We start from the raw sequence: 143,722 nt of genomic DNA, 5'->3' as shown, positions 1-143,722 counted from the left end.
ATATTTTTAGAAGGCCTGCCCTCCTAGGGGAAGTAAATGACTTTTAAAAAATGGGATTTTTCAAAGTGGCCTTCAAGAGAAAAGGGGGCTGTGTGTGATGGTCAAATGGAGTCCTATGAATTAGTGCGACTCATTATTCCGGCCGCCCTCACACAGATGCACACTTGCTCGCTCACTCACTTTTCCTCCTGCCTTCCATTTCATGGTCTTAGCTCAATCTAAAATAAAACCCCCACCAGCCCTCCTCCCTGGCCCTCAGCGGCGGCCGTCTGATTGGATGCCTCCCACAGCCCCAAAGACCAGAGCTTCAAGGAGGAAGCAGCCGGGGACACGCTGAGTCTTCGCTTCTTAAAGTGTGCGTGGCAAGTTACCTTGAAATGTTATTTTATTTTATTTTTTTTAAAAAGTATTTTAGGTTCAACAGACACTTGGGTTCCTGTTAACAACTCATTTAAGGCAAAAGTGGGGGAAGGCGTTCAGATCAAGGCTTCTTTGACAACGTGAACCTCCTTACTTTGAACCCTTACAATGTCAATGGGATGAAAGATTCGGTGGCGACGTGCATGGGTAAACGCACAGGTGAGAAAGGACAGATGTTAGTGACAACGGAGACGCGGGATCTTGGGATGGGCTTTGTCTGGCCAATAATGGAGAATAGATATGGGCGGGGGAGAGAGGCCCAGAAAAACCAAGACACAAAACCCACTTTGTGGTCATTGTGTTTGTACAGGCGTCTTGATCCAGGGAAGATACGCCGTTTCGAGAACTAACAAGGTGGCTGGCTTCTCTGATGAGACACATTTTGAAAATCAAGGTCTATAGAGTCATCCATTGCTGCGCCCTGGGGTGTCTTTCCCTTTCTCCAAAATCTGGCCTCTTGGGGGCATAGGTGTGTCTTCTGCCTATCACTCCAGAAACCTCCCTGCCCCCCGGGATCCTGTCTCTAGAAGGTTCATGATAGCCTCCTAGCACCCATGTGCCCAACTTGAAGCCATTCAGTCTAAGAACCAAAGCCTACCATGAGCTGGCTTCACTTTATTTTCTTTCCAGTTCCCTCCAAGGGACCCCGCTCAGCAAGACTCCTACTGGTATCAGACTGATCCCAAGTTATTCCTTTTCTTCCACGTAAAGCTTCTTTCTCTGAGAGCCCTTTCTCTACTTGCCCCAAACCATCCTGTCTTGAGTCCCTGAGCTTCACCGTCTTCACTGAATGTGTCTTGAAGTTTTTATGCTCACCTGTGAGTATTTGACACATCTCTTTGACTGCTCAGCTAATCTCCCACCTCTCCGGGAACACAGGTCCCGTCTGAAGCTAGTACACGGCACAGGACCAACAGAGAGACTCGTTAAGAAGGATGGGTCTCTTCAAACAATACAGAGTGACGAGACTAGAAGCCGAAGGATGTGGGCTCACCTGCTCCTGGAGTTCTCCCAGCGCCAAGGCTTTAGGAGTAGGGTTTGAGGGGAATGGCTTTCATGCCGTCCTCACCTGCTAGCCATCCTAGAACCCAGAGCCAGTGGTGTGTGTGAAGCGAGGTCTTAAATTTTTCAGTTTTCTACCATTCAACAGGAAACTGAAAACCAATTCGCTCCCTGCAAGTCCTGGGTATTTGGTGACGAATGCATGAGACACAGTCCTTGGGGTAAGGACAGTCGAGAGTCATGGAAAGGAATGACTACAATTACAGCAGGGGCGGGAGATATAGGGGCAGGTCGCTCTAGCCCTTGTTCCTTAAGGCAGCTGGTCATAGCCAGTGGACTTGAAGCAGGCCACTTGCATGTGGCAACACACAAGAAAGCCAGGGGCCACACTGGTGGGACTCCTGATGGGGTTATGAGCAAAGCTGATGATGGGAGGGCGTCGTTTCTACTTGGCGGCCTGAAGTGGGGCTGGCACTCTGAAAGCAGGAGGGGGTACAAATCTAGGCAGATTTGTCTAGGCTCAGCTGACCTTCCCATCATGGCAGTCGTCTATGTGCTAAGTCAACACTGCCATCTTTTCAACTCGGGCTCTTCAAGGCTAACATCTTCCTGGTGGGAAGAAGTGTCTGTCTCCCACAATGGTTCTACTTCACTTCCTTGACTTTTCTACTAATGAGGTGAGTGAGTTGCCTTGGCTCATGGTCCTACGAGTGTTCTTCTCTCTATCATGAGAGACTGAGAAGCAGCGTTGTGTCTAGTTCTTTGCAAGGCAAGCATTCTAGAGAAGGCATTAAAAGTGAAAGAAGCAAACAAGTATTTGGAGTACCCACCCACTTCCAAATTCAGTAACCACAGAAGACATTATTAATTGATTCCAGAGCTCTTTTCTGCTATTCCTGAGTGGGGGTTAAAGGTCCTCACCAGGCAGCCCTCCCTGCTGCCTTTCTGAAGTAGTCCCCCCCATTGTTTCCTTCATACTTTATAATCACCCACTTATATAGGACCCGTTCTCGGCTAACCCCCAAAGCCTCAAATGTATGAATTTGTCCTTCCGAGTATCTGGGGGCTGGGGAGAGGCTGAGCACCTGCCATTCAGGGAAGGCTCTGCTGGAGGTGGCAGCTGGAGGAAAGGGCAGTTTAAGGAACGAGCCTAGGGTTCCTGTGAAAGTTGCTAATTCGCCCCTGGTTCTTCAGTTTCCCTGGGACTCAGTTTCTCTACCAACAAAATGAGACTGAACTCACTTCCTTCTCAGAGTCTCAGGAGGCCCAGAGGGTGTTGAGGGGGATAAAAAGCACACTGAGAGGTGGACCCCAGCAGAGCTGTGTCACAGCCGGCCTCTCTATCAAGGCCATAAGCTGGCTGAGCAGAGGTTTTCTTTTTTGGAAGTTTCTGCGGATCTGCTATAAAGCTGTCTCTCCCAAGTGGCATACAGCTTTAGGGGAGTCTACTTCTGATGTGTGAGTCCCTTTACTGTGAACCTACAGGTTGGTGGCCACTGTGGCCTCTCCTCTCTTGCTTGGGTCCAGAGAAGCAACCTGGATTCCAAGGACACTGTAGAGAATGGACCCAGGTTCCTCTCCCCACCAGAGGGACACACCGGAGTTCTGCAGCCCTGAAGCATTCTGCCTCATCTTAGTTTATCTCCCTCATTTCTCCGTCACTCCTTCACGCCTCCTCCCTCAGGCCTTCCTTTGCACTGTGAGGAAGGAAGAAGATCCTGTAGCCCCCCTTTTTTGTTTCTCCAACCAGTCACCATGGCCTCCCCACTGGGATGGAGCCCCCGGAGCCTGTTTCTCCGGCAGGACTTGAAGCCTGACCAGCGGAGTCTGCCTAATGCATCCTGGGGGAGGCAGATGCCTTAGGCGAGGAAGCTCAGCCTGCCCAGAGCAATAAGCGCACAGCAGCCCAAGCCCTGGGAATTCTGCACTTGTAGGCTGACTGGCTGTCACCAGTCCCAGAAAGGGCCTAATGTCAGGCAAATGTAAACTCCCTTCCCCGTCTTTCACTCTTAGCTGTGTGGACGAGCCATCTTGGGAGTTAGTGGGCTGGTGAAGTGGGAGCTCTAAGCCCAGAAATCAAGTCCACTCACCTTGAGTTCTATCATTGGGAGCAAAGGGGGACAGGGGCAGGGAGCATCACCTTGGGATATTTCAAAGGCTGTTAATTTCCACTATCCAGCCACATCAAACTTCTCAGAAGAACCCAGCACCATCTGCCCTTCTACGGTGCATCCTCTCTCTCTCCCTAGAGTTCTAAGTCATATACCACTGCCTTCTGGGGCCTCAGGGCTCCTCGGGGTAGCTGCTAGCCTCTGTGTTTCCTCCCTGAACAGCATTCTTGACGTCACCTTGCTCTCACCAGGAGTCCAAAGGTGTGGTCCCAACTTCTGCTGTGTAGCTCCTCGCCTCCTTGTCCCTTTTCCTACAGTGCCGCTCTAACAGCTGGTGGCTCCTGATAGGTGCCTACAACTCCGGATCTGCAAACAGCATGATGTTATATCCTTTCTTGTTGACTAGACCTGAGCTGTGTGACAAACAGGACATCACAGACATGGTGGTGGTGGTGGTGACTTCTGAGGTGAGCTTTAGGGACTCTTTTTTGTTTTTCACCTGCTCCTCATGGACTGCTTAGCCTGAGGAAGGCTTTTATTTTGAAGTTTATGCAGCCCAGTAAAGGGGACCATGTGGAGAGTTATCCCCAACCAGCCCCAGCCAGCCTTGAGACCTCGGCATGGTGGATGAATGCCTCCCACATAGCCAGTCCTTTGGACAGTGGCCACTCTGGGACAACTGATGAACTTTGAAACTGACAGAGTTGGAGCTCCCATTTAACTGCTTCTGAGTCTGCTCCAGTGCTCAGGCACACCGTGGAAGGCTGAGGGCTTCTCATTGCTCAAGGGCTGTGACACCTAGCCTCAGACAGCTGAGGAGCTCCTCAGTGCTCTGTGGGGGTTTCCCTTCTTCCAGCATGTGGTCCTTCTGGAGCCAACAGTGGAGGCTCCAGAAACTCTCCCTGAAACTTGTGTTGATTCTGGAAATTACTTGACATTTACATATATACATACACACATATACACAGGTATATGCACATACATACACATATACTTACACACATGCACATTCATGCACTTATACTCACATCATATATACAGTACACACACATACATGCACACATATAGATACACACATATCTACATGCATGCACACATATATGCACACACATTTATATATATACCTACAGGCATACACACATATACATAAATTCACACACCTGCAAACATACACACAAATGCACAATAGGCATATATGCATATACATATATACACACACATTCACACAAACATTACAGACATATACACATATGCACATGTATATATATACACACATTACACAATATTCATATACACATACATACACCCCGAGCATGTATGTGTGAGTGTGTATGCACACACGCATGTATGTGCTCATTCAGAACCAAAGGAAGATGTGGAATGCCTTCTTCTCTTGCTCTCTCTTTCATTCTCTCAAGAAAGGGATTCTTGCTGAACCTGAGCTCCCCATTTCAAGTAGGTTGAGCAGCCAGCCAGCTCACAGGCTCCATCTGTCTCTGTCCCTCATCACTGGGGCTGTAGGCACCCTATGCTTGGCTTTTTAACATGGGTGCTGGGAATTCAAACTCGGCTTCTCATGCTTGCCTCAGCCATGGCTCTCGCCCACTGAGCCTTCTTCGGAGCCCCAGATTTTCCTCTTTTGCCAAAGTCAGGTATGCCACTGGTAACATTTTCTTCAGATCATTTGCAGTCACAACACCCATCAAAGCCACTGGCGCCGGGAACATCGTCTTTCGGTAGCATCAGTATGCTGGATAAATTAACCGTCTAGAAGTGCGACCAATATCAGGAATATCTGTTGCCATTTTAATTTGTGTTTTGTTCACAGCCTTGGAAAAGAATTTAAAAGCTGCGAATTCATGGTGCTCAGGTCTCTGAATCTCTCTCCCACCTCCCCCAGGACAGCCGTTTCATGCTGGCTCAACCATAGCCACAGAAAGTTGCTGTCCAGGCAGGGAGCGGAAAGCATGTACACACAAGAGGCCCAGAGTCCCCTCTGGGACTCTCCTTGAGGCCTACTCTGGCTGAGGGGCAGGCAGAATCATGGAGAGAGACTAGCAGCAGGGTGGCTGGAAGGTGCTGTCTTTGTTGCTGGGAAGAGTGGCCTCCCCAGGAGGGAATGTCACAGCCATGGGGAATCTTGAAGCAATCCTAGAGACAGTTCTGAATGGAGACTGGCAGGATTTGGTAGTCCCTTGAGACTGGCGCCAGATGGGGCTCCTGGTGAGCCTCGTCCTCAGGGATATGAGGAGTATATTATATCGGGGTCACAGGGATGTCCCACTGTCCAGTAAGCCCGAGTACGAAATCAATTGCCCCATCATTGACTTAGCCAAGGGTGCCACGGTCCTTGCCCTGAAGAGTGGCAGAATGCTCAGAGCTGCTAATGCGTCAGCCCAGGGCGGTGGAGTTTGGTTTTGAGCTGTTATGTCCATTACACTGCATCGCAGTCTATGAACCCTGCCTGACACAGCAGATGTGTAGAAACTCTCAGTCCCTCACGGCACAGCAGAAACACAATCATCTCCTGGGTGATCCGTGCCCTCCTAGAGGGGCATCCTCAGAATTCTGCTCACAGCAGCCCTGGACTGGATCCCACTCACCAGTCCTTCCTTTCTCATTCCTCCCTCCCTCCTTCCTTCCCTCCTCACTCCCCTCTTCATTCTGGCCATTCTAAGGCATCCGTGCATGTAATTTATTGTGTGTGCATGCGTGCGTGTGTGTGCGTGTGTGTATGGGGAGTGACTAGCATGTCATATTTCATATTTCACGTCTCCTGTAATCCACCACATTTTGTCATCCATATGATGCCAGGTATGGGTGCTCTCTAGGACCCTGCAGATCCCATGTGTACTGGGGTGAGTATCTGTGAATAAATCTGAATAGACTTTTGGGTTTTACACTCAGGCCAGGGTCATCTGCTTTTCCCAGAGGGTGGGCTCTATCTTAGAATGTGTGCTCTGCTGCCACAAGGCACTGAGGGTCCCTCCTTGGTGACGGTAACTCTAGTATCCTCCTGTAGTCTCATTGTCCCCTTAAATTCTGTCTAGTTGACATACATGCATACCACCTTGTTTTAAAATACATTTTTTAAATCCTACTTTGGGGGAAGAATCACAGCCTCAGGGAAGTGATATGCCCAGGGAGCCTCAGCTGGGTTGTGAATAGTTGCGTGTGTGCCACTCTGAGCTCAGGCTAGAATGTCTGGTCATCTTTGCATGGGTCCTGTGGCTCTGCCAGCAACTGAGCGGATGCCTATGGGAGCCTCCAGAAGAGCATCTTGCGCTGGGATTGAGCGCCACCTGGTGGCCTCTAGAGAGAAAATTCTTGGGAAGGAAAGAAGGCGGGTAGGGAGACTGCCTTCAGGCAGAGGCTTTTGTTTTTCTTTTCTTTATCTCCTTTCCTCCTTTCTTTTTCTTCTTTCTTCTTTCTTTCTCTTTCTTCTTTCTTTCTCTTTCTTCTTCCTTTCTTTTTTCTTTCTTCCTCCATTCTTTCTTCTTTTTCCTTCTCCCTCCCTCCCTTCCTTCCTTTCTCCCTTCCTCTCTCTTTTCATTTTTATTCATTCATCTATTTATTTTATATCCCACCCACAGCCTCTCCCCATTCCCCCCCCCTTTCCCCTTAAATTCCCTCCTCTTCTCTCTCCAGCCAGGAAAGGGTACGTACGTCTCCTGCGAGTATCAATAAAACATGGCATATCAAGTTGCAGTAAGACTAAGCGCTTCCCCATATATTCAGGCCAGACAAGGAGACCCAGTATGGGAAGTAGGGTCCTAAAAGCCAGTTAAAGAGACAGAGACAGCCCCTGTTCCCATAAGAGGACCAAACTACACAACTGTAACATATACACAGAGTGCCTAGGTCAGTCCCATGCAGGCTCCCTGGTTGTCAGTTCAGTCTCTGTGAGCCCCTATGAGCCTATGTTAGCGAGTTAGTTGATTCCTGTGGTGTCCTTGACCCCTTTGGCTCCTCCACTCCTTTCTCCTGTTCCTCTTCAGGATTCCCAAACTTTGGCTAATGTTTAGCTATGGGTCTCTGCATCTGCCTCCATCAGTTGCTGGATGAAGCCTCTCTGATAACAGCTGGGCCAGGCACCAGTCTGATTACAGGCGATGGCCAGTTCAAGTTACTTATCCACTGTTGTTAGGAGTCTGTGCTTGGGTCCTCCATAGAGGCCTTTTTTCTAGAGGTGAAAGCAGAACTTTGTTATCAGAAGACTGAGCATAAATATTTTACATACACTTTTCTCTTGTGTGTTTGAGGCAGGGCCTAGCTGTATAGCCCAGGCTGCCTTAGACTCACAATTCTCCTGCTTTGGTCACCTGACTGCTGGGATGGCGGATGTTCACCTCCATCCCTGGCTTAACTGTGGTGTGTATGTGTGTTCATGTCAGCATGATGGAGCATGCCCCAGCATGAGTGTGGAGGTCAGAGGAAAACCTGGGTTTTCATCTTCCATGCTGTTTGAACAGGGTATCTGTTATTGGTCACACCAGGCTTCTGGGGATTTTTCAGTCTTCAGGTCAGAAGTCCTGGGATGACAGATGTGTTACTGCATCTAGGTTCCACAGGGTGCTGGGGATTTGAACTCAGGTCCTCATGTAAGCATGCCAAGCACTTTACTCACTGAGCCATCCCTCCTACTCAAGTGCACTTTAAAGCTTGACACACTTGTACAGAAGGCGGAAACTCCCATGTAACATCCCGTCGAGAGGTCATAGTCTCCCATCCTGCATCCCACAGGACAATTTTGCTCTGGCTTCTAACACTAAGTTGCTGGCTGGAGGCTGTGTTAAATGGGAATCAAGGTACAGTTTCTTGAGTTCTGATACTTTGACATGATGCTGTTGATATGTTTGACCTGGTCAGTTTTTACATGGGTTTGGGTTTCCCTATGGTAGAGATTGTGTGAACGGACCCCAGGTCTTGTGGCGATGGGTCCCAGACCTGATTCCAGCCTTTTATACCAAACAAGGCCGCTACAAACAGCTAGCATGCCTCTTGTGCCCACGTGGGTATGTGTGCTGATGTGCACCAATAGGAAACGCTGGACCAGGGGGTCATTGCGTGCGACTGAGAGTATTCAAGGCTTTGCAGGAGAGTTCTGGTTGCTCCATACAGCCCTCTGGCAAGTGTCACTGTCATCTGTGGTCATCCTGTTAGGTGTGCAGTGGCATTTCATCTGTAGATATTGTGTATTTGTGCCATATCATTCATATATGACAGGGAGAATTTGGGGGAGTTTATTAGCCACTTAACTACCGTCTTGTGAAATGCCTACATGCTAGCTAAACTTTTGACGGTTTCCGGTTTGGCGATCCTGTTCTTGATGTATACACGGAGTCGGATCATCTGGAGACTTGGAGACTGTCAGTGTGTCAGACACTCATCTCCCACTTGGAGCAGTCACACTGATGTCCTTTATTGAGTAGAGTTTTTCATTTTAGTACTTCATTCAGTTATGGGACTTTTTGTGTCCTGAGGTTTTCTTCCCCCATTCTCCAAGGTCAGGGAGGGCTTGGTAAGTTTGTTTTCAAAGCAGCCGCCACCTGCAGCCATCTGGAATTGAATTTTGCTTATGATGAGGCTGAGGGTCAATGCATTTTCCATATGGATATCGAAGCGGCCTGCCCAATCTGCTGGGAAGATCAGTCTGGCTTCTGGTGTGCCGTGTCACCATGGACATGACAGAGCGAATCTGTTTCTGATGTGTGTGTCTGCTTCTGGGGAGAGTGGTGTAACTGTACCGGCTGCAGGAAATTCCAGAGTTTATGAGGCCTCAGAAAACCTGGTGCACTGTGGGTGATGTTGTCTGAGCCCAGCCTGGGCCTGGCTGGGGCATATCCCTTTTTCTGTGCTGACTGTACTGTGAGCTTGGACTTACTGTGGGCTCTTAGGCCAGGTTATCAGGAAACTAATTTGTGCTGTGGGTTCCTTCCTGGAAAGCCGCTGGCCTCACAGAGCGCCCACAGAGCCTCCTGGGTTGTAGGTGGAACCCAGACTGAACTGAGCCCCAAGGGAATGGCTGCTTTGCTATCTAGGTGTGTCTAGGTCTGGGAGATGGCTCCCCACTGCCCTGAAGAGGATCCAGAGGCGTGGAGTCCCCTGGGAATGTGGCTCATTGCAGCAGGAGTTGGGCTCAGCCTCCCACTGTCATACTAGTGAAAACTTCATGGAGATTCTCAAGTCCAGGAACAGGGACCTGGGGGCTTGAAGAATCCTCCTGAGACCTGGTTCAGGGTGGACACACAGAGTGAGGAACAGTGGGGTGCTTCTGTCACATGGGGCCACCAGCCTGCTGGGGGGAGACAGTGTGCCTGAGAGGGTCAGGTCAGAGAGGATGATGGGGCGTGGGCTCCAGTGAGAGCTCTGCCAGGAGTTTGGGGGGACCTTGAGGGAACTCTGCCTGCAGCTCCCTGAAAGATCTGCCAGAATCCTGAAACACCGCCTTGTTTGAAAACAGGGCCTTCCTAAGACTGGCAGGTTGAGATGGGATCATTCTGTGAGCCCTACTTGTTAAGACCTGAGAGAGAGAAACACGGAGAGGCATAGCCATATCGGTGCCCTTGATTTTGGGCCGCCAGCCCTCAGAGCTCTGCAAGAGGAAGTCTGTGAGCAGGGCTGGTCAGTGCCCCTGCCTGCTGTGCCCTGCCCTCCCCACATTTCTGTTTGGTTCCTTGCTGAGCGTGGAAGTCACGCTGTAGGGGCTGAGGGTGACTCCAAGCAACCCCAGCTCTGGCCTTCTCTTTCTCTCCCTCAGGTAATCTGTGACCCAGGGTGACACAGTGTATCTGGAGATCTATCCCTTATGCTCGTGCCCAGTTAAGTGACAGATTGTCCCAGCTTTGCCTCATTTGCTCCAACACTATTACCCTGGTTTAATTTTTCCTGGCTAATCACAGCAATGGCTGGTTTCTGACACTGACCCAGGCAGGTCCTTTGCAGCGTTACTTTATGATTCTTTCCTTTGATGGATCCGGGCTAGTCTCAACCTCTGCATCTGAGCTAACCTTGGCACTTGCCAGCACGAGCTGGAATGCAACGTAATTATGTCCTAATCCTGACCCACGTCCTCAAGGCCTTGCCACATATTAGAACACAGACACTCCAGCAACACAAGCCCAGGCTTGTCTGTCAAGGCAGAGAACAGCCATCCTGGACAGGACTGCCCAACACCAACCAGTCCTAGCTGACCCATTAATTGAGCCTGACACAGGCATATGGCCTAGATCTGCTAAGGCCACTGGCAGCACCACTGCTTAGCGGGCCTGTAGGCTTGTGGAAAGTGAGAGCTCTAAACTGTGTTTAGGGGTGATTTGTTACACAGCCATAGCTCACCAATACAATGTCTCAGCTAACTTCCAGATGTTCCTTTCCACATCTTCAGATATGAGAGCCTGGCCCTTGTCACCGCAGATGCTAGGCTGTCTCTGTAGTTTCTGGGAGTGTAGCACTTCTGGGTTTCTGGTGATGAGCATCCTAAGTCTCCCCTCCCACCGAGTACAAATTACACAGCGGTAAGAGCGTGTCTGCTCCCACTCACATCATGTCCTCAGCCTTCTACCAGATCAGCACACAGCTGGTGCACACCGGAGGGTTGCAGAACAAGGCTGGTATTTCTTTGCTCTGTTCTTGCTGTCCGTGTGCCCTCCACCCAGACTCAACTACAGGTTTCTGCCTTCTATATTATCCTGGCCTCTGAGCCTTTGCCTGCTCTGTTCTGCCTGCCCTTCCCTCTCTCATACAGATCTGGACATTCTTGTTTCTCAATAAAAGTAGCTTCCAGCCGGGTGGTGGTGGCTCACGTCTTTAATCCCAGCACTCAAGAGACAGAGGTACGCGGATCTCTGTTAGCTAAGGACAGCCTGGTCTACAAAGCCAGGACTGCTGCACACTGTCTCGAAAACCAAACAACGCCCTCCCCCCCCAAAAGAAAGAAAGAAACAAACAAACAAAAGTAGCTTCCGCAACCAGGAAGCCTTTCCTCTGTAGCTCTTTAAGATCTCCTATCCAGGGATCTGACTCCATTTTGTACCCAGAGCTGCCCACCAGCTCATGGGACTAAAAGCCCCAGGGGTGGGATAAGGGATCCCAAACACCCTCTTGGGATTACCTACCCTGTACACTTCCCCGAGAGTGAGGGTTCACTAGCTTTCCCCCTGGGGACTTTGTGTCGCACACAGGTCCCAGGGCATGTGGGATGGAGCTTTAGGACAAGCCGATCTGGTTCCATCAGTGGGTCCTGGGGTCTTAGTAGATTGCAAGAGGAATCCTGCAAGCTTTGTAGTACAGCTGGTGGGGAAAGGAGGACTAACAAATACAATTGGTGTGACCATAAAGTCAGTCCTTACAAAAGAGGACTTCCGCCACCAGCCTCGGGCCTATACGAGGGCCAGTTCCCCACACAGCTGTGTCCTTCATAGGGCAGTGGCTTGTACGCCAGACAGCTGTTCAGCTTTTTCTCCTCTCTCAAGTTCTCTAGGGACTTGAGGCCCTGTTTCCTTGCTCAAGGAGCATTTTCTCCTAAGAAGCAGTTAAAAAAAAAAACACCTTTGTACTCCCCCTCTCCCCGTTATGGTGTTTTAGATAGTGCCTCATGCAGCCCCAAGCTGGCCTCGAGCTTTAACTTTTGATCCCCCTGCCTCCACCTGTGAAGGAATACGGGCAAAGGCCACTGCACCCAGCAAGCTTTCTCTAGGGGGCTCTCTTCCCATTACTGCTTGTCTGCTGCAAGGTGGAGCCGAGGACAAAGTCGACACCAGCTAGTGATGATGCTCTTGACTTGTTGGCCTGGTGCGGTTTAGAGAGAAAGAAGCTAGTCGGTGGCGGGGTGCTCAGCCTGCATGGGGTGAGGCTCCGGCGGTGGGCAGTGCGGTTAGAGCGCCGTGCTCAAGCGATGGTCGAATATGCAGTGCGGTTAGAGCGCCGTGCTCAAGCGATGGTCGAATATCTTCTTGGCGTCTATCTCGGACTCCACCATGTGTGGGTGGATGTCCACGTCCATCCCTGCGTCTTTGCACAGCTTGATCAAGGTCTTGATGTTGTTCTTGGACAAACGCAGGTACCTTCAAGAGAAGGTAGGGAGAGGTGACAAGGAGCCACGCGTGGGACCCGACTTTCACTAGAAATAGGTTGGCTTGGGGTTGGGTGTGGTGACGCACACCTTTAATCCCAGCACTCAGGAGGCAGAGGCTGGCGGATCTCTGAGCTTGAGGCCAGCCTGGTCTACAGAGTGAGTTTTGGGACAGACAGAGCTACATGGTGAGACCCTGTCTCAAGAAAGGGTGGGGGTACGGGCTGACTTTGGGCAGCAAGAGACCTTGGCCTGGCTCCCTGTGTGTGTCCCTGATAGAAGGGCACCCCACAGGTGGCAGAGGCGGCAGGAGCTCGTGGTACTGTAACTCTTGGGACTCAACCTGCCAGGCATCACCCTGGTTATCTCCAGAGAAAACAGGCTAATGTTCATTGGTTCAAGCACTACACTCAGCATGTGGTCCATGGAAGTCAAGGAAGCTCTGCTGTGGAAAGACAGGTGTTCATTTGGGGAATGAGGTCGTTCGTTCATCAACAGAGTGACAGTCAGGTAAAGAATGGGCCACCCTGTTTGGAAGACACAATTAAAATGGCACCAGGAAAAAGAGTCCATGGCTAATGTGGGGTATGGGTGCATGTTAGTTTGGGTGGGATGTGGTATGATCACTGCTGCAGGCAGGGGATCTCAGTCAAGCCTGGGTGCCTCGAGCATGCGTACACAGAGCTGCATGAACAGGCATGCGTGCCTTCCTCTGATACGCACGCAGTTAAACAAGACCATTGATTTAAAATGCGTTCTAAAGCCTTGTAATCCTGACTTCTGCTGTGGAGTGAAATTGATCCCATCTGTGCTGTGGGATCCAGATAGAGCTCCTGGTTCCACTGTCAACCTTGACCTCAGGGTCAGCTTCATATTTAATCATCTATCTATCTATCTATCTATCTATCTATCTATCTATCTATCTATCTATCTATCTCGAGACAGGATCTCATTATGTAGCTCAGGCAGCCTCAAACACACAATCCTCCTGCCTCAACTCCTGAGTGCTGGGATAATGGTGTGTGCTAATCTGCTGGCTTCTTGGTACCAGTTTTAGTAGAAGGGGGATGCTACCAGCCACCTGCTGGCTGGTTATGGGTGACAGAGAGGTGCTGTCTTACCATTAACGGGCTTCCTGCTTTGCCTGTGCTTGGGTTCTGCCCCTGGACTGCCTTTGCTTGTGGCCTCAGTTCCCTGGACCCCAGGGAAGCCTGCTGGGGAGGTATGGGTGGGCTGGCATGTGACGTCCTTAAGACCCCACTGCACCATCTCACCCTTGTGTTAGATGCCTCCCCAATGACTTTATAGATGTCACCTGCCCCAGTGCTCCTGACCTCTGAGGGAAAGAACTCCCACTGTGGAGCCAGGGCCAATTAGAGCCACATCATGACTTGTCCCTGCAAGGAGGGCAGTCTCAGGTGTTGCCTCTCACTGACTCCATCCCTGCTCCATCTCTTAGTCTCCAGGAGCAACGGGCAGCACACACCTGAGCCGTGTGGCTGGTCTTTCACCCAAGATGGCTATATTGCTGCCAGCTTGTCGAGGGTGGCCCTGTTATCCTGTTGCCTCAATTCCTCCTCAGCTAAAGGTTTTTTTAACTTTGCCTGTTACGCCAGTTAAGGATGACACCGGCCGTGGGTGTTTTTGGAGGACAGACCTGGTGATACGGTATGGATGGAGAGCAAGCAAGAGAGAGGTGAGGCTGTGTGGGAGAGCTTTGCCTAGCTTGTGAAAGGCCCCGGGTCCTATTCCAGCAGTGGAGAAGGAAGAGGGGAATACAGAAACCAAAGAGTCTGTGGCCATCTTGGGAATCTAAATCCCTAACATAGCAGAAGGTCCCTATGAGAAACGTCCCCTGTAGGTTCTGGTGTTTGAATATTTGGCCTTCCAGTGGATGGCACTGTTTGGAGAGGTTTATGAGGGAGGGGCCTCGGTGGAGGGAGTGTGTCATTGGGTGCGGGCTCTGAGACCTTAAAGCCTCACCCAACATCTAGTGTGTACCCTGCTTCTTGCTCATGTTTGAAGGTATGAGCTCTCGACTTCTTATTCCTGACACCAGGCCTGCTGCTACTACTTGCCGATGGGCCTTCCTGTCATGACAGACTCTCATCCCTCTGGAACCATAAACCCAAATAACCTCCTTCTCATATAGGTTGCCTTGGTGGTGGCATTTACCAGAGCAGCAGAAGAGCAACCAGTACAGATACTGTCACTCAGATTCAGCAGAGTGAAGGGTTTCAGGGTTTTAGTCTTGTGGCAGTCCTTTGGCAGCTAGAGTCAGGTAGGGACGAGCTGGTTCCCTCCGAGTTCAGAAATGCGTTCACACACTGCTGACTTAGGCCCGTCCCCTCCATGTCTCAGTGTGGGTCTATCGCCTGATGTCCTAGACCTGCCCTCGCCATGGTCAAGCATACATGCATTCACACGCTGCTCTTCTCAGCCTGGCCATGCACCCCAGTGGCGCTCACCGGCAGCTCAGCACCTCCTCTGGCTTCAGCATCTTAGCTGTCTCCATCTTGGGCTCTGTGCCCTTCTCCATGAGGCTCTTCAGCTTGCGATCATAGTTGTCGGGAGCCTTGCTTGGCCAGTCTCTCATCAGGCCTGACCTCCGTGTGCCAAACATAGTTTCCTGGAGTATAGGATCTATGGAGCTTTGTCTACGGAATGGGTTGACCCGAGTGTTGGTTTCTAGGGCTATGACATCCTTGATGTCTAAGTCTGAAATCGGAAGACGCCACCAGGGGGTTAGATTCTGGGAGAGATGAGAATTGGGCAGGGTAGGGTCATGGCAGTGGGAAGGAGGGAGCCAGAAGAACAAATGGGCTCCTCGTAGCTGCTCTGAGACCTTGGCACGAGCTCCTGCAGGGCTGCACCTAATCCTAGTCCATCCTCCGCTCTCCCAGCCTTCCTGCCCGCCTTCCTGCCCACCTTCCACCTTGCCCCTTGCTTTCATTCTTTTCTGTCCTGAGGAAGTTTATCCAATGGGAATTAACCCGGAAGGGGAAGAAGTCGGAAGAGGTGAGTGTGGAGCAGCAGCTTATGGAGTTGGGTCACACGGCAGGTGGCATGTCAGGCAGAGGAACAGGGTCAGCTGCATAGATCTAGGGAAGTGGGAATGTCTGATATGACCCAAACACGAAGCTAAAGCTGGGGCGCCTCAGCTGTTCCTTGTTGGAGTCTGTGTGTTTTACAGAACCCTCAGATGGCACACCGTCTCCTCAGCCCACTTCTAATCCGTGCGATCAATGCAGAGAGAATTCTATTGCTTCAAAAATACACCGTCAATTAGAATGTCCTGAGTTTTGCAAATATTTTGAAAAAAATCAAAACATCTTTCATTACTTATAAAAATTATGTATTCTTGGCACACTGCATTTGACAGTCTAAAACAGTTAAGGGTTACAGGCAGAAGGACATCCCATTTTGGTTCATACTTTGATTAAAATGACTTTAGTTTCCTATCACTATGAATGAGATTGGCCAGTTTCCTTTATTTTATAATTATTCTTTTTTTGCTTTATGTTTTTTTGAAACAAGGTTCCTCTATGCAGTCCTGGCTGTCCTAGAACTCATTCTGTAGATCAGGTTGCCTCGAACTCACAGAGATCTGCCTGCCTCTGCCTCCCGAGTGCTGGGATTAAAGGCGTGTGCTACCACTGCCCAGTTTATTTTATAATTTTTATTAATAAGGTTGCTTCATTTTAGGTATGGCATTTTCATTTATTGATACCCTTTTGTGGCTTCTCCCTTACTTGGTTACAGGGTCCATTGCCCACCTGATGCAGCCTGCCCAGTCAATCAACGGAGGGCTAGTATTTACTTCAGACAGGATGTATTTTCATGGGTTAGGTGTATTTGCAAGTATTTTTTTTAAGTATTTCTTGCATCTATATTACTGTAAGTTTGGTGTAGTGACTTTTGGTATAATGTTACTATAGAGTTATGATGGTTTGTTAGGTTGATACAGAAATGTCCAGGTCCTCAGTACACGAGCGGCAGTGGGGGTTATTGGCCCTTTACAGGCCAATTACAACCTGTATCATCCAGGCTGCAACCTTTATAACTTGGCAGATGCAATAAGTAAGTAAGTAAATAAAACAAACTTGCAAATAGACTTAGTACGTGGGCACACGAGTTTCTTTTCCACACGACTCAGGTTTGTTTTGTTTGTGACACTTTGTGTCACTTGTAACTCACATCTCATGGCGATTCTCATGTCCCTACTTGTGCAAGTGTAGAAACATAAGTTATTGCTCTTACTGTTTGCTTTATGTAGTCTCTCTGTGCATGTGTTTTGCTTTGCCCAGAGGTTTTGGAACGATATAGGCTTGTTTTCATTAGTTATTCAAGAGGTGGGTAATTTTTTTAAAATGCATTTCTTTTCTATTTTTGTCAAGACGAGGTTTCTCTGTGTAACAGCCCTGGCTGTCTTAGAACTCACTCTGTAGACCAGGCTAGCCTCAAACTCACAGAGATCTGCTTGACTCTGCCTCTTGTGTGCTGGGATTAAGGGAATGCTCCACTATGCCCAGCTTTGTTATGAATTTCTTTGTCTCCATTTTTTTTTTAAAGTTGAAGGGTATCTTTTAACTTTATTTCTTGTGATTGCTTTTGGATAAAATAGATGTTTCTAAAATCCTATGCTTTAGGGATCTGGGAGTTGACTCAGGGTTTTAAGCCCCATATTGATCTTTCAGGGGACCCAAGTTTAGTTCCCAGCACCCATGTCAGGTGGCTCACAACCACCTGTAACTCCAGCTTCAGGGATCTCCTTCTGATCTCTGAAGACCCTCCCTGCACAAGCATGAGCAAAACCACACTCAGGTATATGTGCTTATGTATAGCTTGAAAAAAATAAAAACAAATCTTTAAAATAAAATCTTTATTCACTGGGGAAACTTTTTTGTTATGAAGCTTATAGGTGGTGTTGACAAATATTGGCAGTGTAAGATCTATGTGGTTTAAATGTGAGTCTATATCATCTGTAACTGCACCACTGCATTCGTTAAAGCACTTCCTGTTAGAGCTCTTTATTTTGAAAGAGGAATGCTTACGATTTCCTAAGTACTCATATTTTAGAAAAAAATTATTTTATGTGTATGAGTAAACACTGTCAGTCCGCTGTGTGTGCACCTGATGCCCAAGGATGCCAGCAGAGGGCGCCAGATCCCCTGGAACTGGTGTTACAGTTCTGAGCCACCACACGGGTGCTGGGGACCAAACCCCACTCCTCTGCCAGAACAGCCAGGGAGGACTCTTAACCACGGATCCATCTCCCCAGTCCCATACTATATTTTAAAGGGTGTTCTTGGAGTTTTCCATGTCTGCTTTCTCTATTTAGTTACCCTTTCTGGTGCCCATGGCTGTGGGAGGTTCTTATGTATTCTTTAATGTTTAAGAATATCTATTGCTACTTTCCTGTGCCTCTTTCTTTTTTAAAAAACAAAATTATTTATTTATTTATTTATTTATTTATTTATTTATTTATTATGTATGCAATGTTCTGCCAACATGTATCCTTGCAGGCCAGAAGGAGGCACCATATCTCATTACAGATGGTTGTGAGCCACCACGTAATTGCTGGGAATTGAACTCAGGACCTCTGGAAGAACAGCCAGTGCTCTTAACCTCTGAGCCATCTCTCCAGCCCATTCTTGTGCCTCTTTCTACCTCGTTCTACCCCATCTCATTTGCATTTCCTTGTTATTTCCACCTTAGCCCTTGTTCTCAAGTTTTAAAGTCATCTGGCTTAAAGGATGCACCTAAATTTTGCCTTTTAAATCTGCTGCTGCCTAATTTGGTAGACTTGCTTTCTTTGGTGGCATTTCCTGCAGACAGAGACATACATGCCTGTGCATCATACACATCTTCAAGCTTGCAGAGGCCATCCAGTCACCCTGATGTGATGCTGGTGTGTTTGGGACAGGTTTAGGAGCTGTGGAATCTAAAGGATTCCAGCACAGCTTCCAATATTATGTCAGGTTGATTCCCCCCCCCCCCTTATAAGTAAACTTCTCTGTAAGCTTTTGTGTTTTCACTGACACAGTGCAGGAATTTTACCAGGATGTGCTTATGGGAAATGGGTCCAGATTCCCTGCGAGGGGCAATGGACTTGCCTCAGATGGGGATGTGGAACTTAGAACACTTCATGCCCCATATGGTGCTCTGGCCTGTGGCTGGTTCCTGAAAGGGTGGCTGGCTTGGGAGGTCTCAGAAGTGTCTGTCTATGCATGGTAGGGTTGGTGCTATGCTCTGAGGGGCTATGGTCTTAGTGTCCTCTTTGAAACTCAGAGATCTTAGAATAAGAACGTATACTTTCCTGCATTCTCTGATCCTCTTCTGGATCCAGATGTGCCTGCGGTGCAAAGAACAGCAACAGTATTAAAGTTTATGGCAGTTCAAGGGCTTTCTGGGGGTTACACTAGCTTTACAACCATATCACATACATTCAGCCAGTGAGTGAGTAGGTTAAAGGTCATGCACCCAAGACCCCCACATCTAATGCACGGTGAGCCCAGAATGTTGGTACCTTTTCCTGGAAGCCTGTCCTGACCACTCTGAATAATATGGTCCCTGCTTCTGGTATATAATGGAACAGATAACTTAGATTTTCCCCAGACCACATTTGGGACTGCAGAGATGACTGTCTATCCATGCAGACAAAGGGTGCATGTGTGCAGCTAACATCCTTAGTCTTTCCCATTACAAATGTACCCTTGGCCTACAGCCACAGAATACACACAGGCACTGGTGATTGGCCACCAGAAGCCTCTTGCTAGTATTCAGACTTCTCCAGGTCTTTGTCATGGAATATGTTCCGTGCTTTCCTAGAATCTTTCACTGGCCTCTCTCCAGGGTGACCATTCTAAAACTCAAATACAACTCAGTAGTCCCCTTCTTAAAGCACCCCATAGGCTCCCCATTATATTTCTTTCATTTTTAGTCCATACATTTTTTTATTTGCAAATGTTCATTGCAATGAGTCACTGGTCTTGTCTGAGGCCTCTGACTTCTGTTACATTATCAATACTGGTCCTCACTGGGACTCCGCTTGGATATCCTGTTGCTGCCCTGTGTCGTGGAGATCCTGTGACATTAGATCTGCAGGACTGACCCCTTCACATGCTCCAGCAGTTCATAGATGGGGTGAATGTTAGGGTAGGCCAACTCAGCCCTGAATCTGGACCTGGGTGGCAGCTGAATTGGTCAGTTCACCAGCTCTCCCATATTCTTACGACCAGGGTGAACCCTCCAGCACTGCCCCAGCTAGTGCACCCGATAGCAAGGTTGCTGTTGTATTTCAAGCAGGCTTAACTTCTGGAAAAATCAACTGAGACTTTTGCCAAGAGTTGGATAATAGAAAGTGAATGTTTGACTTCCAACACAATTAGAAACCTGGGCATTGTAAGAATTTGCAGCATTAAGACAGCGAACAACAGGCAACATGAGACAGGAGAATAAACAAGAGTGCTAAGCCCTGTGACTGCCCTAGCTCGCGGCAGGTCCATCCTTCCAGGATAATAGGAGTGGGCCACATAGGGGAAACGGGATAGCGACAGGAGATGTTTCTACAGACTGCAGCAGAGTGTGGGAAAGCCCCTCAGCTCAGTGCTGATCAGCCATTGTGGGGAAGGAAGGGACGTGGTGATAGAAACGGTAGGTCAGAACTGGGTAGTGGTGGTACATTCCTTTAATCCCAGCACTTGCAGGGCAGAAGGAGGCGGATCTCTGTGAGTTCAAGGCCAGTCTGATCTACAGAGCTAGTTCTAGGACAGAGCTACACAGAGAAACCCTGTTTTTAAAAAAACAGAAACAAAAAAGAAATATTAGATCAGGAAAAGACTATATCTACATTTAGGAGAGGTAGTCTCATGTAGCCCAGGCTGGATAGAGGAGGGTGACCTTGAATTCCTGACCTTCCTACCTCCACCTCCTTAGTGTTGGGATTACAGAGGTGTGACGTCAGGCTTGGTTCTATGTGATGGTGCTGGGGACGCTGTGTAAGTTAGGCAAGCACTCTACCTGCTGAGCGGCATCCCCAGTCTAGAAATATCTATTTAAATGCGCCATTGTGCTCACCAAGGAAGGCCTGAGCATGCTAGGGGAGACACAGAAGACTCACAGTGATCCAGATTGAACTTCTAGAGATGAAAATATCAGTGTTTGAAATGAAAAATATATGAGATTAATAGACGATTGAGCATTGCAGAAGAAAGGACTGGAACCTCAGGGGCATAGCTGCAGAGATTATACAAAATAACCCGTGAAAAGAGCAGGTCAAAAGACGAAACTAGTGAGTCAAAGAACTTTATGTGTGATTGGCGTATCTGAAAGATAGAGAAAAAGTGGGGAACTAGATTAAAGATTAATGGCTAAAATGTTGCAAATTTGTTATAAACTAGCAACCAAGAATGCCTACAAACCTCACACTCAAGTGTAAGAATTATGAAGCAAATGACGTCAGGCTCAGCACTGGGAAATCGAGCAGAGGAAAATATTTAAAGAATACCTAGGAGAATGAGGTAGGTCCAGCTTCGGGGGCAATAGTTTCTAGCCCCCGCTGGCAACCAGGAGTTCAGTGTGGCAGGAGTTGATAGAGACCTGGGAGGGAAAAAGGCCCACAGCCAGGAGGGCACAAAGGTGAAATAAAGACCTCTTCAAATATGCAGAAGCTGCAAGAATTTACATTCTCATTCAGATCCGTTAAAAGTTTCCAGGAAAATGACTCCAGTCAGAATTCTGCATTTATGCAAAGGAATGAACTCTTGGAATGCAGGAGAATGCATGCCTTGTTTAAATGTATTAAGAACAGAACAGAACAAAAAACCAAACCAAAAAACAAAGCCCCAAATCCCAACGATGCATTGTGGGTTTGTAAGACACGGAGAACTCTGGTGCTGGCAGACAATGCGGAGGCAATGGGGGCAGCACAGGGAAATGTGTTCTTGTAGGTTCCTTTGTGCTGCCAGGAGGAGAACATGCTGTGAGAAGTCAGGCGCATGTTCAGGTAAGACTCTATCACTGCCACAGTACAAGGTTATAGTTGAACACCGAGAAAGATGGAACAGGAACAAAATCACCCACGGGACAGGTAAAAAGGGGGGCAGGAGTCGACAGAATCCTTTAGAAACAAATACCAGAATAGTGGTTTGCCACAGCAGCAGTACTGGTGTGTTCATTTAATTTGACAATTCTTACAGCTCCGTTGAGGTATAACTGACAGATACTTTTGCTCACATTTAAAGTGGATATGGTGATTTGATGTACATATGATAACAAAGTCATATTAATATACCCAAAACCATGGTTACATTCCTTGTGTAGGCAGTTAAGATCAACTCTCTTAGCAAATCTGAAGTATGTAATACTCTATTGTTTGTACAGTAAGCGACTTCAAGTGTCTAATGCAGGGCTAACTACACTCACCACGAATACACTGTATTAGAGCCCGAGGGTAGGGGCACGGAGGTCTTTGTGCTCACGCAAGCATTAGGGGAGCCTGGAATGTCAAGCACTGAGGATCGTTCCTTCAATGGAAGAAATGCGAGACCTGTTATCCGCCCAGAAGGCTGACGTGGACTGCTTTCTACCCTGGATCTTTGTGATATCTCTGTGATTGCAGACTTTTCCAGCACCAGATCCTCCCCCAGACCCTTATCCCAGTTTTCAGTCAATCTATAGAACCTATCATTATTGGACCTTACAGAGTATCCATGTAATCACATCTGATCTGTGTTTAGCTTACTTTGTTCCTCAAGGAGATTTATGTGTGCTTTGTTGTGTATGTGGGACTGAGTTAATTTTCAGAAGAATAGTTCCCACCAAATTGTGCTGTGCTTAAGTATGTCTAAAATAAACCCTCAGGGTCAGACTCCTGAAGTTTGAACCAACACTGGATACTGAGTTGTGTTGAACCAAACTGCCTTCTTGCCTCCCTCGGCTTGGCACTCTGCCATCCAGGAAAGTCTCAGAGACTATGACACCCAAAATCTTTGTCTTGTACCAAACATGTATACCTTTGACATGAATGTACCCTTTCCGCCACTCCAGGCCCTTGGTAGGCACCATTCTCCTGCTTCTCGAAGCTCAAGCATTTAGATCTGTACAGATACAGGCTCTCACCATGTTTGTCTTTCTCCAACCTGTCTCTCAGCCCACAGCCTTTTCAAGTCATTCGCGTTGTTAATGACAGAAGTTACTTCTTTCTCATGCCTGACTAGCATTCTATTGCACGTACACATCTGATCGCCTGTTTTTAGTATTTTCATTTATTTATTAATTTTTGTGTGTATGAATGTTTTGCCTGCACCTATATGTTTGCCATGTGTGTGCCTGGTACCTGTGGAGGTCAGAAGAGGGCATGGGATCCCCTGGAATTGGAGTTACAGATGGTTGTGAGCCACCATGTGGACGCTGGGAATCGAACCTCGATCCTCTGCAAGAGTAGCCAGTGCTCTTAACCGCTGAACCATCTCTCCAGCCCCCTCATCTGACTCTTTTATCCACATATCCATTAGCACACACTTAGGCTGTTCCCACTTCTTGGCTGCTGTGGCTAGCGCTGCCTTGAAGGCATGATGCCTGGCTGTGTATCCTCAGTGGGGTAGGTGGACCAGAGGGCGATTTGCTTCTTTAATTTTTGAAAGGTAGTTTCATGTTTTTCCAAAATTCTCTGCCAACTTACAGTCTCACCAACAGCAAGAAGTTCTCTTCTCTCCACACCCTTGCTGACAGTTCTTTTACTTGTCTTTTGATACTGGTCATTCTGTGAGGTTATGAGATGGTATTTACTGTGACTTTGGCTACTTATATTATTTAGTGTTTTCTAGGGGACCAGAATTTATAGATTGAATCTCTCCATATGTATCTCTCTCTATATATAACATACAATATCATGTATATTATATATAATATATTTTATGTATCATATCTCTCCCTATAATACATATTTTTAGAAATAAAATTTATTCTAATAATATGCATGTTTACAATATATAACAGAGTACATAGATATATTATAATATATAAACATATAACATGCAGATTATATATTATATATTGAAGCACAGATATATTAGACATATAAAGGGATTTATTAGAATGACTTACAGGCTGTGGCCTAGCTAGTTCAACAGTGGCTTCTCTATCAACAGAAGTTCCAAAAATCCGGTAGTTGTTCAGTCTGTGAGGCTGGATATCTCAGCTTGTCTTCAATATACTTAATCCTGAAAAGGTAGGCTCTAGAGCCAATGAAGGCACGGACTTGCTAGCAAGAGTGAGAGCAAGCAGGCAGAGGTCAGAAGCTTCCTTCTTCCACGTCTTTCCATAGGCTGCTAGAGAAGGCGTGGACCAGGTTAAAGATGGATTGTCCCACCTCAAAAGATCTGGATTAAAGGTGATCTTCCTACCTCAGAAGATCCAGATTAGAAGTGAGTCTTCCCAATTCAAGTGCCTTAATTAAAAAATCCCTCGCAGATGTGTCCAGCCATTTGGGTTTTAGCTAATTCCAGATGTAGGCATGTTGACAGCTGAGAGTAGCCATCCCAGCTCCTGATAGGTGCGTTATGTGGATGCGACTTGCCTTTCCTGGTGACTGAGGGTTCTGAGCCTGCACACCCAAGCTTGAGGTGTATCTATGTGTCTCCTTTGGAAAACATTGTTTGCTAGTTATTTGCCCATGTTTAAAAACATTTTGGCTTTTGCTGTTGTCTAGGAGTTCGCTGTATGCTTGGATGTTGCGTTATTCAGTTTTTCTGTTATCGTGTAAATAGTTGAGAAAATTAACTTGACGGAGAAAGGGCTTATTTTTGGTGCACGGCTTCAGTCTGTGGTCAGCTGTCTTCACAGTTTCTGGGTCTGTGATGTGACGCAGAGCATCAAGGCAGAGGGAATGGTTGAATGAGCCATTCCTCTTAGAGTAGCCACAAAGAAGAATGGGTTAGAGAGTCCTTGGAGACCCCAAGACACCTTCCCAGTACGTGCCCAAATGGCCTGCATCATCTAGGCTCCACTTTCTGTTTTCCAATTCTGTCCACCAGTTCCTCTATGTCTGGAGTGCTCAGTGGATTAGCCCAGGGATGGGGCAAGAGCTCCCAGGGCCCAGGCACCTAGGATGGCTAGCTCAAGCAGCTGGAACCAAGCCTTCAGTACAGGAGCCTCTTAGAGACGGCTTCATCTTCAAACCACAGCAGGTATTAACCCTTCCTTGGCAGGAAGGTTGCTAACGCTCCCTCCCTCCTGATGTTTACTTTTGTAATTTGGTTTGCTGCACAGATGTCTTTTATCTTTACATGAGTCTTGGGTTGATATTGTGCATTTATTGTCGTGTGTGTGTGTGTGTGTGTGTGTGTGATATTGAAAATCAATTGCCAAGACCAATGTTATTGAGTTTCCCCTTGTGTTTAATTAGAGAAGTTTGGTAAGTTTCTGGTTTTACAACTCACTCTTCAACCTACTTCAGAGTTTTTTGCCTTTGTTTTGAGTGGCATAGGGTATATTTCTTTGTGTATATTTATCCATTTCTCCAATATCACTCATTGCATAGACTATTCTTTCTCTTCTGTTCTTGGCACCCTTGTCAAATGCTTATTAACTCTGTGTGTGGGATTATTTTGTTCTATTGTTTTGCTGTATCTGTTTTTAACCTGGCCTCACACTGCATCGATTACTACAACTTTAGAAAATAGTATAAAATCGGGAAATCTGATGCCTCTGACTTTCCATTTTCTTTCTTAAGGATGCTTTGACTATGTGAGGGCTTTTTTTCATTTAATTTTAGAATTTTCTTACAATTTTTGTGAAAAGCAGTAGCAATCTTGACAGATCTTATATATATATCCTGTAGATAATACTACAGGATAAAGCTGATATTTATCTTGCCTTTGATAATATAGAAAATCTGAGAGTATTTTTTTTCAATCTGTGAACACAGGTTCCTTTCCATTCATTCATGGGTTTATCACTGTCTTATGGTTTTCAGTGTGCCGATCTCTTACCTTCTAAATATTTTATTGTTTAGATGCCAGTTTAAATGTTAGTCTTAAAATTTTCCTTTTCAAGGGCTGGAGATAGCTTAGTAGGTAAGAGTTCTTCCTGCTCTTACAGTTTGGTTCCCAACACCTACATCAGGAGGCTCACAATTGCCTATAACATCAGCTCCGGGGGTCTAACACCCTCTTCTGGCCTCCCTGGGCATGACACACAAGGCATCCATGTGCATGCATGTGCACACACACATACACATCAATGAAAATAAAGTCATAAAAATTTCCTTTTCTTCATCTGTCAAGAAATACAGTATCATATGAAGCAAAATGAGCCAAAGTGACAAAAACAATAATGTTTTCTCTCATGTGGATACTAATTTTTATGTATGTGTATGTAGGTGCATACACAGATTCATTTATGTTTAAGCATGAATGAAAGTATATGGGGGGCTCTCTGGGAAAAGAAAGATTAGAAAGCAAAGGGTACGGAGGTGGATGTGGTCAAAATACATGATATAGTTGAAGATGTGTTTACAAAACCCATTGTCGTGGGTGATGAGCACATGCCAGTAAAACAGAAATAAAATCAATTCTACTTTGCTTAATTTTAAATTGTTCCTTAATTTGTTGTTTTTTGTTTGTTTTTGAAATCTTTTTACAGCTTTATGAGCATGGCATCTAAAAAGTGATGACTTTATTTCTTCCTTTCTGATTTCAGTCTCTTGTATTTCTTTTTCCTGTGTAATTGCTCTGGCCAGGGTGTCTGGTATCATGGTGAACAGAAATGGTGAGCTTTGTTCCCGGTCTTGAGGAAAATCTTTTTTTTTTTTAATCTTTTTTTTTTATTTATTTTTTTTTTTTACGAGACAGGGTTTCTCTGTAGTTTTGGTGCCTGTCCTGGAACTAGCTCTTGTAGACCAGGCTGACCTCGAACTCACAGAGATCCGCCTGCCTCTGCCTTCTGAGTGCTGGGATTAAAGGAGTGCGCCACCACCGCCCGGCTCGAGGAAAATCTTTCAGCTTTTCAGAGAGTATGATTTTCGCTGGGGGCTTGTCATGTATGGTCTTACTCTGTTGAGATGAAGTTCTTATGATTTATTAAGCATGTATCATAAAATGATACAGAGTTCTGACAAAAAACCCCATTTGACCTGATTCCTAGTCTTCCTTCTGCTAGTGTGTGGACTTTCGTGGGCTGACCATCCTTCCATGTTGGGGGTGACTTGTGCTTGGTCATGGCGCACAATTCATTCTTGTGAGGTGTTAAGCCTAGCTTGTACCATGGTCATTGGCCTGCGAGATTCTTTTTCCCATTGTCCTTTTTATCTGGCTTTGGTATCAGGGAATGAAGGCCTTGTAAAATGGGCTTTGGAATAGTCTTTGCTCTTCGGTGTCTTAGAAAAGCTCAAGAAGGATCCTCATGGATTCTCATTTAAACTTTTGATACGCTCTCCATGAAACACCAGGCCCTGGGTTTCCTTGACAGGTTTTGATTATTGATCCCATGTCCTTGCTCTTGTTCTGATTCACCATGATTCAGTTTTGACAGGTTTTGTGTTTTTAGGAATGTCTTTATTTCAGACAGGAACCTATTGCTACGTGGCCATTTATAACTATTGCTTAAATCCTTTGCTCTTCCGAGGCATCTGCAATGTAGACGGTAGACTTTTTATTACAGATCCTCCTTTTCTGAGAGTCTGGCTAGAGATTCATCAATTGTTCATGCCTTTGAAAAACCAGCTGTTAGTTTCATTGATTATTTCATTGTCTGAGAATCCATATAGCAATAATTATCTTTATTATTTACTTTGCTCTATTAACTTGGGCTCATTTTTCCCCCATTTACTTGCGGGTTGTCTTTCCGTGGCGTGGTACCCGTGGTGAGCGCAGTTTCAGCTTGGGCGTTTTGTGTCTCTGTTCTCACGTGTCTCCGGATCCGTACCAAGTGCTTTTGGACTTCTTCTGTGACATCCTGGTTGTTCAGAAGAGCGCTGCTTAGTTTACCGTTTTCCTTTGATTCTGGTTGGATGCAGAGAAGACCCTTTCATGACTCTGAAGCCCAATGCTCTGTCCTGGAGCATCTCCACTGTGCTTGAGAAGCGTGCGTAGCTGCTGTTGGCAGAGAGACGGGGTGCTCTGTATGTATCTGTTAGGCCATTGGTCTTGTGTTTTCCAATCTGCTGTGTCCCGATTGATTTTCTGTCTAGATGATGCATCATTTTGCCCCTCTTTAGGTTATTAAGTCCCCCACTATTATTGCCTTGCTATTTATTTCTGCTTTCAGTGCTGTTAACATTTATTTCATGTATTCCGGCAATCCAGCATTGGACGGATAGATATTTACAGCTGTTAGGTCTTCTGACAAATTGACCTTTTCATTGTTATATAATAAGCTCCATGCTCTATCTCATCTGACGCCAGTGCAGCTACTTCCTGCCTTTTCCACTTACACAGAGTATCTTTCTTCCAGTCCTTTACTTTTCAGCCTATGTGTGTTCTTAAATATTCAAATGAGCCTCTGCGGGAAGCACATCTGGATTTTTGAGTTATCCAGCCACTCTGTTTGGATTGGCAAATGCTAGAGTTTGCATGTGCTCCCCAAATTCACATGTTGGAAACTTGATGCTCAATCGAGTGGTATTGGGAAGTGGGCTGTGCCGGAAGATGCCCGACTAATACTGTCAGAATAGCATGCAGTCACACAGTGAGTCCACATTCCACGCTTCCTCTCCTGGGTACACCAGCTGCCCTTTACCTTCAGTTACTTTATGCTATAGCTCAAAAGCCTCCAGCAGGAGCCGCTGCTGGCATTCTTCCAAGTGAGGTAAATAACTGCCTGGTGTATGGTCCTGTAACCACAACACAAAATGGACTAGGGTGACTTTCCTTTTATGTTTCAGGACAAGGTTGCTGCTGCTATATCTTTGATGGCTTGCATGTCCTCTGTTCCTTCCCTCCGGTCTTCCCTTGTGTGTTGATGATACCTGGCCATGGTTCGTCTTGACCCTTTTCTCTTAACATCTTGCGTATATACTACAGGTTTTTCTTATCTCTTTCTTTTTCTTCCTTTTCTCCTTTCTTTTTCTCTTCCTCCTTTCCTCCCTCCCTCCCTTCTTTCCTTTCTTCCTTCTTTTCTGTCTTTCTTCATTCCTTCCTTCTTTCCTTTCTTCCTTTTTTTTTTCTCCTTCAAGACAGGGCTTTTCTGTATAACCTTGGCTGTCCTGGAACTTGCTTTGTAGACCAGGCTGGTCTCAAACTCAGAGATCCACCTGCCTCTCCCTCCAAGTGCTCTCACAAAGAGGGTTTTTATTTGGAGAGAGGGAATGGGAAAAGTGGGGGAAGGGAAGGAGGGAGGCCAGCCTCTGGGGACAGGGGTGGTGGAAGAAAGGGGGGGCAGAGAGAGAGAGACACAGAGAGAGACACAGAGAGAGACAAAGAGAGCAAGAGACAGATACAGAGAGACAGAGAGAGGCACAAAAGCTTTCCTGCCCCTTCAGAGGAACAGCAGGCAGAAATTCATAGTCTCATGGAAGCTCCCTGTGTATGAAAATTACTTTTCTGTTCCTTTCAAACTCTTTGCATAGACTTGAGGTTTAATGTGACTTGTCTTGGTGTTTTGTGACCTCGTGAATCAAAGATTATTCTTCCCTGAATTTTGGAAGTTTTCATTCATTTATTTTTTGCTTGTCCAGAGACTTGGTGTTTTTATGTAGTCTCAGCTGGCTGGAAACTTGCTATGTAGACCAGGCTGGCCTCTGACTAACCGAGATCCACCTGCCTCTGCCTTCTGAGAGCTGGGATTAAAGGTGTGCACCACCATGCTTCCTTGATTTATTTCTTAGATGATCTTCTCCCATCTTTTTTATCTTTCTCAGATAGCCACGCTGCATGTATTTATTTTATTTTCTTTTTGTTCTTTTTACTAGATCATTTTAAAAGTGTCTTTGAATCGAGGGTTCTTCTATTTCATCGGTTATGCTGTTAAAATGCTCCGTTGCAGGACACCGTGTTTCTCAATCCCCTATATTTCTGTCTGTTTTAAAAAGTGGTTCTGTTTCTTTACTGCACTTCTTCTTTTATTCAAACATGATTTTCCTGATTCCATTTTGCTGCCTGTTTTGTTTCTTAGTTTCCTGCTTTTTAAATTGAAGATTCTTTTTCGTACAATGTATTCTGATCACAGTTTCTTCTCCCTCATTTCAGACACATCCCAGATCCTCCCCACCCATCCAACTCCTCCTTCCTTCTTTTCCTCTCTCTCTCGATATCAAAAAGGCAAAACAAAAGAAACAACTCCAGATTTTAAAAACAAAACAAAGAAAAAGCATGGGACGCACCCCCCAAATAGAACCCATAAAAACGCGCAAAATTAGAAACCACAACATTCAAGGAAGAGACCAGTAAGGTAATTTCCAGACAAAGCAATAAGGAGGAGACCAAGAATCTCCAACAGTACCCCTGAGTTCATTTTCTGTAGCCGTCTACCGCTGAGCCTGCCCTCAAGTGTGGTTTGTAAACACAGTGAGACTGCGTAGGAGAAAACTTACTTTTCCTTTGCAAGGGTTGCCAATTGGAGACAGCTTCCTGGTTAGGGATGGGAGCTTGTGTCCAGCTTCCCCTCTCTGTGCTGGGACCCCATCTGACTTGAATCTGTGCAGGCGCTGGGCATGCTGCCTCAGTCTCTGTGAGTTCATACATTCGCCGGCCCTACTGTGTTTCGAAGGCTCTGTTTCCTTGGTGCCCGCCATCCTCCTGACTCTTACAGTCTTCCATCTCCTCCTCCACATAGCTCGTTGACCCCCGAGAGGGGAGATTTGATGGAGACGTCCCATTGGGGGCTGAATGTTCCGAGGCACTCCTGTATATTGTCCAGTCTCGGGGTCTCTGTGTTCGCTCCCATCTACTGAAGAAGGAAGCTTCTCTGACGATCCATTGCCTTATAGCTCATTAAGTTTGAAGAAAATTGTTCTGAATTGTTTTTTAGATCTTCGTTTCTTTGTGGTAAGTTATCCGTCGTTTGAGTTTTATCACTTTTCGATGGCGATGTTACGAAGAAAACCACGTTAAGCATAAACACCCAGATTAGTTAGGGAGGTAAGCGCGGCAGCCATGGAGGCCAAAGCTGCAGGAGAGTCATTCAGTGGAAGACCAAGTGCAAATTAAGACAACGGTGGTGAGACAAAGGGGAGAGAAACAGATGGAGGCATAAGGACGGGAGAAGCCACCAGACCAGGCCATGAATTGAAGAAGACACCAAGAGGATCTCTTTCTGCCTGTCCTCCTCTGAGATGAAGGCACATGAGCTTGTTGAGTCTGTATGGTTCAAACTGGCAATGAGAGCTGGGCATGTAGCTGGTGCCTTGCCTGCTCCTAGACTGCCTGATCATCACCTTGTCTCCCGGTCCAGATCCTGCCTGCTTGTTTGAGGTAGCTTGCAAGACTGCACAGGAAGATGTCTGTATTGTGGCTAAGCTCAGCTGGACTCAATCCTGCCTGCCAAATGAGGACAGGTGCCTGCGCTTCTTAGATGCCTGGACCCGTTTACTGCCCTCTAGTGGCTATGGCTTGTTTTACAGCAGAAGGAGCAAGACCTCCATTCTCAGATAAGGTAAATCGGATGGTGAGGAAGAGGAAGGACAACAGAGGATCAAACTGCCTGCAAGTTATCCTTCATGTCTACATCTTGAACAGTGAGGTGACATTATCCACCGCCAGGAGGTTTCTTTAGGGAAGGGACTGATTTTGTTTAGCAAAATATCTTGATAGCACCCTTTATGAAAGAGACAGAAGAGGCAAAGATCAGAGTTGATAGCATTTATGAATGGGATAGAAAAAACAGATCAGAGTTGATAGCATTTATGAATGAGACAGAAGAGACAAAGAGTAGTGTAAGTAAAAGCCAGTGGCGCTGAGTGGGGAGGGCAGAGCTGGAGACAACGTTGGAGGAAACAGAGGGGAAGAAGAGCCTTCGAGGACTGGAACTACCATAGTGGACCCTTAAGCAGGCTTCCGCTCTCCATCAGTGATGAATACCAGCGCCTCCAGTTGCCTGGCTCTAAACTCTGTCCGGAATCTTCAGAAAACCCCAGGCAGCTTTTCTTATTGGCAAGCGCACCTAAGAAAATCTTTGTTGTGGGGAATCAGGAGACAAAGGACTCTGAAGAATGAAAGTGGGGTCTCCTGACCAGCTCCTGATTTGTGTGCGCTGTTTCTCTGTGATGTGATTCCTAGCCTCTGCTGACCCCGAAAGTTTCAGTGAAGGCTGCTCACACACAAAGGCTTCCATGAGGAGTCTGGGAAGAAATCACAGCAGCTAGGCTACTGTGTATCTCAGTATCAGGAAGCAGGGGGCAGGGGGTTCTGCTAGAAACAAGATCTAAGGAAGCTCACGAACCCAGTGGGGCCAGCACAGTGGCGACATTGACAGTGGGCATCACAGAGAGCATGGATGAAGTACGGAGCTTCCCATCTTGATTTTATTTCTACGGTAACTTTTAAATAAAATGTTTAGAATAATTAAGAATTTATATAACGTTATACAATAAGAACAATTAGAATAGCATCAAAGAAAATAAAGAGGGCATTTACTACTCTTCAGTTTTCCTGAATGCTCATATCTCATGTGACCACAGTGCTTTACCAAAAGCAAGGGATCTACGATGGACAATTTACAGTGCTTCTTCAGATTAGATGAATGCCCCATTAATGTGATGCTGTGGGTTCAATCCAGAGTCCCCCCAATGCTCTTAGCACTGCAGGGCCTCCATCATACTGAACTTTGACAGTCCAGAGGCTTTAGTGTGCCTACCATGGCTTTGGCGTACGAAATGAAGAGACGGGGAAAGTATTGGCTTTGGGACACTAATGGACAACCGTGACTCTGCTCCAAGCTCCTGCCCACTTTCCACATGGGCAAGTAGGAACGCCTGCCAGATTCTACTTTCACCATAAGCTTGTATCCCAAGAGGCCAAGCACAGACAAAGCTTAGCGGGTCTGTTTCCCAACCCTCTGATTCCACCTTGCTGAGCACTTCTGTGTCAGGCTGACTTCTGGTCCCCATCACCGCAGCCCCACAGCCAAGCCACAGAGAAAGTAGGGTTCCTATACTATTTTACATGTGACAAACCCAGACCTGGAGCTGGGGACATGGCCAGGATGATACAGCTGAGTGGTAGAGAAGGACTGTGAACTGTAACTCAGGCCTGTCCCTTTCTAGGGGTGGACACTACTTGGCAGAGTCAGGTCACCAGGATGGCACATTCTCTAGCAAGACATTGTCACTGTGTTTAACGCAGGAAATTTGTAACCCACAAAGGCAGGGTCACCAAAGCAGTTCCTGATCTAGTAGCAAGGTGTGCTGGGTTCCTGATAATACCCAGAGGGTGGGGGGAGGCAGAGCTCAACAACCACTTCCTCCTATCCAGGGCATGCCCAGATTGTCAATGCCACCCTGGGAGTGATTCCCCAAGGACCCTGCATGCTGGGTCCTGACCCTTATGAACACAGGTTTCAATTGGCATGGACAGGCAGAACTTCTACTGCCTCTGAGAAATGGGAGCAGGGAAGACGGTTCTGGTACCCCAGGGCCCAGGTTCTTTCCTTACCAGACTTCTTAAGGCCATCCCTGCTGAAGTTGGAGGACAGCGTGCTTAAACGCTTGCCTTTAAAGTCTGTTCCATACCCTCCCTGGTAACCACCGACGAGCTTCTTGCTGCCGTTTGGATCTTGATTCTTGGAGCCACGAGGTACATTATTCTCAGCAGCCTCCAAACCCAAATGGAGAAATTCCCACCATTAGGTAAAGGATCTGCCCTGGGCCCAGGAAGAGTTCAAGGGGGCTGGAGTGCCCTCTCTGCTGGCTTACTGAGTCTTCACTTTTATTTCTCCTTATCTCCTAGGGGTACAAGCAGCCCATACCTGCAGACAGGTTGGGAATCCTCTCGAGCTACAGGGCTGAGTGCTCCCACAGTTCTCCAGGCCCTGGCATCCCTGAGTGTGGAGGGATGTGGGTGGAGGAAGGTCCTAAAACTGGACCTCAGGAAAGTAGGGATTGTTGGTCAAGCAGTGCAGGGTGAGTGCGGGTGCAGGAGACTCATTTGTTGAGCTGTCTTTATGGGGCAGAGGGGCATCTAGGGGTCTTCACAAACCTCATGACCAGCTGTGGGGAGAGGCGGAGGGCTGATTACCTTGTTGAAGGTCACCTTGCGGCCATCTTTGTCCTGCTTCTTCTTAGTGCCCATGCCTTTCTTTGCCCTCTCTTCTGCATGGTGCGCCTCCTCCATCTTTTTCTGAAAGGGCAGGAGAAAGAGACCTGCAGTCACCCTGTGAGGGTTCCGTGCACTGTCCCTAAACAGGAGAGCCCTCCTGGAATGTGGGAATCCGAGTCTTAGTACCTTCATTCTGGAGCCTCTTGTCCCTGTGGAAAGCTCATGAGTCACTTGCTCAGTGGCCACACTTCCCTGGGCAAATGTCTGCTCTCTATGCTTTGGTTTAGGTTCCATGAGCAATAACCTCTGGATGTGACGGAGCCTTTTAAAGGGCTGGTTGCTAGTGGAGGGCAGCCCTGAAGCCCCAGGGCAGATCGGTTCCAGTTTGGTCCCTTTTGATAAAACACCAGGACCAAAGCAGCTTGGGAGGAAAGGATTTCTGTGGCTTATATGTCTCTATCACAGCCCATCACGATGGAAATCAGGGCAGAAACTCAAGCAGGAACCTGGAGGCAGGAACTGCTGTAGAGGCCACGAAGGAGTGCTGCTTACTGGTTTGCTCTCCATGACTCCCTCAGCCTGCTTTTTTTTATATCGTCCGGGACCCGGGAGCCTCTACATCAGTTCCTGCCTCCAGGTCCCGGCTTGAGCTGAGAGCTTCCGCAACAGCCTTTAATCAATGGCTTTAATCAAGATGTCCCACATGCTTGCCTACGGGCTAACGTGATGGAGGCACTTTCTCGGTTGAAGCTGCCTCTTCCCAGATGGTCCTGGCTTGCATCACATTGACATCGAAGCTATCCAGCACATTACCCAAAGCCAGGAGTCATCCAGCTGCTTTTCAAGGTCGGCAGCTAGTTTGAGTCAGCGTGTTTTTGTTCAGCTTAGTGGGAAAAGGAGTCAGAGTTTGGGTCAAGGCTGGGTTTGCAGGTGGAGTAAGAGGTAGGGTATTTCCCTGCTCCAGGGGGCACCCTGCGTCCTCACAGGGGCGCTCAGAGCAGTTCTGTTACAGTCCCCGTGGGGGAAATGCTACGAAGGTCATGTGATAACGCCTTAGCCAAGTAAAGAGCAGCAAACACTAATTAAAGGCCTCTGCGACAACTCTGGACCTCAGGGGTTCTTCAGCCCAAGTGGATCCTATGGTACTGGCAGCATCATAAGCCATCTGGAATGGGTTTTGGGCTGGTTAGGGACCGTCAGCTTGACTGGATTGAGATTCACCTAGGTTCACAAGCACACCGCTGTTGTGTGTCTGTGGTGTTTCCAGAGACAACCAGATCCTGAGGGATCTGACCCAATCAAGATTCATCCCTGGATGAATCCATCAAGAGGCAGAGAAAGTGGGGGTCGGCCCAGTGGGAGAAGTAGGTCCCTGCGGGTGTGTCTTCAGGGGCCCTTCTTGGTGATTTTTCTTCTTCCTGCCGCCATGATGTGGACTATTCATCACCACTGCACCCTTCCCTCCAAAATGACCTGAACCCGGGGGAACGTGGCCCAGAGAAACTGTCCCTCCCTTCAGTTGTTTCTGCCAGGTGTTTTCAGTGCTGAGAAAACCACTTAAGGAGGGGCCAAGTCAGGCTTGCAGGCCGGACTCCGTGAGGGCGGAACGGAGACCCAAGTCAGGCTTGCAGGCCGGACCCTTTGAGGGAGGAACAGAGTTTGGCATTTGGTGATGGATTTGTGTTTTAAAATGTAAAAGTATTTCTTCCCTAGGTTTCAAATTATTTATATGAAGCCACATGTAAGGCAAAGCTTCTGGAATGCTAGAATATAATCTCTCTTAAAGGAGGCGGGAACCTATTAACCACGACAGATACTGAATTCCGAGAGATCCAGCGGCCAGGCCCTCAACCCCAGATGATGATCAGAGAGGAATGCGCAGCAGAGGCTGATGGAGTCGGCGCGAGCTCTTTCGGCTGCACGGAAGCAGGTGAGCAGGCAAGCATCTGCCCGAAAGCAGGGTGCGGGGCTGCAGAGAGCGGAGGAGGCTGTGAGGAGTGGGCCTAACAAAGCCCAGGCATGTGGGAACTGGATAACTTTGAATTTGAGATACCTCTGTCCTTTATTAAGGCTGTGACCTTTGTTCATCCCAGTTTTCCTATTTTCCAGCTGCGGGCAATCATGGCTGTGGCCGCACAGCCTGGCTAGGAGCAGTGGTTGATAACGGAGATTAGTTACAGTGCGGCCTGCCTTAGTCATGCTCTCTTCACCCTTTGCTCTGGGGGACAAGAGGCCATAGGAAGCATCCTCGGCAGCTGGGGGATGTGGGATGTATCTTCGGACTTGATTTTCACAAATAATGGGCCCGGGGGACCTAAACTTGGGGGGGGGGAGCCGATTTGGTACCAAGACTCTCCGTAAAAGCGGAATGGGCTGGCAAGAGCCCCTTCAGTGGGGGGAAGAGTAAGGTATATGCTAGAAGGAGTCTCAGTGGGGGACTGGCTGTAGGAAGGAAAGATCCACGCTGGAGCCAACATGAGGAGAGAGGAGGCGGGGGACAGTGGGAAGGCTCCATGCCTGCACCGGGACCCCATAAACTAGTGTGCATGACTGTTTCCAACACCGACAGGTACTAGCTGTGCCCACAGTTTGACCTAGCGTCAGAGACTTTTCCCTCACCACAGACTCTGACTCAAGTGTCTTGGAGAGAGTCTACTTCAGAACACTTGTGTTTAGGCAATCTCTTTCTCTTTCTCTTCCTCTCTGAAATAGAAATCTCTTAGCCTCATCCTGCATTTTCTATAGCAAAGCATCTTTCTCAATGACCTGAAGCCATCCCTTAAAATATGACCACCAGGAAAGATTGTAACCCTGTCTTTGGTGGGAGAGAAGAAGCCCAATCGTGACAGTTGCCATTAAGAAACACAGACAGGCCGGGCGGTGGTGGCGCACGCCTTTAATCCCAGCACTTGGGAGGCAGAGGCAGGCGGATCTCTGTGAGTTTGAGGCCAGCCTGGTCTACAAGAGCTAGTTCCAGGACAAAAACCAAAAGCTACGGAGAAACCCTGTCTCGAAAAATTCGAAACACAGATAGCCTAACCAGGGTGAGCAATCTCCTCTAGGATTTCCCCGCTAGCTTACCCCAATGTTTAAAAAATAACCCCCCTTTGCTCGGGGGTGTCGAATTCCAATTCTTTCTCCTTTTAATAATCTTGCATACAGTCTCGCAGCAATTTCTTCCATCGTACACACCTGGAGGGCACGCTTCTTCTTGCCCTGCCTCCTCTCCAGCCACTCCAGCACCCGGGTGAGGTCGGACATCCGCCTCTCCTCCGCCGTCCTCCAGACGGACTTCCTCTCAGTGGGCATCAGATTTTCTGAGTCTTCTGCCATGCTGATGCCTCGGCTGTGCCCCACAGGAGAGCCTGTCACTCTTTTCTCTTGGTCCTTGGGTCTGCTGGTGAGGCAGGTTGTGTCCTCTGGATGTAAAGATGAAGGGCAGAGGTAGGAAGCAGATGGAGGCTGGCCTGGGGGGGGGGCGGGGTAGAAGGCCTGGAGAGTGACTGTGAGGTCACTGTTGACTTAGCAACTGTCCTCTAGGTCAGGGGATGGAGTGGAGGGGAGATGTAAGTTACCTCTCACTTTTCTCCATGAGCTCACACCCCCTCCTTGGGTTACTCTCTCCCCTGGATTTACAGCCTCTGTTCAAGTTCTATGAGCTTTTTCTTGAGGATATGCAACAGAGATGTCATTCACCCAAGATAGGGAACCAATGACAGATCAAAATAACAGTCACACCAAAGTTCAAATTGACTTGCCAATGAGTTTATTGGGGTTACTTAGGTGTAGGGGTGTGGGGTTACTTACACAGTGGAGATGGCTCACAGACCACTGCATCACTGAAAGCCCACCTCACCACGAGTGATAGCTGATAGCTCACAATCTTCTGGCAGATTGATAGGTCAGTGAGCCTCTTTCAAGCAGCCCTGGCTCCTCTTTAGTTCCCCAGTGATTGCTTTATTATTTTTAAGATTAAAAAAAAAATCACTTTCCCCTTTCCTTCTCCTGGACCCTCCCACATTCTCCCCACTGCTCTTTTTCAAATTCATGGTCTCTTTCTTTAACTGTTACGATTATATACATAATATGTATTTCTAAGATATATTAATTAATTATATTAGTAATATAATTAATAATTTATATATTTCTAAATAAGAAACTACAACCAGCTTAGTCTATATAATGTTATGTGTATGTTTATCTTCAGGCTGGCCATTTGGTATTGGATAACCAATGGCTATGCCCTTCCCTAGGGAAGACAATTTCTCTTGCTCTTAGCATTCCTTAGTTGCCTATCGTTTTTTGTGTAGGCTAGAGACCTTATGAGATTTTCCCTGTCCATGTTAGCATGTCTGTTGTGTTGCCCTTGTCCTTGTTTAGCTCCTGCTAGGGTAGCCATGTTGATGAGACCTCATGGGTGTAGATTCTGACAGTTCTAGGAGACACGATTGTTATGAGTAGATCACCAGAGTTGATCACTCAGACACAGTTTATAGTCAATTGAAAGTCTTTATTCCAGCCGGCTAGAACTACACTCAAATATTTTGGAACCTAGGTGTAGCCCCAAGTTTCTAAAATACACGGCTTTTGAAAGCAACACCCCTAAGCTCAAAGAGCAAAACCCTATCCCAGCATCTTGCTTTGAAGCTGTTGGGGTAGCAGTTTAACAGAAGCTAAGATAAGCAGTTAGCTGGAGGGGTCCTACACAAACAGGTAGGTTTTGTTTTTTGTTTTGTTATTGTTTGTTTGTTGTTGGCCTTTTTTTTTTCCGAGACAGGGTTTCTCTGGATCTTTAGAGCCTATCCTGGAACTAGATTTTGTAGACCAGGTTGGCCTCGAACTCATAGAGACCTGCCTGCCTCTGCCTCCCAAGTGCTGGGATTAAAGGTGTAAACCACCACTGCCCAGCTACAAACGGGTAGTTTTAACAGAAGCTAACTTAACTCTGATATCCTGACCTTTGGTTCCTAAAGTAGAGCTGGGTGAATTTCCATGGGATTCTTCATCAAGGAGATAAAATTCCAAGACCTGAAATGGCCTCAGCAAAAACTCGAGCTAGAGGAACCTCTGCACTGTCTTGCCCTCTCACAGAGTCTCACAGCAAACTCCCTGTTCCCCCAGCTCTTACAATCTTTCTGCCCCATCTTCCACAACCATCTCTGAGACTAGGGTACAAGAGCTGTATTGTAGACGCACCATTTGGGACTGGGATCTACAACTCTATGTTTTGATTGGGTTGTAGATGTTTTCTGTAGTGGCCTCCGTCTACTGCAAAGAGAAGATTCACTTATCTTTCTGTTGCTATAAGAACAAGTATTTAGAATATTGTTAGGAATTATGTTGGTTTAGTAAAGTGGCTATCATAGGTTCTCTTCTAAGATCCATGACTTCACTAGCCCTGGGTGGTTGACTAGGTTTCTAGTAGCAGACTCTTGATTTCACTCTTGTTGAGTGGATTGTAAGCCCAGTTAGGGAACTGTTTGTTACTGCCAAGGCATGTACCCCACTACAACACCTTTGGGGGTACTGAGCTATGCTAGTCATCAGAGATAGGTAACTAGATAACAGCCTAGTTGTGTTAGACATAATAGTTAGGTAGGACTGTTGGTTGCTTCCCTCCTTTGGAAGCTTGCATGGTGCCTTCTGGTACCATGAAAGCTAGTCCTTAGGAGGCTTTCAGTCCGATCTAGCTCAGGGTGGAGGGCATTTGGGCCCTAGATTTTACATAGGGGCCTAAGATATAAGTATATATATCTTAGGGGTTCTGTTACTGCCAAGAGACACCACGACCACAGCAACTCTTATAAAGGAAAACATTTAATGGGGTCTAGCTATTAGTTCAGAGATTTAGTTCAATTATCATCATGGTGGGTTATATGGCAGCATGCATATATTTGTGTGTGGTGTATACTACTTTGTATTCACTTTCTTGGGTCTTTTTGCAACTGTATCACTGCGGCCAACTGCCTAAGACAAACAGCTTTAAAAGGAAAGATTTACTTTGGCTCCTGGCTCCAGACTTCCAGCCAGTGGTCCTTGGCTCCTTATTCCTGGGTGGATTATGAATTGGTGGAAGTGGGGGCCACTTAGAGAAGGGCCTGGGGCCAGGTAGCACCTTCTGAGCCCCCCCCCCATGACCTGCTTCTTCTCCCTTGGATCCACCTCTGGAAGATTACCAGCTCTCAAAACAGCACTACCATCTGGAGACAGAGTGCTAGGTCGCAATGAGCTTGGGAGGGACATTTTCGTTTAATCCACCCTGTACAGTATTTAATGTTATCTTCATCAGATCTCGGGGGAAGGGTGGTTGGCACCATTGTTATTCTCCAGCATCTTCCCGTATCTTTCCTACCCCCTGTGTTTCCTGTGTCTGGGACTCCCATCATGTCTTGGGCTGCTTGATGCTGTCTCACTGCTTCCCAAGGCTCCTAATTTTTCTTGAATCATGTTTTAAATCTCTGTCCTTTAAGCAAGGTGGTTTTTAACCACTCTGTCTTCAGTTCTTCGGTACTTCCCTCTGCCACGTAGAATCTGCTTCAGAGTCTTTTTGGCAACAAATAACACCTCTCAACTCCAGAATTTCCATTTGTTTTTTATAACTTCTGTGGTAGTTTGAATAGGAATGGCCCCCATAGGCTCATGTGTTCAAATGTTTGGCCCTTAGGGAGTGGCACTATTAGGAGGTGTGGCCTTGTAGGAGGAAGTGTGTCATTGTAGAAACAGGCTTTGAGGTCTTATATGCTCAAGCTGAACCCAGTGTGACAGTGCCCATCTGTTGCCTGAAGAACTCTGCCAGGTGTGGAACTCTCTGCTCCTTCTTCAGCATCATATCTGCCTGCATGCAGCCATGCTTCTTGCCATGACAACAATGGACTAAGCCTCTGAGGCTGTAATCCAGCCCTAATTAATTGTTTTCTTTATAAGAGTTACCATGGTTCTGGTGTCTTTTCACAGCAGTAGAAACCCTAATTAAGACAGCTTCTATCTCCTTATGTTAATTGTCCTCCACTGCTTCACTAGCGTGATATAGTTTTATTTAAAATTTAAAACATAATTTCCTCTAATTCTTTGAATGTAGTCCTTGCTAAATGTATTTGGGGAGACTCAAGGAGAATTTCCCCATTGCAATACTCCTTGGAATATGTGTCCCATGTTCATGCTTTTGCACACCATAAATATTTATATTTAAAGAGGGTATCACTATGTAGCCCACGCTGGCCTCAAATGCAAGGTCCTCCTGTCTCAACTTCCCAAGTGCAGGGGTTACAGGTGTGCCTCAAAATACAGAGGTAATGTATACACATGGCAAGACTCTACTGCTCACTGTAAGTGCAGGAAACTTCCTCAACACAAGTCTTCCGAGCCCCGCCATGTCAACTGTGGCTTTTTATGCATTTGTTCCTTTGCTTAAGAAATTACCTGGGCTCTGGGAATCATACAGTACCTTCTGGAGAGAGACTGTGAATTCTCCATCTTAAAGTGAACCTGCTGAAGTTTCTGAGGGTCTACAGGTGGAGAGGGAGCTGTACCAGCGACAGGTTATCCTCTAGTTTGATGACTGAAAACAAAACTTCTGTGAGTCAGGAATCTGGAGGCTTTCACTGGGTCCTCAGAGGGAGGCCATAGTCTGGGGAGTGGCTTGACTTGGGGGAAGATGTGCTTCCAAGCTCCCCGTGGACTGAGAGGCAGGAGCGTATTCCATATGGACACCAGGAACAGAAAGCAGAAGCTCTTGCTTGATTTGTCAGTGAGCTATCATTGGTCCCTAAGAGATGTGCCTCTCCACATGTGACTTGAGTCAATTTGAGAAGAGAGAACGAGAGAGAAAGGGAGAGGTGAGCAAGCAGAAGCCAGAAGTTTGGACCCTCACCTTGGAAGTAATGCCCATCATTCATGCCATAGTCTGTGTGGGAGAAACAAGTCATTCTGTCAGTAGCTCCCAGACAGGAGCCACAGGTGCTGAGACGAAGACCAGCACCATGGGAGCCATTTTAAAAGCTGCCTACTGCAGAAGAGCATCCAAGGCCCAGGCTTCTCAGTGTGCTCCCTGTCTGTCTCTTTCTGTTAGGTTCCTTTTGATCTTTGTGTTGACGTGTAAGCTAGGGTTGGCAAGAGAGTGCGTCTAAGTGGAGCCCATCTTGATTTTGCTGTGCATGTGTTTAGCTGAGGCCAGGAAAGCATGTGGTCCAGCAGGCCATGTCCAAAATACCAGGCCAGCAGAGCTATGAGTTTACCTGCATTTCAAAGTGCAGCAAGACTGCCAAGAGTGGGTGCTTCCCAAAGCATCAGGACCTCATGGTGTACTCAGCATGGGACTGGGCTGGGAGGGGCCCAGGCAGGCTGGAGTGAGAATGCCTCAGAGACTCAGCCCTGTTGCCTGAATTTCCAGCTTTCCAGCATAGATGCCACTTCAGTACCACGCTTCCTCCGAGCAATTTCCTATAGACTCATAGTGGCTTCCAGGGAGGAGGGCTTACTTTCTCTCTGCTCGGATGCAGGCATCATCCTTCTCAGTGGCCTGTGTTGTGCTGCGATAGCCTCTTTGCTATCATGAGATAAAATCTGTGTGAAAAACGTATATGTGTAAATGTACTTTAAAATTTAAACTTAAGCCCAATATTTTTCGCTTTGTTTTGTTTTCGAGACAAAGAAAAATATTTAAAAAATATCCTTTGGGAATTTTGTACCTGTATACAATGAAATATGGCCATATCCACTGCCCATTTTCTCCTCCAACTTCTTTGATTTCTCTTCCAACTTCCCACTCCCAACTTCATGGCCTCTTCTTGTTTCTTCTGTTTCTCCTCCATTTCTTCCTTCTCTTCCTTCTTTTTATTTTAAATAACACACTAAGTACAATTAGTGCTGTCTGGATGTGCAGGGCTGCAGCCATGCACCGGAGCCTGGGTCTGCAGCCATGCACTGGAGCCTGGGTGTGCAGCCATCTACTGGAGCCTGGGCAGTCTGCCAGAGGCCACAGCCCCAGAGAAGAATGTTTCTTTCTCCTCCAGCAGGTGTCAACTGTCAATAACTCCTAAGCTGAAGCAAAGTTGGAAAACGTTTCCTTTCATGTAGGTTTTAATATTTTAGTGCCAGATCACAATGGAAATAGATGTTAATGCCCTAGGTTTACCAAGTGTCCCTCAAGAAATGGTACAACCCCACAAAACAAAACAACAAAACCAAACAAGGGCATGAATAAAAGTTCTTACGATTATTCTTGAAGTTGCTGGGGCTAAGCTATGTTTACAAAGTTCTTGAGCTAGGCATGACATGCTTATAATCTATACACATACTATATGGATGCTCACAATTCTAGCACTTAGGATGTGGAAATAGGAGGGTCAGACGTTCAAAGCCAGCCTTCTCTACATAAGGAGATCGAGGCCACTACCCACCCAGCCTACATCAGATCCTGTATCTGATTAGTCTACATCAAAAAAGTAGCCTATCTCAAAATAATAACAGACAAAAAACAGCAAGAAAACAGAAAATTTTCACACTGTCATGTGGTAAAATGGCAGAAATCACTGTCTCTGAAAAGGGAGGGAGTGCTTCCTGCTTCTCACCCTCTTCCTCCACCAACAGCATCCAGGCAAAGGTTGGGATCTCTTCCTTCCTCACTCAGCCCTTGAAGACACATGATTCACTTTTCCTCTGAATATCTGTGCAAGCAGGTTATGCTGGATTTCTCAAAGGACATAGCCCTGGAGGTGAAGTGGATCAGGCTTGGGGACACTTGTTGGAGGGGAACTGAAATCCAGTTGGACAGCCCAGTGGGCAGGACAGGTGGTGGTGTTTAGGGACCCGGATCAGGGTCGGGAAGGTGGCTGGGGGCATTCCTGGGCTGAGGGTGCGCATCAAGTACTTGTAGTTAATCCACTGCCAGCTGCTTCTCCGAGGCTGAGCTAGCCCTCTGGTGACAGCCCTTTAGCCAAAGTGCTCTTCTCTGAGGCTGAGATAGCGTTTTAGCCGAAGTGCTCTCCACCCCACACATACTCTTTCCCAGGATTTGAAACATCATCCAGCCTTTGCTTAATTTTTTATTTCTTTCCCATTTTCAAAATTCAGACTCCACCTGGTTCCTCTCCACATCTTTGCCATGTCAAGCATCGGGCCTGTCTGGACCACAGCTAATGTCTGCCAACCATAATTTGAGATAACAAAAAGTTAGTAAGACCTCTAGGAAAAAACGAGTGATTGAATTATCCAAAGGAAACAAGGAGCAGAAGAAGGAAGGAGAGTCTGTGAGTGGACTGGGCTGGGTCACTGTTTCAAGATATGCCAATCAAAGTGTCCTGGATGGAAGAGCCCAAAAAGTCATTCTCACTAGTTTAATAGGACTGCATGGAGAGGCCACTGCTCTTGGTGGTTAGGAAGAGGAAGTTCTCCAACTTCAGAGGAAGATACTAAGTGGACTGGGCTGAGAAGCCATGCCAAGACCTAGCACTAGACAGGTCCCGAGAATGTCAGGACCCACACCTCAGGACTGGGTCTCTAGGAGTCAGACATCACCAGTAGTAGGGGGCTCTATGTTCCTCTCAGTCTGTCCCTTGCCTACTTCTTTCCTTTGATGCTGGCTGTTTCTCGGTGTCCCTCTTCCTGCCACACCTTCTTTATATAACAGTCCAGCTCTGATTCTAAGACTTATACTTTTTCTGTTCACATTTACAACAAAAAGCCCCAAACCAACCAACCAACCAACAACCAACCAACCAAACAAACAAACAAATAATAACAACCAACCAGAATCAGACTCTCATTCCACTCCCATTGGGTGAAGTCTGGTCTTCTTTGGGGCAACTGCCACTCCAATGCCATTGTGATGTAGTGGTCAGAGGTAAGCAGGCACATGGCCTGTTCTCATGCTTCCAGAGCCCCATGGGAAGCCGTGATGAAGAGGCTCAAAGGCCATGAAGTAAGTATAAATGCCCCAGGCTAACCTCAGGCATCTTCTCCCAAGATACCTTTGTGCCAAACCTGTGTCAGAAGAGGCCAGTTGTGCCCTGTTCCTGGAGGTCTGCCCACATCCAGGCAGTAGCACCTGAGGCTGTCTCAGGTTGGATGGAAGCCGGGGATACCAGAGATGTTCTTGTAAACACTGGATAACAGCTAGCTGTCATCTGTATGGGAAAGAAGAGAGGAATTCAAACAAAAGGGCATTTCTGGATGTGTGCTGCATGCCTGGCACAGGAAAGGGAGGGGACCAGAGATGGAGTTGAGTCAGTCCTGCCCTCAGTGACCACTGGGTTTCTTTGAGGGTAGGGAACACAAAGCTTAGGGACCTTGTGGTCTCTTTTCAAAGCCTCTATGGCACTCTGGTTGTAGTCTGAGGTGATATAAACACTGTTCTAATTTGAGGGGAGAATTGGCTCTCATTAAGGCCAGATTGCTCTAAGCCAACTAAGAGCTGCTCCAAACCATGGCTCAAGTGGTTGGGACAGAAGCCCAGTCAGCATGAATTGAGAGCTTTCACTTGGCATGGTGGGAAGGGTTCTTTGTTGAGGTGGGTTTGTGAATGTGAAGCTGGTGATTATCAGCTTTGATAAGGGGGGGATGAAGCTTCTCTGAGGATGAACCCTCATTCAGTTAGGAGGGAGAGCTGAGGGCTTGCTGAAAGAGAAGTCAGTGGCAGAGCTGGCACTGTGTGACACTGGACTGGGTATTCTACTTGTAGTTAAAGACTTCTGAGTGATGCACAAGACTGCCACAGGGAGGGTGACCATTGCAATCACTTGGGGTGATCTTTGCAACTACAGATTGGGTGGTCATGGCAGAGTTGTTGCGATAGGCATCACAATGACAGGGATTTGGTCATTGCAACCACAAATGGAGTGAACATTGCAACTACAGTTGAGGTGGCAACCTCAGGGGGTGTGGTCATGATAACCACAGGGGGTGTGAACATCACAATCACAGGTGGAGGGATCATCACAACCACAGAGCTGTGGTCTTTCCAACCACAGGGAGGGTGGTCATGGCAACCACAGTAAAGAGGTCATCAAAAATACAGGGTGGGTGGTCACTGTAGTCTCAGAGGGTGTGGTTATTGCAACCGTAGTTGGGCATGACAACCATAGTTGATCATCAGAGCCACACGTTTGGGGTGTCATTGCAGCAATGGAGGCAGGGGTGGTCAGGGCAAATACAGATGAGATGGCCATAGCAACCACAGGTAGGATGGTACAGTTCAGAAAGCCTGTAGTAGTTCCTATCTGGTCAGAGTCTCAAATCCAAGTGCAAGATGAGTAACCAATAGAGTTTTCAGTTTTTCAAAGCCAGAAATCATGATTATATATATGTATATATATACATATATATATACCTGATTGAGGCCAAATGCAAAAAGAAACACTGATGGTAACTCCTGTGGCTTGGCTCAGCCTCCCTCAGTCATACTCCCAGCTAGGAGGCTTGCCAGGCCAGGCCAATTGGCAAGAATCTGAGGCAGGCAGGGAAGGCTGCATAAACCCCCTGGAGCCTGGGCCTCCTGACCCAGCTCTGTGCTTCCCAGGAAAGGTAAGTCTGAGAAGCAAAGTTTATAAAAGGCGTTCTGTAGCCCTCAAGTCCAGGTTTGGGGTGCTGACATAGGTTTAGGATTAAACAGAGAACTAGAGGTATGTTAAATGAAGTGGTCCATCCACCACTCACCCATCACTGTCTCAGCTCCATCTCCCTGGGGACCACTGTCTCACTAATCTGGTAGAAGAGAGATATGGTACAGTGTCTTCCTTTTTAAAATATTTTTTTAACTTTTGAGATTAAAATACAATTACATCATCTGCCCCTTCTCTTTCCTTCCTTCAAGCCTCCCCATATACCCTATCTTGCTCTCTTTCAAATTTATGGCATATTTTCCAATAATTGCTGTTACATGCATATATGTATATATTCCTAAATATAAGCTGCTCAGTTTGTACAGGGTTATTTGCGATCATTTGCTATCAGATAGCCAACTGGTACGTCTCTCTCAGAAGACTATTGCTCCCACTCTTTGTGTAGGGGCGAGGTCTCCTAGTCTTGCCCTCATCCACATGGGCATGTCTGTTGTTGAACTTGGTCTCCTCATGTTTAGGTAGTCATGTTGTTGAGACATTATAAGTACAACTTCTGACATTCTTAGGAGACAGTTTCACAGAAAACTTGCTAGCTGTTTGGCTCTCACAGCCTTCCCGCCCTCTCTTCCACAGTGTTCCCTGAGCATTAGGTGTGAGAGCTCTTTTGTAGATGCATCTGTTGGGCCTGGGCTCCACTGCTCTGCATTTTGATTGGCTGTGGTTTTCTGCAATGGTCTCCACCTGTTGTAAAGACAAGTTTTCTTGATGAGGGTGAGAACTACACTTTCTCTGAAGACCTGGAGCTAGGAGTCTCTGATGAGAAAGAACATGAGACTTTTTCTTTCTGGGTCTAGGTTTCCCGACTTTTAATATGATCTTTTCCAGGTCCGTCCATTTACCGGCAAATTTTTCTTTACAGCTGAATGGTTTCCCCTGGTGTAGCACATGTGCCACATTTTTATTATTCATTTGTTGGCTGAAGGACTTTTAGGTTGTTCCCGTTTCCTCGCTAGTGTGACTAGAGCAGCAGTGAACGTGGCCGAGCATGCACCTGGGAAGCAGGACAGTCCTTTGGGCATGTGCCAAGGAGTGGTGTAGCTGGTCACACGGTACATGTGTTTTCAATCTTTTGAGGATTGTGCACACTAATGTCAGAAGGGGCTGTACCAGTTCACAGTCCCACAGACCCTGGGCGAGGGTTTCCCTCACACTCCCCCCACCATTTGCTACCGTTTGCTGGTCTTGGTCATGCTGACTTGGGGAAGGTAAAAATCTCAAAGATGTTTTGATTTGCATTTCCCTGGTCGCTAGGGATGATGGATGTTCCTAAAAGATATTTCTTAGACATTTTTTTTTCTTCTCTTGAGAACTCTTTGTTCAGGTTCCAGGTCTGATTTTTGAGTTCCTTACATAGTATGGTTATTAATCCTCTGTTACATGTAGAGCAGGCAAGGATTCTCTTCCATTCTGTGGACTTTCTCTTAACCCGATTGTGGTTTTTTTTTTTTTTTTTTTCTGGTGTAGAAGCCTTTTAGTTTTATGAGGTCCCATGGGTCGATTGTGGAGGAGTTCATTCAGAAAGCCATTTCCTGTACCTGGGTCATGAAGGAGCTGCCCAGGCTTTCCTACACCTGAGTCATGTGCCAACTGCCCACATTTCCTTCTAGCAGTTCCAGTGTTCTAGATGGTTTTTCCATTTGGAGTTAGTTGTTGTGTAAATTGATAGATATGGCCTAATTTTAATTTTTCTGCACTCAAAACTCCTTCTAGGAAGCCAGTATCTCTGTAATACCCAAATCAGGAAAAGACACAACAGCAACAACAAAAAGAAAACTATAGGCCAATATGCCTGTTGAACGTAAATTCAAAAATGTGCAACAAAATACCTTCAGATACAGATGTACATTAAAAAAGATCATCTACCATGACCAAGTCGGCTTTATCCCTGAAATGTAGGGATAGCGCCACATTGCTAGGCTTCCTGAGCCTCCTTATTCCCCAGGGAAAGTTGAGTGTGCTATCCGCCCATTCCACAGCCCCATGATGCAGGATGTCCATTCAGCATGGCAGTGAGACGCTTTAGGGAGTCGAGTCAAAGCAGGAACTCAGTTTATTATTGTGAGCGTCAGCTTACATAGGTTCAGTGACATCATGTGATGTGGGGGTACCTTCAGCCAATGAGAGGCAACCAAATCCTCCCTCTGGCTGGAGGGACATCTACCTAGTTTTTGCTGTCTCATCCTCATTCAAATTCGAGCCAGGCTCTTTTTCTGTCCTATAGACCTCCAGGTACAGGCCCTGAGATAATTTTGGCCCAACAAACATATGCAATTCAAAACAACAACAGCAGCAGCAACAACAACAATATGTCATAAACCACATAAATAGATTTAATGACAAAAATCACATAACTATCTGAATAGATTCAGAAAAATTTTTGAAAAAACCCAGTATGCTTTTATGATAAAAGTCATAGGGAATATAGGGTCAGAAGGAACATACCTCAACATAATAAAAGCTACATGTAAGAAACCCACAGCCAACATGGAGAAAAGCTTGAAGCAATCTCCCTGGGGTCAGAGATGAGGCAGGGTCCTCCACCGTCTCCACTCCTTTTCATCATTGCGCCTAAAGCACTAGCTGGAGCAATAAGACAAGGAGGGAAGTAAACAAATAAAAATAGGAAACAAGTCAAACTATCCCTGTTTCTAAACGACATGAAGCGAACATTATAGATCCCAAAAGTTCTACCAGAAAACCTCTAGAAATGATGAGCAAATGCAGCAATGTGGCAGGAAACAGAATCAGCTCGCACGAATCACTGGCTTTTCTGTTCACCACCAACAAACACACAGAGAAGAGGCTGTGGACACACTCCCATTCACAATATCCTCAAAGAGAATAACACACCTAGGAATAAACCTAACCAAGGAAGTGAAGGACCTCTACAGTGAAAGCTTTAAACTCCGAAGAAGGAGATAGAGACACTAGACTATGCAAAGACACCTCATGCTCATGGACTGTGAAAATGACCATTTTACCAAACGCTGTTTACAGAGTCAGTGCAGTCCCAATCAAAATCCCTACCTCATTCTTCACAAAAATAGAAATAAATATCCCAGAATTCATACGGAACCACAAAAGAGCTCAGATGGCCAACACAATCCCGAACAAAAGCAATGCTGGGGGGGCCGCAATTCCAGATCTCAGGCTATTAATACAGAGCCTTAGCAGTAAAAACAATATGGTACCTGCACAAGACAGACATGTAGTCCAATGGCACAGAACAGAAGACACAAACATCAGTCCTTGAAACTTCAGTCACTTGCTTGACAAAGATGTCAGAAATACAAGCTGGAGGAAAGAAAGCATCGCCAACAAAAGCTGCTGGAAGGCTTTTTATTGTCATTCAATCTCCTCATTTGCCATGTGCCTATTTAGGTTCTTGACTTCTACTTTCTTTAATTTTGGTGATTTGGCTGAATCCAGAAACTCATTCATTTCTTTTAGGCTTTCCGGCTTAATGGAACACAGATTTTTAAATTTTCCCCAATAATACTCTGAATTTATTTTCTGCCTGTCATTTTCCCCTTTTCATTTCTGACTCTATTAATTTGTGTCCTCTATTTCTTTCTTTTGATTAGTTGGGCCAAGGGCCTATCTATCTTGTTTATCTTATCAAAGAACCAGCTGTTAGATTGATTGAATCTTTGTGTTGTTTTCTTTGTTTCTGTTTCATTGATTTATGCTCTGATTTTTATTAATTCTTGCTGTTGACTGAGTTTGTATTTGGTTTGTTTTTGTTTTTCCAAGATTCTGAGTTGCAACATGAAGTCTTTTGTGTTCTTCCTGATTCCTTTTTTAACAGTAGGCACTAAGTTTAGACCTATGAATTCCCTTTGTAGGGCTGCTTTCGAAGTGTCCCAGAGGTTTTGTTGTGCTGTGTTTTCATTTTCATTTAGTTCCAGGACTTCTGTTTGCTGGTTTCTTGGTTTCTTCTTTGACCCACTCATCATCCAGTAATGAGATGTTTAATCTCCATGAGTTTGTGCATTTACTAGAGATTTATTTGCTGTCAATTTTAAGTTTTATTGCATTGTTGTCAGATAAGATGCAAAGAGTGATTTCAATCTTTTTCAATTTGCCAAGATTTGTTTGGCTGTGGTCTATTTTAGAAAAGCTTTTATATGCTCCTGAGTGGAATGTGTATTCTTTGGTGTTTCTGTGGCGTATTCTGTAGATTCCTGTGAAGTCCAAATGGTATAGGGTGTCAATTAATTCAGATGCTTTTCTATTTTCTGTCCAGATGTCCTGACTATTGGAGAAAGTGGGTATTGAAATCACCTACTATTAATGGATTGATGTCAATCTGTGTCTTTAAATTGAGTAATACATTTCCCCCCTGAAATTGGATGTTCAGGGTTTTGTGCATATATGTTGAGGACAGTAATGTCTTCTTGGTTAAGTGTCCCTCTTCATCTCTGCTAGTTCAGCCAAGAGGCCTGAATGGGTCAAATGATATGGATCCTTTCCTCACTGCTGGAGGGCCTGCCCCGAGCAGAATAGTAGGAAGCAGCCCCGACCTTCAAGTTGTTTGGGTTTTTAAAGGCAAAAACAGCAATTGTGTGATGTAAACATCAGGACAGCTGTGGACATCTGCAGGAAAGAAGCAAACATTGTTTACAGAAGGGGAAATATAGCAGTTATGTTCTCGTAACCTTGAGGTCAGGGACACATTGAATAGAAATTTATGGCTGGTTTACATAACACATGACCAGTTTACCCAAGATAATTTTAGCACCTAAAGTTTTATCTTAATCCTTCCACGAGATGGCATGACTACAGTTTAGTAGCTCACTGCACTTTGAAGTCCATTGTGTCAGTTTTTAAGAGCGGTGCCTTCTTGCTTTCTCGTCCCATTTAACTGGAGTCCTCTTGTTCATCCTTTTCTCCAAGGCAGTGCCTATCTTAAAGCTAAGGCGTTTTTCCTGTAGACCACAGACAGATGGATTTTTGTTTCAGTCAGCCTGTGTCTTTTGATTGGAGAATTGAGGCCGTTTATATTTAAGATGATTATTTAAAAGTGTTTATTAATTATAGCCGTTGTGCTGTTGACTTTTGGTATGGTTTTCTCGGTTGTGCTTTAAGAATACGGCTTCGACATTCTTTCTACTGTCTGCTATGTTCATTTTCTTTCCTTCAGCCTAAAATATTGCATCTTGAATTATCTTTATTCATGCTTGGTTCATCAATTATTACATTGTTTAAATCATGGAAAAATTTCTTTCTCCTACAATGGTAGAGGATAGTTTTGTTGGGCTTATTAGCCATCACAGTCTTTTAAGACTTGGAATGCATTGTCCCAGGTTCCTTCAGCTTTCAAAGTTTCCACTGAGAAATCAGTTGTTATTCTGATGGGTTTCCTCTGTGTATTACTTATGATTTTTCTCTTACAGCCTCCAATACACTTTCTTTGTTATGTATGCTTATTGTTTTAATTTTGATATGGTGTGGGGGATTTTCTTGTCAGTTTGATGCTCTGTGTGCTTTTTATATATGTATGCTTGTGTCTTTCATTAGTTTAGGGAAGTTTTCTTCCATGATTTTTTTCTTTAAACTTCTTTATTTTAAAAACATTTTATTGATTTTTTTGGGGGGGGAATTTCACATCATGCATCCAAATTCAACCTACCTCCCGGTCCCTCTGCATCAGCCCCTCACCCAAAAGGAAAACTAAAAAAAAAGAAACAGTAAAAATAAGATAAAGTTAAAAAAGAAGAAAAATAAAATAAAAATAAATGAAACAAAAATACAAATAAGAATATCAATTTCTATTAAAAAAAAACACACACCACCACCACCACAAAAACCCAAACAAGCAAACAAATGTAACAAAACCACAGCAAAAAGAAATATAATATCTTGAAATTTGCTGGCAAATGGGTGGTTCTACAAAAACCATATTGAGTGAGGTAACCCAGACCCAGAAAGACAAATGCCATATGTTCTCACTCATAAATGGCTTTTAGAAATAAAGCGAAGAAAAAAACCAGCCTACAATTCACAACCCCTGAGAACTTAGACAACGAAGAGGACCCTAAGAAAGACATACATGGATCTAATCTACATGGGAAGTAGAAAAAGACAAGATCTCCTGAATAAATAGGGAGCATGGGGGTCATGGGAGAGGGTAGAACGGGAGGGAGCAGGAGGGAAGGGAAACGGAGAAAAATATATAACAATAAAAACAATTAAAAAACTTTCCATATCCCTTGCTTATTTGCTCTATATCTTCTACTTTATCTTTCAGTCCTGATGTTTTATCTTCTACTTCATTTATTCTTCTTGTAATGCTTCCCATTGACTTTTCCTGCTGATTTACTGGTTTTCTCCCACTCCATCAAGTTTCAGCCTGAGTCTTCTTCAATGTTCCTGTCTCCTAATTGAATTCTGTGTGACGCAGCTGGGCTAAATCTGTCTAGCTCTGAGCTAGCCTTCCTTCCATTCTAGTGGGTTGACCCCCAGACATCCCTGAACTCATTGCACTGATGGCTTCTCCTCCTCTTTATGCCACTAAAGCCCAGACATGCCTTGCTTTCCCAATGGGAGGAGTGGAGAAAGGCCTCAGGGTTGAGTGAGGAAGGGTCTCATATTTCCAGGCTACACAGGAGGGGTGACTTTGTATGGAGCTGGCCTCTGGAGAGGCTGGCAAGACACGTAGCAAGCTCACAATGATGGGCCATTCTCTTTTCTGTTTTTCTGATCCATGAACACAGGGAGGCCGTGTCTGGAAAATGACATAAGCCAGGCTCCAGGGTTGTGCTGTGAACTGGAGCACTGGTTCTGGATGGGAGATCTATATGTCAGCTTGCAGCCTTTGTGCAGGTTGCTCTCCCTCCCTCCCTCCTTCCCTCCCTCCCTTCCCCCTTTTTGAGATAAGTCTTCTCTGTGTAGCTTTGGAACCTATCCTGGAACTCACTCTAGATCAGGCTGGTCTCGAACTCACAGAGATCCGCCTGCCTCTGCCTCCACCGTGCTGGGATTAAAGGCATGAGCCACCACTGCCTAGCTGTGCAGGTTTCTTAACATCTTGGGTCTGTTTTCTGCGAGATCAGATGAACAGTGTTCTAATTGTGAGCACCCTATGAGATACTTGAATTATCTGCTTAGAACGGGGCTGGGCACACAGCAGGTGCTTCCTAAGTGCAGGAGTGAAGGTAATATAGATGACTCAGGCCTGTGGCAGTGGATGGTGGGAGGGGTGGAACTGGGATGTGATGTGGGAGGGTCTTCTGTTTTGTGTTGATTTCATTGGTTAATAAAGAAACTGCCTTGGCCATTTGATAGGCCAGCCCTTAGGTGGGTGGAGTAGACAGAACGGAATGCTGAGAGAAGAGGGAAGTGAGGCATTCGTCTTGCCTCTCCTCTCTGGGTCAGACACAATGGAGCCAGCCGCCAGGTCAGACGTGCTGAATCTTTCCCGGTAAGCCACCACACAGATTATTAGAAATGGGTTAATCAAGATGTGAGAATTAGCCAATAAGAGGCTGGAACTATTGGGTCAGGCAGTGTTTAAATGAATACAGTTTGTGTGTTGTTATTCTGGGGCTAAGCTAGCTGTGCGGGGAGCCGGGTGGGACGAAAAGCAAGCCTGCCTGCAGCTCCGCTCTACAGAGATGCATGCAAGGTACAGAACAAGGACTGTGGGAAGGGGAGAAGAGCCCAATGTGGTGACCATACAGAAACAATGTCAGTCGAGTTCAGGCATTCCCCCCTCCCCCCTATCTGTTCCAGTTGGTTCTCATTATCCAAATCAGAGTTGGGAGGGCCGCCAGGAGCAGCTTGTTCTGCTGTCCATCTACAGCTCGTGCAGGTGAATGGAGGAGGCCGATCATGGGTGCTGGGCCTCTCTGTATTTAAGTGCTCCTCTGAGTGGGGCTCGGGAAATTCTGCTAATTTAAATAGGTGTTTGGGGGCCACAGCACGCAGCATGGATGGGGTGTACACTGTGTACCAGTCACTTCCTGTCTGTGGCCCAGTCTGTCAGGACTTAGCTTGCTTCTCTGGAGGAGAGTCCTGGTGTGCAGCCTTCATACTATATGAGCAGGGACGGTGGGCGACACCCACCCAGAGATGTTACAGCTCTCTGTCAGGGACCTGCTGCTAGGGTGTGGGGGAGGGGAGGCTAGAGTGGGCTCCGACTAGGAGAGTGGCTGGGGTGTGGCCTGAGGGGCTTGGGTGTTTCCTGAGCTCTGCCACTTCTCCACCGAGGCTGTACTCATTTCCAACCAGCAAAGGGGGTGTCATCGACCCTCGTTACAGCTGGAGAAATTGAGGACTAAAAACTTTTGGTTACCGATAGAAACCCTGCATTGCCAGCAGCGGAGCCCAGGATCCCCCCCCCCCCCCCAGGAAAGTGTGCATTGCTCTTCTCTTTTACATATGAGGAAATGGTTGGGGAAGGGGAAGTCCCACAGAAAGCTGTTGGGGGCTTAGGGCTTTAAACAACAGGGAGATGGGGAGATGGCTCAATGGTCAAGAAGAGCAGCACCCATATGGTGGCTCACAACCATCTGTAGCTAGGGGATCCAAGAATCTGTTCTGGCCTCTCTGGGTACCGCATGCATATGGCGCAGAGATAAACATGCAGGCAGAATCCTCGTAGACAGAAAATAAAAAAATAAATAATGTCATTCAAATACTTCGTTAACAAAAGAATTTAAGCACAGAAAGTAAACACCAGAGACTCGGTGGCTGTGTGGAATTTGGGGTCTGAGGCTGGGAGGGGAATGGAAGGCCAGCCCTGCCAAGTTATAGTAGGAGGGGCACATTCCAGGCTGTTCCCCAGGCAGCTGTGGTCAGCAGTGTTATAGTGAATATTTCAGAAGAGCTAGGATAGAGGATTCGGAATTTCTCACCCCAGAGATAAGTATAAGACATGCATATGTTAATTACTGGATATATGATTTTACAATGTATGCATATGTCAAAATAAATCAGACCCGTAAATATATAATTATATCCATTAGGAATAAAATCTAGAAAATCAAAAGAAAAAAATGTTAATGAGCTTCAGGTGTTAGGTCTAACTAAACTCACAGAGAACCAATAGCGCCTTCCTCGAGCTCACTCACCCTAGCCTGCAGATTCCCGTGTGTGATTGGGGAAGTGCGTGAGACAGCAGTTTCTGAGGTTGGGGCTGGTGTGCTGGAGCGACTAGGTCTGGGAGAAGGAGGACATCTTAGTGACCACTGCACGGCAGGGGCCTCTGTGAACTCCATGTCCCCTGACAGGGTTTCTCTTTGTAACAGCCCTAGCTGTCCTGGAACTAGCTCTTGTAGACCAGGTTAATCTTGAACTCACAGAGATTCACCTGCCTCTGCCTCCCAAGTGCTGGTGTTAAAGGCACGAACCATCACTGCCGGGCTTCAAAACTGATTTTTAAAAGAAGTAAGCTTCGTAGGTATTCGGCTACTTCTTGCTTCCAGGAACACTCTATACAACCCTGCAAAAGCTGTGGTCAGTGCCGGGGTCGTCTCTGCCCCCTGGGAGAGGTTGGTGGGGTACATGTGTGTGGATTCAGGGACCAGCACACTGGGACTGGGTACCGCCTCTGCTACCTGGCCCCAAGCAAACTGTAAAGTGACATCCTGGGACACTATTAGCATTGACCCCTAGGGTGTGTTCTTAACTCAGTTACAGTGTGGTGTGCGCTAGGTGCCACACACTGCTAGGGGCCATGACTGCGGAAAGTAGCCTATGGGTGGCAGGGGAGTCACTCTTCACTGGGACCCAACCTTCTTGGCTTGTGTTCAGCTTCTCACCACACACTTAGTTCCATCCTGAGCCTAGCATGTGGGCCGGCTACACCAGTGTCTACGTCCGGTATGGCTTAGATGTTGAATGGTCCCTAAAAGTCCACAGTATTGGAGGGACTATGGAGCATTGAAGTGATCCTTAGGTGACTGACTGTGTCTTATGATACTGGGTCTCGTTCCTCTCTCTACTTCCAGGTGTCAGAACAGTGCTTCCATCATGACAGTGGTCACTGGCATTGGCCCTTCCTAGTGGCACTAAATGAGGCCGCCTAGTCTTAGGCCTGGAGGCAGACCTTAACCACGGGACGCTCCAGGCCTTAAGTCTATTGCAGTGGCAATTTTGTCAGTCCGAGGGACCTTTAGCTATATTTGGAGGTGGTTTTTGTTGTCGTGGTTTGTCTGGAGGGAATTGCCTAGTGTCCAGGGGTAAGGAAGTTGCCAAATATCTCCTAACTTCTGCATAGGACAGCCCAGGAGAAAGAATCAAGCCTGAGCTCTCAGTTGTGCTGAACTCGACTATCGCATGCTATTGGATAAAAGGAACGTGTGCCCAAATGGTTCAGATTAGTGGAAGGAAGGTTATGCCTGTTCCAAAGTGCAGAGGTGAGCGGGCGTAGGCACACTGAAGGCAGCAAGGAGACGGTGGTCGTGCTACTGTCTACTCACACCTGTAGTCAGCTAACTCATGCTGCAGAGACAAATGCAGCTCTTCTGAGAGTTCTAGTAATTTTGCTTTTCCTCCTGGATCCAGCCATGCCTGAAACCTTGCACTGCCTGGCCAGACCTCGGTCCTTTCCTCTTGCACTTGTCTAAATTGAGCTAATTCTAATACATGGAAGAACAGCCCAAGCCACACACATAGTGTGCAGACTTCACCAGGCTTCTTATCCTTGTGTACCCTGTGGCCCCACTTCAGAACCACCTCCCTCCTGCATGTGGCAGGTGGTTTCTATTAGGGCCGTAAGTGTGGCAGCCGCCATCTCTGCAGCAGCACCGCGCCGTTGCGTGATGGAAGCGCCCCAGTCAGTTGGGACTGGGACCAAGATCAGATGTGGTTTGTGGAACAGCTGCCCGTGCAGGGCTGGTGGTTAATTAAAAGCCCCACGCATTTAGTGATTAACTAATCACAGCGTGATGGCAGTCGGTGAGAATGGGCGACTTCTCTGCTGGAGTCAGAGGAGATGCTGCACGTGTCTGCCTGGGGCCACCCAAGGCAGCAGGAGGCCCGGGAACCCCCAGGGTGGCTGTCTCAAATAGGTTACCAGCATAATCTCGTCCATTTCTCTGCCAGGTTTACAGGGTGAGGGCTCAGGTGGGTCCAGTTAGGCGAGGTAACTGGTGGGCGGGGCTGGAGAGGCAGGAGGCAGTCCCCCAGCATTTGTAGTGGCATAGGGCAGGAAAAGCAGAAGGAGCTGTCCCTGGGGACAGGCAGAAAGCTGGGGTGAGCTTGGAGGTGCGAGAAAAGACACGGCTCCCTTCATTTCCTAGCAGTGAGACAAGTTAGGTGTGGGGTGAGTCTTCGCTTCCGGTCGCCTATGTGACCGCTGACACAATTTTAACTTCTCTACTTCAGTTTCCTAGAACCCGTAAATTTTAGAGTTCACAGGACCATTGTGAGGAGATAGCCGCACAATGGCCAGGAGCTCAGAAAATACGTGGAAATATTAACTGTCAAGGGCAGTTGACAAAGGTGGTGATGATTTCCTTTAAGGTCACCTAGGTGAGCCACGGCTATGACTCACTCCCTGTGTTTCCTGGATGCAGAGAGCTGGGGACTGACAGCCAGCCAGACCCTGGGGCAGTATTACCTTCAGCCAGGATCGACCTCCTAAAGGCTCCATAGACTTCCAACATGGCACCACCAGCTGGGGACACATGTTCAAAATGTGAGCTGTGGGGAAGGGTGCTTCAGATTCAAAACTATAACAGCATGTTATTTTACTGTGGAAGGGCGCACTTCAGGGCAGTGAGTATGGCCACACTCCTGTACAGCCAGCACCACCATCCAACCCCCAGACTCCATCTTTCCTGACTGAACTTTACCTCCAAACACCCAGTCCATAGTGATCACCTCGTAAGGCCTCACCACTTTCAATAAAAACACAGGCTGGCCACTACCCCTCTAACAAACGGGCCTTCAGGGTCACTCTAGATCCAAACTATGGCAGGTGGAACTGGACCTGGTTTTTGTGACTGGCTTATTTCACGTAGTGCGATGTCAAGGTTCGTCTTGCTGCAATGTGTTAGAATTTTCTTCCCAGGCCTGGACAAATACGCCACTGTATGCTATGCCACACGTCCTTTCTCCTCTCACCCCCTGGCGGGCAGTTTCTTCCACTTTCTGCTACTGTGATGAATGGTGCTAAGAGCGTGGGTGTTTAAATGATCTCTTTAGCCCCTGTGTTCATTGATGCTGTCTTTTAAAAATAAGAAATAGTACAAGTAAGTCCAAGATCTACAAAACACAGTTCAAATGAAGACGTTGTCAGTAAAGGGTTCCCTTGTAAGAGCCTGCACGCGCCATTCAGCATCCCTGTACATGCTGTTGCTCCAGCTCCAGCCTGACTGTTGGCCTGGGATCCTCTCAACTCCTCTTGAGGCCCATGCAGATGAATTATGGGAACAATTATGTATCTTCCTTCCCTTGGAGTTATTTTGCTAAGTGACAAAGCAAGAAGTGTCTGTCCCGACTCAGTGTGCAGCAGAGTTCCACAGGCTGTTGAGACCAGAGGCTGCTCTTGATCGCCACCTGTCGGCCCATCAATCCGGTGAATCAGATAAGAAAAGCATGACCCCCGCCCAAGCAACAAAACGACGTCCAGGTCCCATTGTGAGCGGGGAACCAGAAAGGCAGATGAGACCCATCGAGTGGCCAGGGTTAGGACGTTCGAGCCCTCGCCTCGAATATTTAGGTCAGGAACTCAGGGTCCTCGGGATGAGTGGTTGGAGGAAGTCGAAAGAAGTGTAAGGGAAGACAGAACTCATCTCCTTGGCCGTGCGCTTGCCTGTCTGTGCTTTCGTGTGTACATGTGCGTGTATGCACGTTACCTGTGTACACCTGCGTGTGCGTGTGTGTGCATGCGGATGAGCTGAAGGTGCAGTCCCTGCTTGGGCTGGCCTAGAGGCGGCGACAGTCTCAAGTGGGTTCTTATGCTATTCCACCACTGACCCAGCAGATGGCGAGAGTGCAGCGGGAAAGTCAAGGCTGCAGGCGCTGTGCTCTGGGGAGGGGAAGAAAGGGGAGACTCAGTCCTGAGACCTCTGGGCTGCAGCGACCACAAAGGTGGTGGGCCAGTGGGCAGGGTGGCTCACACTGCAGGCAGCTCTTCGCAGCTCCGAGGCGGTTGGTTGTTCAGGGCCAGAGCTCCCGGCTTCCCGCCTTTGCTGCAGCATGGTCAAGGCCGGTTTCTACAACCCCCTTAACCTTTCCGACTTCCCAAAGATACCCTGTCCAAGCATACACTCCTCTCAAGAGTTGGGGCTTGCATCTAAGAAAGGCAGACACAACTCAGCCATAACTCAGGTGCGAGAGAGTAGAGAGCTGGATGGGGACCACCCAACCCTGGTGCTGGATTTCTGGAGCCTTGTCCAGACTCTATTGTGACCTTGGGACTCACTGTTCCTCTTGTTGCTATTTCCTCATTCCAAAGGGAGTCGTGTTCCACCTTCCACCCTCTACCACTTGGCTGATCCAGTGACCAAAGTGTCAAGGACAGCGCTTTGGGTACACCCTACCAGCCCCCACATTCCCCAAACCGCTCTGGGTACACCCTACCCCCATTCACCAAACCGTGGCTCTACTTTCCTTTCCCAAAGCCTTATGCAGAAATCTCACTTCCTTATGACAGTATTGACCATGAGACCACCGAGAGGCGGTTTGGTCTTAAGTTCTTTAACTCCCAGGATGCATTAAGCTCCATTGTCTATTGTACAGGGGCCTCTTCCACCTCCTGCTACAGTGCTGCAGCTCAGGGTCCTTTCTAAATGTCCGTGTCAACTTTAGAACTTATGTCCCCAGCACTGCGAGCTGAAGGAACTTTTGATCCATCCTGCAGCCTGCTCCGTGTAGCAGCAGGAAGGAGACTCTTGCTAAGCACCTATGAGATGGGATTGATGACACCATCGTCACCCAGTCTCGGAGATTTGAGGCCTGCACAAGCCCACCTAGCAGGAAGCAAACGCGAGACCCCCACCCTGTGGCATAAGCAGCAGAGCAGAATTCTCCACATAATTCTGTGGAGACACAGATGGCGGCGGCGGGGGGGGGGGTAGAAGAGGGGGAGGCACTTAGCCCTCACCTGAACAGTGGTGTCCCTTCATAAAGCTGGAGGAAGGGTGGGTTTGATGCACAGCCCTTTCAGGGAACATGGGTTCTGGAGTAGAGGTTTGGTAGCTGGCCCAGGGGACCCAGGAAGTCCCGCCACAGAAGCGGAGTCCCAAGCGCACTGAGATGTCGCCTCTTCCACCTTGGCTGGCTGACTGTGAGGCTTGCAGAGGCCTGTGCAGAGGGCAGGATCTGTCTCTCTCCCAGAACCATGAGAGGGATGCCTAAATCTAATAAGTTAATCTAGACTCCTAGAAACAAGATTAAATTTTCAAATAAAGGCAAGCTCTGACAGCCAAGGCATAAATCTTTTATTTAAAACAGAGACAAAGCCATTCAAATGCAATCAGCAGTGACAGATGCAGGCAGGAGCTGACTCCGATAGGGCAGGCACATGAGGATTGGCTCCCCCTTGGTGACATATCACAGAGGGTGACCTGAAGGACAGTCTATGTCAGCAAACAGTGGGGCCTCCGCATCTGTTTCCATATTGCTTGTCGGCCCAAGGTGCCAATGTCCTCAGGAAGATGCAGGAAGATGCTGGTGTAGATGGGAAGAAATCATGGTCCCATGCTACCATCTCAGCCGCCACAAGAGGGCAGCAGAAAGGGGGTAGCTCTTCTAGAGGTTTCCAGACCACCAGCAAGGCCCCTATGGGATAGGTAGGTGGGTGTGAGGTAAAAGACGCCAAGAGCAACATTCATCTCAGCCACGGGTGGGCACTTTCACTTCCCAGACATTGCCCATTCCCTCCCTGGTCAGAGTTCATCTTCTCAGGCAGGAGAAGCCTGGAAGAATCCAGCGAGCTGCCCAAGGCTGCACACCTTCTGAATGACAGAGACTCAGCCAGAGACATGCAAGCTCCAGTGTCCCTCTGTCTAGCACCTCTCCGTTTCCAGACACCCTGAGATGCCACCAGCTTTGTAAAAAACACTGACACCTCATTTGTTCTAATTCAGGCAAAGAGAACGCTTTCTGCTAAAACCCCCAAATATCACCTCCTCTGGGAACTCTTAAGATTCCTACCACCTGACCCCTTCAAAGCAGCATGAACCCAGTGGCCGCCATTTGCATGTATTCTCCAAGGACGCAGTTCCCAGGAGAACAATCCATAAATCCATGTCTTGGGAGACGTTTCATAGGAAGCTACAAACAAACGGGGCTTTGTTAAGTAGAGCTGAGGAGCACAGCTGACTCTAGTTTGCTTCTTTCTTGAACAATGTTTCTCAGATGTGGGTCCTGACCCTTTGAGGGGGGGGGTCTAATGACCTCTCACAGGGGTCTCCTAAGACCACTGGAAAACAAAGATGAGCATTATGATTCATCACAATAGCACAATTACAGTTATGGAGTTGCAACAAAAGTCATTTTCTGTTTGGGGGTCACCATAACATGAGGCACTGTATTAAAGTGTTGCTGCATAAGGGAAACAGAGGATAAGTGGATATGGGGAAAAGGGAGGTGGGGTGGCTGGGAGGAGTGGGGCGGGGAATGCAATAGGGACGTATTGTAGGAGAGAATAACAAAAAGGGGGCTGCAGCGTCAGGAAGGCTGGGAACCACTGTTCAAAGTCACAAAACACATCACACTTAGGCTTGGCTAAGTCCTGCAGAAAAAAATCCTAACCAGTTAGCCCAGCATCTCCCCAACTGGCATGAACATCAAATGCTTGAGTTTCTCTCAGGATATAATGTCTCATCTGATTACGGTTTGATGTGGTGTATCCCCTTAAGTGTTCATGTGTTAGAAATCCGGTCTCCAGTATGGTGATCTTAAGAGATGATGTGTCCTATAAGAGGTGGAACCTAAGAGGAGGTCAGTGGGTCACTGGTCCCAGAAGGGACTAAGGTGGTTCTGGCGCGACTTAGTTCTTGCTAAAGGAAGCTGTTTTAAGAGTGAATTTAGCCATTCCCAGCCTGACTTCTGGTCCATCTGTGCGCATACTCTCCTCACAACACGTTTGTGCCTTGATGCCATCTGCATGTGATGAGGCCAGGATTCTTTGCCAGAGCTGGCATTTTCTTGATGTGTCTTAGGCCCAGGCCTCTGGAATTGGGAACTGAATCCTTTTTCTTTACAATGTAGCCAGCCTCAGGCATTTCCTTGAAGGAATGAAAACAAACTGCTGCATTTTCTGTAACAAGGAGTCCACTTTGAGAAATGTTGACAAAGCTATCATCTCAGGTTGGTCCAAAGCTTCATGCTTCTCCAGAATGCAAAATGGTGCATGGACTTCTATACTTGAAGCAGTCATATGGATGCTGGAGGAGGTGCACCTGGTGCTGCTGGCCCCCTTTGGGATGATCCTCCCTGGGTAATGTAGTGAAGGCCTTCACACTTACACATATAATAGTCATACACACAGAATGATGATTTCCTGGTCCATGGGTTCTTGAGGTCAGGCAGGTTTTAAGTTGTTATCTGCTAAGGTCCCTGGTGGCTGGAGGCATGCTCTATCGAGCCTTGCGGGATGGTGTAAAAACATTGGGGGAAAGACTGCTGATGGAGTCTATGCAAAGGGGCCAAACATAATCCTTGCCTTCTAATGGGAACCCGGGGAGTTGTGCTGTCACATGATCAGTGTGAAGTGGGGCTGGAGAGCACACCAGGAGGCCAGGTGAGGAGACCCTTCTGCTTCCTCAGCCCTGCCCACAGCCAGCATGAGGAAAATTGATGGAAGGTGTCAGCCCAGGCTTGCCTGGCACAAGTCCTTCCCATCAGAAGCCAGCAGTATGTCGGCTCTCTGGGAGCTGCCCATGTGGCTTTAGCTTGTATGCGCTACATGGAACAGGCCTCTCTCAAATCCAGGGTTTCCACGGCCCATGCTTGGATTACTAGAGGGCACCATCTTTTTGGTCACATGGTTGACTCAGGGACACGGGAACTAGGACTTAGTGCCAAAAATATATACTATGGAACGTTTATGGAGAGGAATTCTCCCTCAGGGTGACAAATGAAAACTTAAGCCAGGAGTTGTTGGCAGCTATACTGAGTTGTGGGGGAGTCTGTCTGAGATCTTCCGTGGAGGACATGGGTGACATGCAACCCAGGTACCTCTGGGAAGATTTAGAAGTCTGGGTCATGTGACCCAGTCTTGCACACATGAGCCAGGGCCTTCCTATCTTGCTTAATATTGGTGGACCCTTTCTGTCCCGTGCAATGGAAAGAACCCTAATTTCCATGTCAAAAATATTCCCAGAGGGCTGACCAGAGATCGTTTAGGGGTCAAGAACATTGGTTGCTCTTCCAGAGGACCTGAGTGTGATTCTCAACACTTACATGGTGGCTCACAACTATCTGTAACTACAATTCTAGGGGACCCAACACCCTCTCTGATCTCTGCAGGCAATAGGCACCAGGCATGCACATGATGCACAGACATACATGCAGGTGAGACACCCATACATTATTTTATAAAATAAAAATAATTATCTATCATCTGTTCTATAAATATGTGTATGTATGTATATACATACATACATACATACATACATACATACATACATACATACCGAGGACGGAGTTCTGAACAGTGACATTTGAGCAGCAGTGATGTGTGCCTCTCCAGGCTAAGCTCAGGAATATCTCTCTGAGAGTTTGTTCATGACTTTGCTCCTCTGGATTGATGTGACAAACATAGCAACTATAGGAGCCAAACAGAAGGTGGCCAACCACAAGGAGAAAGGAAGCGCCATCATTCTTAGAAGCAAGGAGTCTTGCTTGAGGCCCTGCACATGAAAAACAAGCATCCATCTGCTGAGCACTAAACTCCAGGGCTTTGCCTATCACCGTTGTTCCCGAGAGTGGGTTTTGATGGATTTTAGATAACTTTTCCTTGTATCTATTCATCCACATCTTACACAAACTCTGGGTGGCAGTCTGGGAATAAGATTGCATGTCCTCGGAGGGATGGGAGGACAAAGGATATTCTAAAGGGCCCAGGGTGATGCAGGCAGAGGAAGTTATGGCAGTGTCTACCCCCACTCCAGTGCCCTTCTCTTTCCAGAGACACAGCACTCACTCCTGTTTACCTGCCTGGCACAGAAGCCTCCAGCCATCTGCCTCTGTCCGTGGTGCTGAACCTAGCTGCCGTACTGGTTTTATGTGTGTTATGTTCTCTTGGTGAACCTTTTAACCTCTCCAAACGTTTGTTGTGAGAGGAGAAAAACACCTTTATCACTGGACTGCTGTGACAATCAAGTATGGAGGAAGCACTGATTGGATCGGTGTGTTTTTGGACACCCTCTCCTCCCTTTTTTTGGGACCCTCTTCTCCTTCCCCTTCACCTGCCTTTTAGCAGACTAAAAAGTTGGTAACTTCATACTCAGGCATAGTACTGATTTTAGGGGGCAGACTCTCATTCGTGTTGGTTTGAGTGAATTAAGAAAAAAAGGCAGAGTCTAAGAGATTGTCCCTTGTAATTCTAGCAGGCAACAGGAGGTTACAGAAATGTTCTAAAAGTTCCAGGGCCAACTCCAGGCTGAGGAAGTGTGACTTTGCCCCTTGTTTCTCCTACACAGGGGGTGGTGGCTCGGTGGTCCCCAGCTCTGGAGGACAAAGGGTTGAGCTTCTTTCAACCCACTGCTGCTCTTTGAAATCCTGTTAACCAGGCACATTGTACTTATTAAGGAGCAACAAATTTGGATTCTCCAGTTTAATTAATAAAATGCATTTAGAAGCGATTGTGCAATAAAAACAGCATTAAGCTTCCCACTTTAATGGGGAAGCCTGTGCTTTTGTTAGTCTGTGTGGTCCCACTGCCAGCTAATGTGTGGGGTCCCATAGGGTTTTTTTAAAATTATTTTTGTCAAAAATTTACAGACTCTGATGTTATTCTTGTGAACCCTGGGACAGGAGTTCTGTTTTATTTGGGGGGGGGGTTGCTATGTTGTTTAGGCTGGCCTTAAGTTTACCACCCTTCTTTAGCCTTCAAATATGTGTGCTACCCAGCTGAGGAGTTGTTTCTTTGAATGGATATTAGGAGCTTACCCTCTAAGGATTCAATGTGCTGACAAGGGTAGAATGAAACCACAGAGAACTTGCCCAGGTTGGGCTCATTTCACACCCAGGAGCTGGAACTCATAATCTGCATTCTCTTCACCATGATGGGGACATGGAGTAAAAGAGTCAGTGTGTGTGTGTGTGTATGTATGCATGTGAAACTGGAAGTTTGGCTTTCTAACAAAAAGTGCCAAGGGAAACAGTTCATTGGCATCCTTTCTGCTCATATGCTCACTCCCATAATGTGGAAAGCTAGTTGAAATCAAAAGATGTTTGCTGGGCAGAAAGCTAGAGGTAGGCAGTTAGTGATTTCTTTTTTCATTTGCATGGTCTTTTATTTTTTTAATTTCACAGATTTATTTTTTAAAATTATATACCCACCATCATCATCATCTCCTCCTCCTCCTTCCTGATTTTATTGAGCTATACATTTTTATCTGCTCCTTTCCCCTCCTCCTCTTCAACCCTCTCCCATGGTCTCCATGTTCCCAATTTACTCAGGAGATCTTGTCCTTTTCTACTTCCCATGTACATTAGATCCATATATGTCTCTCTTAGGGTTCTCATTGTTGTCTAAGTTCTCTGGGATTGTGAATTGTAGGCTGATTTTCTCTGCTTTATGTCTAAAAGACACTTATGAGTGAGTACATATGAAATTTGTCTTTCTGGATCTGGGTTACCTCACTCAAAATGGTGTTTTCTAGATCCATCCATTTGCCTGTAAATTTCAAGATGTCATTACTTTTTTCTGCTGTGTAGTACTCTATTGTTTAAATGTACCACATTTCCCTCATCCATTCTTCAGTCGAGGGGCATTTAGGTTGTTTCTGGGTTCTGGCTATGATAAACAAAGCTGCTAAACTGAAAAGCTTCTGTAAAGCAAAGGACATGGTCAACAAGACAAAATGACAGCCTACAGAATGGGAAAAGATCTTCACCAACCCCCCATCAGCAGATGGTTGATCTCCAAAATATACAAAGAACTCAAGAAACTGGTCATCAAAAGAACAAATAATCCGATAAAAAAAATGGAGTAAAGACCTAAACAGAGAACTCTCAACAGAGGAATCTAAAATGGGTGAAAGACACTTAAGGAAATGCTCAATATCCTTAGCCATCAGGGAAATGCAAATCAAAACAACTCTGAGATTGCATCTTACACCTGTAAGAATGGCTAAGATAAAAAACACTGATGACAACTTATTCTGGAGAGGTTGTGGGGTAAAGGAAACACTTCTGCATTGCTTGTGGGAGTGCAAGCTGGTACAACCCCTTTGGATGTCAGTGTGGCGATTTTTCAGAAAATTAGGAAACAGCCTTCCTCAAGACCTAGCAATACTACTTTTGGGTATATACCCAAAGGATGTCCAATCATACCACAAGAACATGTGCTCAACTATGTTCATAGCAGCACTGTTTATAGCCAGCTAGTGACTTCTTACCAAGATGTCTGGTAGGATGTAACCTCCAGAGGTTTCAGAACTCCCTTCTGGCCCAGAGTGCTGCATTTAGACAGTGCTTGTCCTGTCTGGCTTCCTAAGCCAGTGTGCTTCTTTCCTGTTTGGGGTTTAGTGGCAGCTGAGTCTGCACCCTTGGTGAGCCTTAGGCTGGCTGTCTAGCATGGCCTCCAGGGAGCAGGACAGACTTCTTCCACAGGTTGCTGGGCTCCTTCCGGAAAAGCCCGTGGATCTGGATGGTGGCCACAGATCTCGACAGCTACAGATAACTGCTATAGTATGATGAGGTCCAGACCCTTTTGAGGGCATTCACTCCACACATTCTACCTGTTGACAGGGTGCCATCACCATGGGGAGGTGAGTGAGGAGATGAGGGCTCAAAGGAATGTAAGGGTGTGCTGCCCATGGGCAGCAGAAGATTCTGAGCCCACACGCAGAATCTCCGGCCAAGTCCCAAACTGCCAGGGAGGACGTGCTTAATGTTGCCTAATTCCACCAAAGATTTGTTGTAATTTAGAACACAAGTAGATAAAACAGGTGGATAAGGAAGACCAGGGAGATAAAATAAGGTCAGACCGTCACGGACTAACATCACCGAGAGGGAGGATTAGGTTAGTGTTGAACCTGCCCACTGCAAAGCCCTGGCAGTCATCTGTAGTGGAACTGAGGCTTCCAGTAGCCAAAGCTTAGGTGAAAACCTGATTGGCTCTGGTACTCCTGGCACTCTGAGGCCACATGGTGAGTCTCCCAAGAAGGGACAGCAGAGATTCTGTGGCCATGTGGAAGAAGGACCCCTGACCAGGTCTGGGGGCTTCCTGAAGGGACCAGCACACCAAGGGTCCAGGGAAGGGACCTCTGCAGATAGCATTTGTTGTGGTTTTTGAGACAGGTTTCACGCTATATCTCAGGCCGATGCGGAGCTCACTATGTAGCTCAGGTTAGCCTAGAATTCACGGAGATTCTCCTGCCTCAACGTCTCAGGAGCTGGGATTCCACACACGAGCTGCACACACTTCTTTGAAGACAAGATTTTGACAGTACTGGCACCTGTGGGGCTTTGCAGAACAGTCCTCGTGCGACAGGGGAGGAACTTCATGTGCATTATCTAGGAGTGGCCACCTCAAAGCGAGACGTGCTTGGAATAATTATCTGCTAACAGGGAGGCTGACACCAGTATCCTGAGACAGCATGATGGACGCTCCAGTCTTTGCCCGAGGCAGTTTAGGGCTGCAGCAAGGGGGCTCTGACTTGGGCTGCCTTGAGAGCCTACAGACACCACGTTACTTAGGCTGCTGTCATTCAGAGAGCCTTCATCCAGGTCATTGATGCTAGCTGTCCATGAGCAGGAGGCCTGAGGCTGTTAGCATGTGGACTGTGTCCCAGGGTAGCTGCCATGGGTAGATGCCTCAGTGAGCCATCCAGACAGTGAAGAAGCCACAGGGTCTTTATGCTCTTGGGTCCTGCCTGTCACTATCCTGCTGATATTCACTGGAGTCTCTTTGTCGCAATACCTATTTCCTAGTGGCACTTAACAATTTCACAAGTCATCCTTCGAAAAGTTTGTTCCATTGTATGACCTTTGCCCTCCCAGACAAATCTCTCTGCAAGCTAGAGTCAGCTCATCTTGGCTGTTCTTGCTTCCAAAGTGTCACACACAAGGATCTTATTACATGGGTCATACACAGACACTCACAGACAGACAAATGCTCATCTTTCCTGAATGGTAAGTCTGGGCCCTGCACCTACTGTCTTTCCTTAGCATGGAGTGCACCATGCATAGGTGAATTACATAGGTGCCTGCCTGCAACACTGTTTGCCTTTCAGAGGACAGCCTGTGTGTTTCTGTTTCTGTCTCTCTAGCACCTTGAAGAGAGACACTTGGAGGGCCTCTGATTTGAATAGTATCTTCTAGAAGCAATGTATAGACCTCTGGTCTCATGCTAGGGTGGGTGGGTGGGATGCTGTCATTCTCAGTCTCAGGGTCTGGGTGGGGAGAGTGCAAAGGCCACACTCACACAGCAGACGTGTTGATGGAAACCAGGAGGACCTGCTTCCCATGCCAGGCATCAGAGGTTCTGCACAATATCATTCTGACACTTGAAAATTGCAAATTTGAAAGGCTGCTTCTCACCTGCCAGCTCTGCAGGCCGCCCTAGCTGGGATGGATTCCAGACTTTGCCCCAGGGCTAGATTTCCCAGGGCCCCAGAATTAGCCAACAGGGGGTCTCTCTGACCCCACCATGCATAAAACCCCTCGAGTGTCCTGGGCCTGGAGTTTGCCAGTTACAAGTGACTTTATTACCTGAAAAATGCTAGGCTTGAGTCGCTTCCTGCTGGCTGAATCTAGAGTTCCAAAATGCTGTCTTTTCTTAGTCCACTCTTTCTAGAGACTCTTCATGTGATGGGGGATGCTTTAAGGCAACCTGGGAGCTTCTTAAGACTTATTCTTCTAAGTTAATCATGAACATTTAACTCACTTCATCCCAGTAACTCATTCTTCCTCAAATAAGCCAGGCAAGAGCCGGGTGGTGGTGGCACATGCCTTTAATCCCAGCACTCAGGAGGCAGAGGCAGGTGGTTCTCTGAGTTTGAGGCCAGCCTGGTCTACAAGAGCTAGTTCCAGGACAGCTCCAAAGCTACAGAGAAGCCCTGTCTCGAAAAAACCACGCACACACAAAGCGCCAGACACATTCCTGCCTTGGAATGCTGGCACTGGCTCCTCCAAGTGCCTAGAGATACCTTCCCTCTCCTCCACAGCTGCTGCTCCGCTTCCCACCTCTCACAGGGTTTGGTCCACACTTACTGTCTCTGTCTAAAACTGCAGTTTCAGCTTTCTCATATCGCTTGCTTCTTGTGACTGACCAACTCACCCTAACCACCCATTCATTACTGCTATTTTTTCAAAACCCACTTCTGGTAGGGAAGGAAGTGATCCATTCCATAAAGCTAGCAGAAATCCTGGCACCCAGTGGATCACCAGACCAGTCCACAAACACAGAGATGTGTGGGCTGACGTCTGCTAGCCCCAAGTTTAGCTCCACTGTTACAACTAACACAGGTAATGATTGTAAAATTCATACCCAATAAACAATTTAGAACAGTCAAAAGATAAAAAGGTTTTGAGAGTGGTATTACCTGAGTTTAGGCGGCAATACCTGCTAAACAAGCAGGCACAGCAGATGCTCACAGTCCAGGGACAGTCCACGCTGCTTTCTTCTTGGAAGCAGAAGACAAGCCCAACTGCTAAGGATGGCAGTGAAGCTTCTCCCAGATTTGTTGTAAGGTGCCTTTGCTTTTATTTTCATTCCCTCTCAACTGGAGCGTGGGAGTGGGTGGGCAGCTCCCTGCCAAGCCAGCATTCCCCTGACATTTCCCACTCACGGGACTTAGATGAAGAAAAATGCAGACTGACTAGGAGCTGCCCGAGTTTGGAAGCCTCTCTTGGAGCCAGCTGGCATGTGGGGAAGTGGAACCTAAACCAGTCGCAGGAACTGACACACTCTGACATTAGTGCCTTTTAATTGACACTATCAAATTATCAAAATTCATCTCAGGGTAGAATGTCCATCTTCATATTGACTTAAAATACAAGGTAATACAGGGTGGGCAATCCTGTCTACGCGCCATGGACCTTCGCATGCAGTTGTAGATAAATAATCAATATTTTATCATCAAATTATGAGCTAGTCTTCAATGTTTTGCAAGAAGGATCTGGAGATGCATAATGAAGCACTGTAATGCTTTTATATGCCAAGTGTCTTTCTGCACATCAATAATAGGCCAGCGCCTCTAGGCCATCCTGAGCAGGCAGCCTCCCCTCTGGTCAGGAGGAGAGGTGACAGCAGACCTTGGCTTTGCTGTGGGATGCTGTGCTGGCTAGTTTTCATGTCACCTTGATATAAGCTAGAGTCAGTCGTCCCCACAAAGCTGGTCTGTGGGCTATTTTCTTGATGATTGATGTGGAAGGGCCTGGCCCACTGTGGGTGGTGCCACCCCTGGGCAAGTGATCCTGGGTGGTGTAAGAAAGCAGGATGGGCATGCCATGAGAAGCAAGGGTTGGAATGTTAATGGTAGTGTTCCTCCATGGCTCTGCTAGGTTCTGCTAGGTTCTTGCCCTGGCTTCCCTCAGTGATGGACTTATAAGCTGGAATGTGAAAAAATCCCTTTCCTACTCAAGTTGCCTTTAGTCATGGTGTTTTCATTACAGCGGTAGAAACTGTAACTAAGACAGATCGTTGCACTAATGGACACATAATGTATGACCCACTGTGCTGGTGCCCCACACTGTGTGACCCGCAGTGCCAGTATCCACCTTGGGTCCTTTCTGAGTCCTCCCACCACTCCTGCATTTTTCTGCCAGGGTCACTGATCTGGAGCTGCTCGGAGGAAGGGCCTGGGCGATTGTGTTTTCTGGGAGCGCCCCTTAGCCAGAGACCAAGGGGCAGAGGTGGAGAGAACAGTCCAGCTCCAGGGCTTTGCTCCCTCACCCACCTCTGCCCTATTTCCACTTTCTTATTTTTGTCTCCTGGAACATCCCCTTCATATGACACATGGAGCCTCATTACCAGATCTGCTACTGGGGGCACAAACATACTACTCATTCCAAAAATATGGTCCACCTACTATAGACAGGCACAGAGAGGAGAGATGGGGATACAATGAAAACAAAAGCAGATATGACTGATATCTCCTGTTCTCAGTAGATATGACCGATCTGTGTCCAGTTGGGTGCAATGAGCTATGACAAATCCCTCATCTCACATGGATAGGAAGTTAGGGAGCTCCAGGGCTGGCTGCTCCAGCCCCACAGTCAGGGGTCACTGTGCGTCTAGTTCTTTCTCTGTTCACTGTAATATGGTATGGCTTGCCCGTGGGCTACAACACTCTAGACATTACATCTGGATGAGACACTAAGGAAGAAGAGGCCAGCCTTTCTTGTGCCTTTCTCTTTAATTCTAGATACTGTTTCTAGAAGCCCCTAATTAATTCCCCAGCAGTTACCTGTGCCTCACTGGCCTGAGAAAGCCCCACATTCCCTCCTGAGCCACCTTGGGGGAGGGCTGGAAGGACTTTTGCATCTGTGAAGCCTATCTGGTACCTATGAATAAGGGTGGATTACCTTATAGTTCCTAGGGTAGCCAAGCTGGTGATACACAAAGCCACTAGGACTTGGCTGAGAAGGGAGATGGTGGTTGCAGCTGATGGGGAGCTTTGTCCCTTGCATGCCAACCTCCTGCCTCGTCTATTTCCTCTCCATACTCCTCTACGGCTACACACCCTGTCTGTGACTTGATGTGGTTGGGTTCCTTCTGGTGTAACACAAGAGCAACACCCTGTCTATTCCACTCACTGCGGTTGCTGTGGGGACAATTATGCTCAATCAAGCTTTGATGAGAAAGTATATTGTGAAGGTGATGAATGAATGCACGCATACATCTGTGTGGCATGGCACAGATGCAGGAAAGGCTGGGGTGGGCTAGTCATCTTTCCAGGGTCCTGTGAGGACAGCAGGGGTGAGGAGTCCTTGTCCACAGAACCCAAAGATGGTGAGGGCAGCAGCTTGGGAAATATAACCTCAGCTCTTGTTCGGCTCTGATCCTAACCCAGCAACTTCAGGTTTTCCCTGCTCTCTGAATCTTACTGTTTCCTCTGGACCCAGTCACCGGATGGTTTTTTGAGCACTAACTATGTAGACACCAGGGCTGCATGTGATCAAAGGACAGGTGTCAGAGATGTGAGGCTCTGACTCTGGGCACAGAGCCTGCACACCAATCTATTCTTAGTGTACAAGCCTAAACTGTGTAGAGTACAGAACATCCCAGGTGAAAAACGGGCAGTCTTGGAGGTCCCACATGGAAGCCAGGCTTGCCTGAGGAAAACAATGTTAGCACGGCTGGCCCTTGGGGATGGGGACGCTGAATGAAAGGAGAAAAAGAACACCTGGGCCCAGATGGAGGCAGGCTGCAAAGGCCACATGCACCTAGGGTGTCATATACGCTGAATGCCCTGCACCTGGATTTCAGGGGTCTGGATGGAGCAGCAGTCTCGGCAGGAGACACTATGCCACATATAAAGGAATGAGGGCTGTGGCTACAGTTCATACAGGAAGGTAGCTTGGATTGCAGCAGAAGCAAAGAAGTGGCCAGGTCTGAGGGACACAATGGCTGAGAACAGCTAAGTATTCTGCTATTGCTGGGCTTCAAGGACACCAGTCGGTCTCCTCACTCCCACCTCCTTACTGAGCAAACAGGCCAGCCCTCCTTTGCAAGGAGGATGGACTATAGGCTTTGTAGGGGGAAGTCTTCACTCTGAGCTCATGGGATGGAGTAGGAATCGAGCATAATCCAGTTAAGAAAAGCCCTGCAATCAATCCCATTGGCTTAAATTAAGTGCAACGCCTGGCACTGGTCCACAGCAGAGGCTAAGGTGGATCGCCAGCAAATCTAGGTTGCTAGCATGTGAAGCTGAAAAAGGGTTCATGATTTTGGGAAGAACGGGCACGGTGTGCATGTGTGTGTGTGTGTGTGTGTGTGTATGTATGGATAGTGTTAAGTGTTTGGGGTCCAAGTTCTGGACATTGTTTAGAATAAACTGTAATGTCATGGTGATTATGTGGACTGGGATCGCCTTTGTTGCTCACTGGCTGTGTGACCTTGGTGGACCACTTACCCTCTCTGGATCCTATTTTCCTACCTAGAAGAGGGCAGCATCAACAGGCTCCTATGGGTTTAGATCAAAGTGTCTTGTCAGCTTCAAAGCACAAGCAAATGCCAGGGACTAACAGGGAAGTTCCTTTCAAGCAAAACTCCCTAATTGGATGATACTGTTAAATTAATATGTTTGGGGGTGTCAGGCATAAGAATATCTTTATGTTTAGGGGACACATGTTATGTAGGAGTAAATAACAAAACGTTAAAATACTGGAATGGGCCGGAACAAGCAGTATTCCTAAGAGAGGCAGAGGCCTTCTGTGGGTCCCCCTCTCTCAGAGCAGCTACCTTATGTAGATCCCTCTCTCTCTCCCAGAGAAAGGTGGGGGTCTTCTGTTGGCTCCTCTCTCTTAGAGACAGCAGTCTTCTGTGGTCCCTCTCTCTCTTACAGAGGCAGTGGCCTTCTTTAGGTTCCTCTGGGCTGCTAGTTTTTAATGTCAACTTGACACAAGGTAGGGCCATCTGGGAAGAGAGGACCCTCAATTTAAAAACACCCACATCACACTGGCTTGTAGGAACACCTGGGGCGCATTGTCTTGATTGATAATTGATGTGGGAGGGCTCCGCCCACTGTGGAGAGGTGGTCCTGTGTTGTGTAAGAAAGCAGCAAGGGACAGGAGAGCCCCAGCAGTTAAGTACACTGGCTGCTCTCCTCGAGAACTTAGGGTCAATTCCCAGAACCCACATGCTGGTTCACAGGCATCTACAAGTCCAATTACAGGCACGAATCTGATGCCCCCTCCTGGCCTCTTTGGGCACTACATGTATGTGATGCACAGGCACACATGCTTACCTAACACCCATGTACAGAGAATGAAAATAGACAAATAATTTTTTTAAGCAAACAAGTAGGCCAAGCAAGCCATAAAGATCAGGTAGCATTTCTCCATGGCTTCTGCTTCAGCTCCTGCCTTGACCTCACTCAGTGATGGAGTGTGACCTGAGAGTTAGAAGCTCACACAAACCCTTTCCTCCCGAGTTGCTCAGGTCATGGTGGTTATTACAGCAACAGAAATCTACCGAGAACATCCTCCGTATCCCTTTATTTCCCTCTGGAACATGAACTCAGTCTACAGTCTAAAGAAACAATGGTTAATCTGTGTATCTGTGTGCACATGTTAATTCCACTGATCAAGAATAAGACCACTACCACAGTTAAAGCCAAATTGGAAGCTAGTTTTAACTAAATACTGGTTAGGTAGATGGGCTCTGGTCAGATCCATACCCAGGTTCCTGGGAAATGGTCCCAAGTCACGGTTTACAGCAGCTTAAGAAGGAAAACCCATAATTCATTGCATTCCCATCAGGTCCAATCATGGTCAGGCATATATCCTGATGTACCTCCAGACTACATCCAGTCAGGGACAAGCATATATCCTGATGTATTTCCTGCCTGTGAACCTCCCACCCACATGTGGTCAAGCACATCCGGTGCAGATGGCTCAAACAAACTTGTTTAGGGGAGAGGAAACACGTGGCTTGTTATCCCAGTGAACAAAGCCTCCAGCATTTCAGGAACTGTCTGTCCTTGAGCAAGAGGCTTGCAGATCAGAGGCATTTTTGTTTTCTGGATCTCTTAGGCACAGTAATTAAAACTTAAAATATAACTGGCTCTTACACATACACATGTACGATTCATGTGTATGTGTTTATGTGAGGTTGAGTCCACAATCACTCTCTTTATAGACAGGGTTTCTCACTGTGCCCGAAACTCACTGCCGTTGAAGACGGGCAGGGCAGTGAGCTCCAGGGACCCTTTGTCTTCTCCTCAGCACCAGGTCTGCATATACCTGCAGCTACTTCCCCACCTCCTCCTCCTGCTTCTCACAGGATCTGGGGATTAAACTCAAACCCTCATGCTTGTCTGATATTTAACAGCTAGCTGAGCCAGCTCCTTGGGCTTGGTGATGGTTAATGTTGTCTACCTGGCTGGATGAGTGATGCCCACTAGTGGGACGTGCCTGTGTGGAGGAGAGGAATTTCCAGAGGTGACTAGAGCATGGGTCCCTAACATGATGGTGCTAGACACTACGGGGAGGTGGTGAGATGTAGGTGGGGCCCAGATACAGGAAGCAGGTCACTGGGGAATCCTTCCTGGATGCCCTCTTTCAGTTTCCAGCCCATCGCAAGGCAAACTGCTCTGCTTCACCCCACCCCTCCCTGTGAAGTACCGACCCCACTGAAACCAAGAGAAATCTTTACTCGTTTAAATGGTTTGGGTCAGGCATTTTGTCACAGTGATAATAAGAAAAGTAATTACTACCTAAGGCAAGGGTTAAGAACCAGTAATAGCCTCCACAGACCTGGGCAGGCAGCAGGCTAAGGAGAGGTAGAGGACCAGAAGAAGAAGAACCCTCCTTTACTGGGGACAGCGGAGAGACTAAAGCAGAGTCAGCTGCCTAGATTACTTACAGCTATGTAGGAAAGTATCACATCATGGCCAATCCCCTCCTTTGTTGCAAAGTCAGGACAAGTTGTTTCGGGACACTTTTTCCTCAGTGATTAGAGGGAAGCTGGCTGCTCCCTAGGACTTTCCAGTATGACTACATAAGAATATGATGTCGGATGCCGGGCAATGGTGGCGTACGCCTTTAATCCCAGCACTCGGGAGGCAGAGGCAGGCGGATCTCTGTGAGTTCGAGACCAGCCTGGTCTACAGAGCTAGTGCCAGGACGGGCTCCAAAGCCACAGAGAAACCCTGTCTCGAAAAACAAAAACAAAGAAAGAAAGAATATGATGTCGGGGCTACTGCAGTACCCTGCTTCCATCGAAGGTGGAAGGAAGGTCAATAGGCTGGGGACAGCCATCCAGGAGCACACATGAGGCCATCTTGTCTCTGACCACCAGTATCACCCCATGTACAGGTAAGAACAAGTGGCCTTCTTGCTTCCCTTCCCTAGTCATCCCTTCCTCCTCACATTCTAACTTCCCCTCTGGTGGTAATGAGGAAAAAAAATCAGTATAAACAAGGCAATGCCACCAAGAAAGAGGATAGCTTAGACAGGACAGTGGCCTCAAGGGAGAAGGGCAAGGTGGAAAGTCACTCTGGACTCTGTCCACAGAAATCCAGATGCCAGCTGATGGATTCTGGAGGCATGCTTGGCTTTTGGAGTGAACATGATCTGTCCTGCCAGACCATAGCACCTTTGCTTCGCTCCATGCTCCATGCCCTCACTCTCAGCCTGTGTGTGAGGGGTCACTGCCTACACACGCTCCTCAGCATGCTGGGCACGAAGCTCAGAATGTGAGCGGCTAACCACACGGAACATAAGCACCTCCCTCTCCACCTCCACCCCAGCTTGCCGTGTAGTTTCTGCTCAATAGCTATACCAGGTCAGGTGAGTTCTCAAGTGTTTTCCCAACACTGCTGTTTCAGCTCTGGAGAAGATGGAGGTGTGACATCACACAAGTGGTTTGGGGACAAATATGGGGCTCTGCAGTTAACCCAGGCCCCAGTATGTGTTGCCCTGAAGCTCTCAAGCTCTGCTCCAGGTACACTCAGGATCCAACTGCACAGGCTCACTTTGGCTTAGATGCTGAATCTCAAGCATTCATTTCCAAGCAGCTTCTCCTATCACTTACTCTAGGAGGGACCAGAGAGCCACGTGTGTGTAGAAATGAGAAGTCTGCACCCTCTGGCTCTGTGGCACCTCATGTTCTGTGCCTTTTCTGCAGGGTCAGAAATTAAGAAGTTAACAAAAGGACAGGGTGTTTTCCTGGACACATAGGTTTCTCCTTTCCACTGAAGCTCTCTTTGGGATCCTTGCCCTTTGCTGATACACAGAGAGGTGTAGAGACCTGGAGCTTGGGGTACATGCCACCAGGGTGACTTCCCTTGTTGTCCGTTTCAGTCACTTACCTGAATACACTGGTACTTCCCAGCCTGGCTGCACGTGAGATTCACTCAAGTTCTTCCAAACACAGACCAGTGTTCAGCACCATCCTTAGCTCACTTTCTGCCCAAGCATCTTAGGCACAGGCATGTTTCAAGCTCTGGGTGATTGCAGCATGCAGAACTGTACTTCATAGGAAAGAGCATGGTCTTGAGAGCTACCGACCAGCAGGTCTTCCTGGGGCCCTAGCTTGGTGGGCCAACCAACTCACTGTCAACTGAATAACAAATTCAGTTATTACCTAGAAGGCTGTACCTTACCCCAGGTCTAAACTTCCCCAAGGTGCAGACAGTCTAGGTAGAGAGATTCAGAGCACTCTCACTGACACTGAGATGTCCCATGCTTTCAAAACAGCTTCCAAGTGCAAGCCGAGCCCTTCTCTTTGACGGCCACACTGTGGACCCACTTGCTTCCCTAATTAGGAAAGACTATGTCTTAATAAGAATTATTTGATTAAGTGTCCAACATTCAACACATGGCATATAAGAAAGCCATAATCACTCATTTGGCCCCATATACGGAAAATTATTGTTTAATGAATGCTATGTGCAATTTTAAAAGCAGTCCTTGGGGGTGGGCGACGGGCAAGTGCAATATTTATCTGCTGCACAAGCAGTCTTGGAGAGCTAGAAACCCTGCTTTCTGTGTGCAGTCCCACACTAAGGAGAAACGTCACCATTGCTGACTCACACCTGCCAACAGCTAAGGCCACCCTTCTGCTGCTGTTTGGTTTTGGCCTTTACGTAGCCATTCTTCTAACAGGCCTGTGGGTCTCAACATGGCTGCCTAAGAGCAGAGCTTAGAACTCAAAGCATTCTGGAGAGATGTGAAACCCCTGTCACAGAGTCCTGACTCAGCTGGCCTGAGGCGGGGACTTGGTTCCAATGATTCTAAGGTACGGGTGGGTGCAAGAACAACTCCTAATGACTACCAGCTCCTGCCAGCACCATGGCCTCCTCCATCTGGCGTCTCCAGCACAAGACAAGCTCACAAGTTTGGTGTGAGTCATAAGCAGCAGACAGCTGCAAAGCACTTGGAATTCTGGACCATCTTGCCATACCACCTCCTTCTGCCGCACCGCCCAGAGGCTCTGACAAAGCAAGGAGTCCTAGCTCGCCAGCCCTACACAGCAGGGTTGCTGTGTACTCAACCACCAGGCTTCAGCTGGGTCTGCTCATCTTGTGAAGACAGTGTCATGGCACCTGAGTCAGTAGAAGCAACTTCATATGTTAAGAAGGCATGGTACGGGCGTTAGGAATGTATGCTAATAAATTGTGCTGTGCTGCCGCCTGGTCACCACAGAGAACACTGGTCAGAACAAACACTTATTTCTTCCATGTGGCTCTCAGGGGAACATTTAAATAGCTCTCTGCACAAAAAGCATAAACCAAGCAGCCCATGCCTTTTTCTTGACATGGTCCTTCATTCACCCACGCCAGCTACTTGAGGCCCTCCATGGTGCAGTCACTGCTGTGGGCATATGGATACAGCACTGCACTTGAGCAACATACACTGGAGTTCAGTGCACTCAGCCCGCAGCGTGGAAGATGCTGAGAAGTAGGTTCACTGTCAGCATCTAACTCAGGTTGTAATAGATGCAGTAAGTAGAGCAAAGTTTGCTGAGGACCTGGGCATGGAGCCCTGGTGGCAAGGGCTCTCTGAGGACTGGGTTTCTATGGATCCCAGACAGATGTGCAGATGCAGGGGCAAGGAAAGCCTGAAGGTGGGACACGCCAAAAGCTGGGGAAAAGGTAGTGTGAACGAGAAGCAAAAGCCAGCCCCCTCCCACCTGTGTGCCCTGGCCAAGTGTGGAAGGACATAGTTATAGTGGCAAATGCAGCCACCAGTTTACCTGAACCAAACTGCTACCACAGAAGGTTCCACACAAGAAAACTGATAGGGTGAGATTTCTCGTCTTGGGAGCCATCCATTGGGTTGTGTTTCACCAAATCCCATAAGTAAACAAAACAAAAACAAAGCCTCCTATGTCAGTCTGTGATGGAGTTACATCCCAATAAAACAGTGTAGGTTAAGAATGTCCCAAGAATGCCTTTAGTATACTCAACCCATAGGACTCCTGGCTCCTGTCTTACCCTATGCTCAGAAAACTGCATTAGCCTAACACTGGGGCGAGCTCTCCCACACAGACTACTTTTAGGAAAGTGTTGAGTGTCTCATGGGATTTCTTGAAAGCTTGCGTCCAGAAAGCTCAGAAGAACATCCATGTGCATTTGTGGTGATGTGGTTGGCCACGCTGTGGGCCACTGCTGCTGCATGAGGGAGGGTGGGGCCATACAACAGTCCAAGCAAAGATTAAACCTACCTCGTGCTTCCCTTCCTCACCACTGTGAAATCTGAGATCCTGAGAAACGTCATCTCATATCTCAGGAGCTATCAATACAGAAATTCTCTTTTCTTGAATGGTGGAAGGAGACGGGGGAGGGGGGTGGTGGTGGTGTGACAGACACAAACCTTTTCATCCTTCATTTTAACCTCCTTTCAGATGTTACTTTCAAGAGACCTTCTCCCAAGGCCATCACTTTGTGCTCCCTGACCTCCTGTTGGGTTTTGTGGCTTACACTGTGGGAATCGCAGGGTACACCCATCTGTTCTGAGCACACTGGAATGTCACCCTGAGGTCACAGGCTGCACTTCCACTGCTTTCTGCTGGAGTTACCACAGCCTAAAGCACATAGAAAGTGCTCATGCATTATTTGTTGAATGAAATCGGAATGAACATCATTTGGTTCTGTTGTATTCTTCTGGGCTCTGAGGACTGAAGGGACCCCAGTGTTCCTGGACCCCTGCTCCCACACACATTCATGTCCTTTCTAATCTTTCGGCCTTCATCACTTTAAATGGGCTGACAAGCACAACTGACCAATTAATAGCACTTCTGCTTTTGTTACATCATTTGTAATCCACGATCCTCTTTCTTTTTGCAATGGCCTTTCAATTTTTCATGACTCAAAATGGAGGACATGCATAATGAATACAAAGAGCAAATTGATTAAATGTAACGCATGTCTTGCTGTTTGCTGGGTTTATGCCTGTTATTAATGGCAGAAATCCAACAAATTCTCATGAAAACACAGATAACATACAACCTTAAATGGAAGATGCTGGAGCACCAGGGCCCTAAATTTTCCCAATTACTGAGCAACAGCAGGCATTAATTTCTCATCCGGCAACCTCTGTAAATAAGAACACGGCCATGGCTTCTTTGTCTGGGTTCTTGTTGCTCAGCACAAACGGCTATACAGTGTGTGTGTGTTTAAAAACAAAAACAAGCCGCTCTTGAGGAACTGCCTATGTGTGAGGCAGAAAGGGCACCATGTGTGTGGAATCAAATGAATTAATTGTCTTCTGCCAGGATTGCATTTTTCCCCAAAGCTAATCTGCTCTGAAACAGAGTCACATAGCTTCCGTTGGTGTACTGTGTGTTTGAGCACCCAGAGATGATGACACGAAGCAAGGAAGGAGATGTAGAAAGGACAGTGGCCTAGCTGGATGTGTCGTTTGGGCCTCAGACTGCCAAGGGACAGACTGGTGTGCTGGGAGGGGCTACAAGGAGCATGCTTACTTTCTTAAGGTAATTTAAGGGTGAACTGAGTTTCCCCACTAGTGGGAAATATGGGAGGACAGGGTTTTCTCAGACCAGAAAGGTGGCTGGTGCTAGAAAACAGCTTCCATCTGGGAGGCCTGTAAATAGAAGAGAAGGCTGAGGATGGGGGTTCACACGTGGAATCCTAGCATTCAGGTGGCTTGAGGAAGAAGACGTCTGTGAGTCTGAGGTTCACCTGAACTATACAATGTATTCCAGACCAGTCCAAACCAAACCAACTGACCAACCAACCAATTACCCACCTGCCCACCCACCCAGAATAAAGCAGGTAGGAGTAGTCACTGGGGGCCTATCCATGCTCAGAAGCACATGTTCACAGTGAGCATAGCACAGTGTGCTCTAATACAAACTGGCCATGCTGTGTACTGTAGGAGGAGGAATGAGGAAGGGAACACGTGGCCATGGCCCTACTCTACCCCTCCAAAGGGCAACATTCTAATAGGTATGCATTTGCCATGAGCTTAACTCCAAATGTTTGCCCAGGTATTTGCCAAAATGTGTCTTGTTAACTCAGGGTGCACAGTGATTTTGGCAAAACTAAATTTAGACTTCTGCCTTGGAAAAGTGTACAAATCATTTTGGAATGGAAGACCCCCACCAAAAGACCCAGAATCAAGCACTTGGCAGTGGTTGGTTGAGATGTGGAAAGTGCGGGGGAACTGAGAAGAGAGACAAGGACAGGAAGTGGTGGCTCACCGTAAAGGGGATCCCATTACATCAGCCCCACAGTGAAGGTTGCTGCTGGATCACAAGGGGAATTCTGAGCAACTTCAAACTGCATGCCCCAGAATGCTCTAGCCCCACAGCGAAGGAGCTGGGATTTATACTCACCTTTGTGGCGGCAGCTGGTTAGGGCTGCCTGCAGAAATGCGATTCCTAGGGCTGTCTAGCCACGCTATGGACGCATGAGTTCCAGAGCCTGCATGACAAAAATACAGTGAATGTGGTGAGGTCAACAGAGATGGTGCCCAAAGATTCCCAAGATGTGGGATTCCCCCTGCACATACTAGTCCATCCCATCTTACACCTTTGAAGCCTTCACTGTGCTCATGACAAATGTCTGACTGGTGCATGTGGCAGATTGAACATGCTACTGAATACAGTTTGAAGGGAGTTGAGACTACTGGGTGCTCCTGGCTAAATTTCCGCTCTCTGGAGACAGCAAGACAGATTTCTTGTGAAAATTTAGGAAACATGCATGTTCTCCTCCCCCACTGTCATATGTCTATGTGAGAGAATAAAGAATTCACAGCTAGATCTAAAAACAGAGCCAAATTAGGAAGAGAAATACATTTACAGACCATAGCATAAGAGAAAGCAGCACACTGACAAAGACAGGAAGAAAGGAATGAGGATTTAATTATAATAAAACACATACGCACACACCAAAAACTCTTGCTACCTTTAAGCATTTTCCCAGGCGAATCAGAAGTGCATATGTCTGAATGGGCGCATTCTAGTGTCATGTCATGGCATCTGATTGTCAGATGGGCCACCGCCTATACTGGAATTCACCTTTTAAAGCCAAAGAATTTCTCAGTGTGTCCACTTCTTGATATTTCAGTTGTAAAAATATTTTCTTAATGCCTAAAATATAAAAATTCTACAAGTTGGTATTTATTTCATGTAGAGTATGTACTGTTTTCATATGCATGGAATCTCTTGAAGAGGCTGGGGCAGAGAGATGGTGAGTGACTAGCCTGGTACCACTGGAGAAGTAGAGCTGGGATTTGAGCAGAGACAGAGAGAGATGGGGGGTCCGTCCAGCTTTTAAAACCTGCCTAGCACATGCACACAGGGGGATGGCATGTGGAGATGACAGGGCTCACGCGCAAGGCTGCAAGGCTGAGTCATACGTGGATGTAACCAAGTATGCGTGCACGTGGGTCACGAGGGGGGATTTTAAAATTCAGGTTCTGCCTGAGGGCTTGTCTGCATGTGCATGGCTCTAGAACCCGGAAGTGCAGCCTTATTTTTGGCTGAATAATTAGTCATAATTGGCTGGGTACATCTTAATTGATATGGTTCTCAGTTATACCAGGACAACAAAGGAGCAACATCCTAAAAAAGAGCCTATTAAAACAGCAAAGACGCTAACTTCCCCAGGCATGGCCAGCCTGTGGTAGCAAGGCTGTTGAATTCTTATCTCAAACCCATTTTGAAGACATCTGCTCTCGGAGTCTGGGGAGAGTCACTGTGGGATCTAGGAGACTGAGTCTGTTTCTCTGGCCACCGAGCAAGCCTGCTGGACTCCACACTGAGTAATGCACAACACGCAAATGGCGCTGCCTCCTCCTCAGCTTTCACTGGCATTTACCAAGTAAAATAATGCGGATGATCGTAGATGGAAGCAGTGCTTAGAAAGCACGCGCACAATTGCTTACACTCACATTTATTATAGTGTGATACTGAGCCTAAAAAAGAACTGACATTTTACTGCAAGTGAGCTTATCAACTCAGACTGGAGACGTCCCTCGTTCTTCTAACCATCTCCCCAGGAGGGACGAGAAGGAAGCCCAGGCCCATGGCGCTAGAAGCCTATGGTTTGCTTTTCCATGGTATTTCTATTACCACCTAAGTGTAGATGTGGCAGAGCACATATGCACAGAAATGTTCCTTGCTAAATTTAAAGAAATGTTCTTTCTCCACTTCTTACAGCTAAGGACTTATGAGAGATAATGTCTGAAGAGCCAGAAAAATCTACCACTACACATGGCTAAAAGACCCTTGTTTTGCTACCTACCAGAGAATTGCTGTGGCTTGGGTACTGCAGGGGCTGTTGGGTGACATGGTGGGGCACTGCTTAAGAGCAGCTTACCTGCGCCCGCCCATCGAACTCTGGAGAGAACTGGCAACTCTACGGCAAGCATTTTAGAACCTCACTGGCTTGTCTGGGCTTGTTTTTCCCACATGTTCAGTAATAGCAGCAGCTTTGGCAATGTCAGGTCCCAATCAGTCAGGGAGATTTGTTTAGAAATTGTGACCGGTCACAGTGTACCTTTATTTAATCTTCAATCTCACAACAAGTCATTTTTATTACTCAGGCTGCTGTTTGGTGGAGTGTGACCTGCACAACTGAAGCCACCTCTTCAGACGCCCACAGAACCACTACCACGGACACCTGCAGGGTGCTGATTCTCCAGAGTGGGAGGTGGGGTATGTGTGTGTTTCCGATGCCCTTTTGACAGTTGCCAATCTCCTGATGTAGCCAGGACTGGCTTAGATTGAGAGTGAGTCTAATGGTAACAATGAGATTTGGATTTTGGATTCATGCGCCTCATCTCCCTGTGACTCTGACAAGCCCTCAGCTAGAAACAGACATACAACTAGGACGTGGCACTGCATAAGTCTCCCAAGGATTGCATTAGGTAGCCCAAGTTAACTGGCGCACTTAGGGTTTCCACTGCTGTGATAAAATCCATAACCAAAAACAACCTGGGGAATAAAGGAACCTTACACGTCCCAACTACAGTCCATCATGAAGAAAAGTCAGAGCGAAAACACAAGGCAGGAACCTGGAGCAGGAACGGAAGCTTACTGGCTTCCTTGCCATGGCTTGCTCACTCTGCTTTCATATACAACCAGGAACTACCTGCCCAGGGGTGGCACACAGTGAGCTGGGCCCTCTCACAGCAAACATCAATCAATAAAATGCACCAAAGGCTTATCCACAGACCAATTTGTGTGGATACTTTCTCAACTGAGGTTCCCTCTTTCCAGACAACTCTAACTTGTGTCAAGTTGACATAAAACTAGCCGGCACAATGACTAAATTAAAAAAGTCAACATAAAGTTCAAAAGCCCATTAGCCAAATCTATGTACAAAACACAGCCCGCCATGCACTGCTGATTAAACCGTTTCAAAGGCTTACACTTTTAACAGCTGAGCCATGAGACGTGAGAATGACAACCCAGGCAGACGATGCTAAAAGGAAAAACGTGTGTCCAAACACTAATAATGAAACAGGCAGCCTGAAAAATGGAAAAGGAATGGTAGATCAAGTTCGTCTCTAATGACCTGAGACTGTTCTATTATATAGCTCAGATGTCTGTGAAACGGACATACTACAGACCCCAGTACAGGACCCCAGCACAGACATTTGCTGACTGCGACCCAGTGAGGTCAGCGTGCAGCTGATGCCACTGCGGCACTGAGGACCCGAAGGCAGCCAGGAAGGCTTCCTTTCCCTCAGCGCTCAACTGGTTTCTAGAGCTACAGCATATTAACACTGTCACTGATACAGTGAATGTTTATAAATGGGTTTTCCTCCGTGGAAATAGTAGACTGGATAAAATGCTGAAAGATGGAGCAGGACCGTATTTTTATTTTATCTGCCCGCACTCCGGTCTCACAGCAGAGCTTTCGCAGCACTCACGAGAGAAGAGGGTTACAGCATTTCCTAACAGCCAGTCTTACGGCTCAACAACCGGGGAGATACTATTATGACAGCACTTTGTGGACAGGACAACTAGGCTTGGAGAGCTCGAGTTTCTCTCCTATGAGCACACAGTTGGCAGGAGAATGGCTGCACTCTGGGCAGTCGGGCTCCATGGTACTGGACTCACTGTGATGTGGCCTAATTTCTCAGTTTCTGAATCTTTGAAAGATAAAGTCAACATATGATACAATTTTATATGCTTTGAGAAAGAAAAAAATAGTGAAGAAACTCAACCTTAAAATGTATCCATTGTCTTCATAATTAAACACTGGATTAAGGGCCCTTTGGAGAAGTAAACTGCACAAAAATTAAACAAAAGGATAGATGGCTGGAAAGACGTTTTTTCCCATCATTCCACAATAATTTTCACATTGAGATCAGATTAGAAAACAACCAGGACAAATCACTAAGAATAAACTCCCCCGAGTGACTTTTAGACTGATCCTAACAGAACTAGGCGTGACAACATTCTTGTCAAGTGTTCCCTGCCACAAAGGCAGGGCAGGCGCTAATATTAACAGCTCCCGAAGAGCTACAGCCTGAAAGAAAGATGTCCTGTAGGTCAAACTGCCCTTCCCTGCCAATATTTCAGAAACACACATTTACCTGTAGTCTCCATTACCAATAAGGCGGCACCACTCAACAAACATCTACAGAGCTCCAATCCCGCACTCCAGACATCACCAAATCAGCCAGAAGCCCACTTATAGAACAGGAGCTTAGATAAAGAATTATAGTGTGAGCTAAGCATTAACAGCGCTTCCATAAGCAGTGATGTCTTCAAAAACAAAACAGAACACAGACAACAGTCCTTAGTACCAACTGGAACAATTACCATGCAAAGTGAGGAAGGAGAAGAGAGGACGCATGAGAGCCATGAATCAAATGGACCCCAAGTCATCACAGTGAGCACTCAGAAGGCTTTAACTGCATTCTGCACGCTCAGAATGCCAAGAACACACACACAGGAACACAAATACATACAAGCACATACAGACACACACACAGGAACACAGATACACACAAGCACAGACACAGACATACACACATTTCAAAAGACCCAAACTGAATCACTAGAGATGAAGACTATAACATCTAATATGTATATAAAAAAATTACACTGGTGATTACAGAAGGAAACATCAGTGAACTCACAGACTGGTTACAGAAAGCATTAACAACAAAAGACAAGGGGAAGAGGATTTTATAAATCAGAGAGCATCATGGGCTATGAGGTTAACTCCTTGAGGTTTAAAAATAGCCTAAAATTCCACTTGTGACCAGATAGTAAAATCACATATTCATGAAGCACAACAGATTGGAAGGGAGTTCCAGCAAGGTATGTCATCACCAATTTACCCCAAAGCAGCGAAAGAGTTCATCTTTAAGGTACAAAAAAATAATAATGCAGATTTCCAGACAGAAAAAACACCTGCGAGAAGACAGTGGGGCCTTCCCCTGCTTCTAGCCTATCAATAGATACCAAGAACTCATTGAAAAAGGTTATTTTTTAAACCACTCAAAAAAGGAGTTAGGTATGAAATTTTACATGTCATTATAAAATTTCTGAGCCATAGAAACGCACAGAGGATCCCCAGAGTCCCCTCCCCAAGAACAAACAGGTCACTCACACAGGGCTGAGCACGGCAGTGGCATCAGATGTCTCCATAGGAAAAACAGTGGTGGAGAAGGATGCAAGAAGCGATGGCGCTGTATAGGTTCCCATCCGACATGGGAAATGCTGCAAACATTTAAAGGTAGAAAACTACCAAATAAAAATCTAAGCATTTTATTTAGATGTGTGCAGCTAAAACCCAGAAGCTATGCGCATAGAACGGGTTAAAACTGCCTACCTTTGCATGGGCATAGAGGAGCTGCCTCCGCCCCTCACCTGAGCAGGGGTGGCCCCAGTGGCCTGAAATGACCAGTTCAGCTACCACCCAGGCCTGCAGCTGGGCCTGGGGTTGTCCACCCTAACATCTACCCTATCTAGGACCTGCTGGGGCTTGTGAAGGGTCTAGTCCTGTGGTACCATAACCTCAGGACTTCCATGACTCAGAATGGCTGTAAGACACTTGAGAGGAGTTCCGGTGAGCATCCAGTGATGATGGTGTACCAGAAACCAGAGGCTTTGAACCAGGCTAGTTGCAATGAACGTTTACAAGTAAAGCTGATTGGCAAGAGAGTATACTGTGTGATCCCCCAGGTCCCAGTGTCAGGGGAAGAATGAAGAGGTGCTGGAGAGGTGAGAAAGATGGAGGAGCAAACGGCTTTTGTTTGGTTTGTTTTCTTTTGCTTTTTTCCTTGTGTTCATTTGTTTGCTTGTTTTCTATTTTTTTTTAATTTTTGTTTGGGGGGGGGACACTGCAGAGCGGAGGAGAGAATATGGAGGTACTGGAAGGTAAGCGGAATTGGGGTGCATGATGTGAAATTCCCAATGATTCGATAAAGAAATTATGTTAAAAAACAAACACACAGCCGGGCGATGGTGGCGCACGCCTTTAATCCCAGCACTCGGGAGGCAGAGGCAGGCAGATCTCTGTGAGTTCGAGACCAGCCTGGTCTACAGAGCTAGTGCCAGGACAGGCTCCAAAGCCACAGAGAAACCCTGTCTCGAAAAAGAAAAAAAAAAAAGAAAAAAAAAACCAAACACACAAACAAACAAAACTGCCTGCCTTTTTGGACTGTGACCAGAAGACAAGAAGAAGGGACTGGGCATACGCCAATAATTAAAAACCATGCTTATAACACCTGTTGAAGTAACTCTTTAAAATTCTCTAAGGATACAATGGGTGCATGTTGCCATGAAAGCCCAATGCAAACTGAATGGATGCTGCACTTTCACATGTCCAGGCAGCCTCAATTACACAGCAGTGCTTGTGGTCAGCTATAATCCAAACACAGATGGAGTCCACTGCCCTCCCGATGCCAGGAGATGAGTCAATAGCTGGACCACGTGTCCAGCTATGATGTTCACCTCAGCACAGGGCAGAAGGCAGTGCAGCCTGCTGACCATGGACTAGAACCTCTGAAAACATAAGCTAAAGTCATTCTCCCTTTCTCGCTGCTGCAGATGAGGGAAGATACAAGTCGATGTCAGAATTGCCAGGCAAACCGTCAGTGGAAGTAGAATGTCCACACTCACTCCTAAAGCACAGACATTCCATCTCTGTCCGTGCCGTGTACACTGACGTGTGGGAGAGTGGATTCCCAAATGCCTTTAGGTGATGCAGCTGGGTCCGACAGGAAGCCAGTGACTCCTCTTTCAGTTCTCACCTGAGCCCTTCTGTGGGCTGTTAATAATAGAACCTTTTGTTACTCAGTATCACTGTGAAACAAGGTCCCTTGCTTAGACCTCAGGTTAGGCCAGAGTATCCCCCACCTTTGTAATTGTGTGTACTTCTATGCCCACTGTGAAAATGCTTTCTGTTGTGGCAAAAAGGGTTAAACTTATCCTTTAGGTGAATTTAGGATTAGAAGCAGAACATTTAGGGACACCAGAGCAAACACTAGCAGTGTGCACACGTGGGGTGGGGGTGGGGTCTGCCCTGCCCTGTGGGGACAGGTCCACCCACAGCTCTATCTATGCTCACTCCTCCACTGTGCAGCTCCCGGCAGGACACGGAAACTGAGGGAAGCGTGGTCTGACTCAAGCTGGACACCTGAGCATTTTCTAGGTGAGAACTCAACTTGCTCATGGTTTTTAATAATCACCCAATTAAATGCAACTGCTGAGATATATCCCAATTTAAAGTGCACAATAAAACCTGGAATACAGCCCTGGGAGTGTGGAAACAATTTCTGAAAAGTAGACAGCAGGGAAATTGCTGAGCTAGGTTTTTCCTTCCCAATCTCTCTCTCTCTCTCTCTCTCTCTCTCTCTCTCTCTCTCTCTCTCTCTCTCTCTCACACACACACACACACACACCTCCTGTGTATAATAACTGCATGTATCATTTCTGTACACCCTTTCTACATACAGACTTCCAGCCTTCAATGGAGACACACTGGCGAGAGAGGAGTTTGACACTCTTGTGGCTTGAATATGAAATGTCCTCCTCACCTGTCCTCCTCACCTGATCTCCAGCTGCTGGTGGTAGTCGAGAAAATTCTGAAAATATTAGGAGGTGAGGGCCTAACTGAAGGAGGTAGGTCACGGGGGTGACCCTTAGAAGGTACCTGACTGAGACCTTCTTCACTCTTGAGCTGTTTTCTTCCACGTGTGCCTTTGGTCACCATGTTCTGCCTCACTAAAGGAGCTAAAGACTATGGACTGAATTCTCTGAAATAATGAGAAAAAGGAGCATTCCTCCCTTCCGTTTTTTTATATTAGTTATTACCTGTCACAACAGCGGAAGTGTAACACAATGCCCAGGCTGTTCTACCATGGGGCTGAGGAAATGAATGTTGGTGACAGATCTGCTCCACGTCTGCACGAGATGCTCCCCCCACCCAGGCATTGCACAGTCTCAGCTCTAAGCTTCAAGTGAGCACAGCCATTTGGAGCCATCACCCATGTATGCTACTCATGAAATGATCACTGTGCCATATGGGTTCACAAGGCAGTTCGGGTAAAGGAATAAGAAAGGGAAGAATAAACCTAGGTTAAACACAATGGGGGCAAAAGATACCATAAATGAATTTAAAACATAATATATGATCTGTAAGGTTAGGACATGCCCAGCAGACATGGGGTTACAGTGCAGTGTAACACAACACAAATACAACACCCCCCACACCGCACTACACAGGCATCCCAGATATGTTGCAACACACACACACACACACACACACACACGGCAAACATCCCAATAGAAAAATGGGCAAAGTGAACAGTCACACTGCAGGAAGGAAATACCAACAGCCAATAAACATGAAAAGTGGCTCAGTCTCCTTCGACATAGAGAAATGTATACTAAAGCAATGAGATGCTGCCTGGCACCTATGAAAGGACTAGACATTTTAGTATCTAGTAATATTAAGAGTTGGTGAAGATACTGGGAAACAGGTGGGAATTGTATTCCCTGCAGATGGGAATATAGAGGGAAAACCTCCATTTTGGAGAGAAGGTTAACATAGCTGTCACTTTCTTATAAAATATGCGTGTTGTATAGCCCAGCAAGCCCAGCAATTCCACCAGTGGGTAAATACCTAGAGAAACACTCCTGAGTCCAAGGAAGTCATAGACTTCTGGGGTTCCTAACAGCAGAAAACTGGGAAAGCAAACGCCCTGAAGTGGGAGAAAAGTGAAGCAGACTACAGCACAAGCACTGCATGAGAACGAATGCAAATGAAGTGGAAACATCACTTAGTGCAGACTATCACGCAAGGGATGAAGAAAGCCAGCTGCAGAAAGACACACACAGAGAATTCAGATAAAGGGGACAGAACCTTTTAAGAAGAGTTCTATCTAGCTGCTATTGATTTTCACAGTGTCTGAACGTATGGAAGGTGTCTTAGGATGCAGTCACTGATCACTGAAGGGCTGAAGGATAGTGGAGGCAGGAGAGGAACAGGAATTTGTTTTGGGGAGGAGCCTAAATGACTAAGTCCTCTGTAATGCTTTAGGTATTTTTCAAGGGTTGATATTTATAAATTATTGAATAATTGGAAATCACACACCAGAGAGTTGAAGGGAAGAGAAGAGTGCTCCAAGAAGGACAGAGAGTGCCCAGTGGTACAGGTCTGTCTGTTACCTCACTGAATTCCTAATAACAACGACTGTCCCAAAGCCATCTTTGGAAGGCTGCTGGCATGTGACTCCCCTCTGCATAGTCCTTGGCAACTCTGCAGGGCTCACAGGTACCTCCCTCTTCTGGGGGTGGGGACGGGGGCATGCCTCCCTCTCTCCACCTCACAGTACTGAAGCTGAAGCCTGGGAACCTCTGTGGGAGGGAACTCACAGGAGGATACACAATGGGTAAATGGCTTTTTATCTGCTCCTGATTAAATTGTTACATCTCTGTTAGCAGCCAAAATAAAGTCCCCAAATATAGTCTCAGAGTAATCATATTGCAAAACAATACAGAATAGCAATAACTCTTGTTTCTTAAGGCGGAGATCTGAAATCTTCAGTTTTCATCAGGAGTTCCAACTTGCTAAAATGCACAGCGTTAAGAGCAGATTTTCTTCCTAAATGCCTTGAAATTCATGTCCTTTTTAATTGCCCAGAATTCATGTCACTTGTGTGAAAAGCTATAAACATACACAATCATAAAAACACACTTAGACCTCATGCACAAAAATCAATGGCGTATTATTATAGTTTATTATTCCTTGTGGACTTCACACTGGTCTTCCTCCTTTGATATTTATTTATAAGGAAGAAACGAAAGAGCATAAATGTCACACTTGGGACAACACTAATGCTAGAGCTGAACGGAATACAGACAGCAGCTGCCTTAATTTAAGAAAGTATAGCATTCTCTGTGAATCAACCTCCCATAATGGAGGACAAAGCTGAAGGTCACTGTATTACTCACTTAAAAAGACACGGTTAGGAATGAAAATGGAGGTTCTTGAGATCTGAAGGACTGTTAACTTGCTTAAGTGACTAGTTCCTCGTGACTGGGTATGACAAGACAGCAGGGCTGGGGGTGGGGCAGTAAATTCTGTGAGAAAGAATACAGCCCTGACCCTGGCTTTGTTATTTCTCTCTTCGGGAAGGTCTTCTCAACTTTACAGCTCTTATGGAAAACTGGCCATGGTGTTCCTTTTAACAGAAAGGCCTCATGCTACCCAGGATTGTAAAGAGGGGCCAGGGCAGAGGGAGTACCTCTGGGGAAGCATCCACACACACTCACACACTTAAGGCTGAGGGCCTGCTAGTTCAAAGACGGCGAGAAAACAGGACACAGAGCCAGGCACAGGTGGAGAGCAGGGCTGTTTCCTGCCCACACAGGCAGCCAGCCCCAGTGGCAGGCCTTCCACATGCCAGGCCTGAAGGCTATTGTTAGGCAGGCCAGGTGGATTTTGTGGCGAGGGGAACGGATGAATGGCTGTCTCATGGGCAATGCTTTCAGCTCAGCCACCAGTGCATAGGAGTGGAGCTGGCGGACAGTGTGTTTGTTCAAGAGTGACTATCAAAACAAGAAAAATGTGGTTTGGGCCCTGTATTATGTGTGCTGGTCTTAGTTCTCACGCAGCTGTGATGGTCAAAGGAATTTTGCGGAAGACTCCATTACCACCATTCTCCTTTTGTATCACTGTAGGTGTTAACTGGAGTCCGTCTTGAATGATGGCTTTTTCATTAGTGTTGGAAAACAGAAGTGCAAGTTGGGAGGAGGGCTCCCTGCCTCTGACACCTGTCCAGTGCCGGCTGACCTGGCATTAAGGAGTCCTCACACAAGGCTCAGGGGCCCTCTGTAGGGAGGGGTGTGTGAAGTCGGGCTACTGAGAGCTCCAATAGACAGCTCTGGAGGGGTAGTGCGGCAATAGGACAGCTTAGCCCTTGGGGTTGGGGGAAGTGGGAAGGCATCCTGACTTGCTGGGAAGCCAGGCGATCTAAAGTTGGCGTGTAGTTGGGGATGGTCTCCCTGCAGTATATAGCAATCTTGTTCTTCTGGAGAGCCTCCACAGCTGAGCTCTGCTCTGTTCCCTAAAGGGAACCTCCTAGCAGAGGTATTTGTTTCTTCTCTGACCCAAGATGTTACTTCTTTTGCTAACACTCTGCTAAAGGGGAAGCCCCTGCAGAAATGTAGCAATCTCCTCTGGTTCTGGTAAAAAGGTGTTAAGTTTTGCTCAGCCTTGCTCAGCCCCACTAAGAGAGCATCCCAGCAAGGTTCTTCTGTTCTGCTTGGTCTTATTCACCCCCCTAAGGGAGCATCTAAGCAAGGTTTTTCAGCTCAGTCCTCTAAAGGATGTCCCAGCCAGGTTCTTCTACTCTGTGCCAGCAAATGAAGGTTGTCATTCAAAGACTCTTTTCAAAAAGAGATTTATCCAAGGTCCAGTTGAAGAGCAGAAGGAGGGAGAAGATGAACAAGGAAGTCAGGACCGCGATGGGTTGGCCCACCCACTAAGACAGTGTGCCTGATCTAATGGGAGCTCACCAAATCCTGCTGGACTGGGACTGAACGAGCTTGTGATCAAACCGGAATCTCTGAATGTGGCTGCCAATGGGAGAGAACTGAGATGCCATCAACAATGGCACTGGGGCCTGTTTCTACTGCATGTACTGGCTTTTTGGGACCCTAGTCTATTTGGATGTACACCTTCCTAGACCTGGATGGAGGGGGTAGGGCCTTGGACTTCCCACAGGGCAGGGTATCCTGCCCTCTCTTAAGGAGGGAGAGGGAGGGAGGAGGGTGAGTGGGGGAGTGAGAGGGAAATGGGAGAAGAGGAAGTGTAAATTTTTGATTGAAAAAATAAAAAAAAAAAAGACTTATTTGGGAAGGAGGAGTCTAGCAGAGTGGCTGCCTCTGCCAGTGGTGAAAGACAGCCTCAAGCTGAATGGCAGAGTGGTTTACACAGGGCTTCTTAGAGAGGGAGATTTCCCAGGGAGAAGAGGGATGAGTTAGCTTTCCCTGCTCAGGGTTGGTTAGTTTAGTTGGTCAAGGACAGAGACGGCTCTGATTTCAGAGCCAAACTGTGTTTCTCTCACTGGTCCTTTTTATTTAGCCTTTTGGCTCTAATCCTAGGGCCAGGGCATATTTCTTTCACTGGCTCTGATTCTAGAGACAAAGTGTGTTTCTTTGGCACTGGGTTCAGAGTCAGGATGTGTTTCTTTGGTCTGGGTTCAGGGCTAAAGGTGTTTCTTTCCCTGTCTCAGGTCTCAGATCCAGGGCATGTTTCTTTCACTGGCTCTGGGTTCAGAGTCAGGGTGCTCAGAACTGGTTGGTTTTCCCGTTTCAGTTGGCCCTTTTACCTATACCCTCCAGCCAGAAACTGTGCAAAACAAATGACAAGATGCTTGGGAACAGCTAAGGGGACCCTTTCGCTGTCAAAATGGTTACAACACAAAGAAAGGTCACAACTGTAGTGAGGTTGTAATAAAAGGAACCTCTGCCCACTACTAGGGTGTGAATGTGAATTAGTACAGCCATAGTGGAAAGATAACACTGAACAATCCAGCAACTCCATTTCTTTGTGAAGGAATGGAAATCAGCATACTGAAGAGATACTTACACCCCCATGTCCACTGTTCACGAGAACCAAAGGCACAGAAGCAATCTGTGTCCATCCACAAGTGAGTGGATAAGGAGAACGTACACATGTACAATAGACTAGATTTGGCCTTTAAAGGAGGAAATCCTGTCATTTGTGACCGAAGGATGAACCTAGAAGATACTGTGTGAAGTGGGATAAATGAAGCACAGAAAAGCAAGTACTACATGATCTTGTTCCTGTGCATCCAAAATCTGAATTCATAAGTACAGCAAAATGGTGGGAGCCGGAGGCCAGGGTAGTGGAGTGGAGACAAAGAAAAGTATTGAGCACCAGGTAGAAAATTTCAGCAGGATATCAACATGTAGAAGAATGGAAATAGACCCATATCTATCACCATGCACAAAACTCAAGTCCAAATGGATCAAAGACCTCAACATAAAGCCAGCCACACTGAACCTTATAGAAGAGAAAGTAGGAAGTACGCTTCAATGCATTGGCACTGGAGACCACTTCCTAAATATAACCCCAGCAGCACAGACACTGAGAGAAACAATAAATGGGACCTCCTGAAACTGAAAAGTTTCTGTAAAGCAAAGGACACTGTCAACAAGACAAAACGACAGTCTACAGAATGGGAAAAGATCTTCACTAACCCTAAATCAGACAGAGGTCTGATCTCCAAAATATAAAAAGAACTCAAAAAATTGGTCACCAAAAGAACACATAATCCAATAAAAAAAATGGAGTACAGACCTTAAACAGAGAACTCTCAACAGAGGAATCTAAAATGGCTGAAAGACACTTAAGGAAATGTTCAACATCCTTAGTCATCAGAGAAATGCAAATCAAAACAACTCTGAGATTCCATCTTACATCTGTAAGAATGGCCAAGATCAAAATCATTGATGACAACTTATTCTGGAGAGGTTGTGGGGGATAAGGAAGCACTTCTGCATTGCTGGTGGGAGTGTAAGATGGTACAGCCCCTTTGGATGTCAGTGTGGCGATTTCTCAGAAAATTAAAAAACAACCTTCTTCAAGACCCAGTAATACCACTTTTGGGTATATATCTGATGTGGGAGTGTCATATATCAATCTGTTGATTTCATTGGTTAAGTAATAAACACACTGCTTGGCCTCATAGGTTAAAGCATTGGTGGGAGGAGGAAACAGAATAGAATTCTGGGCGGAAGAGGAAGTGAGGTCAGACTCTGCTCTGCTTCCAGAGGGACCGGACAGCTCTGCTCTCTGGAGCAGAGACACCAGGATGGACGGAGGCTAGACTCTTCCCGGTAAGCGCACCTTGGGGTGCTTACACACATCATTAGAAATGGGCTAGTCCAGGTGCGAGAATTAGCCTGTAAGGGTTAGAGTTCATGGGCCAAGCAGTTCTTAAATGAATACAGTTTGTGTGTTGTTATTTAGGGCATGAGCTAGCCAAGCGGCCGGGGTGTTGGGGACGCAGCCTCGCCGCTTCTTATTTCAACATATATCCAAAGGATGCTCAATTGTGCCACAAGGACGTGTGCTCAACTATGTTCATAGCAGCTTTGTTTGTCATAGCCAGAACCTGGAAACAACCTAAATGCCCCTCAACCAAAGAATGGATAAGAAAAATGTGGTACATTTACACAATGGAGTACTACACAGCAGAAAAAAAATAATGACATCTTGAATTTTGCAGGAAAATGGATGGAGCTAGAAAACATTATTTTGAGTGAGATAACCAAGACACAGAAAGACAGTTATCACATGTACTAACTCATAGGTGGTTTTTAAACATAAAGCAAATAAAACCAGCTTACAAACCACAATCCCAGAGAACTTAGACAACAATGAGGACACTAAGAGAGACTTACATAGATCTAATCTACATGGGAAGTAGAAAAAGACAAGATCTCCTGAGTAAATTGAGAGCATGGGGACCTTGGGGGAGGGCTGAAGGGGAAAGGGGAGAGGCAGGGAGGGGAGCAGAGAAAAGTGTAAAGCTGAATAAAAATCAATTTAAAAAGTTTTTGATAAAAAACATTTCAGCTGTAAATGTAACTTCCTGTCCTGAGGGCTGAGACAATGCATAGATCTGCTACAACAAGTCATGGACACCATTTCCATGCTTGAACCATGTAAAACTTCATCTACTCTATTGCTAAAAAATAGATAGAAAAGGGGACAAATATTTCTCTTTATGTTTCCTTCTATTTTCTCAAGTTTATATAAACCTCAACTCTTAAAGTTTGCTTTGATGATTTCTTATTAATTAAAAAAAACATTTCAGCAAGAAGAATCGCTTTCAGTGCTTGTTTCACAGAATAAGAACTGAAATGATAGGGCAGATATATTTAAAAGCTGATAAACAGTGAATTTAAAATATTTTTAAACCATAAAAATTAAGTACAGGAGGTAATAATATATTTGTTACTGTGGTTTGATCACATAGTATCACAAATATGTTAGTTATATAATTATTTGCTGCCTGTTAAGAAGCCACAAGTAAACAATGGTCACCAACCTAAGGCTACTGCCTGTACTTCCAGAGAGCTCATAGACTAGAGGGAGAAGAGAAGCCAAACACATCTTATTCGGCTAGTAATACAGTACAGTCAAATGTGTGAAGGGCCATGGATCTGAGACCTTACTCTCGCTCTACACATACACACACATACATACAGACAGACGGACGGACGGACACAGACACACACAACCACACTTCTCCAGGGTTTTTCTTCATTTTCCATTTATTCTGTTGTAAAGCATTGAGCTTGGGTAGCTAGAAATATGCAGTGGGGATCTGTCTGTGAAAGACAGTCAGTCATGTATGGGTCAAGCTCTACCCAGTAATGCTTATTTTCCTGAATCACTGATGGCATAAAAGGCCAATCAGTGATGGGAGCTGCACCTTAAGGAAAATACACTTTCCAGGAAGCACTAAGTTTGTTTCTTCTCATTCATGAGACTGTGAGGACACTGGCTGGGCAGACAATGTCAACTCTGGTTGCTGCTTCTGTCCTGGGGCACCGTTAAGATGCTCTGAGGAGTCAGAGTTCCTTTAGCTGGCGGAGCAAGCCCATGAGGTCTGCACTGTGCTGCCCATCTTAAAGACAGGGAGACCAACACACAAGTTAAAGTGCGTGCCTGTTTTCACTTTGCAGGCAGTAGAGTTGAGAGTCAAGGTTGGTGAAGTGACTCTAGTCTGCTGTAATTTCAGTCTTAAAAGAGATGGCATTTAGAATACTTTCAACATATGAAATTCATTTTCAGTTTAATTATAGATACCAGATCCCAATAACTTATAAACAATCCAAGAGAAAGAGCCGTGAACAAACAACTGCAAAGAGCATGCGATGAAAAGCGAAATCAATTCTTGCTTTAGAACCTATTATAAGGCTCTTACCACTGTCAACATTTTACTATTTGATATCAAAAAATCATTACCACCACAGAACAACATTTCACAACGACATAAAAATGAATGTTGTTCCTTAAGGAAATGCTATAAATATGCACAAGGAAAGCTTTCCTTCAGAAATGGCAGTCAACCAACAAACCAGGAAGTCAAACATTAGTTCCATCTCTTCTAGAAGATTCCACTAAGATTTATAATCAGTTCAACAAGAATGAGGGATGACTCATGAATGAGAGGCCACCATGAAATTCTAAAATACAAAACTTCTCCATGACGAAATAGTTCATAAAAAGATTAAAAGTCAGCTGCAAATAGGAGCAAACATTTGTCATATAGCCAGTAAACAAGAGGGCTGACCGTGGATTTCATTGAATCCCACAGATCAATCACAAAGACCACTCAGTACACAAAAGGAGTAGTGACACATTCAAGAATTTCCCAAGATCTGCTCAATAGAGTAATGAACCTCATTAGTAATTAAGGGAACATAAATGAAATCACCTCTTTCAGATAGGTCAGTATTTAACCCGTAGGAGCTGTTGGTGTTGGTGGAAGGCAGCATGAAGGATTCATACACTCATTGGTGGGTGTCCGAATGGCACACGACTGGGAATGTGGTTAGAACCCAGTGTTATCGGAGATGATGACATTCTGTGTCCTAAAGTTATCTTTTCAGGAGTATCTGTACAGCATGGAGGATAGTAATATGATAGTTCCTTATCATAATAAGAATTACAAAGCACTGGGCACACTCTAAATATCCATGACAAAAGAGTGGATAATTAAATGTGGCATAGTCATGTAGAGTTCAGAAATGAGTGGAAACATAAGACAAAAATAGTGTTGCCATTCACACACATAATAAAGACATCATCATTCTTTAATTTCTTTTATCTATCTATCTCCTTATTTATCATCTATCTATCTATCTATCTATCTATCTATCTATCTATCTATCTATCTATCTATCTATCTCCCTTAGCCCAGGGTAGCCTTGAACTTGTAACAGCCAAGGATGACTCTGAACTCCCAGTTCTCCTACCTCAAAGTGCTGATTTTACAGGCTTTGAAACCATCAAGTCCCACTTATGGTAGGTTTCTTAGCAAATGCATATCACTTAAAAGAATTATTTAGAAAATGCTAGAAGCATACATTTCAAGTTCACAATACTGCCTCCTTCTCAGAAATAAAGGAAAAGCTTGTGTTTGGAGGCATACACAGAAGGACAGTTGTCTTAATAATGTGCTTTTTGTAAAAAATATATTATTACTTGTATTTATTACACACACACACTTTCTATATACACAAGGAAGAATATACCAGTGATTAATTTTGAGTGTTGAAAATTTGAAAAGCTCTTTTTCATTATTTAAAAAATAAATTTATATTTTTTAATTTCTAAAATAAAAAAAATTAGTTTAAAAATCAATAAAAATGTAATCGGTGGTTTCAGCAGGGCTCTGGTGATTAAACAATTTTTATTTTACATGATTATGCTCTTAAAAACAGACAAACTAAAGTCAGAACATTTTGTGTCTTCTTTTCTCCCAACACAAAGGAGCATATGTAAGTGGGCAGCAGTCTTCCAGTGTGTCACTGTCTGAGATTAGAGCCGTGTAACTCCTGAGTTATGGATGACACTGTTAGAGGACTCTAAGCTCATGGGTTCAAGCATTTCTTGACACTGTGGAAACAGGTGGCACCTTTGGGTTTCAATGATAACTGTAAGTCAAGACTTGGATAACTCTGTCAGTCATGTTTACAAAGCTCCAGTGTAGCAGCCATGTGTTCTTGTTTAAATATAATTAGTTAAGACTCCAGTAATTAAATGTAATTAAACTGGAATTGCAGGCAACTAGCCACATGTCAAGTGCTCAGTCGCCACTGTGGTAGAGGGTGCTGAGTTGAAGACCACAGACAAGGAGCACACCTACCATCTCCCAAAGTCCTGCACAGCACTGGGTGAAAGCCTGGGCCCTAGAGCTGAACTCCAGGGACTCTGGCTCCTGCTGTGTCACTTAGGAAATGTTTAGCCATAGGCAATTACCACTGGTTTATCTCTAAAATGGGGAAACCACACCACCCTTGCTGCCTTGTATGGGTGTGATTTAGTGAGTCCCTGTAGAGCTCCTATCAACACAGTAAACAACAACTAAGCAGTAAGCCATTATTATTACCTTTTGGTTGTCGGACTGATGGCAGCCAAGGGCATTGCTTACTTCCAGAGCCACTAGACGCGGGAGAAGAAGGCATGTTCCGGTGGATGGGAAGAGAGCCTTGTTCTGCTGTGGGTCATACAGTGTGGCTCTGAATGATCATGGTTTACTCATTTTTTTTTTTCAGTTGAAGTTCAGAAAGTTTTCATTCATTCACCGCACACTTAGCAACACCTAGTCTGTGGTTTCCGTTCATTCTCCCCACACTTAGCAGCACCTAGTCTATGGTTTCTGTTCATTCACCCCACACTTAGGCGCATCTATGCTGTGCAGGCAGTGGGGACATCTCAGGGAACTGATGCAGTAAGGGTCTCTACCTTTGTGGAAGTCCTATCCTGGTAGGTAAGACTGGGAACAGAGCGATGTCATTTGCTCCCTGAGAAGGCGCCAGTGAGCCTGGACTTGAAGGAAGTGACTGAGGACTGAGAATTCTAGAAGGAAGCTCATGGTAGGCAGCACGAAGGCCCTGAAGTGAGCAGCCATGGGCTAGAGTGTAGTGGGGAGAGGAAAAAGGTCAGTGAGAGCTCAGAGACCGGGGAGCTAGAAGGCAGTGGGGATGGACCTGGCCCTCACAACATAAAATAGGATCTTGAGGGGCCTTTTGAGGGCAGAAGTGACATAACTAGACTTAGTCTGAAGGACAGTGTAGCTTCTGAGAATACACCAGGGAAGTCCAAGGGCCGATGGCAGGCAGAAGCTAGGAGAAGGCACTGTGATAACCCTAGGACATGCCGTGTGGATGAGAGGATACCACAAGGAAGGTGTGAGAAGCCAGCAGGCTCATTTTATTTCACTGTTTTTTTTTTTTTTTTTTTTTTTTTTTTTTTTGAGTCAAGCCTCTATGCAGCCCAGGCTGGTGTGGGACTGGTGATTTTCCTGCCTCAGTTTCCCAAGAAAATCCTGGGATTATAGGCCTATGCACCAAGCCTGCCAGGCCTTGAGTTTTGGGGTTATGTCCTGACAGATCAGATGTAGCACATGATAGACAAGTTAGAATCTACAGATAGCTTTTTTGTTTTAGACAAAGTCTCACAATGGAGCCCAGGCTAGCCTAGAATTCACTTTTCTCTTGTGTCAGCTTCTTGGGTGCTATGATTACAGGCATGTGCCACCATGCCTAGACCTGTGAAAACCCCTAAACTTGTTTGCTATATTTAGCACCTTGAAACAGAAACCTAAATCACAAATATGCACTTGCCACCAAAAGATAATTGTCAACTAAAATAAATGTGTGTACAGGTATGTGTGCAGGGGTGCTGGAATGGCCAGTAGGGATCCCCTTTATTCCTTTGCTTTTAATAACTTGAGACAGGGTCTCTCACTGAACCTGGAGTTCTCCATTTTAAAGTCAGGCTGACTGGCAGTCAGTCAGTCCTCAGAGATCCTCTTTGGCCCCTGCCACCAGCTGTGAAGTTTTATTGGCTCTCGAGTGTACCTCCCCCTTCTACAGTGGGTACTCAGCATTCAACTCAGATCCCCCAGATCCCCCGGCTGCACTGCATGTATGTTTACTCACTGAGCATGACCTCGGCCTCTGATGGTCACATGTTATTAAGGAAAAACAAGTATTTCTAGAATATGCTTCTTTATCAAGGAAAAAGAAAAGGCACACACAGATTCTCACGTAAAAAGGATAAGTCGCTTTTTTTTGTTTCTTTGTTTCATGTAACCCAGACTAGCCTCAAGTTTAGCCCAGGCTGACCTGGAACTCTTGATCCTCCTGCCTCTGCCTTCTGGGTGCTGGGATTAGAGCATTTGTGTGGCTACACTCTAGTGCACATCACCACACCTGGCACAAGAAGGAAGAGAACACATCATACTTTTAAATGATTATTTATAGGAAAAGAGAATGGGGGAACGCTAGATCTCAGTACATCATCAATACTTTGCTTTATAGATTTGACTTTGCAAGCATAAAGTTATTTTGTTATTTATAAAGTACCACAAAGTCAAAAAAAGAATTATTAAAAATATAAAGTAAAATGAAAAGACTGAACCTCACATGTAAATGGTTGGTGGTCTGGTCACACACAGGCTGCTGTAGGGGATACATGAAAACCGAAGGAAAATGGCAAACTTATTTTACTAATCTCACTGTTGACCAGTCTATGTGATTACCCTGAAGCTCTGAGCAGTGCAAAGTACAGCCAATTTGTAACAACAGTAGCATGACTTGGAAACAGGGTTTTCAGCACAGGAGGGGTAGGTAAGGTCTGTGAAGTCAGGTAAAAACACCGCTCTGCTGAATGTGAGTTAAATGTAGAATGGATTAACCCTTTCACGACACATTTCTTACCTTGTCCACTGTAAACAACAACCACTTTACTACCAAGATTGTAGTCACTAAAATAACATTCCTACTGAAGGATGTCAGGTCTAGGGCTGGGTTCAACAGCGTTCTTATAGAGGATCAGAGTTCCAGTCCCAACACACACATCAGGTAGCTCACAGCCACCTGGAACTCCAGCTCCAGGGCATCTAATGTCCTCTTCTAGCCTCCGAGGGAACGTGTACACACATACACACACACACACACACGCACACAGGCACGCACACATGGACAATTTAAAAAAACATAAGGTCTAAAACAGAATATGTCCCTTGCCACAGATTTAGGGACTTTTGTGTATGTGATAGGATCATCTTATACCCCAGGGTGACCTTCAACTTGGTATGTACCCACGGATGATCTTGAATTCCTGGCTTCTCTACATGGGCATGTGCCACCATCCTGGGTTTATGTGGTGCCGAAGACCAGACCCGGGGCTCACACATGCTTAGTATGCACGTTACAAACTGAGCTCCATCTCCAGCAAGGCAGCTTTCAGAAGGAATTATTGTCCTGCACAAAGTACTCAGACTGATGTTTCCACTTCCAATAGTCACAGACATAATTTAATCAGGAATAAATGTTGCCAACACACAAAAATATTAAAACACAACCTTGGTAAGATTAACAATAAAACAAAAGCAAACATGTTCTTTCATTCCTTTGTCACTTTTGGAATATACCAGGAAAGAACTCATTACTTGGCAAACCAGGCAGTAGAAGGAAATAAAAGCACACAGTCATCCTCTCCAGTGTTGACTTCAGTGAAGGAAAATGTTCTCTGTAGAAACTACAGCTAGGAAATGAAGAGAAACTGACAGGGGAGAATGACCACTTTTACAGCTCCTAATCAACAGGGGGATATATTATTACAAAAATAGAGACCGCAAGACACTGCAAACTATTTTTGTTTATTGCTTATTATTTCTTTATTGAGATAGGATCTTATCTATATTGGGCTGGTAGCTACTCCCAGCTCCATATGAACCATGAGATGGAGGTACAGAACCTCTTAAGAAACAATCTTATTGCTCCTTTCCTAAAGGAAGAACAAAATTTGAATCTCCAGCAGAGTCAATTCAGAGGGAACAGAGATACAAGGATGGGACCAGGACAGGCCACATGTCCCCAAAGGCAGAGAACAACCAAATTGGGAGGGAGATAGGGAGAGCGACTTAGGAAACATTGTAACTGATATACAGGCCAATTCAGAGTCCAACTCAAACACACAACAAGTAACTGGGGAAAAGACAACCTGGAGGGCAGAACCACTGGGCTGAGGACTCCAGCAAGGCCGAGTCATGTGCAGCTCTCCCAGCACCTTCCCAGATGATGCTTTAAAGAATGATGACAAGATTATGGTTTGTTTTCTGTGGTCCTGAGGTTGAACCCAGAGTCTCTTGCTAAGTGAGCACCCCACCACTAAGCTAAGCTTCAGCCCCTTGACTACTTTTTTTCTTTTTTGAGACAGGGTCTTGCAAAGTTGCCCAGGTTACTTTGAACTTGCTCTATAGCCCAAGTAAATCTGTAACTTCCAATCCTCCTGCCTTGCTTCCTGGGCAGCTGGAATTACAGGTCTGTGCCACCAGGACTGGCTTAATTTTCTTTTTTTTTTTTTTTAAGAGTTATTTTGCTAGAAAGCTAAAGACTAGAATATTTACATATGGAATTACAAAATGGGGGCAAGGTGCACAATGAGGAAAGGCCATGCATACCTGATTTGGCTGCTGGGAAATGCAGGCTGAGGTGTACAAGTCAAAGCTGGACATTTGAGGGAGGCTGAGTAAGGGAGTACACCTGACAAAAATTTACATTTATGCACAAAATGCAGTTGAAGGTGGAGTCAGCAAACTTCATAACAAAACAGTAACAAAAAGCGATCTTCCATAGCATGGTGGTTAATCTTCACCGTCAGCCTGACTGAATTCAGCAATGCCATAAATACACCCCTGAGGTGTCTATGAGGATGTTTCCAAAAAGGTTTAACTGAGCACTGAGTGTCACCCTGAATGTGGGTCACACTATTCCATAGCCTCAAGTCCCCGACGGACAGGAAGAAAGCATAGGCACTAGACTTCATCTCTCATGGCTTCTTGACTATGGATGCTGGTGACCACCTGCCTCATGGTCCTGCTGCCATGACTTCTCCTCCATGACAGATTGTACCTTCAAACCTATGCCAAAATGGTCTCCCTTAAATCCATTTTTTTTGGTCAGGTATTTGTTATAGTTGGGAGAAAAGTAACTAATACAGGTAATAAATGTGGGAACACTCAAATTTAAAAGCAGCTCAAACTGCCTCTCAGCTAACTTTATTCCTGCATTTTAAAACAAATATTTATCATACACTATTTGTAGAATGTTGACACACTGGTGAAGAAAACAGACCTAAATATAATGGTCTGCTTCCTGTCCTCATGGATCTCACTTCCTGGTAGGGAAGACAGACAATAGGCAAATGCTGTAAACCAACCGCTCTGGTGTCAACTAAGGCAGTTCTAGGGAGAGGTACAAGACAGGGCTCTAGAGACAAGGCCTAGGGAAGTACAAGACGGGGCTCTAGAGACAAGGTCTAGGGAAGTTCTACTTTGTTCACTGAGAACAGTGAACAGAAGGTTCTTATAGGTGAAGAGGGTTGGAAGAGCTCATGCTTCTTATTGGTGGAGAGGAGGGTTAGGATCACGTAAGGGGAGCGAAGAACTCAGCCCCATGGAATACTGGTGTCCTCACAGAGGGTTAGGATCTTGTAAGAGAGCCCAGCAGCTACTGGCTCCTTGCAGAACAATTTCCTGGTCTGCCTGTAGTGAGTCTGCTGAGCCTGGGAGCCCAGAGCCTGCTCATCGACTATGCTGTGATCAGTGATCGGGCCACAAGGAGGGGCACTGACACTGTGAAGAGGACCAACATGGCCCAATCTGGTCCTGCAGGGTGAAATACACGAGTAGCTTCTGACGTTTGACAAACCCACGCGAGAGTCACCATGTGCTTGGCATGCTCCTGGAAACACGTGGTTCTTACGTTCTGGGTAAGTGTCAGTCACACTAATTTCTTGGACACCTCCTTATAACCAAAAAATACAAGCAACTGATGTCTACAAAAGCTACGACAGAAGCCACACTGGGAATTTTAAGTATTCGGTACCAGTAGATTCTTTCATCTAAATGCTTTCTAACATAATAAACCCAATTCCTATGTTGGCGAGAGAGCTGTACATGTATAATTAACACTTAAGGGGACAGAACTGCTTAAGAACAAGGTCTTTGGAGGTGGCTTCCATAGGACACAGCCCAGGCTTGCACTTTATAAGCAGTGCTTGTTTTCAGTTAGAGGTAGCTTCTGCTCTGCCCAAGGCTGGCCTGGACTTTGTAAGAGTGGCAGAGTTCAAACTGTGTCAAGACCCCATCCTAAAGCTGGGCGTGGTAGTTGTGCTTGAAGTCCTAGCTAACTGGGAGGCTGCAGTGGGAGGTAGGAAGATGGTGAATTCTAGGGCAGCCTGGACAGCACAGTGAGATGCTGTCTTAAAAAAAAATGTAAGCAGCACTTATGCATGGGAGAACACACCTGTAATGCCAGCACTCAAACATCTGAGGAAAAAAAAATCACAAGTTCAAGGACAACTTCTGAAACGTGTCAAGATCCTATTTAAAAAAATGGAGAGAACACCCACCTTAGCACCACAAGGACACGGTATTACAGCATGTGATCACACGGTCGAAACATATTTTTTCTGCCACACTGCTAATATTGTTGAGGGGTAGGGGTGGGAGCGGGCACACTGTCTTGTTCTTTGCACTTTTTATTATGCTATTTTAAAATAAGAATTAAAATATCAATGTCATTTTAAACAGGAAAAACAAAACTCTTTTATCTAGATTTTTCATGTGATATTATAATTCTACTATATGGGGAAATAGATTGTGACCATACTGTGAAGAACACATTATGCCCCCGAAGGAAATGGTGAAATGGGCCCAAGCATTCATTTCTAAAGCACAAGTAACTAAGTACTTCAAAAGGACTCAGAGTGAAAGCGCATGAGTCACTGAGCCCGTCGCGGGCCTTCTACTCCTGTTAATGACATGGGGCTTATTTAATGACTGCTCTTAAATCTGCCCCCTTTAAAAGGAGGGGTGGAGTGACAACAGGAGGCCATAGATGAGTAAGACTCGATGGAGAGGGGATTTCTGCACCAATATTTGGACAGATTCTTGACACTGCCTGCACAGGCCACACAACTCTTTTCTCATCGTCCTGGAAAAGAAAAAAATATCCTGGTTGATATTTGCTAACCTTTAATGGTGCAGGCTGTTGAGCTATAGAACAGAATGCTCTAAATACCAAACCAAGGGAAAAGAATGGTCTGACTGTGTCCTTAAGTGCAGTATCAGAATACCTGAAGGTGCTGATGTTGTGCTGGGTACTGCAATGTAAAGGGATACAAAGGGGACACCGAATAAGAGGAAAAGAAAGCAACAAGCCTCAGGTGTCTTGTGCTTGGTTCTCTGGGTGGCTTTCCCCTTTGGTCAGCATGCCTGTTGCTTCTGTCTTCAGTCGGGGCCAGCGGGGCAGCCAGCATGGGCTCCCTGGCCTTTGGGCCTCTAGGAAGGGTTGGGTTCTCAGCAGGGTCACAGGAAATGAAGGGGATCAGCACACCCACTCCTGCCCCTTTAACACAGTTCCTTCCACACACCACTGCGGCATGTGTCCAGATCGGGGAACCAGGATTTCTCTTGAAATCCTTGTCTCTTGGGGCTTGTGGTTAGAGCCTCCATAGTGGTCTCTCTGAAGTGGAGCCTGTCTGTTATGGTCTTCATGGTTTACATGTCTTTGGCTAACATCACCTTTATTTAGGTTCCCCTTTATCTACCATTTAATTTAAACATAATACTTTTGCTTTTTTTTTTTTTTCCTCTGCTAAGTTCCAGAACTGTGCTAAAGGGAGCTCTTAATTAGGGCTTGGATATCCTGAAAGGAAGTTCTAATAGACACTTGACATTCTCTCTCTCTGGAGACAGACTCACTCTGTAGCCTAGCCCTTGCAGGTGCTGGGACTACAGGTGTGTCCCACTGTGTGCGGCAACACCAGCCATTCTCTTTGTACCATTTTTCTGCATTGTCCAGCATCTGAACTGATCAGTCTGAGGACCTACCCCATTCACAGGTACTGATGGGATGTGGAGATGAACAATCCCACGGAAGCCAGAGGTTCGCTCTCCCACCTTTTTTTTTTCTTTTTTTTTCTTGAGAAAAGGAAAAAAAAAGTTTCCGCCTCCTCCCAGCCTCCCATTTCCCNTATCCCTTTTTTATTTCTTTTTTTTAATTTTTTATTGAGAAAAACAAAGTTTCTGCCTCCTCCCAGCCTCCCATTTCCCTCCCCTTCCTCCCGCCCTTCTCTCCCTTCCCTGACTCTTCTCCCCCTCCCTCTCCAGTCCAAAGAACAGTCAGGGTTCCCTGCCCTGTGGAAAGTCCAAGGTCCTCCCCCCTCCGTCCATGTCTAGGAAGGTGAACATCCAAACTGGCTAGGCTCCCACTCTCCCACCTTTCTTGCAGCTAGGGCTCAGACATTATCTGGGCTTAGCCATCCAATGGCCCGAGTCTTGGTATGATTTTAGGGAGGTGAGGAGCCCATGTTGACTGGGCTTGCTGGCAACAAGGTAGTCCATGCCAGTGTCCAGGGAGAGTGACAGAGCTGAGTGTCAGGGTCATGAGTAAAGGGCAGAATATGACCCAGTAGTGGGCAAAGTTGGTCCTCTGGAAAGATTTCCTGCTTGGGTCCCTCCTCTGGGATACCAAAGCCTCCTTCCCTTTCCAGCTCAAATAAACCACAGCTGTTATACACCTAGGAGCTAAGACCAGTGATATAAAGACCAAGCCTAGAGACTGATACCCCAAAATATTGCAGTTAAAAATTAAGCTCATTGGTTGAGCTTCTCTTGCATCTTCAGCCAAGCTAGGGCTGCAGAGCTATGCAAGATGACAAGTCAACAGCTATAACAACATGTAAACAATCTGACAGAGCATGGCATTTGGAGTTCAGACACAGGTATGCTCAGTGCTGTAGAAATAGTTTTGAATATTCCAGAGAGGCAGTGGTCCGGGCAGAGGGAAGGCACAGGTGAGAACCGATGGTGGGACATCCCCCAAAATGAGGGTGGCTTTGGAGGGCACAGGAAAGTGTAGGGCTCTCGAGGGGACGTAGGGAGAGTGTGCCAAGGCCTCACCAGAGCCCAGACAGTAAGGGAGTCACTGACTGGACTTAGAGAACAGACTTTAAAGTGGAAATGAGAAACCTTCTGGGTTTCCTGAAGGGTTATGGTCATAGCGGAGGCCGGAGGCTGGAGAAGGGAGATGTGAAGCCCAGGTCTGAGATGAAGAAGAATGTTATATCCTGCTGAGGGTGGGGATGACAGGATCCCAAGGTTCTCTGAAGTTCTAGCATTAAGTGTGTGTGTAACAATGTCAGGAACACATAAAGGAATACCCTGCAGTTTGAACAGGAGGGAAAAGAGTGCTGAGCTCAGGCACACCCAGGTCCTTTCTAATGCCAGGGAAGTATTAAGACATTAAGTATCTGGTGACATTTTAAAACTGGATTCAAAAAGTGCTATCACTATGTACTCATTTGTTGAAGCTGGTATTTGTCTCTGACCATTGCTTCAGAATCAAGGATTAAGGGCCTTCAAACCATGCCTGCCATTTTCAGGCCATTTTCTGTACATGAGGGTTTATCACAGCCTCAAGTTACACGGTCGTCTTGCATGTTTCTAAGTTGACAGCGAATAGGCTCTTTAAATGATCCCCACACTAACCTTTATATGGGAAGGTCTCCATGTGACTTGGTTTGGTTCATCTATGCTACCCACATTTGGCCTCCCCAGAGACTCAGGTTTTTGGTCCTGGCTCTCACTAGACCTTTCTTAGCTTGTCTGCCTCTGACTGGCTTTATCCCATTCTTGGCCTTGACTTTTTCTGCCAAGCTTCATTCTCCTCTTCCTTCATAACAATGAACATGGAACTAAAGGCCCTGCCGTATCTCCAGCTCTCTACGCTCAGTTCTGAGAGATGCAGTAAACAACAGCTTCCCATACATTCTGTCCATGGCAACTTGAAAACTTCTAGAATGTATCCGGCTCGGTCTTGAGAATGCTAAGCCTTGTTCTGCAGAGCAGTTGCCTTTGTGGTAGCAGTGAAGATTTGGTTAGCTTCTTGTTAAGTATCTGGTGACATTTTAAAACTGGATTCAAAAAGTGCTATCACTATGTACTCAGGCAGAGGAAGCCCTTAGACTTCCCCAGTAAGTGGCTTCAGGAAGTTCTCAAGTCCACGCATCAAATACCCTATGATGTTCTCAATTCCAAAAACAAAGTGACTGGTTACTTTACAAACAAGTTCTGGAAACCAGAAAGCAACAGCTTTATTCCTCCACACCTAGAAACAAGATATGTAGTCCTTTACTTACTTTTGTTTCATTCTGTTTTTTATTTATTTGAGACAGTTTCTCACTACATGAGCACAGGCTGGCCTCAAATTCACAATCTTTTTACCTTAGACTCTAAAATAATGAGATGCTGGGGTTATAGGTGTATACTACCACATCTGGCTTATGTTCACTTCATCCTTCAATAGTCATTTAAAGAAAACAAGGAGGAGACCCTAAGAGGGACACATGGATCACCGTGGGAATAGGATCTCCTGGGCAAACTGGGGATAAGAACATGAGGTAATGGGTGGTGGTGGGGGAGGACTGGGAGAGCAATGAAAGAGGTATCTTGGTAGAGAGAGCCACTATGGGGTTAGGGAGAAACCTGGTGCCAGGGAAATCCCAAGAATCCATAAGGATGACTGCAGCTAAGACTCCTAACAATAGTAGAGATGGAGCTTTTCCCCTGTAATTAAATTGGTGAATACCCCGACTATCACCATAGAGCCTTCATCAAGTAATTGATGAAGCCAGATGCAGAGATCCACAGCCAAGAACCAGGCCAAGCTTCGGGAATCCAGTCAAAGAGAGGAAGGAGGGAATCTATGAGCAATGGAGGTCAGGGTCATGATGAAAAAAATCTACAGAGACAGCTGAACCAAGGCCATGGAAACTCACGAACTCTAGACTGACAGCTGTGGAGCCTCCATGGGACCGAACTAGGCCCTCCACATGTGGGAGATAGTGGTGAAGCTTGGCTATCTGAGGGGCCTCTGGCATGCATCTACTATCCTTGGTGCATGATCTAGCTTGTTAGAGCCCATTCCCTATGGTGGGATGCTATTCTTAGCCTTAATGCAGGGGGCAGAGGCTTGGTCCTGACCAAACTTAATGTGCCAGACTTTGTTGACTCCTCACGGGAGCTGTTAACCCATTGGGAGGAGGAGCGGGAGGGAGAACTGTGGGTGAAATGTAAAATGAAGTTAAAAAAAATAAAAAAATAAGTGTAATTCTCTGCTGGACCATGAGCTGCAAGGGCAGAAATCAGGTTCAAATCCACATCTAAGTCCACAGCACTTGGCACAATGCAAGCTATATGACTAGTTAAATAAAAGTCAGTTGGATCAGGGAATGATCTGTGACAAGAGAGAAAGAGGGGTGTAATATCTGGGCTACCTGACTAGACAAGCAAAACTGTCTTGTCATTGGAGGCAGAGTTGATGACAGCTGTCACGTATGGTGGACACTTCTCATTCAAACCAATACTGTCTTGGAGATTGTTCTGAAGTCATTACCATGCTACATGAGCAATGAATTATAAAGGCTGCATATATGAATCAAAATTACTGATGTTGTAAATTTCATGATAGCTAATCTGACACATATTTAATGACATGCATAATCCTTATTAGGCAGCACTGTAATCAGCATTAATAATAAGCAGTTCATACCCATGAATGCATGACTCTTGTGTTTACTCAAATGAACAACTGGTAGGTTTTCTTCCTTCTCAGTTGCTAGTTATTCCTTGCTACACCAATGCCCGCAATGACAGACTGCTCAGGAGACACGAAGACTCTAATTCTCCCTAGTGTGTTGCTGCAGAGATCCTCACTGAGGATGGTCTTGCACAGCAGGCTCTCTGCTCTGCTCCTAACACCTCCACCGCCAGAGGAAGCACATGGGAGCTCTTCAAACCTTGCTATTCATGGGCCCCTGCAACCCCACCTCTAGTCTCTAAGGAAGCTTGGTGACTTACTATATGCACACTAGAATTGAGAGGAAATAACCCCTACCAGCTGCTGGGCACTTGTGGATAACTTCTTCCTCCAGCCTGCAGCTCAGACTCCCAGAGATCCTGAACAGTGCCCGACTTCTAAACTCCCCCAACAGCCATCTTCTGACTGATGCATCTCTGTTTACTAGGGTCTTGTGGCATCATCTCCTAAATGAACTGTGCACTTTGAATCCCTATCTCTTGGTTTCTGGGGACCAACATATACTAGATGTTGATATCTGATGGAGGAACTGAAGGTCTCAGAGTTTTCCCGAGCATTTCTCAGGCATTTACCAGGCTACAGCTAGAATCTGAGGTCAATTACAGGCATTGATAGATGCTTGGTCTCCAGATGATGTCACTAGTTTGGGAGGTAGGAGATAGGGACTACAAGAAGTAAACCATTGTGGGTACATCTTTGTCTCTTCCTCTCTCTGCCTTTTGTCTACCATGATGCGATTGTTCCACCATGCTCTCTGTGCCTGGTGGACTGAAACCTTTGGAGCTATGAGCTAAGCAAATCTTTTCTCCTTTTAAGTTGTTTATGTCAGACATTTTGTCCCAGCAACTGAGAAAGGTAACTAACACACATCACACAGGTGCTTCCAATTTCACGTTCACGGTGCATGTGATCTCACACACACAGTGACCAACGGCATGAGCCTGAATGGGGGTGCCAGACAGTCACATCTGGGTTCCTTGGGTGGTTGCAGGTATCAGAAGGGCTGTACTTTAAGCCTGTAGCTGTTCCTGGAGACAGCCAGGTCACCATGCTATAGGACACAGGAAATACATGATCCAAGATGTAATCACTAGAAAGATGAAAACATCCTCAGAAAAAGCAGAAAGAAGAGAACAAGGATCTCTCTGATTAAAGCAGAGAGGGAGTGAGTGAGCCACGGCTGAGAGTCCACTGCTCAGCAAAAGATGCTCTGGATGCCAGATCTACATCAACTGCAGTGCAAGCATTTACAGCAATGGGTCTCTAGTGGTCTCATGTTTAGGCCAATGACTCCAGCTTGTTCTTGTCTAAGGAGCAGGATAGTCCAGAGACCTTCACTTGCAGTTGGGAGAAAGGAGTTAAGCACAAATAGCCTTGGGAAAGTCACGAAAGCACATTCAAGCTAAGTGTAAATGACTCACAGATCATTTTCTATTTTTATGGTGGTAAGGCGCTTTAGAACACAATGTACTAATGAACTAAAGGGTCTGTAAGGTGTGTACTTGAAGTACAGAGGTTACAGAGCAGGAAGCTAATGATGGCCAAGACAAATCCTTTGTTTCCCACCTTGCAGCCCTCGCCATTGCAGCCTACGGTGGGAATGGGAACAAAGACAGGTCATGTGTGGAGGCATTATACTCCCCCCTGCTATGATGGTACACAGTGGAGAGAAGACACAGATCAAAGAGATACAGAGTGCTCACTCCAAACCAGACACAGAACTGTATCTAATACAGCATCTCCAGGCCATAGGAAAACTGGTGTTAGTGGTCGGGAAGAAGGACCTCTCCATGTAACGGTCAAGACCAGATGGTCCCAGTGCAGTGCTCACTAGTCTACAACTTAGGGGGCCTCTGGAAGCCTCTAGAGCTTAGTTTTGCCATTTGCAATAGAGATAAAATAACCCATCCGGCGTGTACTGTGAAGCTGGCAGGAAGGCTTATGGGCAGGAAGTTGGAGTTGTGTGTTGTGACTAGCTACGAACATAGCCTCCAGAATCAGAACACATGACACATCCCAAGGGATGCAAGATAAACTATTTGTTCTTCATTTCCTCATCTGCAAAATGAAATACATGTACTTAGCTCATAAGATTAGTCCTATGATTAATTAAAATAATGCATGTAGAGAATTAAGCATGGTACTTATTGCATTAGCTACTAAAAACTGTAAGTAAAATCTAGGGTATTGTGTAGGTATTCCGTACACTGAAGATAAACTGTTTGCTGCAAGAGTCTGGAGCCTTTTTTGATAGTTACAACCCAGTTTTATCAATGTAAACACGGTCATTTCCCTCTGCTCACATAGGGAGTACTAAGTCTGATTAGGAACACTTGCTTAGTGAACGCCGAGCTGCCATGAGGCCTAACATTTAGTTCTAGCTCTCAATTATTTGGTTCTAATGGCATCGGAATCACCAGATTCCAGATTTTGTTGGGTGACAAAGTTTCCTTTACACTCCATAAAAAAGCTAAAACTGGTGTGCTGGCTGCACTTTCAAGGTCTATTAGGACCAAGAGTCGCTACAATTGTGTGTCTGTTGGTACAGAATTCATAGAAAAATCAACTTTGTATGACAAAGAAACACTGAGCAAGACAAAGCAATATTACTTTAGGTATATTTTCAAATCATGTGGTTTGAGAATAAAGACACTGTTGTCATTTTCTTCTTCTCAAACTAAATAAGTGACTTGACATAGGCAAATCACTAGTAATAGAAGCTAGAAATTACACAACGACAAGAACTGATGGCACTAACTATTGGTGAACAGTATCCTCATAGAACTTAATGCACTTCCCCTTCAAGTGAGAGGACTGAAGTTCAGATCTTCAGAGCCCATGAAAGTGCAAGGTAGATGGCTCACTTGTAATTCCAGTCCCAAAAGATGGCGATGGGCTCTCAGAGCAAATTGGCTAGTCAGAGAGCCATACTGGTGGACTCTGGTTTCCAATGAGATTCTGCCTCCTCAATGAAGGGAGATTCCCACAATCTATTTTCAGCTTCCACACATATAAACATTTGCACACACAGGCAAACACTCACACATATATGCATACATTACATGCATAACACATAGTATTTGCACTATGGTTGTTTCTCACGGACACTCTTCCAGGCTAAAGTGTTTTCCAACAAATGAAAATGGGACAGGTGCATTTTGTTTGCTTTGGTGGCCATGTTGATGACCAAACTCAAGGCCTCCTGCATGTTGGCCAGCGAGGTACCACTGAGTACTCTCTAGCCTTGGTGCTCCTGAGAGGATCTGTGAAGCACAGGCTGGTCTCAAACTTGTCATCCTCTTGCCTCAGTCTTCCAAGTTCAGGGACTGAAGGTGATGTCAACATTCCTAGCTCCAGATGCATTTTTTAAAAACAAGAGATAAACAAAACATACTTAAAAGCAACCTTTTAGCATCTTGTGCATCACTCATTTCTATGTGTACAATGGTCCCAATACACTTTTTAAAATGCCAACCTTGCAGACTGCACAAGGGGAATTCATAGTCTTGGAATGCCTTTAGGAAGATGAAGTTAGAATTTATAAATAAAGTTCTTTTTCAAGGGGGTGGTATCTCAAGAACTGTCAAGTCCATAACTTTGTCATTGTAGAAAGGATACTAAAAGGTAGCCAGGCAGTGGTGTTGCACACCTTTAATCCTAGCACTTGGAAGGCAGAGGCAGGTGGATCTCTGAGTTCGAGACCAGCCTAGTCTACAGACTGAGTTCCAGGACAGGCTCCAAAAGCTACACAGGGAAATCCTGTCTCTAAAAATAAAATAAAAAAAAAAAAACAAAGTCACAAAAGTAGTGGTGGGTTAAGAGGAGAAGCAATGGAGAGCTTTCTGTTAAGGGAAAAAAACAGCAGCTCAACAAAAAGTCTTAAAATTGGAAGTGCTCCATTTTTAAAATGGCAGGAAAACAGAAGATCCACAAACTTCCTAACTCATCAAACCCTGTTAAATCTCCAGCTGGGAAGGGTGAAGTGTGTAATGTATATATTTAAACTCAGCCGTGACACTGAGCAAGACAACCAAAGTTTCAGTTTAATGAAGTTATTTTCATTTTGTTACTACCATATCCATCACTAGGCACTACCATTTAGCCTGGTATAAAGTAAGCAGACTTCCTCTGTGTGAGAACTGGAAGAGAAGTAAATGCCCTCTCACTGCTTTGTGGCAAGATCAAAGCTTCTGGATTCTGTCGTCACAAAGTAAGAGATTAAAGCCGAGATATTAAAAGCAGTGCAGGATTAGTAACATCACCCAGCTACCAAAATGTCAGATGGCAAAAGTATCCTATCACTGCTTTATCCCTCTGCCTTTCTTTTCTCAGTGCTTCCCTGTGACTGCCCTTGTGTAGACCAGAGGGTAACTTTGTTACATTATGGTGCTCCCAACCATTCCTTTATCTATACAGGATGCCCAACAGCCTAGAACTTCCCAAGTATTGTGGGTTGGCTGGAGTCTCAGGGACTCGTCTCCAGCTCCTCCAAGCCTGGTTGTTTTTTAACCTGTGTTGGGGATTGGAACTCAGCTCTTTATGCTTGCAAGGTGAAGACTCTGCCAACTGAGCTATCCCCCCAGGCCCCCTTGCCCACATACAGATTTTTTAAGAGTGGAAATATAATTGCTGTTGTGTTACAGCTGTAGAAATGATTGTAAGGTACAGGCAAGCCAATAATCTGTCTCTGGCAGTAATATATAATGGTACATACACCATTTGGGGACAAATGAGAAGAAAACTGAGGGATTTATGATCTTTAAGAATTTTCAAATTAAGTTAGGCATATTAGCATATACCTTTAATCCCAGCACTCAGGAGGCAGAGACAGGATGATCTCTATGACAGCCTGGTCTACAGAGTGAGTTCCATGATGATCAGGGCTACTTAGTGAGACCCCATCAAACAACAACAACAAAATAGAATTTTAAATTAAATGTCATTACTTAGAAGGCAATTGTGTTCACATTTAATGGTAAGCCAGAGCCAGCCAGGACTTGAGCCCGAGCCAGGACTAATTTGTCAAGGGACAGTGCTGCAAGAGAAAGTGAACAGGTTTTAGAGCAAGGAGAGAGAAAACCACCCACCTCTGCCAGCCAAAAGCCTTGTGCAAGCACTACCTCAGCCAGACCCAGACACTGGTACTAATGAGCACCTGAAGGCCTTATGTTGAGAGGCTGCATCTGCCTGTGGAAGGAATGCTAGTTTTCAGTAGCTAGCACTCTAAATGTAGGCAACTGTACTGTCTTGTCAACTCTCAGATATACTACTTAATTCTATCTGGACATATATGTACCTGTGTAGGCTCCGACAGTGTCTTCTCAATGCAGTCAGTGTGGATAAGATAGGTTTCCTAGTGAAGGTAACCGGATGCTTTTCTTAAAACATCTAACCTTGAGTCCACCCCACAAAATAAAGCCTTGGTTAGAGTAGTGCTCATAAAAAAAGTGAACCTAGCTCCTCAGACATTAAACATTATCCACAGAAGAGAATTGCTTTTCAAAGAGATTGTTTATACTGGGAAGAAAAGATCTCCACTTCTAATTATGAATGATGTATTGGTGAAAGCAAACAAGGGCCTGAGAGGCCCTTCCACGAGCATCCTCATGTGCGGTTTGCAAGGCTGCAAAGGATGGGGAAATGCCTGGGGTAGTACTGCGGACATTATGTGAATTCTAAAACTATTAAAATGAAACTCTCTCTTAAGACACCCAAGGAAACAGTATTAAAATACACATTGCTTAGGTTTGGGGAGGTGGACAGACACAGAATTACAAAAAAGGTTAAAGGACACAATCCTAACCCAGATGATGATCACTGTGTTGACACCTACCCCACCAGTGTTCTTCCAGAAACCACTGACAGAAACACTACACTTCCTTCAGTGCATCTGGTTGCCCTGACTAATATCAAGTAGACTTGAGGGGCAATCACTTGGAAACTGTCTCAGGAAGATAGGGCAACTTGACAGAATTGAGACAATTCTGTGGGCAATGCCACATCACGAAGAGTCCCGAAAACAGCAAACCTGTTTTCATTTAGAATGAGTAAGACCAACCAAACTGGTTTTGGCCTCCCTGTTTAACTTCTAGCAAAACAAAACAAAACAACGACAACAAAAAAAAATGTAGTTCCATCCAGCAACAAAAGAGAAAAACTGAATTTGCAGCAGGACCAGTTCTTGTGACTACCAAACCTCATCTATTTTTTATCTCCATCCTTTAGGTCTGAAATGAACTCCCTGAAGCAGCATCAGACTTTGTGCCAAGTGACTAGGATATAAACATCCTTTTGGTTGTTCAGCAAGACATATGCTCTAAAGAAAACTGGGCTCAAAACAGGCACGTGGGTTTCTATAGAATTAGGGAGAACCCTCCATCTTGTGAGCCTTGTCTGAGCTCTGTCTCCACCATGATAATGGCAATCCGCCGTTCCCATGATCCTTCACACTAATGAACTGCTATAAATTTGGTTTGGCTGCTCCAGAGATTGCACTCAGCTTCTGGGCAATGCTGAGGATGCACCCTAGATTCTAACCTCACCTTTTACAAGGTGTACTCAGCATTGTGGGCGATTTCCATGGGAGGTTGTTCTATTTAAAGAACTACTCTTCCAGCACAATACAAAAAAAGTCATTTATGAAGGTACAGGAGACACAGCAAGTGCTATGTTTACACAAGCCTAACGTCAAAGCCTCCCTTCCACACTCACGGTGTGGATGAGACCAAGAGGGGCCATCTGTAAGAAGGGAAATGATACCATGAAGTAGCCACAGCAATGGAAGATCACACATTCTTAATGAGCATGAAGTCTCATATGGATGCTGAGAGGTCAGACAGGCAAGGTGTGGTTCCCTGACTGAATGTGTTCAGGGTAAGGGGAAGGCTGAACCAGAGCAGTCGTCTCCGTACATTCTGTTCCTGACCTTAAACACGGGTACCAATTCCCTTCTTAATCAAATTTACTAAAATTGTATTTTCCATAGACAAAAGCCCAGAATGTACAAATGCAAAATGTACAAATGCAATATCACAATTGCTTTCATTTTTAATTTGCAGGCAGCCAGACCCACAATCCTTGAAATGGCTTAAACTTAAAAATAGAAATGACAACATAAAATTTATAATGTTGATTTTCCAATTAAATCCTCAGAAATGGCAAAAAAAAAAAAAATTAAATGTCATCTACAAAACAGCCAAATCTTGGCTTGTAAAGTATCTTTTAAAGGATGCTTTAACTGAAAAAATAATAAAGCTGTCATAATTGTGTAGCAGCCTAGATTAGGTGGTCAGTCTGATGTACAGGATGAAGACCAAGTCACTGTTTCTGCCAGGGATAACACTTACAAGGAGAAAACATGACTGCTACAGAATCAGATACTTCCTAATATTCTGGGCTTGTTTAATAACAAATGTCCAGTCTCCACAGTAAATAAGATGTTAAGTGGAGGGTAGTCAATACATATTGGTTGAATAAACACAGAAAAAGAGGATTTATATACAGTGTTTGTGAAACTGCCAGCTATGTATACATTGTTACTAAGTACACAGGTAGTCTTTGTTTTAAATTTGAAGGTCAAAGACTAAAGAAAGACATTGTCCGGACTTTTCAGGCAGAGAAGAAAAGCAGGTTAAGAGTGATTTTAACTCATGTGGCTTCAGGAGGTATAGAGGAAGCAGGGGTCAGTGGAGATGAACTTGGGGTCCAGGTGATGGAGCACAGCTCTTAGCTACGGCTAGCCCACAGTGTGGATTCTCTCATCCCAGCTTCATAGTCAACCTCTGAGGTAAATACTTGTTATTCGTTGAGGAGAGGTGACAGCTGGTCAATGCCAGCCTAGGGGGCACAGGAAGGAGCCTTTGTTCTTTCTCACCTCCAGCTTCTGGAATTACTAGGGAAGGCACTGTGCAGTGCGCCCTGACAACGCACAATCCAGAGCAATCTGAAAAATGCAGGCAGACAACTCAAGAAGAATTAAGGTCCAGGCACTCCAAAGTTTTTATTTTTGCCTAAAAAGGCTATAGAAACCTTATCTCAATACAAGCCTAACATCTTGATAATGCTGATGCATCACATATTGGCACAAATTTTATAGTAATTGAGTAGGTTAGAAAAACATTCAGGAAATACTTTAATGCGGCATGAAAATGAGATAAACTGTGATGCATCCATACTTATTTACAGTCAGTACAAGACAATATTAGGAATTCAGACAGCTTGTCTGTGAGCACTAGCTGAATAGTGTGTTCACTGAACTTGCTCTAGCTTTTTGTGGCTGTGTTCAGACAGTTCATTTTTCAAAGGTTCCTTTTTCTAATGAATGGCTTTGTGCTTTCGGTTTTGGTGAGAACCAATCTCAAGCAATGCAAACAATAGCTATAGAATGCACAGTTAAGTTAAATGGCCAATGAAAAAGATTCCATCATAAACATCTAAATATTGAAATATATTGTGGTTTGCTTCCAATCTATTATTTTAAAATCTAAATCATTACCTATTTCATGTAATAACAATAAAATCCTTATTTGTTTAGACTAGGCACACATAAAAGTTTACAAGTTTAAAAACTGAACAAGAATTGTCATGTTTTTCCAACAATGAAGATATTTTAGAAAGGTCTTCATAATTCAAATATCTGAGATAGTTATGTGACTTCCAAAGATATTAATGCCCGCCTGTGCTGTGAGGACACACACTCTTTACTACCAGATTCAGCATTGGCCAATTTAAGAAATATTTTTAAAATATTTTCACTTTAATATTTTTAAAGTGTATATATACTTTGGTAATGTCATGCAGCTAATCTAAATTTGTAGTAAGTCGGCATTTAATTCATTGCCATTTTTTCTATAATTAGACAATTTATGGTTCTACAAAAGAATAAAGTATGTTAGATGCATTGGTTCTCAGGACACAAGATTTTATACTGATGCAGGTTTGTGGGATCATAGGAGGAAAGGAACCAGACTCACGTGAAGTGGAGAGATTTTACCAAACAGGTGTTGGCAGGGTCAGAGCGCATTAGCAGATGCTAAGAACCCACAGACTGACAGACCTCCTGGCCTTGGGCAGAAGACGGAAGGAAGTGTGCTCCCAGAACACACTGGTACCCACTGGATGATCTACCAAGAATGCAGGCTGATTCCCCAGTTTCTTTCCCACCCACTTCTGATCTCTGGGGTATCTTTCGTGAGCCAGAACCAACTGAAAGTTATAAGAGGTCAGCTGTCCCGGCAAGAGCAGGACAAGGCAGGGTGGCCTAGTGGAGGGGAACACACAGAGGGAGCTCAATCACTTATGCATCTGTCACTGAGGTCTGACACGGGAGAACCAAGCAGGTGCCTCTGACTTAATCTGCAATAAGTCTGCTAGGAAAAGCATTTGGAAATGCTCCCTTTTCAAAGGAATGTTTTAAAAAATAAGTATCTTCATGTTTCTGCATTCTCCATCCTTAAAGATCTACTCAGTTTCTTCAGGTTCAATGATCTCTTTCTCAAAGGCTCATCTGAGCTCTCTGAGTCATGGGGAGTCTTCATATAACTGTAAATGAACATACAGTGCAGGAGTTTACCAAAGGCCCTACTAAAACTGGAGAGAACTCTAACAAAATGGCAATCCAGCCAGCCACAATGACAATACCCAACAGCTCTCTCACACATTAAATTTGAAGCATACACTTGGATCATTTGTTGATGTTCTCTCGTTTATAAACTTCATGTGTGCAGTGCGTGTGTATAGGCTTTATCTACCTTCTGATTGCAGGATAAAGGTAAACACATACAAGGAAGGGTCAAAGCCACCATTTTCAAGAAGCCTGCTTAGCACAGCTGGAGGCGAGAGTGAGAAATAGTGTGCACTGCTGGCTGCTGGGCAATACAGAGGCCCGATTTCGTACACCGCTGGCACGCCATGAATGTCTGCTGAATTGGCTAAACCTTCGTTTGTCTCCATAATCAACTACCAAAAACAGCACATAGATACTTCTTGGGGGAAAAAATCCAACTAGTGTTTGAGGAGAGTCATACATATATACATACATACATACGCATGCAAGTGCACACAGACAAATATATGTTCTTTTGAGAGTAGATATGCAGGATCGTATCATGTTTTTTTTTCCTCTGACCTTAGAGGAAATCTCATCTATTTGGAGAAAATCTTCACAAGAAACTCCTACCTGCAAATGCCCCAGCATACTTAAAGCATCATTCTGAAAACTGTGTTGTATCTTTTAATTTGGAAAACAGCCTTTCTTTCTGAACATGGTAAGAAAATGCAGAACGTGGTATAAGAGCCAAGAGCAACTTATATGCATTTTTAATAAAAAAACTAAAAAGCAAAATGTTATAAACCTGGTCTTCACCAAACAAAAGACTTAGTTTATTAAAAGTGTCTAATTACAAAAAAAGAAATTTTTGAAGCATAACCTTTAGGACTAAGTTACATCTAACTTGAGTCTGAACAGGCAACAGGAAGACAAGCTTTGGTGAAAGCTGAAAGACTATTCCATACTTGGAATAACTTAGGATCAGGCCCACAGTGTGCAGGATATCTGTCTCTCAAACCCTGACCTGAAATGGCCTTGGATACCCTCAATGTAACACTCCTCAGAATAAAGGATTCTTCCCTTTTACCTTAAGAAGAAATGAATCAAACCCCAGGGATCAGCACTGACTGGTCTCTGAACCAAGACCACAGAGATGAAATCCTGTTTGGAGTGGAGACTCCATTTTGATGTAACAAAAGCAATGAGTCCTGTGAGAAAACAGGGCCTTTCCTGGATCTGCCCTCTCACTCCCAGGCTGTTCTCCCTGGGGTAGAGTCAGGGGGGCAGGAGCACTATGCCTGTGGAGGTCGGTGTTGCACTTCCTTCTCCAAGCAGACGGGAATTCAGAACACAGCAAGAGGAAACTGCCTCTGAGCTCACCAAAACGCAAGGCCATGCTTACAGTGGGAGGAAAGGATAACAGGAAGTTCGAATTCACTGTGGATAATCTGTAGTTCACTAACTCTTTCTACGATGCTAATTTACAAGCCTCATTTAAGCAGTTTTTTTTTAACACCTTACACCAGAAGGCCCAAATAAGTTAAACCCTATGGGCTGCACAATTCAGCAACAACCAATTCCTTTTATTGCTCCAACTCAATTTTTCATTTGTTTGCGTCATTTGATGAATGTTAAGAAATTTTAGAAATCTATCTTCTGGAAACCTAAAAAATGAAAAGATAAAAACTAATTCCAACAGAGTTTTAAAAAAAAGAATGTTACAATCAACTACTGATATTTACTTGGATCTATCATATGAGGTACATTTTGACTTTAAGGCTAAACCTCAAAACGCACCATGAATAACTAAATTGTTTTGTGTAATGATGGTTCTGAGATTTTAGATGCAAGTATAGACAAAGTGGGGCTGTTTCTTACTAGGACTAAGAAAAAAGCACCCTGTAAAGATTTATATCATATAAGATATGTATGAATATGTAGCCAAAGCTTGAAAGGGAAGCCTAGTATCTGAGTCATTGATCCAATAGTGACAATGGCAAGAGAACCCTAGGCATTTGGCACTGACCAAGTCAAATTTTAGCCAGTTTGAACCGGTGCTGTCACCTGTCCCCAGAATGGCAGTTTTCAACCTGTGGACCGAGACCCCCTCGGGAGGCCAACAACACTTTCACAGGTGGATACCAGATAGCCACATTATGATTCCTAACACCAGCAAAATTACAGTTATAAAGCAGCAATGAAATAATTTTATGGTTGGAGGTCACCACAGCACAAGGAACTGTGTTAAAGGGCAGCAGCACTAGGAAGATTGAGAACCAATGCTCCCGCAGAATCCCGATTCTAAAAGTATGAGAAGCCCAAAATAGTGATTAAGTGTGACATTTCTCGTGACTCTTCCTTCTCAATTACATGGTATCCTTTAGTCACCACGACTCAGGACAACATATCCTTCACAAACGGTACATTAACATTCGTGGTTTTAACACAGTACACAGAAAAGGGACGAGGGAGCTAGGGTATGATGGATCTGAAACCTTACATGGAGACGTGGAGGTCACAGGCCTTCACAGATACTCATCAAAAGAAGGCACAAAGAGGGCGAGGCAGGGAGTGAGTCACGGATTTGGGAATGGTACACCACCTGGCTCTTACAAGTGACCCAGGCTAGAGGTCATGAACCCAAATGCAGCCTTATGAGAATGCCTCAAACTGGACACGGGATGGAAACAGCTACATGTGGGAGGTTCTTGCACTGTTCGCTGGGTCAGGAAAAGAAGAGTTGAGATTTGAAGGCAGGTGGGCCAGCTAATCGTGTCTGCATTACGTACATTCTAGGAAAGCCTGCAGCCTCGAGAAGCACAGGTGAGGATGGGGAGCGTAAATAGAAGGAATCTCTGAGGTGGGGTTGATAGACCAGCAGTGGGCACTGTTCAGGAAAGCCTCGTCGGAGGACAGGCTGGCGACCACCTAGCTGAAGCCAACCTCCCCTGTTTATGTGCTCCACGGAAACAGAATTCTGACCCCCATGTCTTGCTCTTGCTTACACCTGACTGGGCATGACTCAAGCAGGTGCTAGGAGACATCGGAGTGGCTGGCAAAGTCGCTGGTCGCCAGGGTACTGCAAGGCTAGGCTACTGTTCCCGCGGGGTGTTTTCCAGACACCTTTAGGGGTTAGAGCCGCCGCCTCATTATCCAGCTCTCACCTCTTCTTTCTTGCCAGACCATGAGCTGGCAAGGCTTTCTGGGGATTTCTCAGAATCTAGGAGCTGGAAAAAACTATTCCGTTTTCAAGTGAATCTGCAGCTTGTTAGGTTACTCTTCCTCGTGGGGCACTTACAGGCAGGCTTCGGAACAGAGGCGGAGGTCTGCTATTGGGTTTCCTCCCGTATATCTCTAAGTTGCTCCATCCCCCCCCCCCCAAAAAAAAAAAATCTCGAAGAAACAGAGGAGACTGGGGAAGTGGCTAGAAGTGGCTGTCTCGAAATTCCCGGAGGCCACCTTGGCACCAACACCCCGCTGTCTGCATCGCCACACACAGCGAGGTTCCCGCTGTGGGTGGTCGCTGGCTTGCTCCGGCCTTGCACAAGTACCAGCCCCGCCCGCTGCAGTCTGGATTCCACGAGGTCCGCGGCCTTCGGGCCTCGGCCTACCTGTTCCTGCCGCGAGGTGCGGGACCGGCCCACCTCCGCTCCGCCTGTTCTCACTGGGCGAGGATGCATTTTCATGTTGTTTTCGAACACGTGTGCGGTCTAAGTCTACGGGGGTGAGGTACGTTCCCTAGGCTCGAGGGAAAGGCGCTTTTCTAGGCGCGGATACAAAACACGTTCCGAGAACCGAGGAGGAAACTACCCGCTCTTGCTTTGCACGCGGCGTCCGGGAGCGAGGCCCACCTGTGTCGCCCGCACACCTGCTCTCGAGCGAACGAGCTCACGTGTGACCCCGGGTTTCTCAGATGTCCTGCCGGCGCCACGTGCGCCCCCAGGGCCGCCACGCAGGCCCCGCCCCGCACGTACGTGCCCTTAGCCAGCCCGCGGCTGCTGCTGCCCCGCGCGCCCGCGCCCACGGGGGGGCGCTCCTGCCCGCCCCCCGCACTCACGCGGCACCTCCGGGCCGGAGCAAACCTGCACTCGCGACCCGCCGCGCGCCGCCTCCTACCTGAGAGCCCGCGAACAGGGCGCGCAAGAAGGTCGAGGCGGTTGCGGGCAACGCGACCAGGGAGAAGGCTTGGGACGAGCGGCTGCGGTGGACGGTCCGGGCGCGCGCGCGCGCTCCCTCCCTGCTCCCTCCACCGACTCCCGGCCGGAGCCCAGCCCCGCAGCAGCGCGCCGCCCGCCTCGCCGCGCCTAATAACAACGGCGCCCTGGGTCAGGTGGCCGCGCGCGGACCGGGCAGCCATTGGCTCGGCGGGGAGCGCGGTGCGTCGGGATTGGCTGGGAGGCGGGGCCTCGTCGGAGGCGGGGCGGGCCCGCTCAGAGAGGCTGGCTGGGAGGGGCGGGGGCGGGGCCAGGCTTGGTCCGCGCCTTTGTGCCCGGCGCGCGCTCTCTGCCCGCTCCGGCTGCAGCGCCCGCTGCATCAATAATTCAGAGCGGCGGCGGCGGCGGCGGCAGCGGCGAGTGCGGACAGGAGGCGGCGGCAACAGCGGGTACCAGGCAGCAGAGGCTATGCATCCAAGTGCGGCTGGCCGGCCTCGGCACCCCTGAGGCCCGGGCGGGGCTCCGGGTGCACCGCGCGAGGGGACGTTTGTCCTGGAGTCCGAGGGAGAGGCGTAGTGGCCCAGGAGGCGTCGGCGGAGCTGTACACAGAGCTGAGGAGGGGGCTTCGGAGCAGGGCTGGGGAGGGGGGCGGCTGGCTCTGGCAGCCCCCGGGGTGGGGGGCGGGGTGGGCGCCGGCGGCGCGATGCTGGGAGTCGTGGAGCTGCTGCTGTTGGGGGCTGCGTGGCTGGCAGGCCCAGCCCGCGGGCAGAATGAAACAGAGCCCATCGTGCTGGAGGGCAAGTGTCTGGTGGTGTGTGACTCCAACCCCACGTCTGACCCAACGGGCACTGCTCTGGGCATCTCCGTGCGCTCGGGCAGCGCCAAGGTGGCTTTCTCTGCCATCAGGAGCACCAACCATGAGCCGTCCGAGATGAGTAATCGCACCATGATCATCTACTTCGACCAGGTGAGTTCCCCGATCCCTTGCAGCATCCAGAGCGGGTTGGTGAGGGGTGACAGGGAGAGCGTGGAAATCAGATGTGGGATCTTCTCCAAGGGCTCTGCGGAGGCTCGAGGACCACACTCGGACGGACTCCGGTCTACCCCCTTTCGTTCCTGTCTCCTTATAGGTACTAGTGAACATCGGGAACAACTTTGACTCAGAACGGAGCACTTTCATCGCCCCGCGCAAAGGAATCTACAGTTTTAACTTCCACGTGGTGAAAGTCTACAACAGACAGACTATCCAGGTCAGCCGCCACCTGGGGGCTAGGCTCTCAGTAGGGGGTTGCTGGCCGTAGGGGTTTGTCGGAGGCTCTGTGGAAGCGGGAGGCAGCAATCAGCGGCATACGCCCTGGCTGTAGGGGGACAGGTAGCAGGGCCTCAGGGTTCTTTGGCACGCACCGCCCTTTAAGCTGTCCAGGGTTCCTGAGATTCAGTTCTATCTCCAGAGACATTTTTTGGCCTTCACTTTCTGGGCCCTTCTGTAAAGGCTCCTGGTTTCCCTTAGGGACTCCTGGGACTTCCTGTAAGGGTTGTTAGCTCACAGACAGCTAAGGCTTCTGTACGATCTCCTCCACGCCCGCTTTCTAGGCTCAACAATTCGCTGCAGCCCAAAGCCTTTCTGGCAGCTTTTCCGCTTTTCTTCAGCACCGCGGAAGAAATCTCGTTCCCTAATCCTACACCCTTCCTTCGCAGACTTGTTTTTAAACTTGAGTCTGGAAGGGTGGACGGAGAAAAAGGTCGAGGTGGGGATGAAGGAGTAGTGAGTGCTACTTCGAGGTCCAACCGTGTCCAGGCCAGCATCCACCCGCTAGCTAGGTCTCCATGTCCGTGTTAGCTTAGAGCTCCCACAGAGGCAGACAGCGCAACTGGGGACAGGGCGCCTGACCCTAGGCCGACGCCGCTACCGCAAGGGCACAACCAGGCGATGGCGGGCGCAGTAGGATCTGGGGCGGGAACTGAGTGGGTGACTTAGGGACGGAGCTCTAGTGCATTTTCGCAGGTCTCGGAATTCCGGACAGCCTCTCCAGGCCGCTTCTAATCTGCTTCACGCAGCGTCTCCGCTATGCGTCCCCCCCCCCCCACCTCCCCGTGTCCTCGCCACAAACCCTGAGAGAGGCCCAGGATGTGGGTGTTTGTTTTGTAATTCAGGGCGCACGGGGAGCAGAGTTGCCCGGGGCAAGCTGGCGAGAGGCCAAAGGTCTCAGGACACTACGCCTACCTGCGGGTTTATGCCCAGACGTGATTTGCTTGGCGCGCTAGTTTGAGAAGCTGGAGAAAGCCCGACTGCCGCTCAGAGAGGCAGACCCTTCCTCTACCTAGATACGGTGTGGGTCCCCGTTAGAGTCTCCGCAGTGAGCAGCCCAAGCCCCGTTTCGTCCCGCTCGCCTCATGCCCCATCAGTGCCCCCAGGCCTTTGAGGAAGCTAGCCGAGCACCTAGGTTGGCGCTCCCCCGCCGCTTGGGTACCCGCTTAGGTGGCGCTTCTGATGCAGGCCTTTCTCTTTCTCAGGTGAGCCTCATGTTGAATGGGTGGCCGGTGATTTCAGCTTTCGCCGGTGACCAAGACGTGACCCGCGAGGCCGCCAGCAACGGCGTCCTCATCCAGATGGAGAAAGGCGACCGAGCATACCTCAAGCTGGAGCGGGGGAACTTGATGGGGGGCTGGAAGTATTCAACTTTCTCTGGATTCCTCGTGTTCCCCCTCTGACTGGCTCATAACGGGAATGGAGGCAGGAGAAAGGCAGGAGGGGAGTGAGAAAGGCCGAAAATTACCAGGGCGAGGAAGCGGCGCCACCGGAAACTTCCTACGTGTACCTAGCTACAACTGGGCACAAAGGCGCGCGCCGCCCGCGGTCCAACTTCTTCTGCTCCCTTACTAAGAGAAGTAAATTTCGCTTAGCTCTGCACACACTCCCATTTCCAAAAATAAACTCGCCTCCCCCAAGCCAGTCGCAGTAATCGAGGAAGAGACTGCCTTGTCATTGTTCCTTACCCACGTCCATGTCCCCAACAATTAACGAAGTAATGTGAAATGTTTCTCCCTACCCGACCCCCCTGAGCCCTGCCACTTACTGAAACTTAGTATGCCCCCCAGTTTGAAGAGGGGGGGTCAGTTTGTTTTCTGTTTCTGTTTTTGAATGGGGCAGGTAGTTTTTAATATAACAGGTTTTGCTCGTCAAACACTGCGCGAGTTAAGCGGGAGAGACTTGCCCTCAGCTGCTTGTTAGCAGATGAAGGACTCGCCTTCGTGGTGACCGGTTTAACTATACATAAATATGTATATGTATCACTTGTACACGAAGAGCTCTTCCGGGTGGACGCTGGCTGTATTCCGTATTTCTGTCCTGTTCGGAGTGATCGTGAAATCCAAGGCTGCTTGGTGTTTGTTCTCTGATGCTTGTCAATGCTCCGTGTTCTGTGGCTCCGCCAAACGCCAAGGAGGTTCTTCGGGACGCTTCCTCTTCCTCTGTAACATACGTGTGAATAGCCAAAATTTAATTTTGCTTTAATCCAATAAAGTCAAAGTGGGACTTTTATTTTTCTGAAACAGCTTTCTAAACTTCGCATTTTCCGGGTTGCGAGGTTGAGGGCTTGGGCTGCCCAAGATGGGCGGAGAAGAAGGTGACTTGGAAGATGCAACCAGAGAGGCCAGGGCACAAGGGTTTCTTCGCAGAGCCGGTTCTGCGCTTCCTTCCGCAGCAGGCTCCTTCTGCCTTCCCTGTGCACCTTGCTTTGGTAGATCGTGAGAAATCTGACCCAGATTCTGCTAAGCGTGACTGAGGGCCTGGAAGCAGTTCCTTGTCCACCCTCAATTCCAAATGCATCAGGAGTTATTCCCAGGTCTAGGACCCAAACCCGCCTGCCCCGTGTGACAGTGTCCTCACGCCTACTGTCCCTGGATGTCTCCAGCTCTATCCGCTCCGCAGCTCCCGAAGCACCTAATATTTTGTACCAGCGCCTCTGAACTTGAGGTCCACCCGCCAAACAACCCGGGCTCCCAGACCTGCGATTGCGCTCATTCGCAGGACTTTAGAGGGGTTCGTCCAGAAGTTTTGATTGTATCGAAACATAATGTGAAAGCAAAATTGAAATAAACGACTTCGTTTTAAGTCTGGAACACTGACCCTGTGTTGGACGCGGGTGACGCAGCGGCAGAGGCGGGTGGAAGCAGAGAGCCCAGGACCCAGGGGCTTCCGTGGTTCTGAGCTCTCCTCGGGTTTTTTTTCCCCCTTGGACTTAGATTCAGATTCGAGTTTAAGTGCTTGGGGGTGGGGGTGGGGGAAGCGGGGTCAATAACAACGCGGCAGGCTAAATTTCTGATATTTCTGCCTTCTGCTTCCCTGATCGCTTCCCAAACACCGCCGGGCTGGGAACTTCAGTTCTGGTGCTCAACCGCACAGTAGTCTAAGGTGCCTCGGGCAGCAGCGCCCTTCACAGTCTCAAGGGCCCAGGGGATTGTGGGGGACAACAAGGGGCTTCTGAAGTGAAGCGCAATCTTCCATCTCTACAGTTCCTCACCCCGCTTCAGTCCCACCGGAAGAGGGGCCTTACAGGAATTTAGCAGAAAAGCGATTGTCCCCGCCCCCTTTTCTTTTTAGTAAGAGCTTTGTCTTCAGGCTTCAGGCTGGGAGGCACGCAGGTCAAGGACAATGGGAGTCTGCCGGGGAACTACCTTGACCAACAACTCAGCTGTGCAGAGCCTACCCTCAGAAGTGTAGAGGCCAGCGCCACCGCTCCAGGCTTACAGGCTGTGGAGATTAGGTGCCTGCTACACCTGCGAGCTGCTTCCACCCCACCTTGAAGCTCAGGGAGCTTCCAGAATGCAGCCCGTTTCTCTTCCTAAAGACAAAACCATCCCAGTTCTAGCGGCCAGGGCTCTGGTTCTGGGGAACCACCAGGCTGAATTCCACCTGGGTAACTTGGGCAAGCCTCCCTGCCCTCATGTCGCCCTTCTGTATAAAGGCAGGGAGTACTCTAAAAATCTCCAGAGTTCCTCCTTCTCTGGGGACTCAACCATTCTCTGGTTTGGAACCGGGGCCTACAGGTTCCATTGCCTCAGTGAGTGACTGGCACTGTACTAACCCCAGAAGAAGGCAGGGGACTGTGGGTCCAAACTGGGGCCCAGATCAGAGTCTCAGCAAGTGAAGGGGAGAGCCCGTGGACCCAGAGGAAGAAGAGGAAAAATTCTCTCTGATTCTGCTCCAGCTCTGCTTGGTCCCTGGTAAAACTGGGTCCATACTTCTGAGGTTGGCATTCAACCCCATGATTAGCATCTGGTTCCACATCTCCCGCTTCATCTGTCACGCCTCCCCCAGGTCATTTGCCCGTCCATCTCCCCCTCCTTTCTCTGTGAACCTACACGTTCTACCCCAGCCTTGAAGCTATTCTTTCTTTCTTTTGTTTTTCAAAATTCCATTTCACAAAGGATCTAAGTTCCGCTAAAAGATGCCTCTTCTTGGGAGCTGTCCCAGTTACAGAGCAGGTGAAGGTCTCCCTAGGAGGCTTTCTGCCCACTTGCTCTTTGCCCTTCAGGGAGGGCCCAGTGTGGTGCTGGCAGGAAAGGAGCCACTTGGGACTGGCCTTGTCTTCTCTTGTTACTTTGGTTTTACATGGACTGGCCACCCACATTTACCTGAGCAGGGCAGTGAAGACCTCCCCCAGGCTCCTGGTATGTGACAATTGGGCATCTTCTTCTTTGGGGTGAAGATGGTGGCTGATTATTCCCCTGGTCAGAGATGGGTGACCTCACCTATGTCTGAAAATTGGGTCCCAAATGGGGTCATGAGAGACTCTAAGTGACAGGCTGGAGAAGGATGGAGAAGAAAAGCCCTGGAGAGCTGCAGTTCCCTGGGGCCTTCCTTCCTGTCCCACCCAGAAGCTTAGGAGGTGGGTGGGTGGGGCGATTTAGAAACCTCCACCTTACTTTGGTTCCCTTTAAGGCTTTTGAAGCCTCTGATCCCTGGCAGATCTGGGCCATATCTCCTTCTTTCATCTAAAGTCAGTTGCTTCAGATCCCAACCTGTAGGGGTTCCAGGACCACCCCAGACTTTTGCCTCACCCTGGGTCTGAAAAAGCTTCTCCCCCAGATGAGTCTCAGGTCCTCATCAGCCTGGATAGTATCCAGTCCCCCCCCTTCTACACCCCAGGACAGCAGAATTGTCATTTCTCTGTACCCCTCTAAGGAGTGTGGGGGTCTTACCTAGCTCTAGCCCCGCCCCTGCACCTCTGCCTCTCTGAGGGCAGAGGATAAAGCTTATTCTCCGAGGTGGCGGCCTGCAGCAAGAGTATAGGAGTTTGGCGAAGGGAACTCAGGGCAGCTTCACAGAGTGCCTAGAGTCCTGTGGGCCGGTGGTTGGGGCCACCCACCCAAGTTCCCTGGAGCCACCAGTAGCTTGCCCGCACTGGAGGAGCACAGGGGCCTGCGCCTGAGCGTGAGCAGCGTGCTGCGGTGGATGATTCCTAATGAGAACATAATTACCCAGGTGGAGGGAGAGCCTCACCCGTCTCTAATTGTCCTCTTAATGGGGTGGGAGAGGGGAGGGGCAGGCTCTGGCGTGCTGAGGACTCGGACTAGGGTCCTGGGGCCCAGGACCTAAGGGAAGGCCCCTCTCTCTCTGACTGTGGTGATTTTACCCTCTCCTTAGCAGCATTTTGAGCCTTGCTTTTCTCAACTACAGACGGCTAAGGATGGGTTACAGTTTTTGGTGCTTGGTCTAACTCTTTTAAAATGTTAATCTGTGTAAGCCAAGGCTTCCCAGCACTCAGCCAGTTCCCTCTCACCGGGCACTTGCGCAGGCCCGCCACAGTCCCATCAAATAGGGAAGCCCAGGAAGGACCAGGTGAGGCCAGGGGAAGCACCCAGGTGCACCAGCCCTCCTGTCTTTGGACTAATATGGAGTGTGTGTGTGTGTGTGTGGGGGGGTGTAAGGTGGGGGGAGGAGGGAAATGGATTTCCCAGAGATCATTACAAAGTCTCTCCGAGTTCTTTCACAGGGTTCATCACAGAGCACAACTCTCTCTTGAGCCTCAGTTCCTCATATTCAAATGGAGAAAATAGTGTTTTCACTACATCCATCCCCAGCTGGTGTACAGTAGATGCTAAATAGATGACAGCGACAATAAAGAGTATTAGACACCTGCCCTGGCGTGCCACACCGTCACAGAGGTGGGGCATAAGTGAACGCCTAGGAGAAGTTCCATTTTGGTCAGACTGGAAATCTGAAACCAGGTTAAAGAAGAGCACACGGAGAGTGCAGGGCATTGTGGGTTCAGGACCGGATCCTCTGGGTTTCCTCCCCCAACACAGGTCCCCATGTCAGGATCCAGCCCCCTTGACATTCTTCTTCATTTCTGCTGCTTATACATCTGCATTTTTCAATGCTGCTGAATATTTCTGTCTGCAGGCCTGTGCTCTCTTTATCAGACCCTGAACGCTGTTCCCTGCTGGCATGTCTGTATGTCTTTGTAGGTGATTCCTTCCAAAGTTGTGTCTTCCTTATGCTCTCCTTCCTTGGCTCTGTGTGCATACCACAGCACCCGGTGTAGGGCCAGTGTCCTGTGATGATGTCATGATCTAGAACAAATTGTGCCTGGCACAACTGCAGAGTATGAGCACCCATCAAATGTTCTTTGGAGGATTTCCTGGAGCCCCTCAGTCCCCCCTCCCTAATCCAGCACCCCCTAGTTCCCCAGCAGGAGCACCGATATGGAAATACCCCTCTTGTCTCATGTTCTGACCCCCTCATTCACTCTCTCCATTCACTAGAGGACGGGTCTATCACCAGGAAGTCCCAGTTGTGATTCTAGGATGGCAACAAGCAGGGGCAATAAGGAGGAGGCTTAGAAATGCTGTGTGGGACGATGCTCAGATCTGCTAGGTCTTGTCTCTGAGACGGTCCTTTGTTGTGCATAAATGTGACTGCCTGTGAAGTTGTGTGCACACATTCCAGAGCCCAAGTATGTCATCGTTCTGCACACCAGTGACAGGTGTGCAGTAAGGGACAGGAGACACTTTCCTTGATGCGATCAGGTTCCCACCTGACCTCTATGACTCTGTCTTGGTTCTACAAAGCTTTCCCTAACTGTGATCCAGCACCTACCCCTGACTCCCCATCTGACCTCTTAGGTTATACCTACCCACAGCAATACACAAGCAAAGCATCTCTTGATGAACAGATGAACAGGTATAGATACTCCAGTTATGGGGCTCCTGGGATTAGAGACTCAGCATTAGGCATCACCCAAAGTCTTCCCTGTCCCTCTGGACAGCCCCATTTGTGTTAGGATGGAATTGCATTGTATCTGTAGTTGACCTAATTTGTCTTCCCCTGCTGCTTGCCCAAATCATGCCCAACTTGCTGTGGGCACCATAGTGGACAGGGGATAGGTTTTATTTTTCTTAAAGGACGAGAACAACATTGTCTTCCCTCCAGCATAAGACACCATGAATCAGGACCAGGAAGATGGCTCACCAGCAAATGTGCTTGCCACATGCGCATGCTGACCTGAGTTCAGTTCCTGGACCCTACAGGAGAAGACTGACTGCCAAAAGAGGGATAGAGCAAGCAACACAAACAAACAATAAATAAGATTTTAAAATCTTTTTAAAAATCCCACGGATTAACATTAGGTGATTGGTTGTTTCAGGAATCCTGGATCAAGCAATTTGTTTACAGTCATATGTAGATATTGAAACACCAAGACCTTGCAGTGCCAGGGAGCTGGTGAAACCAATAGGTTGCCAGGTATAAAGAGTAACCTTGGCCAATGAAGGGAATGCACCTCCATTCATGGCAGCCATACTATATCTGGGATTTTGTCCTAATTAACAAAGAATGGACTCTGAATTTACTTCACAACATTGGGATGCGACAGTCTTAGAGGTGAAGTAGGCTTGGCTGTCTCCTAACCACCTCCCCTCCAAAAAAAATCAAGGATTCGCTAAGTCCTCTTCTAGAGTAAAAAGTCTGAGCCTTCTGGGTTTAAAAACCACCAGTCATTGAGTCCAAAATCCCACCAATCGCTGTGCTCTCCCCAAACTCAGGACTTGAAATCCCACCAATCGCTGTGCTCGTCCCAAGCTCAGGACTTGAAACCCTACGAATCCCCACTTTGGAAATCTCTACCCTAGAAAACTCTGCCCCCAAGAAACCCTATACATAACCTACCTCATGCTCACTTCCTGCTGCTTCTTGCCTGACCAGAGGCAACCACCCTCTTGTGTCTTTCCCAATAAATCTCTTGTTTGAGGTTTATTGTGCGGTATGACTTTGTGGTATTCCATGGCTCCTAACTTCCAGCATAACTTGCCTTTCAGGGTCGCAACACTTCTATAGGGGAAAACCTTTTCCATCGGAACTGTAACACTTACACCCCTTCCCTTCCTCAGCTCCAGTGTCCAACAGGGAATTATCTGGAATGTTCTGAAGCCTGCTTAAACCTGCTCATCGGGTGAAGCACTCAGAGGCCTTTCTTCCATAGTCAGAAATTACTGCAAAGCTTTCAAAGAGGAAAGAGGGAATCACTAACAAAAGAGAGGCAACTGGGCATCTCTTCCTCCTCATTTAAAAAGAAGCTGCGTGTGCTCCTCAGATCTAGCGTTAAAGACTCTCCCTTGTATTCTGAGAGGCTCAAAAATAAACTCCCCATTGTATATTTTGCTGAGAGTTCAGATGAGTTTATAATGACCAAGTGGGTCCAAATACAGAAGATGCACGCTGCTGCTCACCGACTGCTCTGCTACCCACCCGTGCTGCTCACCTTAGACCTCGGCAATGCTCTCAATGCTCTCCCTCTCATTCTGTCCTCTGGGGGGAGTGCTTTTCAGCTGATGGGTTATTCTGAAGTTGCTGAGAGACAGGGCATGCTCTCAGTGCCCGCCAGGACAAGGGTACCTATTTGTATGGCTTCCAAGGGTGGGGTAATTTCCTTGCTTCTGGGGGCTCCTGTGGCCTCCTAGGTATGAGACAGCTCTGGGGGGTTCCCCAGCACCCATGCCTGTGGTGGGGTGGGGGAAACTCTAAGTGAATGAGTGTAAGGAGCAGAGGAAGCCCTCAATGAGTGTGTTATTGACATGAGCTTGGCCATGTCAAGGACCCTGACACTCAGTCATGGGAATGGCAAAGCCTTACCCAGGTCAGGCTCAGGGAAATGGCAAAATCTTTGCTTGGTTCCAGTAAAAATGGGGACACTGTTCTCAGAAAGCCTGCACTGTGGCTCCCTCCTCCTGGATATGCACAGTCTGAGACTGCTCCCCTACACAGACCTTCCGCAAAGACTAGCTAAGGTCTCTCTGTGCTGTATGGAATAAACTCACTGAGTTTCCAAACTGCATAGTAGGCGTCCTTTGTCCGAGTGAGCACAACCCATTCGATCCTAGCGTTACCATTCGATCCTAGCGTTACCATTCGATCCTAGTGTTACCATTCGATCGATCCTAGCGTTACCATTCGATCCTAGCGTTGTTACCATTCGATCCTAGCGTTACCATTCGATCCTAGCGTTACCACACATATGTCTTTTTCCTCATGCCCATGTTGCCCCAGTCAGATTTCCAATGTCAAGATGTGCAAGATCAGGAAGAGGCCCCACTCACCTCCAGTATTACTGTGAGTGGCGGGATGGGTCTGTGAGGCTCTGGTGCTTTCAACTGCCTTCCTCTACCATCTTTGTGAGTCCCTGCCTGTTGTGAGAAGTGGGATCCACACTGATTTCAAACTGAATCAGTGAGCTTCAAAATCAGGGAGAGACCCTGTCTCAAAATATAACATGCAGAATGTCTGAGACAGTCGCCTAGCATCAAATTCTGTGCTCTCTCTCTCTCTCTCTCTCTCTCTCTCTCTCTCTCTCTCTCTCTCACACACACACACACACACACACACACACATACACACACACACAGAAAGAGAGAGAGAGAGAGAGAGAGAGAGAGAGAGAGAGAGAGAGAGAGAGAGAGAGACCCTTTGATGATAAATGAAGTGGACTCCCTTCACTAACTTTTCTAGGGAGATATGACTTTGGTTTGACCCAATAGCAACTTCATTGCCTTCCGCAGGGCAAGGTTTAGAGACTGGCGTGACACTTCTTTAGAGTCAATGGAAGGCCATGAGAATTTTACCAAGGTTCCTTGGATTGATTTGAAGCACGGTCAATGGAATGGCTGGAACTTTTGCAGCCCTCTTGAACTATGAGGAATGAAAATTGTGGAATGTGCCTTCTGAAGACAGAAACCAGATGCCATGACCAAGTTACACAATGTTCTTTGTCTCTCACGCTTTCTTTCTTGTCTTGCAATTCCGCAGTAAATTTTCTTCTTAAGTAAGAAAATAAATCCCAGCTGGTCCTAATATGATATATGTATGGGATTTATCTGTGTGGCTTGATGCCTTTGTTACTAACCAGGGGCTCGTTAGAGCTGGATATCCTCAGTCCCCAACCTGTATTTGAGGAATGAGGATTGGTATTTCAGAAAAGTCTGCAAAGGATCCGGAGCCACAAATTAGCAACCGTGGGCTTGTGCTCTCTGGGGGAAACAATGTATGCCTTTGGTGACATCACAATGCCAGGGCACGTGGCACTGACAAAGACTGTGTTGGGAGCAATAGTGAGAGCTGTACACCATGCCAGTCCCACAGTTAAGCTGGCTCCACAGCAACATGAAAGAAATACCTCCTTTCACTGGTATGTGACCATCACAGCTGTGAGAGGAGACTCCAGCTCCATGGGCCAGGAAGTGTCTCATCCAATGTGACAAAGGCTGCAGCAGTCAGTGAAGTTTAGGCCTTTGCTTTTGCGCTTCCATGGGAATTCTAGCTCCCATTTTCATAGGTGTTATCTCACGGATCCTAAATAGAATTAGGTTACTTGCTCAGCATATTGTATATGGGTTTGTGTATACGTGTGTGAGTGTGTGTACGTGTGTAAGTGTGTGCGTGTACATCTGTAGGTATGTGTGTGTGTACACATACAGGTGTGTGCATGTGCATCTCTGTGTGTGTGCATGTGCAGGTGTGTGCATGTACATCTGTAGGTATGTGTGTGTGTACACGTACAGGTGTGTGCATGTACATCTATACGTGTGTGTGTGCATGTGCAGGTCTATGCATGTACATCAGTAGGTGTGTGTGTGTACACGTACAGGTGTGTGCATGTACATTTCTGTGTGTGTATGTGTGCAGTGCAGATGTGTGCATGTACATCTGTAAGTGTGTGTGCATGTGCAGGTGTGTGAATATACATCTGTAGGTGTGTGTGCATGTGCAGGTGTGTGATATACTTCTGTATGTAGGTGTGTGTGTGTGTGTGTGTGTGTGTGTATGATGTGTCTTTCTGCTTCAGTCAACAACAACATCATTCTTCTGGAGGAGGATCAGTCACTCTTGCATGAGCCCGACTTTTCTTCCTTATAACAACCATCGTAGCCATCAGTCAATACTGAACTGAAAGCATCATCGTTAAACCAAACCCAAAGGCTCATTGTCCCCTTGGATAAGGGCAGCAGCCCACCTGGTTGTTGTCACACTGCCCTGCACGACTCCTCTCTTGGATGGTAAAGATGGTCCCTCTGAAAAGTGAGTTAGGCCTTGGCAGTCCTCAGCTACTGCTTCTCCGCTTGTTCCCTTTGTCATCCATTCCTTGTGGCTTCTTCACAGACCTTGAGACGTGCACCCACTAGTTCCTGCTCCTGAAGAGCCTGAATCCCATGAGTCTGCACTGGGTGAGAGGCTTCTGCAGCGTCATGCATTCTAGAGTGATTTGCTGTCCAGACCTGATTATATAGACACTTGCCAGTTGCCGGTACCCTGCCTGGACTGGGGCGTAGGGGAGTGAGGAAGCACGGGCTGAGTCAGCAGCTCCGTGCAGGTGTGTGCTTACCAGGGCGAAGTGGAAGCAGGAGAAGGGCTCCTTCCCATAACAAAGCATGATTACATGACGGCTGTTATAGTGTCATCCGGAAGAGATCATCTGAGATGTGCAATTAGCTCCTGTTTCGCAGGAGAGAGGCGTCTTGTCCATGTAGCCAGCAGGCTCCCCTCACACAGGATGCCAGGGAGGCGGCACTTCCTGCGGTTGTACTGACAGCCCACCGCAGCGCCCCATGTTCCTGTCTGGCTTGCACACGGTAATGAAGGCAGCTTCACAAGGGCCCTTGTACCAGCTGCACCTGCTGGAGAGCCTGCCCACCACACTCCTGTCAATGGAGTCTGTCCCTCCACCCTGCCAGTTCCATCTTGTTTGCCGTCTCTCCCTGTTCTTTGTCACCCTTGGGCTTGTTTGTCTTCAACAAACAGGTATGAATTCCCAGCTCCTTCCTTATGCTCCGTGATTCCTGGGCAGGGCATCCTGGACCTCTGACCTGACCTGGGAGGTCTGTGCCCATTCCCTTGTCACCTGACATCTACCACACCCCCCCTTTTTTTTTTGTTAGGATGTCAGCTTAATTTCCAAGTACAGGGAACCTGTCAGGGGGACATGAAAGGCCATGGTCTTCTGATTTAAGCCTCATTCTGGTGTTCTAGCTGGGCTCTGGCAGAAAGGAACAGGAACTGGCTACTTTAAGCACAATGGGAATTGTTCCAAATGCCCTTGGGTAGCTACAAAAACTTAAGTGAAGGACAAAGAAAGGCTTGAGGAAAAAGGCAGGCTAGGGCTAAGTTGGAGGGTACAGGGATCGGAAATAGTGACAGTCACTAAGCAGACATTCCACACACCCTAGGGAAGGATGGAGTCCCTAGTTCTTTTTGTCTAAGGAAGGACTGGGCTTCCCAATGTTTCCCACGCTGAGACAGCAGACAAAGGAGCCATGTCTGCTCTGCAAGGAAGAGAAGGCAGGAAACATGGGCCTCCTGGGGCTCAGCTGGCTAGGATCCCACTTGGTGCTTCTCTGAGCAGCTGGCAGCTCCCAGCAGAAGTTGTTCTTCTTGATTTAGTCCAGGACTCAGTCTTCTCATCTGAAAATGGGGATAATCAGCAAGGCTTGTTAAAGGGCAGAGAGGCACTCCATGAACGTCAGTGGCTAGCAGTAAGACAAAAAGCGAGGTGGGGGAGGGAGGGAGGGAGGGAGGGAGGAAGGGAGAGAGAGATCAAATACCCTTTAGTGGGTTTTTAGTGAGTTTTTGCAGTTCCCTCTTCATTACCTATTTCCCCATGGTTTGTTATCCTCCCCACTTGTGAATGTGTAGGTGTCTGACCACGAGAAGGGAGCCTCAGGACTTTCCTGGCTCCTAGAGAGACATCAATGCAAGTGACCCATCAGCAGCAAGTGCTCTTGCAGTGGATCTGGGCCCACTGCACCAACAGGATGGCTCATCAACAACTATAACTCTAATTTCAGGGGACAGACACCCTCTTGTGATGTCCCCATGCTTCAGCCGTGTACATTAACTTATGCAGGCAAAAACACATACACACGAAACAGATACTTAAATCTTAGAAACAGTTGCAGAAGACATATTTCCATCTTCTAGAACCTTGGGTCTGATGGGAATAGACCTTTAAGTCATGCATTAGCTGCTCAAGGTTGGTAGGGGTAGGGTGCATTACGGTCATAAGGAACCTTGTCCAAATGCCGAGGCTGGGAAATATCCCCTTGAAACTCTGAAAGACCAAGGAAGGGAAGACGTCCTCCCAAAGTGGGGCATTCTTGGTGGGGAGGTCAAGGTGAGGCCGACCAGGAGACGGTTCTGACCTTCATTCCAAGAGTGTGAGAGGAGGAAAGCAGAGGATGCTGGGCTGTCTTTGCATTGAGCAGGTGCCATGCTGGTTGCTGAGAAGGTAAAGGCCTGGAAGACAGGCATGGGAATAGGCAGAAGCGGACAGGCTGTGACGGCAGCAGCAGGTTGAGGGATACAAGCAGGTATACTAAGGCAGTGAGCAGTGATGAACTTGAGCATGAAATATGGATGTGAGAGGCACTTGACGGCCAGTCCTTGGAACTGAGTGAAGAATAAAGGCAGGAAGGTGAGAGAGAGGTATGGAAGGGTAGGGACTGCTTTCCCCTATCCTTTCTGGTTGTGTCATAGGATGGATGTGTGGCTATGGTCTGAGGGAGGAAATGGAATTGTGGCAGAGGGGCTGGAGGTCAGGGGGTGGGGAGAGGTAGCATTTGAAGGTCTTTTTTAGCAATCTTTTGTCTACATCAACTAGATGTTTAGTGGATATCCAGGTCTGGAGGCCAGAGGATCGGTCTGAGCTGCAGGACTAGACTAGGGCCACAGCAGTGATATGCTAGGTCTTGAAGCCCTGAGCAGAAACAAACTTGTGGGGGAAACATGAGACTCATGAGGGGACACTCTGGGTGGGTGTGGTCCTGCTGTTGTAGAAACTCAGAAGGTGTGTGTGTCTGTGTCTCTGTGTGTGTGTGTGTATGTGCGTGTGTATGTGTGTGCGTATATGTGTGTGCATGTGTGTGTATGTGTGTATGTGTGTGTGCTTATTTGATGTGATCCTCTTGTCATTTAATAAAGGTTGAACTTCAAGGGGCAACATTGCTCAGGCAGAAGGAGAGGGAGCAGAGGGTATGAGGCCCAGAAAGGGGTCTGCTCACCTACACCCAAACACAAACAATTCAAGCCTGACACTTTAATTGAACTTAATCTCTCCCTTTCTAATGCCTCCCGGGGAAGAGTTACAAGCTCAGTTTCTCCTGACAGCACCAGGGGAAGGCAGTATTGGTGATGGCATAAAGTGGAGGAGAGAAGGGGATGAGAGGTGAACATTCATCCTGAACTGTGTCCCAGAGCATCCTTCTGAGTGAGCACAGAGAAGCCAAGGACTTTAAAAATAGAAGTGCTTAGCTGCTTTTGGGGGGGGGGGGCAACAATCCAGAGGAAAGCCCAGGCTCCTTATTCTAACCAAGCACAGGAGCTACCGGGGTGTGAAAAGGGTCCAGATCCCTGGATCAGCAACAGAGGACAGCTGGGCTGGACCAGACAGGGCTGATCTGAACTCTGGTCCTGGGGCTTGAGTTTGGGGTGTATAAAGTACTCCAGGGCTCCGAAGAGAGAGGGTGTATAGGAGACAGACAAATTCCTTATTGAAACAGTAGTATGCCTGGGGATGGTAACAGGCAGGGGTCAGGCTATCCCAGGCTTACTAGGAACACTTGCATGTAAGTTCAGGTCATGTTGCCAGAGAATATGTTCCCTTTTCCATTCAGGGTGGTGGATGGTGCTGAGGGGGGCCCAGGTGCTCATGGGAGGGATACAGGCAAGTGGCAGTGGTGTGGTAGAGAGGAATGAAAATCCCATGAGACCTTGAAAGAGGCAGGAGGCTTCTTAGCAACCTTTAATTTTCTAGAAAAGCTTTAGCTTGGCAGAAAATTTGAAAATCCAGCAGAGTTCTCATGTGCCCTTCTGACAGAGCAATGCAAAGGCTGGGAAGGCTGACTTTGGGCTCCCGGTTTCAGACAGATTTGAGTCCATCATAGTGGAGAAGGCACAGCTACAGCTACAAGCGTGTTTCTGTTCATGTTGGCTGCAGCATGAGGTCAAAGCTCTTCAGAGGGTGACTCAGAAAACAAGTCTAGCTGTAGACAGAAGTTTCTGTCCCATCTGGTCCTGTAGATGTTCAGTCTCAAAGAAACACACAGAGGCTTATATTAACTATAAGGCACTTGGCCTGTTAGCTTGGGCTTATTATAAACTAGCTCTTGCAACTTAAATTAACCCATGACTCTTATCTATATTTACCCACGTGGCCTGGTACCTTTCTTAGTGAGGCATTCTCCTCTTGCTTCCTCTGCATCTGGCTGACAATTCCATTTCTGCCTTTCCTCTTCCAAGAATTCTCCTAGTCTGGTTGCCCCTGCCTATACTTCCTGCCTGCCTAATGCCCAATAGCATTTTATTAAACCAATATGAGTAACAAATCTTTATAGTGTACAAGAACATTATCCCACAGCAACTAGCAAAATTGGAAGCAGGGGCCAGGTAAATTTCAAAGCCTTGCCCCTAGGGATCTATTTTCCACAGCTTTCCAAGTCATACCACAAGTTGGGCACCAATGATTCAGAACAGGAGCCCATGGGGAACAGTCCAGATCCAAAATATAATCGTGTCTTACACTGGTGTGATGTGCTTATCATGATTAACAAGCCAGCTTGCTTTAGTTTTTACCTGGTTCCTATTTCTCTCCCATTATCCTACCCCGGACATCATGATGAAGTTGACCATCATGTTTCTTTGGGTTCCTCTGAAGTGTAGCATTTCTTGGACCTTTCCTTCTTTTGAGCAATCAAGTCTTCTGTAGGAGTCTAGTATTTTCCTCATGACTCTACTGGGGCTAGTGACAAGGATAGGGAGATTTCAGAAGTGAAAACGTTGCTTTGTCACATGGCTGTAAAGGTGTATTCCATGGTCTATCACTGTTGGTACCAACGCTTTTTGAGCAAAGGAAGCGATTTCCAGGACAGGTCATCTCTACTCTCCTGCTGTCCATGTCTTTTTGTCTGTCAGGTGTCACAATATGCATTCTGTCTGCAAGGAGTGAGAGGCAGTCTTCCCTGCACGAGTGCTGAGCTCATCAGCTACCGAAACTTCTTTTTCCAAGGTAATCTGTCGCTCCCCCACCCCCAGTTCTTTAGTCAACTGTCTATGCCAGTATTGACTTGTGAGTATGGTTTTAACACTGTCCTACAATGCTTCTTAGCTTGGTCTCAGAGGCTTTTTCCATTGGCGGCTCTGTTCACTTGACTTATCACCTTCAATGGGTGTGTCTTGTTAGAGATATTTCACTTTGGACACATAGAGATACCACAGACTCATCCCAAGGATTTTCCAAGTCAGTCTTAGAATCAGTCCTTTCTCTACTGAGAGCTGGGTCTCTTCATTGAATAATGGCATTGGAAATGGCTATAGTGACCCCTTGGGGGAAGCAGTCTTTAGGTCATTGGAGACATGTCCCCAGAAAGGACTGTGGAGGACCCAAATACCTCTCTTTTCTTTCAGGCTTGGGATGTGTCTGTTACTCATCATTGTCTTCCACCATCCACCAGATGCTCTGCCAGAGCCTTCATCAAACCCAGCAAATCTCCAGAACTTTGAGTTGAACAATTATTGAGTTGAGCTCTCTCCGGTATTTTGTTGTAATAAAAAGCTGAATAACACGGAAATCAAGTGTCATTGATTGTGGGACAGAATAAGAAAGTGTGTGTGTGTGGTTTATAACCTGTATATGTATATTGTATATCAGTAAATATATCTATACATACATAAGCATTTCTACTCACATTAAGCTGAAAACGAGCTCACAGTGCTATCTCCAATTTGAATCCAGTATCGCGGTAACTGTTCTAGTCGCCACTCTTTTTTTTTTTTTTTTTCTTCCAAGACAGGATTTTAAAAAACCCTGGCTGTCCTGGAACTCATTCCATAGACCAGGCTGGCCTCTAACTCAGACCCACTGTCCTTTGCCTTCCAAGTG

General features: G+C 46.8%; 2 protein-coding genes and 1 long non-coding RNA gene across 4 annotated transcripts; 1 reads left to right on the top strand and 2 right to left on the bottom strand.

The window, feature by feature from the left end:
- Window positions 1–12,450: 12,450 nt before the first annotated feature.
- CUNH16orf78 (chromosome unknown C16orf78 homolog) lies at window positions 12,451–37,133 on the bottom strand. Its single transcript, XM_050119829.1, has 5 exons — window positions 36,993–37,133; window positions 33,780–33,881; window positions 33,198–33,357; window positions 15,075–15,324; window positions 12,451–12,598 (listed from the first exon to the last, which is right to left on the bottom strand). Exons 1-5 carry the CDS (start codon window positions 37,131–37,133, stop codon window positions 12,451–12,453), a joined length of 801 nt encoding a protein of 266 aa, XP_049975786.1.
- Window positions 37,134–60,799: 23,666 nt separating this feature from the next.
- On the bottom strand, window positions 60,800–125,431 carry LOC126487158 (uncharacterized). Of its 2 annotated transcripts, XR_007588302.1 has the most exons (5): window positions 125,260–125,431; window positions 79,413–82,104; window positions 77,527–77,777; window positions 64,012–64,227; window positions 60,800–61,150 (listed from the first exon to the last, which is right to left on the bottom strand). It is a non-coding gene; the product is annotated as an uncharacterized lncRNA (long non-coding RNA). The 2 variants fall into 2 exon arrangements; XR_007588301.1 differs by having other exon boundaries at window positions 60,800–64,227.
- Window positions 125,432–125,983: 552 nt separating this feature from the next.
- On the top strand, window positions 125,984–128,838 carry Cbln1 (cerebellin 1 precursor). The gene is made up of 3 exons (XM_050119824.1): window positions 125,984–126,264; window positions 126,428–126,547; window positions 127,812–128,838. The coding sequence occupies exons 1-3, from the start codon at window positions 126,001–126,003 to the stop codon at window positions 128,007–128,009; spliced, it is 582 nt and encodes a 193-aa protein (XP_049975781.1). The 5' UTR covers window positions 125,984–126,000; the 3' UTR covers window positions 128,010–128,838.
- Window positions 128,839–143,722: the final 14,884 nt, after the last annotated feature.

The sequence above is a fragment of the Alexandromys fortis genome, unplaced genomic scaffold (assembly GCF_014885135.2).
Source record: "Alexandromys fortis isolate MF-2015 unplaced genomic scaffold, M_Fortis_MF-2015_v1.1 scaffold_178, whole genome shotgun sequence".
NCBI lineage: Eukaryota > Metazoa > Chordata > Mammalia > Rodentia > Cricetidae > Alexandromys > Alexandromys fortis.
The sequence above is the reverse complement of the archived record's forward strand: the minus strand, read 5'-3'. Positions and strand labels throughout refer to the sequence as shown.

Excerpts from the sequence above, each read along its gene's own strand:
- CUNH16orf78 (XM_050119829.1), bottom strand. The coding sequence starts at position 37,133 with ATGGCAGAAGACTCAGAAAATCTGATGCCCACTGAGAGGAAGTCCGTC. Across the intron at positions 33,882-36,992 it reads AGAAGAAGCGTGCCCTCCAG|AAAAAGATGGAGGAGGCGCA; the intron begins GTGTGTACGATG and ends CTGCCCTTTCAG. Across the intron at positions 15,325-33,197 it reads GGATGGCCTTAAGAAGTCTG|ACTTAGACATCAAGGATGTC; the intron begins GTAAGGAAAGAA and ends TTCCGATTTCAG.
- Cbln1 (XM_050119824.1), top strand. The coding sequence starts at position 126,001 with ATGCTGGGAGTCGTGGAGCTGCTGCTGTTGGGGGCTGCGTGGCTGGCA. Across the intron at positions 126,265-126,427 it reads TGATCATCTACTTCGACCAG|GTACTAGTGAACATCGGGAA; the intron begins GTGAGTTCCCCG and ends GTCTCCTTATAG. Across the intron at positions 126,548-127,811 it reads ACAACAGACAGACTATCCAG|GTGAGCCTCATGTTGAATGG; the intron begins GTCAGCCGCCAC and ends TCTCTTTCTCAG.